Below are 132,273 nucleotides of genomic sequence, written 5' to 3' on the forward strand. Positions count from 1 at the left end.
TGCCCCCCTGCCTAGCGCCAGGCCAGGAGACCTGAGGCTGTACCCCATCCCCCACCCGGTGGGGCTTGACGGGGCAGCTGGGTCTGGGTCTTGTGCGATTTCGAGATGTACGTAGGTGGGCAGGGACTTGACTCTGGGTCCCACAGCACACCCCAGACTCTGACAGGAGGAAAATTTTCATATGCATTTTACTAATTTTCTTTCATCTCTGACCCTTCTATTATATTATAAAGAAAGGGCAAATAGCAATATTAAAATATCTCCTCTAATTAATTCCCTTTTAATGTACACAAATTTTGTGCACCAGGCCACTAGTCTTTAAACAAAATGATCATTATGGTATAGACAGTGTTATAAAAGGTCAAGCCTATAATTTGATAGAAACATTTTCAGATGAGAGTGCAATATATTGTTCACAGTGTATAGTAACAATTTAAACATATACCAATTTTCAAAAGTTTGGAATGTAGCCTTTTTTCCTGGTACTAGGTAGAATTTTAACCCGTTAAATTAGAACAAGTTTCACATTGTTACAAATTTGGCACAATTCCATCAAGAAAATGCAACCTCATGGAGAATGAAGGAGAAACCATCTGTTCAGCCAGTCTTCCAATTCAGACACCCTTGTGGGGACAGTTTGGACTTTCTAGACTGAACGAATGATCTAGAATACTCTGTCCTGCTATCTTTTCATGTCACTTCTGTTCTGCCTATCAAATGAAAGGACCATCTCAACATTATCTTGACATTTTAAGTTGGTACTTTAGCTCCAGAACAGCACAATTTTAATAAATTATAGATCTGTGAATGTATGACAGGTTTTAGCTTCCAAGCATCTTTTAGAAGTTACATAAGTTTTCCATCTCCCTGAAATCTTTCTCTCCTTTTCCTCTTGAATTCCTATTCATCCATCAAGACACAACTTTTATTTTATATGCTTAACCCTTTCTATCATAGTGTAAAGTTATCAGAACTTCCTTTCTAGCCAAAGGGAAATGCCAAAAATTCAGTACACGAATTAGGAAAAGGTTGTTAAATCATTAGAATTTATTTTAATAATGAAGCAGCTTTATCATTACAGAACATTTCACTGTCCATCACTCCCCACTCAGTCATTCTGGGGAAGGGCATCAGGTCCCTGGCCATCAGTGGGGAGGAACTCCCCATGGCTAACTGGAAATGGCTGCTGAAACCAGGTTGGTGGCCAGAGTTTTGGCATTGGGATCTCCCTCCTTAGGTCATGGCATGTGGGGACTGGGCACTGCAGCAGCATCAGAAATGAGGATAACTAACTTCAGAATATGGAATTTGAATATGATTCCACATTCTTCATCAGTCTTCTCTGCAGCATTCTGACCATGTTTGTAAAATATCAATAGGCATCACAATTTATTGAAATTGAGTGAAAGTCATTTCTAAGGAACATGGGTCCTGTGGTAGTAGGCCATTAATTAACCCAAACTCAAGATGGATTGTGGACTGAAGTACTTTCTTTGAGCACAGCCCATCAACAACAAAATGTTTTGATTTTTCATATGACATCTGTCCTGCTATCTTCTAGTCTTCAGTGAATCCTCTCTCATGTTGTAAATAAAGCTCTATTTACCATCATAATCTACAGTCCCCTCAGCTCCCTTTGCTCTGAAATCAGGGACATAGAACTGTTTATTTCTCATGTGTCCCTTAATTTGATGCTAGTAAAAGCAGTAAGCATGGGTATTTAATATACAAGCACTTCAAATTCTACATGAAATGTTTAAACAACCACACGCTTTTTAAAAACAAGTGTTCTTTACACTAGCTGTCCTGGAAGTAGAAATACTTTTGTTCTCAACTGTGTGGCCATTGTGCAAAGCATTTTGAAGATTTCTCCTTTGTGGTTGCCTTAATATCCACTTGTAAGCCACACAAGACATCTACCTTCTTGCTTTATAGTCCCATCTAGGTTAACATACAAAAGTGACATTGCCCCACTAGATCTCTTACTTTATAAACCAAACTTGGCTCTACTGACTGAACTCTACCTTCTCACTCCTTAGGAGCAGCTGAGCTGATGGGTGAGAATATGCTGGAGGGGCAGAGCCAGGACAACCACTGTGTTATATGCCTAATCCCTCAAGGAGACCACTTGATGGAGACACACTAACTTGGATTTTCTAATAAGTACATATTTTTAAATAGCCCTTACAGTAGTTTTCCTTCTCTAATATTCAGGTCTTCCAATTCAAGGGCAAATTATAAATTTTAATTTCTTGGATTACTTTAATTTCACTTTTCAGAAATGCAATAATAGCTAATGTTATCATTTTAAGCTATGTGTATTGGTACACATCTTACTAATGATAATTGATTCCTGTATATTTCACTTTTTCCTATAGCCTTAGCTCTTAAACTCACCAGTAACTGAACCAGTGGTGATTACAAACCTGGTTTTGAACCTCATGTTTTGAACAGAAAAAAGAGGAGACAGTGAAGTGCAACATGTGCTTGGGGCAGGAGCCAGGAGGGTCAGGTAGAGAATACATCTGCATCTTTTGGATTAAATAATTTAAGCAGCCCTTTAAAAATCAGAAAATGTGAGCTTGGTGGCTTGTCTTACTGTGCCTGTCCCAACCTCCAGTTCTCTCATGTAGAAAACCTCTGACTCCAGGGGTCCTTTTCCTGGAGTCCATGTGACCGTTGTCTGAGCCAGTAAGGGTTGGAACTCCATATACTCCCCGACCCCAGAAGTGAGAGTCTTAATCCACAAAGAGCTACAGGTGTTTCCAACGATAACCTTCACTCCTCTATCACACTGACATCAGATGCTCTCAGCCTCTCAGTTCCCTCTCCTGGATCATGTTCATTCATCAGTGTACCAAGAGGTACAGTAACTTCTGACATGGTTTTCTGATCCATGTCCACTTTGAGCAACAGTGACTGACTCAGACAGATACAGGACAGGATATGATTCTATCTTCTAACATCACACTGATTATCAGGAATACAAAGTAAAGAAGGAACATTGTGAAGCCCAGGATCTTGTTCATTCTCCATTTGCACGATGCAATTGAAGAGATCACGAACAGGAGCATGAGCAAAAGCAGGACGATGGCACAGAACAAGCCATTGCTGCTGACTGGAACAGGCTGCAGTCCATTGATAAGAGAGAAGAGCAACCAGGGAACAGGCAGGCTGTGAGATCGAAGAAACAATGAGTATTTTTCATGTTTGTAATCATCTCATAAACTTAAACTATATTTTACAATTTACAAAGCACTCATTTTTTTACACACACACACACACACACACACACACAAAATCTATGAAATAGAGCAGAAAATATTAGCTCCGTTTCACAGAAGAGGATACCAAGGTTCAGGAAAGTTCAATTACATGTCCTTGGGCTCACAGCTAATAACTAGGAGAGCCTGGATTAAAAGTGAACTTTTTTAGGTCTGAGGGTTTTTTCTTCATACTAAATGACTTCTGTATGACTAACCAGATGTGTTGATGTTTGACTCTAATCTCTCAATTTTTATGATAAGGCCCAGCAGCTCAGGATAGCCTTCCTTCAAATTACTTAGGGATCAAGGCTCTCCTATGCCCTTTCCCAGCCCCACCCATACACACAAATTCAAATTAACGAAACCGAAGCCACCACTCAAGTCCAGTGACACCACTCAAAACCGGTTTGGCTCAATGGATATAGCGTCGGCTTGGGAACTGAAAGGTCCTGGGTTCGATTCTGGTCAAGGGCATGTACCTTGGTTGCGGGCATATCCCCAGTAGGGGGTGTGCAAGAGGCAGTTGATCGATGACTCTCTCATCGATGTTTCTAACTCTCTCTCTCCCTTCCTCTCTGTACAAAATCAATAAAATATATTTTTAAAAAAAAGTCCAGGACATGACTAGGGAAATGAAAATGGGCCAGGTAAGGGCATGGGTGCAGCAGGATGCAGCATTTGCTTGTTTATACAAAATGCTTTCAGAGCTGGCAGGAACCCAAATGCAAAGGAACAAGAACATCAGGAAGTGAGGCTGAGTCATTGTCCCAACCCCACCTCCACCACCTTGCAGGCCATTGAGCAGAGCATCTGACGGTATTTACTAATGGCATTTAATGGACTTCATTTTTCAACTCCTCTGTAAATCCCAGTCAGTTACATTGCAGACAGCATTTTAGTTCTATTATCTCATCTGTCTGTGATTAATGAAGGGAGAATACTTTGCTGCCTTATAGAAACTAATACTATAAATGCCCTTTTATGCCATGTATAATGAATGAAGCAGAAAACCAGTAAACAGAGCCAGCACGAGCTTTTCCAGTCTTGCTTAATATTCCTTAAAAAGCGCCTTTGCCACTCACCCCACGGTGATGTCAAATATGTTACTGCCCACAGAGCTGGACACGGCCATGTCTCCCAGGCCTTTCCGGGCAACAATCACACTGGTGATGAGGTCAGGAATTGATGTGCCTGCTGCCAGGATCGTCAAACCCATAATCTCTTCAGAAATCCCTATTGTTTCACCAACCTGGTAAACAGTAACAGTAATAAAAACCACGGCAGCAGCAAGTGGAAAATCTGAGGCTGTTCCACATACTACTTTGTGCAAACCCAACACCTCCCACGGAGCTCAGCACACTCCCACGGTCTGAGGAAGGCAGGGTCATGGCAACTGACAGCTGGAGAGACGGGGCCCCTGCTCAAGGCTTCAGAGAATGACTCTGCTCTTATCCAAGATGGACTAAAAGTCTATCGATAATACCACCTGCCATTGACATTCAAACAACAGAACCTCTACTTCTAAAAGAACTGCCCTCCCAAGATCTATTCATGTGGCATTTCCATTTCCAGAACCATGGACACCTGCCATGTGCCAGGAACTGAGAGCTGCAGAGAAGAGTATGAGCAGTGCAACCCTAACCCTAGTCTCAGCCTAGTGAAGGGGGAAAAGATCATCAACAACGATTACGGCTCTGTGCTGGTGCAATATTCCAGGTAGAACAGAAAAGCCATGGGCACTCAGAGGATTAAAATGCCAGAGACAGGGCAAAACTGCTTGCTCTCACGAGTGTGTACAATTCACCAGGTGGGAAGAGTGGGAGATGCAGGGCAGAGGAAGCAGGGAATAGGGCTATGTGCAGATTGTGAAGGGCCTTTGAGGCCATGCTGCATGTGAATGTAAGGAAAGCCACACTTGGAAAGTACTACATTCACTGGAATAAAGAGGCTGCCTTTACAAACAATGTAGAAACTACAAATGCACTTGGTCCTCACCATTCCCTAAGCACTGGAAGTTCACCCAGAAGGGAAGAAGTGGCCTTTGAACTTGCTGATACAGGATTTAGTTCCTGCTTTTTACTCACCTGGTGAGCCCACCACACCATAAGGTATGAGTACATGGCTATCCACATGATGGATCCCAGGAAGGTGAAAACAAAGAACTTTCTGGACTCCTGTGTGAAAGTATGAAAAGAAAGAGATGTGAGTTTCAGAGGCTAAAGGCCTTTGGCCCTTTTGAGAGAGCCCCAGCAACAGTGACGAGATCTGCAGGGGGAATGATGGAGAGGATCTAGAGGTGAAATCTGTTTCCAATGAGGACCCTGACTTAGCAGGGAACGGAGGCCCTCAGGGGAGCTCAGTCACAGGGTGTTCAGTAGTCTCCAAACTGAAGAGCTATTTGCTTGACCCAGAACCAAGCCAATCTAGGTATTTGATTTGGCTTTTGCAACCTCTCTCTGCCCTACCCATCTCCAGACCCAGAGACAGAATATGGATAGCCTTAGGGTGAGGTATGCTAGTCAGATTTTTCCCTATGAATAGGAATGCTGGGAAGAAATGGCACTTAATCACGGTAACCCTGTGAAATATGGAGGGGTGTGGTGGCATCATTCCTATATTAAAATCAGGGTACTGAAACAGGAGTCGAGGAGGGACTAGTTCACGTTGCTTATAGTGGTAGAAATAAGCACGTTCCAGGGCCTCACAAGTCAATGGTATATCCCCCTAGGTGCATGGTCCCCTCCAGAGCTGCAAATTCCAACCCAAATCCTCTCTGTGGTTGAGCCCTGCCAAGATGGTTGACCCTGCCCTCCCCCTGCTCTTGGGTGGAATGCCTAGAGACCCACAGCCTCTCTGGAGATAGACAGTCTAGGGTGTGGCTGGGCAAACTCACCAGCCTCCGGACATCGGGCACTGTCAGCCACAGCGGGAGCACAATGGGCAGGAAGAAGAGGTAAATAGCCTGCTTCTGCCAGGTCTCAGGCCACTCCAGGGACAAAGGCTCCTCGTTTTCTTCCTCTTCCTCATCCTCATCCTCATCCTCATCCTCCTCTTCCTCTTCCTCTTCCTCTTCCTCTTCACTGTCACCTCCATCACCTCCTCCTCCACTATTTCTACCCTTCTCATCACTTTTGGCTTCACCTTGACTTTCAGCATTGAAGTCCTGCTCTTTGGTTTCACCATCACCTTTCATTTTGCCATCTTCTCCTTCTGCTGGGAGTTCACCTTCACCTTCATCATTTTCTTTAATCTCTGCTTGGACTTTACTCTTGTTCTCTTCATGTTCACCATCACCTCCATCACCTCCCCCTTCGCTATCTGTACCTTTCTCATCACTACTGGTTTCACCTTGGCTTCCAGCATTGAATCCCTGCTCCTCAGTGTCTCCTTTCACTTCACCAGCATCTCCTGTTTGGAGTTCACCTTCACTTTCATCATTTCTTTTTCTTCCTGCTTGGATTTCACCTTCACCTTCATTGTCTCCTTTCCCTTCTGCTTCAGTTTCACCTTCACCTTCTAGCTGAGTTTCACCTCCATTTTCACCTTCACCAGGAGCTTCAACCTCTTTGCCTGTCATTACACCTGCGCTCTCAGCTCCAGCCACATCTCCTTCCTGCAATCCAAAGCCAACCGATTAACGTAATTTCTCTGCTTTTTTCTTTCCCAGTTTCTCTCTATTATTTTGTTGTTGTTCTCGTGTAATATAACTAAAAACTCTTGTATGAGGAAAAACCAGTGCGATTACTCAGCAAAATTCCCCTTCATAACATTCCTACCCAGTGGTTGTGTAATCTTTATCTAAGCATTTCCAGGGAAGGAAAACTCACCAGAAGAAGCTCCTGTCATCTTTGGCAACTCTGCTTGGTTTGAAGTTCATATTTATAACAAGGAGCTACCCTCTGTGTCTAGGTTTACTCTTTGGAGATGCATAGAACAAAGCTAATCACCCTTCCACAAGACAGCTCTCTTCACTACATTAGAGATACCCAAGTTCTTCTGTCATTCCCCCGTAATGGCCCAGAGCCTCATCCCCAGCTTAGTGAACTCATTCTAATTAGCTTACATCCTGTGAGGAGGCGTCTAAACGTGAACACAGAACACTGCACAGAGCTTAATAGGATTATCGCTTTCCTTGTCTCAGATATTATATGTTTCCATTAATATTGCATGATATCTTTTAGTGATTATATAACATTGCTGTGTCCACTAAACTCCTAAACTATTATATTACATCATATGATGATAATACCTACTTATTGATGGCTTTCAAGTCCCAGGCACCCTGATAAGTGATATAATAATAATAATAGCTACCAATTACTGTTTCATGAGCAATTAATTAATGATATAAGTAGAATTAATCCATCTGATGGATGGAAAAACTAGTACAGAGTAGTTAAATAACTTGCCCATGGTCCACACAGTTCATGATAAAGTTGAGATTTGAATATGGATAGTTTAATTCTTGGCCTCTTGACCACCAACCTACCCTGTATTGCAAATACCAGGGCCAAATGAGATCTTTGGTTCCCAAACATTATAGTGTAAAAAGCTTATTAGAAATACATATTTCTGCCCTGGCTGGCATGGCTCAGGTGGTTGTGTTGTCCCATGCACCAAAAGGTTCCCGTTAAGATTCCCGGTCAGGGCACATGTCTGGGCTGCAAGCTCAATCCCAGGGAGAATCAATGTTTTGCTTTCAAATTGTTGTTTCCCTCTTCCTTTCCCTTCTTCTCTCTTTAAAAATCAATTTTTTAAATCTTTAAAAAAATTTAAAAAAAAAATAAAAGTAAGAAAGAAATACACATTTCCTTGCCCCACCTGGATATTTGGGACTGGAAGCCACGGATCTATTTTAATGTGCTTTCTAGTGCTCCCCACAAGCCCACCTGCACACCAGTGTTTGGGAACCATGGGCCGATTCCATGCACTCTAAAGCCATTGATTCTGAGGGTCCTCAGAGTAGGCTCCCAACTAACTATAACAACATGCTGACCCAAACAAGCAAATGGCCTGGACTGTGTGCTCGTGGAGTACGTTTTCTATAACAAATTTCATGACATAGCCAACCCCCGAGGGATACTCAGGGAGTCTCAAACTCTGCTGCATGTGAAAGTCACCTGGAGACTTTTAAAACTTGCATGTCCAACCCAGATATTCTGGCTTAATTGGTTGAGGATGGGGCCTGGGTATTTTGGGGGGCCTGGGCATTTTTTTTAAGCTTCCCCAAATTACTCTATTATGCAACCAGGGTTAGGAACCTCTGATGAAGTCAAATATTAGACTATGCAAAGGCTTTGCTTTGAATTGGGAATGAAGTGCGAGATTTTTGTCTGAAGTCATCCCTGCCTCCCTTACAGCCTCATTCAGGAGAGGTTTCCTGGAGAAGAGGACAAGTCATTTAAGTCCATAGGTATGGGAGTGTCTGCCAGCCTGTACTCTCTTCTCTAAAAACCGCCACCCCTGATATCCCTTCTTCCTTGTTGAAGTCAAAGCACCCCACCTTTCCTGCCACAGCTGATTGGACACTGGATCCCTGCCCCATGACTTGGTTCAAACGAATTTTCTCTCTTCTGTGACTAGGAGCCAATCACTCATCGATCCCCCTGTAGACTGGAGAACTAGGGTAGTAGTTTAGGGCTGTGTGAGCTAATAAGAAAGCAAATGGAGTCAGGCTACTAGGAAAGCATGCACACAGAGGAGGACATGTGAGGGAGAGCCAGACATGGAGTGAGAAGCCTCCAGGGTCACAGATACCTTCTCAGGCCTGGAGACACCAAGCTTCACTCCCTGCCCTGGGATTCCTCTTAATCACTTTTAACTGAGCTGGCTGTCTGGGACCTACTCGGGAGACTCATGATTCCGTGACGATGTCTTAGACACTGAACCCAAATTGCTGGCTTACGGATGAGATATATTTGAGTGCTTTTGAGTGTCAAGTTTAAAAAAAAAAAAACACACACAGCGATGGAACCTGCAAACTGATTGTTACTTTATTGCCAGTCTCTCGACCCTTATTGTGCCCTGAGTTTCTCTTGTGGGGGAAACAGAGATGACTCAGAATTGGATTCTGCCTTCAGGAACCTCACCACCTAGCAGGGGAACCAAGAGAGAGTACAAGGAAGACAGGGATAAGAGTCCTGGGAGAGGAACATTGCACCATAGACATTCAGATTGGACGGATGGGGAAGCCTTGTGGCAAAGGAGGCCTGTGCATGTGCCCGGAGGCAGGTGAGGGAATCTGAAGAAGAAGGAAAAGCCGTTCCAGGGGGAGGAAACCAGCTGGGCCCAGGTAGAAAAGCATGGAGACAAGAAGTCCAGTTTGGCTGTAGCAGATAGGAGAGCTGAGGCTGTAAAGACAGCAGTATCAGAACTCAGGGAGTCCAGAGGACAAGGCCAAGATGCCTTGGAAGGTTCCAAGGCCTTTAGCCAGCACCCTCCTCCTGGCATTTCCAGCTGGTCTCACCGTCCCTGAGTTGCGGAGAGACCCCTAACAGTTATTTCTTATGTTTCTACAGCATGTGACAGTTGGCAGCACATTCTCGTATATGTTCTCTGACTCACACTCAGGTGGGATGGTGCATTAACTGGCCCCGTGAAGAATCTCGTCCTCGCAATGCTTACCCCAGAGGAGTGAACCTCAGACCTTCAAGAAGAAAGACTTTTTTGGTCAAGTCCTTCCCTTGGTCTCTCACTCCTCTACCTGGGAAGAGGCTTGTGCCTACCTGACCGCCAGGATCCTTCTCCTGATCTCCCTTGACGTCTGGAGCGGGGGCTGCTGTGACCTTGACCGCAGGGAGCATGGTTGGCTCCTCCTCTTTAAAGGATAAACATGGGAAAGGTCAGAAGAGTGCCAGGTGTGGAGGGCAGCTAATAGAGACTGATGTGAGTGGCTACAGGGCTATTGGGCTTGTCCACTTCCTTATCTCAGAAGGGGAATTTCTTGTTGATAGAAAAAAGTAAAATGATGTGATGTGAACTGTTACTGTCCTTTCCACAGAGATGTGTACAGATGAGAGGACAGCTGGGAAATGGCAATCCTTGCCCCCTTTGTATTCGCAGACATTTCCACCCTGGCCAGTATAGGCAACTGGAACAGAGAGAGGGTAAAGCCCCAGCCCTAAGTGTCTGACCTTTCCCCCTACCAGCTGCATGGAGAGGATCCTAATGATTTCAAAGACAGCAGCTAGGAAGCACTGACAAGTCTGGAGAGCTGGGTGCAGGTACAGGCTCTTTCACTTCTTGGCTGTGTGGCTTTGGGAAAGTCACCTGACCTCTTTGAGCCTCCGCTGTCTATAAGATGGTGTCTATAGAATGGGAATGATCACTGGTGCTCTACCTCCTCCAAGGGTTACTGATACAACAGGTAGTCTTGGTGTGCAGTGTAGAGCACACAGGGCAGTCCTGGTGTGCAGTGTAGAGCACACAGGGCAGTAGCTGTCTCACACTCTCTGTCCCAGCTGCCACACAGATGCTGGATTTCTGTGTCACCAGACCCCTGGTGGCCTTTCCTCACTGGGGTTGCTGGTCTCAAACCAATCCCTAGCAGAACTATCCTTGTGTAGAAGTGTCAGGAAGAACTAGAGTCCAATATAGTCCAATTTAGGACAAGATTTAGCAACAACAGAAGTAGGAGTTCAACAACCTTCAGCTTGGCCTTGCCTACCCTACGTAAGGAGAGTACAGGGGGAACGGTACAGGACTGCCTGGGGAAGAGGGACCCTGGACTACAGCCAAGTGCAGGCAGCACCAGGTCACCACTCCAGCGGACTGGCTCAGAGAGGCCAAGAGCCATACCTCAGCCCTGTCAGATAGGAGGAAGGAAGGTGCAGGAGAAAACCTGCTGGTCTCACCATCCTCTCACCTTCTGGTTTGCTCTCTGCTTTGGCCTGAGGTTTGGATTTGGCCTCCTGAATCAAGCTCTCCTCGTCACTGCTCTTGGCGGAGGGTACTGCAAATGAAAAAGGAAGCATATCTAGAACCAAGTATCCCCGCCACACCCTTCAGTTAGCCTGGTAGGTGGTGGGCTAGCAGCCAGAGCAGTTCAAGTGCAGAGGCAAAGGCTAGCCTGGGAGTTATGATGTCTGGATTCTAGTCCTACAAGACTTGTCAAGGTACCAAGTTCCCAACCTTTGTCTTCCTTTCCCTGCACTATCACTAACTGGCTGTGACCTTGAGCAAGTCACTGGTAAAGTCACATGGTTAGTGTTGGGGGCAACAAATCAGATTTAATTCCTTTGTGAGCCCAAGGGATGGCTGCCTGAGTGCTGAATTAAGGAGAATCCTCATCCAGGTCTGGTAGGAGAGCGCCAGGATTGATCAGGGGTCTGTACTGGGCGGGGGATGAAGAAATAATGACAGAGAGATGTTTCTGCCATCCTTGGACTAGATAATGTGTAAGGACTTTTACAGCTTACTTTCTATAAATCTACTAAAAGCTTTGCTATAACTTCAGGGGCACTGCTGGTAGCCATAGTCCTGAGCCTTCCCTCTCAGTGGCAGGGGGGGGGAGTAGCTGCTCACCAAGCTCCTTGCCACACCCTTTTTGACCCCAGACACCTGGAAGTCAAACAGGACCCCCTTCAGATCCCTGTGCACATGCTTCGCTGGAGACCCTCAGAGCACTGTGCTCAGAATGCCGCTGCCCTGGTTTCCAGGCAAGAAAAATGGAGAGGGCAACTCTTCCAGTGTGACTGTGATCCAGGAAACATGCCAAGTGCTTTCCATGTGTCATTTCAGGTGGGAGGCACAGAGAGAGACTGTGGTGCATGGGCCATGACGGTCCCCCTCACAGCTGTGTAGCGTGGGAAGGTGAGGATAATGATACACATGATAGAACAAAGTGGTGCCCTGGAGTCTATTCTGAATCCCACACTGGCTCTGCCCTGTGAACTCTGGGTGACCTTGGAAAGTCTTCGTATCCTCTCTAAGTCTCAGCATCCCTACTCTAAAAAGGCAACACCATGATATACATGATGTGAGTATCCATGAGAAAAAATAAATAAAAATACTGTAATTGCTGCAATTAAATATTATTATCTTAGCTCAGATTCTGAAACTAGACAACCTCGATTTGAATCCCAGTTCTTCCACTTGCTAGCCATGGACCAAGCTGAGTGATTCCTTAACCTCTCTGTCCTTCAGATTCTTCATCTGTAAAATCTGACAGACTTGTTGAAGGAATAAATTGATTGATACACCAACTTGCTAAAATAGCACCTGTCACCTAGAAAGCACTGCAGCAGGTTTAGCTATGACGATAATGATGAACTGACACCGGAGTTGAGAGCAGCTGTCCCCCTGAGTCTGCAGCAATGGGGCACCGTGTTCCAGAGGGCTTGGGCAGGTGCGATCTGGAAAACTGGGTGGATCAAGCTCAGCCTCGATGGGCAGGAAGCATTAACAGGTCTGGAATTTCCTCCTCTCAGCCTCTCTTACATTCTCACAGTAGGTTCAGCGGCAGCCCCCTCTGGCAACGGGTTCCACTGCTCTGGCATGTGTGGCCCCTTGAAATTTCCTGGTGGGCCTGCCCAGGAGGCCCTTGTCAGGACTGAGATGTCAGGAAGCGGAAACTCCACTGCCTCCTTCATCCAAACAAATCCAGCGCCCCCTTGGCAGGGGTCAAGCATTAGCATCTTCTGTTGTCAAAGAGGGGCTCCCTTGGTTCCAGTCCTGGCACTGAGAATATCTGCCAACTGATAGCTGGGGGGACTGGCAAAAAAACCAAGTTCCCCTCCTTCCTTTTCATCCCTCCTCACACACCCTACCCTCTCACTTCTCATGCCCCCAAGAAAAGCAGGCCAGCTATGGGGGTCTTTCCCTCTCTCTCTCTCTCTCTCTCTCTCTCTCTCTCTCTCTCTCACACACACACACACACACACACACACACACACACACACACACACACAGAAGAGGCATGGGGATCATTGGATCCTCTCACCGGGTGAGAGTTCAGACCAGTTCTGTGGAAGAGCTGGAACACCTGACAAGGTGGAAACATCTGGACAGCCATGGGAAACAGTACATGGAAACACAAACATGTATCTGGAAAGTGTTGGGAACAAAGGCCTTCATCACAGGCCTGTGTGGTCACAGCCCCTCCTGAGTGGAATCCCCTGGTGTAGAATCAGGGCTGGCTTCCCTGGGCAGGACTGTACTCCAGTGAATGATGCCAGCAACCACTCAGGGTGAGGGCCCCTCCATGCCTCACAGGCACACCGCGGACCACGCACGACTGTCTTCCCTGGGATGATGGTTTCGGGCTCCCCCAGGGTTGGTTTCCTCACGTGGCCTCTCAGCTCAGCACGGAGGATCATCTCCTTAGTATCAATCTCCTCTGACCTCTGCCTGGCCTGGACATCTCATAATCCTGTCAGGACAAGCAGGCCAGCTGGCGGCCGTTAGTAGTGGAAGTGGCCCAGGCAGGGGGCCCTGTGGTCCCATGGAGGAGAAGTCTTCATCTTTAAGACATTGGGAGAGTCAGTAACTCCCAGAGGAGTGGCCCAGCACGGCCCAGAGACACAGCTTCCTTCATGACACAGCTGCACGGATAACACCCAGGCTGCCAGGGGCTGCAGACTCGCTCTCAGAACCCCAGCGGGACTGCTTCTGGGGCTGGTGCTGTGGGAGATCTTGCTCAGTGTCTGCCAGGCCTCACCTCGAGGATTTGGTAAGGAAGATTTGATCACCTTGTCTTTGGCTCTGCTGCCACAGTACAACATTCCCCAAATCCCAATATTGTCTCTGAAGAAGAAACTTAAGGGCCTGAGGAAATTCTGAGCCTCCTAAATGTGCCCCAAAACCAGAAATCTCAGTCAGGGTGCTCCCTGGGGCTCAAGGGTCAGTCTCTAGTGTCATATACAGTTCAGGTCTCAGCCCTCCTGCCCAACTGCAACCACAACCCCGTGGCTTCCGCCCAAGACCCAATCATCCCTTGATGGCCTCTTGCCTGGGCTCCTGAGCCCAAAGATAGAGGGGCTTAAGGAGAGCAGGTGCATACCTGAGGGGTGCCTGTGGAGGCCTGAGAAGCGTGTGAGGGGCAGCTCTTTGGAGAGGGAGGCCAGAGGCAGGAACTGGTAAGAAGGATGGTGAGAATCTCAGCTGCCAAATCATCTATCAAGTTGGACATCAGCTCCCACTGCGCTTTGGACCCTCACCACCCCCAGAAATGGTCCTGGCAGCTCCCAGGATGTCCTTTGGATTCCTGGATGCGGGGGGAGGGGTGGCAGTCTTCCTAGGACACCAGTTTCTAGCACCTACAGGAGCGTCCCCCTGAAGCGACCCTGGCCAGTCAGCCTGAGCCAAGCTGCCTGGCAGGAGACTCTGTGGTGGGCTGCGCAGAGCAGATACTGAGGGCAGCCCCAACATAACCTGTACAGGGCACACTGCCTCATGGCCGTACTGTCTGCAGCTGAACCTCCTCATTTTACAAGAGAAGACGGGGAGGCAGGGAAATAGAGGAATGTGGATGCCTAAGGGCTTTGGCTCCTTGGGGCCCTCTCCTCTCCCAGTGAGTTCAGTGTCTTCGACTCTATCCTGTCTCCCAGACTGACTGCCACCCACTTTCCTCTGCTAACTCTCTCTTCCCACTCCTGCCTTCACCCCACCCACTGCCTCCGTTCTGCGGGTCCCAGTTGTTGTCCAGCTGCAAGAGGGAAGGCGTGGACAGGGAGCCCACGCAGGTCTGGGGAGGCCTTGCTTACCTTGCCCCAGAGGGTCCAGGCTGTGGAGCATGAGCCGGTACATGGTGCTGCGGATGGTGCTGTTGTGCAGAGAGGCTGAGCTGCTCCCTCGGGTCAGCACGGACGGGAGCTGAGCAGGAGAGAGCAGCACAGGCCTCAGTGGGCCCCTGCCCAAGCCAGGGGGGAAGCCACCCAAGGGCCCCACTGAACCCTGCCTCCCTCCCCGAGAGATCAGAGGGAAAGCCCAGGAGCGTCTTCCTGGCCTCACCTTGTCCTTCATGTTAACCAGGAGTTTCACTACTTTCTTCTCAGCCTCCCTCAACTCTTCCAGGACTTTAATTCTACAGACCGAGTAACTCCCTGCGGCCTCAAAAGGGAGCGGCAGACAGTGTGCCCTGAGGACACCACATTGCCAGGGTGTTTCCATCTCCCCAAGTGCACCCATGGAGGCACACACTCACCCACACACCACACAGCAGACCCTGCACATGGGAACAGCCCTTCGCAGTCCACGAACCGCACCCTGGTGCTTTACCACCACCCCACTCCCAGAGATAAGGAAACTGGGATCCCTTCTACAGAAAAGGAAGTGAAAACTCAACATGTTCATGTTCGGTGTAAATGAAAGAGTCAAGACTAGCGCCCAGGTCTTCTGATCCCCAATCCAGATTTTTTTTTTCTACCCACGTGCTTAAGAACATTCACAGGCGCGCACACATCCTCACATCTATAGCTGCAGACACAGATGTGGCACATACAGATTTACAAGGGAGCATCCAAAAACAGACAAACACTTGCTCAGTCTCTGTCCCATCCCACTCCACAGCCCACACCTCCATAACCACCACCCCCCCTTTCACCTTCCCCATCCCTCTGGCCTTGAACTCTTCTGCCATCTAGTGGCTGTGGTAACACAGTACTTTACAACTGCCCTGGGGATTTTCTTTAGATGGGGAGATTTCATTTAGGCCTAGCCACTCCTTTCTAAGGTCCCCATACTTCTTCCCAAATACCCCATAGGCCAAAGGCAGCTAAGACATTTTTTCACAAACCTCAGACTGCCCTGCCCCAGTGTCCTCTGATGGTTCTTTTAGTCCTGGGCATTCCAAAGCCACAGGTAATTAGGCTTTTGATCAATCATGGCATGATGGGGGCTATAAAGTTAGACTTGAGTTCCTCTAGTCCAGTCATTTACAGATACAGAATCTGAGGCCCAAGCTCACACAGCGAGCCAGTGGCAAAGCAAGCAGTGACATCCAGCTCCCAAACCAGCACCTTCTCCAAGGTCACCTGGGGCCAAGAGCCTCGCTCCTTCCCAGGCTCAGCCTGGCAACACCCCCAGGAGGTTCCCAGGCCTGAGCCCCGCCCAAGATCCTCAGCATCAGGGCCACTGTGCCCTGAGTCTGTGGCTGTCCTTTAAGACCCTGCAGTGTCCTCACCCGGCAGACTCTACATGGCACCCACCTTCAGCTTCTTGTTATCCTGTAGCTCATCCATCGCAACTGCCCCATCATCACCTGGCTGCAAACAGGGACAGTAGTCAGAAGATGTTTGGAATGACCATCACTCTTTCTTCCTATTTCCCTCTCTCTCCAGGAAGCCCACGGGTTGGAACACAGAAATTCAGCAGAAATAGCCTGGCTTCAGCCTGCATACACCATTCCCAGTCAGATGAGTCTACTCACGATAGTCCAGGAACACCACCTGTCTTCAGGTCCCTCAAATGTGCCATCCTTTTTACCCAATTTGAAACCTTCATTATGGGGTGCCCATCTAATTCTCTTTTATAGACTTCTATTCTTTTCCTTCAAAGCACTCTCCCCACTTTGTGTTATTTGTATGTGTTATTTGTGTTATATGTATGTTAGCAAACATGCAAATAAATCTACTGCCCCACTAGCATCTTGAAGATAGACTGCCTATTGCACTTACCATGTGTGTCCAGCACAAAAACTCTGCCAGCATTCAATAAATATTTGATAAATTAATGAATGAACTGTCTTCTAATATACCTTAATCTATTCCACGCCTATTCCCTTGTTCATGCCTTCTCTGTCCCTCTGTATGCCCAAATTTTCAGATATAAAACTTTCCCAAATGGCCCCATCCACCTCACCCTCACTTCAGCTCATTCTGCTACATCTCTCCTCCAAAGCTTGAAAACAACAGTGAGCACATTTTGTGGTACCAAAATCTGGCTCTGTAGACAAATAAGTGCTAGTGTCCTGGTGAAGCTGCAGAGCAGCCCGCTGGGAACCAGCCCTAGAAAATCAGGTTGAAGGCTCTTTAAGCCCACAGTGAGTACTAGCTGGATCCCTAGCTTGTCATTTTGCATTTACTGTCATTTTAACCTTTTTTTAAATCACTGTTTAAATTTTCACATATATTTTTTGGTCATGCAATGAACTTATGATGCAGCCATCTCTGTTCCCCTGAACTGTATCCTGTACACAGTAGGTGCTCACTACAGCTGAGTGAGTAGCTACTCCTAACTGGCCTCTAGTGCCATCTTCAGGCAGCAGGGTCACCCATGGCTGCCCCCAGTAACTGTTTTTGTCTTCCCGTTGCCTCTCCCACCCCACCAACCTCCATGGCTAGAACTAGAACTGGACTTACCACACTCCCTTCTCTGTCCAGCTCAGAAAATATGGAAAATAAATGCCTAATCCAGGGCTACCCACTCATCCATTCACCCAATATGTTCATTCACTCAGTTCTTATTTCCTGAGCACCTGCTTGTTTATATGGTGCTGTGCTAGCAGTGTAGGGAAACACAGATGTTTAGGATGTGGAATCTATGTTCATAAAGGAATCAAGACACATGATAACACAAGCACATGAAAAAGCAAAATGTGTTTCAAGAAATTAGAGGGATTGATAAAGGTGCTGTGCTGGGATGGACAAAGGAGGTTTCCTGAAATAGGTAGAATTTGGGTAAGCTCTGAAGGATGAGGGGTGGGGGGAGTTTGAATGCTTGGATACAGGCTGAATGAATGAATCAATGAACAAATGAACAAATGAATTAATGAGTCTTGTTTCTCTAGTGTAGTGGTTATCACGTTCGTCTCACAAATGAATGTAACAGAATAGAAATAATCAATAGAATAGAAATAACCAGAGGATTATAAGTTTTGAGTATAACCAATATGAATATGAAGGGGAGCACTGTGGATTTTTTGAACAACACCCTGACTCTTTCATGACATACCTGTAAGATTACTGGGCTACTGGAGTCTACCGCACTGACCCCACTGGCTCAGCCATCTCCCTATTTATCATAACCAATCTTCATTCAATGAGTTCTTGGAAGCAAAGAATGATGAGGGACCAGGCTACCCTTTGGGATGGTTGGATCTGTCCACAGAGGGGCAGGAGAGACCCACTTTTGTCTCATGCCCATGCCTACTGATTTCCATGTAATTCAGGTTTATTCAAGACAAAAAACTTTTCTATGGGTTCATTGTATATACATCTTCTAACCTCAGTACGGGCTTCTAACTTACTAGAGCTTTTCACTGCCAGTTCCTCATTCGATACTACTAACTCTGAAATAAACAAGACTGGTGTTATTACTGCTATTTTGATAGATGAGAAAACAGATGCAGAAAGATTCTGTGATTTGCCTGTATTCACAAAGGTAGTGGCAATCCCATTCTCCCAATCTCCATTCAAGGTTTTTTTTGTTGTTGTTTAGTTTTTTACTAAATCACTTTCTTTTCCCAAGCATAAGAAAATGAGGTCAAACCTATATTCCCTAGTGGCTCAGTTTCAAATTATTGAAGTAAATGAAATGTTTGTCTACATTTGGGTATGGCTGATGGGTCCATTTATGGGTACAGTACCAGCAATCAGGTGTCCTCAGTATATGCCTTATTATAAACACATTCCCACATCCACCTCTCACACCACACCTTTCTCCCTCCTCTTTTTTCAGCATCATCACCCCACCTTTTCCTCCTCATGAAAATCAGCAAAGAGGTAAGGAAACTGAAGAGGATGTCTCCATTCCAGGCAAGGGATGCATTTTGCTGAGAATGAGCAATGGGATCCCTTGCAATTGTTCATGGTAGCCCCTCAAGGGGCTTGTCTTCCTGATTTTCAAGTTCTATCTCCCACTATGTAGCATTAGCTAATCATTTACCTCTCCCCTTCTAGGCACAATCCCTGACACATTTCCTGAACCACACATTTTAGTCTGATTTTTAAAAAACATTCTTCAACAAATATTTACTGAACCCGTGGTCTGAGTCCTTCACCCAGGTTACACTCTAGTTGGGGACACTTCACTTTATTCCTTCATTGAGTATAGGCTTGCACCCTGATCCACTCATTTGTCTAGGCTGGACACCCACAAGTCCCCCCTCTCCCTCACAGCTCATATCCAACTAGTTGTCAGACCTAGTTCATGCAAGTCCTCAAATTTGGCCTCCTCTTTCCACTCTCCTGCGACAGCTCCTGATTTCTGATCTGTTCTCCTTCTAGTTCATTCTCCACCCCTTAGCCAGTGATTTTCAGAGCAAAGCACATCATTTCACTCCACTGCATCCTGGGAGCCCACTGTCCTTAAAGAGAGCACAGACTCCTAAGCTGAGCACACACCAGCTTCCTGCTTACCTCCAGTACAGATCAATAGAAATAGAATGCAAGCCACATACATAATTTTATTTTTTTAAAGTAAAAACACAAATAAAATTAATTTTAATAATATACTTTAAACTATCATATCAAAGATATAATTCGAGGAACCAAGATGACATAGGAAAACACCTGAACTTGCTGTCTTGCACCACCACTTCAAAACTTCAACTAAAAGACAAAACAGATATCATCCGGAACCACAGGCAGCTGGCTGAGTGGAATTTATACAACTAGAAGGAAAGAGAAAAGAACACTGAGACTGGGAGGAGGTGCAGAAATGAAGTACAGAGGTACAGAGGCCCTTGAGGAAAAGGGCTGGCAACTAGGCACACTGTTTTCTTTTTCAACTGGGAGGGAGATACAAGCTTCTGACTGCTATGTGCTCCAATTCTGGGAGAGACTCTGAGGACCCAGACTCATACCGGGAGAAATTGGACTATCTGGCATCGGGCCAGAACACAGGGTGGCTTTCTCTCAGAGGTGCTTGCAGCAATCATTGTTGTTGCATGGTGCCGCAGGACACAGAGACCTGGGGAACTCTTTGGGGCAGGGTTAACAGTCAACCATTGCTGTTTGATCCACCCTGGTGATTACTTGAAACACCAACCTACCCAATTTATGACTCCACCCAAACTGTGCATAAAGGCTTTTGCAAATGAATGGCCTGGACTTTTGCAATCTAAAACCAAACAAACTGCAGCTGGGTCAGAGAGCCCCAGAGCCTCCAAAAGAAGGCCCAAGGCTGGACAGCAGCTTGTATTGCTTCACAGCTGGGCCTCATCTGAGCACCTCCAAAGCCCAAACAAAGAGGAGGAATCTGAAGATCTCTCTGTAGCTCCTGCTGGGTGGCCCCAGGCAGTGGCTGACTTTGCACCTCCTTGGAGATACAAGAACCAGTGTACCCTGTGGTTAGATCACAACTCTTCACATCCATAAGAGTCACACTCAGGGGGCAGATTCAAGGAGCACCAAAGCCCCACTGAAGCAAGTCTTGCCCCATATGGTTGTCTCCAGCACAGTTCTCCCATTGTAGACTCAGCTGATCCTCATAGCCAATTGGCCTGGAGGCCAATTTCTCCCAGTGATACTAATAATAATCAAGGCTTAACTACAACAAGACTGTGCACACAGCCAACAAAGGGGTGCACCACGAATATCCACCTCAAGTAACTGGGCAGGCTGAGCCACTGGGCCCTATAGGATATCTAGCACACAAAGCCACTCTATCAACTCAGGGAAACAGCCAAAATGCAGAAATAAAGAAACAGGTCACAAATGAAAGAAATGGAGGAAAGAAAACTACTGAATATAGAGTTCAAAACCCCGGTTATAAGGTTTTTCAAAAATTTTCTAGAAAAGGCCAATAAATTTAGTGAGAACCTTGAGAATATGAAAAAAGACCAACTAGGAAATAAGCATACTCTGACTGAAATAAAAATAAAATACAGAGATCCAATAGCAGACTAGAGAATCCCAAGAATCAAGTCAAAGATTTGAAATACAAAGAAGCAAAAACACCCAACCAGAAAAGCAAAAAGAAAAAAGAACCCCAAAATAAGAAGATAGTATAAGGAGTCTCTGGGACAACTTCAAGCATACAAACATTCAAATTATGGAGGTGCCAGAAGAAGAAAGAGAGCAAGATACTTAAAACCTATTTGAAGAAATAATGGCCAAAAACTTCCCCCACCTGGTGAAAGAAATAGACTTACAAGTCCAGGAAGCACATCTTTTGTGTTGGAGTGATGGTCAATTTGCATATTACCTCTTTAATAAATAAACATATATATATCAGTCCTTTTTTATCCACTTGTCTATTGATGGGCAGTTGGGTTACTTCCATAGCTTGGCTATTGTAAACAACGTTGTAATGAATATAGGGGTGTACATAGTCTTTCAAATTAGTTTTTTGGGTTTCTTCAGATATATACCCAGAAATGGAATCACTGGATTATAAGGAAGTTCAATTTTTTACTTTTTTTAGTCATATCTATATTGTTTTCCATAGTGCTGACTAGCCCATTTCAAGAGCTCAGTATGTTGCTAGTGGTCACCATACTAGACAGTGCAGCTACAGTCTCTTCACACTCTTGTTCCCTGGCTTTTACATATACCTAGAAGACTCCCTTTGCCTTCTTCAGTCAGCCAACTCCTGCTGGTCTTTCAAGATTCCACTAAGCGTCACTTCCCCTAGGAAGCCTTCCCTAACTCTCTGATCTGTTGAGATGTCCATTCTCTATAGTACCACATCCCTCGGAACTTACATGTGTCACTACACATGATATGGTACTTATTAGTTTTATATGTCTTTCTTTCACACTAAAGAGGATTTATCAGGGAGCTGATGAAGCTTAAGCTTCTGGACCCACTTCTCAAACCCTTGCCAAGGCCTTGTAATTAATTGTGTAGCAATGGTGTTTTTTTTGTTGTTGTTGTTGTTTTGGTTTTGTGTGTGTGTGTGTGTGTGGGTGTGTGTGTGTGTGTGTGTTTTCTTAAAGTGCCCAGACCCACAAAACTTGGATCAACTTCCATTCCTCCACTAGGCTGAGCTCTTTGAGGGCTTATTTCTTTCTCGCTGTATCCTCAGATCCTACACAGGCTTCATACAAAGGGACTCAACAAATGTTTGCCAAATGAAAGATTTTTAGGGCTTAATCGTAGACCTCCTCCTTCTCTTTCAGAGTAGCATCAGCCAATCGTTGATTTTAATTACATTTGCTGGTAGTTCACAACTTTCTATTTCCAGTCTAGACCTTGTTTCTAAGTTTCAGGCTATTTGTGCAACTGCTTCTTAGACATTCCACTTGAAGATGACACAGGCCCCCAAACTCACTATTCCAGAGTGAAAACCCTTGAGCCTCCCTAAACTTGTTCTTTCTCTAGTCTTCCCTGGCACCAGCAAAAACCTTGACTTCTCCTGCTCTCTCAAACTTCACATCCACTTCATCACCAAGTCCAGATGATTCTGTATTTAAATCATTTCTAAAATCTCTTGGATGTCCACAACAGCCTCCTAACTGAAGCAGCCCCCCCTCCCTCTGACATTACCCTGTATCACTTTACTTACTAACCACACTGGCCTCCAATTCTTTCCTCCAAATATCAACAGTACAACGATTGAAATTTCTTTTCAGAGCCAGATTTTTTAAACTTAAACTATATAGGTAGTTACATTGTTATTAACTTAATTAGGGTACTCCTCAGCTAGCCTAAGAGCCACACTCAAGGGGCCAAAGAGCCGTGTGGCTCTCGAGCTGCAGTTTGCCGACCACTGCTCTAATGCATCGAGCTCTTTCTTCACCCTGAATCTAGGCAAATGCTATTTTTTCTTCTGGAATTCTTTGGAACATGGGGTGTTTTCCTTCTCATTCTGCAGACCTCTACCTGGGTTTATTTTCCAAGAGGTCTCCACTGCTCTCTTTCTCAATAAAGGGGACCTACCTACAGTCACTCCCCATCACATGCACTGCTTACTTATTTCCTTCACAGTACTTGTCACACTCTGAATTATCTTCTTAATTTATTTTACTTGTTTATCATCCATATGCCTACTCCTCCACACTAAAAAAATGTTCTGTTGGATTTAGGTTTCCAGTTTATATAGGTGACAGAGCATCTGGAACTCTATGCTGTTCTTCGTAGAATACCATGAATATCCCATTTCATATTTAATGCCATCGTATACATTAGTAGAAAATATACTATGTTGTATAAATGCGTGTAAAATCTCACCTGCAAGTATACCCACACCCGTGAAAACAATAAGATATTGGACCAGGCATAATCAATTTTCTGTTAATGTTTGAATTTTCTGTTAATGTTTGTTTCTTATGTATTCACTTTGTCATCTGCTAGCGCCCACTAGCAGGGGAACACTGAAAGTTTAAGAAAAAAAGGAAAGAGAGTTTAAAATTGGGAATTCTATTTTTAGCATCTTTTCCTGACACCTGAGGGGAAGCTGACTACTTACTATTTAAGGAGTTAAAGGGAACCCTCAGCCCAGGCTAGATGGGCTCTTTGAGAGCACAGTGGGTTCTCTGCAGCCTCGACCCCATAGGGGTGGGAGGGGCCAGAAGCTGCTTAGTTGCCCACACCCACCCTGTCTTCTCAGCAGGCAGCTGGCAGTACAGGCCACTGATGAAAGTCCTTGGGGTAAGTTGGTCCAAAGGTTGTGGGTTATTGTTAAACTGAAAGTCCTTGGGGTAAATATCCACCTTGACAAAAAAACCTAAGAAGGCCCCAGGTTTGTCTGCTTGCAGGTTCTTTTGGTTGGTTTAACAAACAGTCCTGCTAGGAAGACTACAGCTCCTGATGCATTTAGGAAAGAATGACAGACTTCCCTCTAGAGTTTCAGAATTTGGGGGGTCAGAATGTGAGCATGGAGTTTTCCAAAGGCCAACACCAGACTCATTCCCAACTTGCATCCCTTCTCACCACTGGCATCCCCCAGGGCTATCTTCTCAATCAGCATTTCATGCAAATGTCTGGTCCTCTCTGACTAAGCTCATAGCGCTCTTTCTAAAGAAGGGCCATCACCTTTCAAATATAGCCCTAGCTAGTTTGGCTCAATGGATAGAGCATCAGCCTCTGGGCTGAAGGGTCCTGGGTTTGATTCTGGTCAAGGACATATGCCTAGGTTGTGGGCTCGAACCCCAGTAGGGGCATGTAAGAGGCAGCTGATCAACGATTCTCTCTCATCATTGATGTGTCTCTCTCTCCCTTCCTCTCTGAAATCAATAAAAATATATTTTCAAAAAAGGACCATCACCCTTCAAATACAAATAAGACTTTTCAGCCAGGCTAATTCCTCAGTTTTGCTGTTTGTTTGCTTTCTGTGAGTATGCATAGTCAAGGCAGGTCAGATACTTGCCATTTTGGGTCAGAACAAATACATTGAGAGCTTCAAAATCAGGTCTCAAGTTTCAGAGCAAGCTAAGTTAGATTATGTTGATAAACAAAACATTTACTATTTCCTTATTGGGGTCATTCCTCAAACTATGCATATCAGTTTGACAATGTTGTCTAAAATATTTTAGGATTTTTTTTTTTTTCAGCCAGTCTCAAAAGAGAGATTCTAAAATATTTGCTATATATCTGATGATATATATCATTTATTTTTTCTGAAAATACTCAATTAAATTCTGATTAGAATCATCCTCTAAAACTTTTATCCTGGTTCTAGATTATCAGAGCAGAATAAAAAATAAAGTGAAGCCAAAACTGGTTTGGCTCAGTAGTAGAGCGTCGGTCTGCGGCCTGAAAGATCCCGGGTTCGATTCCAGTCAAGGGCGTGTACCTTGGTTGCGAGCACATCCCCGGTAGGGGGTGTGCAGAAGGCAGCTGGTCGATGTTTCTCTCATCGACGTTTCTAACTCTCTATCTCTCTCCCTTCCTCTCTGTAAAAAAAATCAATAAAATATATATAAAAAATAAAATAAAATAAAGTGAAGATCCTCCAGCTTAGAAATTCCACAGGTACCAGTTGTGTACATATTCAGACCTTCAGAAAGGAAAAAGTTTGTTGCTCTTAAAACACCACATGGCCATTCCATTCATTTACATATTGTCTGTGGCTCCTTTCACACAAGAGAATAGTTGTGACAGACTATAGGGCCTACAAAGGCTAAAATATTTAGTATCTGGCTCCTTGCAAGTCTGCCAACTCATACACTAGTTAAAATATTTAGTGCCTGGCTCTTTATAAGTCTGCCAACTTCTGCACTGGTTCATCCCACTTACTTTTCAGATAAGCGATCTTAGGCCTGGATGAAAAACAAAGTGACTGTGCACTCTGCAGTGTTCCTCCCTTTATCACAAATACTCTTGTCTTTGCCTGTCCCCTCTATTGGATGGGGCACGATCTTTTTATTTCCCATACTGATTTTCATTTCAGTGCTTAAAATAAAGGTTTGTTGGTTTACATTAACTTGCCCAGAGTAACAGGGATAATTACCAGTGGAACCTGGGTTAAAACCCACATGCACCAGTGGAAAGGACAGTCAACTAGCCATGTAACTTTGGCTGAGATAATTATCTTATATGAGCCTCTCAGTTTATTCATCTGCAAATAGGTATGACAATCTATTCCTTGTAGAGTGTTATGAAAAGTTGTGGAGATAACGTATGTATGGAATAGGCCCTCCATAAGTATAGATTTCCTTTGCCACTCCTTCCTTTCACAAAACTGTTAGGGATCCCTGAGGAAATTAAACCAAATACTAGTTGTTACCGAGCTTTAGCTAAGGAAGAGACCCTGGGCCCAGCCCTTTGGTAGATACAAAGGTTGTTACCCAGTTAGTGGCAATGATGGGCAATGGCGTGGCTGCCCCCTCCGCACTTCACCCCAGGCTGGCAACAGAGGAAGGGGAGTGTCTTTCCTGTTCCTGTTTCTCTCCAAGAAGGAGCCAGTCCCACCGCCCTCTGCTTCTCTCCGGACTCCTTCAACGTCTAAACAGCTGACCTTCCCTCCCCAGCCAGCCTCCTTGGCTCCCTATCGCCTGTCTCGCCTTGCCCCACTTCCCTCTGACTTCCTCACCTTTGGAGCTCAGCTGATTAAATGAGCCCCATTGCCCTGGCTCCCTGCCTTTTGAGGTGATGCTCAAAGAAGGGACTCAGTGAGGGAGAGGGGTGAACCAATAAGTCAGTAAAAGTGAGGAAGAGAGCAAGGTATATTCGTTTTTATACTTAAAGTAAAATAATTTACAGGGATAAGTACATACGCCTGCATAAACCACCATAATGAGTCCCAACCAAGGTTACTAGAACAAAACTGGGTTTTCAGAGAATTGCTTCATGAATTCAAAACAGAATGGCTTCACCTAGCTGTCAGTGAAATGCAGGATGACTGATCTCCCTCTCACCAGATCACAGGTCTTAGCCAGCCAAACGCAGACATAATGATACAAGCAAAGGCAATCCCCTCTTTCTCTGGCTATAAGAAACCTGGGGTGAAACTCCAAATCCAGACAGTTTTCAAAACCATTTCAAAACAGGTATAATTCTTGAATTATTTGGACTAATTTTTAGCAGTCAGTAGTTAGTGCTGTGAAGTCTAAACTATAGGTTTTTAATTTTAAATAAATATAGATTTGCTTTCAAATATAGCCAGTAATTCAACCCGCTTTTAAAAACATAATTCTATTCATTAAAAATCATACTGGATCTGTTTTGACAAATAGCTAAGAACAGAGTTGTAATAGCACCACTCTCACTGGTTGGCAAACAGCTGCTATGAAGCCCTTGAAAAGTCTTGGAAGGAGGTTGCAAATTCTCTTTTGAAATCATGATTATGCTTTCAGGGGTCCTCAAACTTTTTAAAGTGGGAGAGCTGGAGGGCCGGACTATATGAACTACTAATTCCTACTGTAACACCTCGGCTGCGCTCACTGCCCAAAAAACCTGGCAGGCCGGATCAGACTCCTCTGCGGGCCGCATGTGGCCCGCGGGCCGTAGTTTGAAGACCCCTGCTTCACATCATTGGGAAGCTTGCTTTGGAGGTGCTCTGACAAAATGACAAGTTCAGAAATTGCAGAATTTAAATAAAAACAGAATTACTATGAAGGACTGGGTGGTAAGTCCGAGGCCTTTTGAAAACTGCTGGCCTGGTGTGACCAGCAGTAAATACTTTCCTCAGAGGAGAGGACCAGGCTCCGTGGCCCCCCCACCCCCCCCCACCCCACCCACCCCCAAGTAGCCTTCCCCGAGAACTGCAGTAGAGGCAGGCCCTGCTTCTTCACAGTGAGTGAGGGGACACTCTGAGCCTCCCCTCCTTTCTTTAAGTCTCTGGCTTCATGAAGCAGTAGTCTTGTGGGAAATAGGGCCAAATGGGAGGTTAGGATACTGAATCTCAGTTCTGATACCTGCCAGCTGTATGACCTTGAGGAGAACATTTCTCCTTTTGGAGCAATCTTCAAAAACTTCAAATAAGGCAACTGGAGCTCCGTTGATCAGATCAGACAAATAACCATTGTGTTGGGCCTGCCAGAACTCAATTCACATGGACACAAGATATTATCAATGACTATTAGAACTAAACAGGACCTTTTGGTGATGAGCTGGAGTTTTTCATTTTCCCCTAAACAGGTGAAGGGATCTTCCCGAGGTCACATAATTAGAGGCAGAATCATTACTTACTAACCACATTGATTAGAACCCAGGTTTCCTAATTCTCAGTTCCCTGTCCCGACCAGAACACCACATTATCTCAAAAATCCTAAAGGAAGTACATTTTATCTCCTTTGCATCACGTGTCTCCCAGACATGTTGCTGAGTTTTGTCTCCATCCTGCCCACTCATCAAAACTGCACTGGATTAAGTAACTAAGTCCTTCCACTCTTTGCACGCAAAATTCTGCTCACACCAGCAGCTTCACTGAGACCTGACGCAGGCAGGCTCTGAGCCAACCTTTGCCCAAACTCTAGCTTTAGGAGCAGGAGATAAATAGAGTCTGTGTTCCCTAGGGTGCCCTCACTTGGGAGTCTCAAGGAATAAATAACTTTGAGATGAATTTTCAGAAATCACCTCCCCAATTTAATCTTCCAGGTTATTGAATCATGCGATGGATTTAGCAGGAAGGCCCCTCATAGGGCCAGAGGATTTCTCGGAAAGGAACAGGAGAAAGCCCCAGGGTTAGCACACCTGGTAGCTGGTCCCCAGTTAGCATGGAGAGAGGGGTCTGCACCTAGCACTGGCTTGTCAGTGGCTAAACGGAGCTCTCATCTTCACTATTTTAAAAACAAAACAAAGCCAAAACAGTCTTCCCCACTACTTTCTTGGACCCCATCCAAGACACCATTCCCTCCAAGTCTGGAATGTGAACAAATAAGATTAAATGAAAGTGAGGGTACTAGATAAACCCTAAACACCATGCACATGGAAGCGATTATCATTCTTCCCTGCCTGATATCTCCTTGGACATTTTCCAAAGGCCGGCTCAAATATAATTTCCAAAGATCCAGCCAGACCAACCTCGTTCAAATTCTGACTCCACCCCCTATTTGCAGTGCGGCATTGAACAAGTGGTTTGATTTCATTAGGCCTCAGTTCCTTCTCCTGCCAATGGGGGGGTCATAATAATAACCATTTTATAGGATGATTTGGTGGGGGTGAACCAAGGTCACTCTAGACAAAGACCCCAAAATAGTGCATGGCAGAGAACAGGCCTCTAAAAGTTGAATGAATAGCAAGGGAACCAGAGCACCCGTCTCTTGAAGTCTGACCCAGCACTTACCATTCTTTAGTCCCAGTCTTTGCTTATCCGTTTGCCCCAAAGTGGCTAGAAAAACCTGAGCTACCCTGTTCTTACCTTGCTGAAGTCCTCCAGGGCCACGACCTTGGCCACTGGCCTCCTGCTGAGCTGCTCCTTCACCCAGAGCTCAAGCTTCTTGTTCCACTTCATGGTGAACACATAGGAGGCATAGGCCAGCAGCAGCATCACGCTCTCCCACCAGACAATGAGGCTGTCCAGGAAGAAGAGAATGAGCATCATCAGGTCAAGGATGTAGAAGGAGACGTCCCGGAACAAGGGCCACCAAGTGAGGTGGAGGATCTCCCGGGAGAACAGGCTACAGGTGCCGATGACAAAGAGGATGTTGAACACAGCAGAGCCCACAATTGTGCCGATGCCCACATTGCTGTAGGAGATGAAGACGCCCATGAGGGAGGTGAAGAGCTCGGGGGCAGAGCCTCCAGCAGCCATGAACGTGGCACCTGCCACATCCTCAGAGATTTGCAGCTTGTCTGTGATGACACCCAGGGCTGGGACAAAGTACTCATCGCACACGACGGCCAAGGCCACAAACACGTACATCATGCCAAAGATGTGCAAGACTACCCAGCCCTGCCTCCGCTCCTCCACGCTGAACAGGTCTGGGGGGTACTCGCCATGAGGGTTGTTTCCCCAGCTGGGGTGCGGCGCTGAGGGACTGGGACTGGGTGCCTCTGAGAGCGGGGCCATTGTCAGTCTCGGGGAGGGGGTAGTGGGCAAGGCTGGAGCTGGCTCCACATAGTGACGAACCTGGGTGGCCGGATTTGCCCTGATGCTGAAGGTTGCTGAGGTGCTTGGTGCTGTCGGAGGTTTCTTCACCAGCCCCCAGAAGGTGGCTAAGGATAATTCAGCCGTTCGTGTACTGGTTCTGGTGGAGGGATTCCTAACCCTGGTGCTAATTGTCTCTTGCCCATCAGAGGTGGCTGCAGTGTGCTCTAAAACTATTCCCTGGAAAGTCGTCAGGTTGTTCTTTCCCACTAACCTCCGAGGATGGGTTGAGCTGTTATTGTCCACTCTTCTGGGGGTAGTCAGGGTGTTCTTATCCACTGTTGTCCTAGGAGAAGACAAGATGTTTGTTTCTGTGTAATTTATCAATGAAGCTGGAGCATTATCAGTTATGCTCTTAGAAGTTGGGGTGGTTTCCTCCACTATTCCTTTGGAGGGGCTGGTCTCCAATATTTTGTAGGTTGCTACAGTTTCAGTGTCTTTCACTGTTGTTCTGGGCGTGATCCCATGGCTTCTTGTCATTGTCAGGAATGTGGATGGGGCCTGTGGGGATTGGATGTATTTTTTTACCTTTCCCCTTGCTTGAGTTGGGTGAAACTGCTTCATTTCTCCCTTGGGTGTTGCTGGGGAATAACTCTTTATGGTTGATATGCTTGAAGTTGGGGTGTAGTGAGTCAGTACTCCATTTGGTCTGGTTGGGGTGCTTTCCTTCGTTCTTTCTGGGCGTGCTGCAGTTGGGCTGTAGCTATTCTTAGGCACTGTTGGAGGGATGTTGGCTTTTCTTCTGGGTGTATTGAGAGTGTTCTCCATTGTTCTGCCAGGTGTTGATTCCTCCTTACCCACTGTGCCGTGGGGCTCCAGGGTCTCACCCTCCAGTTCAGAACTAGCCCTTGGAGGTTCACTGCTCACCGTCATCATCTCACTGTTAGGAAGGTCCCGGCTGGCCAGTTTGACAGGGTATTGGGAGGGGAGGCCCAGAGGGCTCCCCAGGTGCTGGTAGGTGGAACCGATGATCAACATTCCCAGAAGGAAGAGGAAGCGACTCCACTGAAGCCGTTTTGGCAGGAGTAACCGCCTTTCCTGCATCCCCAGCCTGATCAGTTTCCCCATGATGGCTTGTTATTCCAGCTTACAGAAGGCCTCTCATTCTCTTCACTGAAAGAGGAGGGTTGTTCTGGGTTCCAGGTTGGTGATCAGGGAAGATTTCTCCATGAAGCCCAGCTAATTGATATCCACAAACCTAGAGAGGGGGGAAATTAAATAAAAGAGATTATCTGTCCCTAAGAGGAATGTTGGGGTCCACAAAACCCTCATCTGGAAAGAGTAACAATTCATTCGGGGGCCATTGTGGTAGAAGATAGTTGTCTCTGTTAGAACAAAACTATCTCTGCCCCCTGCTCAGGGGGCAATGCCTGCTCAGGGGAAAGAGTATCTAGAGGTCCTCTGTGCCATGGAGGCATGCCAGCAGCCTGAGCTGGTTCCTGAGCTCAGTCCACCCAAGATCTGCCAGCACTCCTTAGTCCAAGCCTGAATTGCTGGGAGCTCATATGTGGTTGGCCACAGATCTCACCTTATTAAAGGCACAAGGAAAGTAAAAAGACATGGTTTTAAGCTCTGGACAAAAAGAGGCAGCAATAGAAGACAATGACAACTCTGCATGTGTGTGTTGTTGTTTTTTCAGACTTAAAACAATTCCACCATATCATCCAGAGAGGATAAAGCTTAAAAGTTAGTGTCATGTTACTTTCAACAATAAAGATTAAAAAAAGAAAATAAGACAATTTTCGAGAATCCAAGATGGCTGCTCGGGTAGGCACCTAGCCGCAGCGGCACGCAACAATTTCAATAAAATACAACTAAAATATAAAATGGACATTACCCAGAACTACAGGAAAGTCGACTGACTGGAAATTCTACAACGAGAAGCAAGGAGAAAACCAGAAGGAAGCACGGAGGAGCTGTAAAAGCCGAAGGTACGGAGACGCGGCGCGCGGAGAGGACGGAGCCGGAGAGGAGGGAGGCTGAGTGCCTGGCGGGCGTTCCCTAGCGGAAAGGAGATAAACACTCCGACTGTGCTGGGCCCCCGACTGCTCTGAACCCCCGTTCTGGGCCAGACCCCGGGGACCCAGGCTCATCCAGAGGGAGCTGGGCTGTAAGGCGGAATCCGGGGCGGCGAGAGGAGGTCCCAGAGGCGCGCAGAGAAGGGACGGCCGGCTGTGCCGTAGGCCTGCCCTGGCAGGAAGGAGACAGGCTCCAGACTGCTCTGAACGCCACCTCCAACTCCACTTCCAACTGAACTGAACCCCAGTTTCGGGCCCATTGCGGGAGAGCCTACACTGTTTGGTAGCAGGCGAAAATCGAGGGCACCTTTCTCTCAGAGGTGCTTGCAACAAGTACTGAAGGACCCTGAGTCTCAGGAGTCGCATAGGGCGGGGCTGACTGAAGCCAAAGCTGTAGGCTGCACCCTGAAACCCCGCCCCATCAGGAAAGCTGCCTGCGAAAATGCCTAAACCAAATAGATCACAAACGAAAGAAATGGAGGACAAAAAGCGACTGGATATAGAGTTCAAAACCACACTTATAAGGTTTTTCAAGAGTATCCTAGAAAAGGCCGATAAAATAAATGAGACCTATGAGGATATGAAAAGGGATCAACAAGAAATAAAGAATACATTGTCTGAAATAAAAAATATTATACAGAGTCCTAAAAACAGAATAGAAGATCGCAAGAATCAAGTCAAAGATTTGGAACATAAAGAGCCAGAAGACACTCCTCTGCAGAAGCTAGAAGGCAAGAGAATCCAGAAAATTGAAGATAATGTAAGAAACCTCTGGGACAACTTCAAACGATCCAACATCAGAATCATGGGGGTCCCAGAAGATGAGAGAGAGCAAGATATCGAAAACATACTGAAAGAAATAGTGACAGAAAACTTCCCCCACCTGGGGAAAGAATTGGACTTACAAGTCCAGGAAGCACACAGAACTCCAAATAAGAGGAATCCAAAGAGGACCACACCAAGACAAATCATAATTAAGATTCCAAGAGCAAAGGACAAAGAGAGAATATTAAAAGCAGCAAGAGCTAAGCAGGTGGTTACCTATAAAGGAACACCTATACGATTGTCAGCTGATTTCTCAACAGAAACCATGCAGGCCAGACGGGAATGGCAAGAAATATTCAAGGTGATGAATAGCAAGAACCTACAGCCAAAAATACTCTACCCAGCAAAGCTATCACTCAGAATCGAAGGTCAGATAAAGAGCTTCACTAATAAAAAAAAGCTAAAGGAGTTTATCACCACCAAACCAGAATTATATGAACTGCTGAAGGGGGTTCTTTCAGAAGAGAAAGTAAATAAAGATAAAAATTATGAACAACAAATACGTAACTATCAACAAATGAATCTAAAAACCAAGAAAATTAAAAAAAAAAATCTGATGAACAATATTAACTGTTGAATATAATAGAATCAGAGGTATGGAAGGGGAGTGAACTAATGATTCTTGGGGAAAAGGGGAGAGGGGAATGTGGGAAGAGACTGAACATAAACTGTGCACCTATGGATGAGGACAATGGGGGGTGGGGAAAGGGCAGAGGGTGGGGTGGGAAGCGGGGGGGGAAAGGAACACTTGTAATAATATGAACAATAAAAATTAAAAAAAAAACAAAAAAAAAGAAACAAAAAAACACATCACAATTTTACCTCTTTCAGTCTGCATGCGGGTGAACAATCCCAGCCACCCAATTACTCAAACCAGATATCTGGGGGTCAATCTAAACACCTGATTCTCCCTCTCCCTTCACACCCAGGTACCACATTCTATCAATTCTACGCAAATATCTTTAAAATATTTCTTAGTCCTGCGCCCATCTCTCTATTACTACCAACATGGACTTAGTCCTGACTGACTGTTTCTACCTGTGTAACTATTTGTAATCCTACAGCTAGCCTTCTAATTGATCCCCTGCCTCTAGTCTTCCTGTGCTTGAATCTAATTGGTTTATTGAAAAGCAAATATTTGGTGAATGTCTATTTTGAGAAATTCTGTAAATGGTTCTAGAGAGTCAGGAAGATGAGTAAGATAGTGCCTATCATTGAACGGGGTTTACAACATATATTTATTTTATTCTCTATACCCTTCTGTATTGTTTGAATTTTTTTTTTTACTCCAAGCACATGTAATTTTTTATAAAAAGCGATAATGAAATTTTATTAAAATTTACCTTCTGAATTCAAAAAAAAAAAAAAAAAAGAAAAAAAGAAAATAAAATGTCATGAAGGTTCTCAGACAGTGTAATGTGGTACGAGGAATATTTAGAGTGAAGTCAAAGGCCTGGATTCCCAGCTCTGCTGGTGGGAATCTGTGTCACCCTGGATAAGCTGAGCCTCCAAAATATATATATATTGCTATATATATATATATATATATATATATATATATCAAAAATTATCTCTGGAAGAACATCTAGAGAAAGGAAACTTAAAGGCTAGGGGTCAGTATAACTCACTGTTCAGTTTAACCAGTTAGCTTTTTATTATAGAGATAGTATCTTTTAAATTTAAATTATTTAATTCAATATAATATAAATGACAATAGTAATAATAATATCTAGCTATGTGAATAGTAACAATACCTATGCCATAGGAATGTTGGGAGAGTAAACATAAGATCAGTGAAAAGCACTGTATACTGGTAGAATCAAATGCTACATAAGGGCTATTTTACATAAGGACACAGAAGGAAAGAACATGAAAAGCCCTCAGAGAATCCTCAATTTATCAAGGGCACTGAGACCCAGCCCAAGTAAATATTTGTTAAATCTCCAATCAATATCCTCAGATTATTACAAAATAGTGCCTAGAAATTATCAGTTTTGCATATGGGAGATGAGTATCCCATAAAATCTTAGGTGGTTAAAGGTAGAAGACATTACTAACACAGTTTAGTGTAACTCTCCATTTGAGACATGAGGAAACTGAGGTCCAGCCCTGACCCAGTTGTTCAGTTGATTAGATGTGAGTTCCATCTCTGATTAGAACACATAAAAGAATCAATCAAAGAATGCATAAATAAGTTGAACAACAAATCAATGTTTCTTTCTCTCAAATCAATTTAAAAAAGAAGAAGAAAGAAACTGAGGTCCAGAGAGATGTGACTTGCTTAGTGTCACACAGCTAGTGAGTAGCAGTGCAAAGGAGGCTTCTAGTACCCCAATCTTTCCTGCAGATCACACTAGAGATGTAAATGCAATTGTCTTAAAAAGCATAAGAGGGGCAAACAAAGAATTACAAAATTAGTGATTCTCCATCTTTGTTCTTCATTCCTATAATTATCTTTCCACCATCTCCCTGTCAGCCCTGTCCCTTACCATAAATTCAACGCTTTGAATCTCCTAAAGAAACTTTGGAGGGTCTCTCTCTTTCTGGTATGCCTGTGTTATATAACAGAGTTGAGCCGGCACTGTACTACTTAATCACCTACCTTCAAACCTGGACATCTGGGTGTCTTCTCACTTCTGGAAACTTGTCAAAATCCAGGATCTCAGAGAGTGGATCTGAAGCTAGACAGCAGGGACTACCTCATTCTCTTGCCCCCTGCTCTCTTACGGAATCCTAGCTGAAGACAGGTCGGGAGTGAAGGGCAACTCAGGAGAAGAATATCCAATCCCCGCTAATACCCCTTCTAAGAAGCTTATCAGGGCCTTATACAAGTTCTGGGTCTTGGTGCCCCTGCCAGAGTCTAAGAGGGAGCCCCTTCCATCAGGGACCCAGATGGGCTTGCTTGGGCCTCTGCAGTGGAGGGGGAAGCTCAGGGAACTTCTCAAACTTGCTTCTAACTTCTGGGAATGAGAGGTGGTCTGGGATTTCTAAGCTTATGGGAAGGAAAGATTCAGAATTCGATCTGTAAGAACCAAGAGAAAGTACCTGGGGCTAAAGAGATCAAAAGACCTCAGTTAGCAACATGCTCCATTTGCTACTGTGTGATTCTAAATGTAAATGTGGAGGTAATAATAGCCACTCACCTATTTGTAGGATAGATGTGAGAATCATAATTTTAAATGAGGGAATATCGGCTCAATTTTGTTGTGAACCTAAAACTGCTCTAAGAAATAATCTAGCCGGGACTGGTTTGGCTTAGTGGATAGAGCGTCGGCCTGAGGACTGAGGGGTCCCAGGTTCGATTCCGGTCAAGGGCGTGTGCCTTTGTTGCGGGCACATCCACGGTGGGGGATGTGCAGGAAGCAATTGGTCGATGTTTCTCTCTCATCGACGTTTCTAGCTCTCTATCCCTCTTCCTTCCTCTCTGTGGAAAATCAATAAAATATATTAAAAAAAAAAAAAAGAAAAGAAATAATCTATTTTGTTAAAGATATATTTTTATTGATTTGAGAGAGAGAGAGAGAGAGAGAGAGAGAGAGAGAGAAACATCAATGTGAGAAATACGGATCAGTTGCCTCCTGTACACACCCCACTCAGGGATGGAACACACAACCTGGGTATGTGCCCTGACTGGGAATTGAACTGGCAACCTGTCTGTCATGGGACAACACTCAGTCAACTGAGCCACACCAGCCAGGGTAGGAATAGTCTAATTTCTTTTTTACATTTTTTTTATTAAATTATTATCTGTGTACATATTTTAACATTGCCCCTCCCCCCTCCCCTATATACCCTCCCTCCCCAGAGTTTTGTGTCCATTGGTTGTACTTATATGCATGTATACAAGTCCTTCGGTTGATCTATTATCTCCCCCAGATCTCCCTACCCTCCCTGCTGTAATTTGACAGTCTGCTTGTTGCTTTACTGTCTCTATATCTATCTTTTGGTTCATCAGTTTATAATGTTCTTTATTATCCACAAATGAGTGAGGTCTTTCATTGACTGGCTTATTTCACTTAGCGTGATGTTCTCCAATTCCATCCAGGTTGCTGCAAATGATGAGAATTCCTTCTTTTTTTATGGCAGCATAGTATTCCATTGTGTAGATGTACCATAGTTTTTTGATCCAATCATCTGCTGACAGGCACCGAGGCTGTTTCCAAATTCTTGCTGAAATAGTCTATTTTTTAAAAATGAAGAAATGCGAGGAAGACACTTTATAAAGCTTTAAAGCATTTCACACATGCAAAATGTTATTAGGCCTAAGGGCAATCTTGGGGAAGAGGGCACTGGCAGATCTCCCTTGAGCAGACTGAAACATCCCAAGATACCTCAGGAGCTGTGTCTCTCCAACTCAGGGCTGGGGGTGAACGAAGTGGGAGTTAAGTGAGGCAATTGGGCAACCTGGTAGCCTTTTCAATCTTTCAACTAACCCTGCCTAATACTTATTGGTTACTCCTTTCTCCCCGCCCAGTTTCCCCCAAGGTACATGCATAGCATGCCGCTTTAATTACTTTCACTGGAAAGAGCAGGTAATCCCTGAGAGCCCCCACTCCCACTGGCCTGTGACAGTGAGGAGGTTCCCAGCTTCCTCTGCAGAGCACACAGATGCCCACCCACTGTGGAAGAGCTCTCTTCATCTCTGGGTGTCCTGAAGTCACTCTGAATGTTGGGAGCCTGGGTAGAGGGGCTGACCTCTGCTAGTTACCTCCTTGCCCTTAGACTCCTGCAGGAAGCACCAGATCCAGTTACTTTCCTTCTCACACAAACTATGTAACACCTTCTCAGTCTGATCCAGAAAGATGGAAAAAGGAACCCAGTTCAGAAGGTGGAATAATTTAGTACTAAAAACAAATGAGCTATCAAGCCATGAGCAGACGTAGAGGAAACTTAAATGCATATTACTAAGCAAAAAATGCCAATCTCAAAAGGTTACACACTGTATGATTCCAACTATAAGACATTCTGAAAAAGGCAAAACTATGGAGACAATAAAAAGATCTGTGGTTGTCAGAAGTCAGGGGAGAGGGAGGGATAAAAAGGCAGAGTACAAAGGATTTTTAGAGCAGTGAAACTATTCTGGTATAATTCTATAATGGTGGATACATGTCATCATAAATTTGTCAAATCTATAGAATGTATAGCACCAAGTGTGAACCCTAAGGTAAACCAGGGACTTTGAGTTATAATGTGTCAATGTAGGTTCATGGATTTATAACAAGTATATCACTCTGGTATGAGATGTTGATAGTGCAGAAGGCTGTGTGTGTGTGTGTGTGTGTGTGTGTGTGTGTGTATTATATGGAACTCTCTGTACTTTCCACTCCATTTTTATGTGAACCTAAAAATGCTCTAAAAATAAAGTTTATTAGTTAAAAAATAAGCCCTTGTCTTTTAGAGCTACATACTGAAGTATTTATGGACAAAATATTATCTGATCTAGAATCTGTATCAAAATAATATGTTGGAGAAAGTGGGTAAAGGTATAAATGAAATAAGATTGAGAATTGAGTTGACAGTAAAAGCTGAGTGAAGGGTACATGAGGATTTATTATGCTATTTCCCCTATTTGTGTCTATGTTTGAAATTTTCCATTAACAAAATATTTTAAGAGAGAGGTGTCACAACTATTTTTTTAGACATCCATTTTGGTGAAAAGAGTGGAGTGTGGTTTAGGGATGAAGGAAGGGGACAGCCTAGAACTTGGAAGTATGATTTGGGAGTGGGCAAGGTCTAGCTAGCGGAGGCAGGAAGGAAGACACGGGTCAAAGGATAGTATAGGAAAGTGAAAGGGGAAGAACAGAAGAGGAAAATGGGCTTACTGCTTCACCCCATACTCTTCCTTCCCCTTTTCTTTGCTTACTCATTTCTTACCCTTCACCTCTCTGAATGAAAAATCATCTCGGTACTTAACAATAAAGATTCCAGGCACCAAATTATGAATTCCAATTCAGTCTGCATGGCCTGGAAGTCCACATTTTCAATATGGGCCCTAGAAGGATTAAATATATGAGCCTCCCTTGAGCTCAGTACCTGGCCCAGTGAGCAGGCTGGTATTTCTGTCACTAACCTCTACTCTGCCAGACTGAAGACCAAACCACTTTGCCTTTCGAAGCTTCTGGGGCAATGCCCATTGTTTCAAAGCAGAAAAATAAAGGGGGGGGGGGGGTGATAGATTTTGTAAAGTTGTTTCTTGATTTCCTTTAATGTCTGTGCAAAAATATGCAAATGATGAGGGTCTCTCGTGGGGGTCGGGGGGGGGGGCGTGGGGGGAATCCATTAGCCAGCTAAGGGCTTGAAAGATCTTCCAGCCAGGCCAGCCGTCACTTTGGATTCCCAGTTGGGGCAAATGCCTGGGTGTCAGCTCGATCGCCAACAGGGGTGTACAGGACACAGCCGATTGATGATTCTCTCTTATCATGGATGTTGCTATCTCTCCTCTCTCTAAAATCAATAAAAAACATATTTAAAAAATTAAAAAATGATAAGGCCTTCTCTTTGTGCTGATGTTCTCTGATTTTATATTCACTGAACAACCTTCTGATTTTAATGGGGTTCTACTAATTTTAAAGCAAAAGCACTCACTAGTTGCCCTAAGTGATGCAGTCAGTCCTCTTGGTAGTGCTACCTTTTATTGTCAGACAAGAGGCCTGGTGCACGAAATTCATGCTCAGGGGAGGGGGGTGGAGTGTCCCTCAGCCTAGCCTGCACCCTCTCCAATCTGGGACTCCTGGAGAGATGTCTGACTCACAATCCAGGACTGCTGGCTCCCAACTGCTCACCAGCCTGCCAGCCTGCTCACCCCCTAACCACTTCCCTGCCAGCCTGATTGACGCCTAACTTCTCCTACCAGCCCGATTGCCCCTGCAGGCCTGGTCCCCCCAACTGCTCTCCCCTGTAGGCCTGGGTTCCCCCCTCCCAACGCCCCTCCCCTGCAGGCCCAGTCACCCCCAATTTCCTTCTCTGCTGGCCTGGTCACCCCTAACTTAAGGTGACCAGATGTCCCGCTTTTGGCGGGACAGTCCCGATTTTTAACAATTTGTCCCTCATCAAAAATCGGGACTGTCCCGGCAAAAGCGGGACATCTGGTCACCTTACCCTAACTGCCCTCCCCTGCAGGCTTGATTGCCCCAACTCCCCTCCCTTGCAGGCCTGGTCCCTCCCCTGCTGGCCACCTTGTGTGCTGGAGTGACAATCCATTTGCATATTGCTCTTTTATTCCATAGGATTTCATACATTGCCCTTGACTTCCCTAGTCTCCCCAAAGTCTGTATACAGAAGCACTAGGTCACCAAGACCTCCCCACCCATCAGCAAAACAGAAAACTTAAGCTTTAGGACGAAGATAACAAATCAGTCCACGGATCTGCACGGAAACTACCAGAACGGCGGCCTGATGGCTGAGTCATCATTGCATTATGGGGAGCAAGACCATTCTCTGGCCCACAAGTTCTTGGCCACATCCCTTCCCTAAGGGCAGTGTTTCCCAAAGTGTGGTACGCACACCCCCAGGGGTAGGGGAAGAGTTTGGTGGGGGTACGTTGCACCGGGGTTTGGTGGGGATATGCACTGCACCGTGCTTAGCTGCGCCTAATTCTACATTCTCATGAGCACGAGGGGTACTCAGCGTTACGAAAATTATAGAAGGGGAACGCATATGTCAAAAGTTTGGGAAACTCTGCGCTTAGGGAAATAATTAGGAATTCTGAGCTCTCCCTCTGCTTCCTGAAAGGAGGGGTAGGGGGGTAGAGAGAGCCACGTGCTGGAGTGACCAAGAGGAAAAGTCTTGCCACGCAAATCGGCTCAGGTCAGCTAAGAAAAATGCCCATTGCGCTCAGTATGCGCACTCCCCCGGCAGCAGTTACAGTTTAAAAGGGGTGTGAGGAGGATGCGGTCCCCTGGTTCAGAGAACCTGAGGCGGGGAGTCTGAAGAGGGACGGAGAAGAGGGGCAGGTGTCAGAGGGGGCTGGGTTGGTGCACCAACGGGGCCGGTGAGGAGGAGACACAGTGTGAAGGGGTCACAGAGTTTCAGGAACCAGGGGAAGGGGGGCCAGAGCCCACAGGCAAATGGCGGAAGAGCCCGAGAATGGACAGGGAGGGAGGGAAGGGGCGGACACAGCTCGGCCTCAGCGAAGCTGGAGTTTTGTGAGGCGAGGGGTTATACATGCAGCACCGAGGACAGAGGGCCGCGCTGAGGAGAACGCGCCCCCTGGCGGCCTCGGAGCGGGCGCCTGGCCGCGCGGCCCCCGAAGCCCCGCCCCCGGCCCGCGCATGGTCCCGCTCCGGGTTCCCTGCGTCGCGCGGCCACTATAGTTCCGGCTGCGGCGCGCGGGCGGAAGCTTTATGCGGCCGGACTGCTCCGGCGTGGGGCGCCGGGTGAGTGGGGGAGGCCGGGGCTTCGGGGGTGTCTCCATCGCCTGTAGGACCTGTAGGAGCAGGGGTTCTAGGGGTGGGGAACCATGCGGGGCCAGCGCCCGGCTTTCCCGCTGCTCCGGCCGCCGCTCCGCGCGGTCTCTGCGGCGCCGGTTCCGGGGCCCTGCCCCCGGCCTCCCCCTTTCCGGGTCGCCTCCTCTGCACAAACCCCAGGATCTCGGACCTCGGCTCAGGCCTGGGCGCCTGAGAGCTAAACTGCCGAGAATCAATTCTTTATAAATAAGCAGGTGGTTATCTTAAGGGGAGCATTATAAATGGGCACTGATGGAGGCCTGGCACTGAGGCCGGAGTGGCGGCTAGGGTCTGTTATCAGGAGTGGACTGTGCTTGAGGAGACCCCTGCTTGTCCGGCGCGTTGTGTGCAAGCACTGTTTTGGGGGCAGGTGTGGGGCTGGGGTGGGAACTTGCAGGTGAGACTCACCCACGAGAGGAAGCCATCAGGCTCTCACAACAATGCCGGACTGTGGAGGGCAGGGGTTTTCTCTTTATCAGGCCTAAATTCGAGTGAACCATCCTTCAGAAACACTGAGGGGTATTTTTGTTTAGTTTTTTTTTTTTAATATATTTTAATGATTATTTTACAGAGAGGAAGAGAGAGGGACAGAGAGCTAGAAACATCGATGAGAGAGAAACATCCAACAGCCGCCTCCCGCACACCCCCCACTGGGAATGTGCCCACAACCAACGTACATGCCCTTGACTGGAATCGAACCTGGGACCTTTCAGTCTGCAGACCGATGCTCTATCCATTGAGCCAAACCGGTTTCGGCCTGAGTTCTTTTTTCTATGCCACAACCTGAGTTACTAAACTGGCTTCCCACCACGTGGCCATGGTGAAGCGGGGTTGTTTGCTGGCGGACACAGGTGCCTGGGCCAGGACAAGGGCATCTCTGGAGGTGTGTGCGGAGAGGGCAGGACTGCCTGTGAAGGGCACCCCTCCAGTGTTTAGCAGATTTCCTGGGCCAGACGTGCTTTCCTATACCCGATCTAACTGTCCTGTTCTCCGAAGAGACAAGGGTATCACTCCCTGTGATCCCCAACTTTCATTAACATAAAGGCCTCTATACGTGAATGGGACCCCCCAGAGATCTGCAGAAACTCTGGAAGTGGGCAGAGACTTAGGAGTCGCTTGGCTGAGGAGGAGGAAATGTGCTTCTGGTGTCCGAATTCATCAGGTGCTTGGCCAAAGAATTAACGTTATGTATGGTAATTAGGGGTAGTTCGTTAGTCATCAGATATTTGCCAAGTGCTTACTAGGTGCCACTGACTGTGATAGACTCGGAGGAGACATTGGTGGGCGAAATCTAAGTTGGTCTCCCTGCCCTTACTGGGTGTATTCTCTGACCCAATGTAGTTGAACCAACATTGTGCAGGGCCCAGCTGAGACCCAGAAAGGAAATTTAAAGAGAATAGTACCAATGTGACACACCTAAGCTGATGCGTTTGACACTAGAATAAAGTGACCAGACATCCCTCTTTGGGCGGGGCAGGCCCAATTTTTAACAATTTGTCCCGAGTCCCGAGGCGTTTTAAAACTGTCCCGATTTTTTATCTTTCCAAAAATCAGGACTGTTTTAAAACACCGCGGGACAAATTGTTAAAAATCGGACATCTGGTCACCTTACACTAGAAGAAACCTCAAGCTCTCAGAATTGGTAACTTGGACTTTGGACAGAGTTTTAAACAAACTTGGTTATCTGGCTCTCCAGCATGGTGGCCAGGAAGCAGCAACTTAGAGGGAGGATGATAACTGAGGATTCCTGAGAAAAAAGTGGAATGCAAGCTGATTATAAAAAGGCACCAAAACAGCACAACAGCCTGGATTTCTTGAACACAAAGCAGTGTTTCCATGTATGTTCTATACCTGTGGTTCCAACAAGGAGCACATGCCCCACAGGGTGGGGAGTGGAACGCAACTTTATTTTTAAGGGGGGCAATTCAAGAATGAGTTAACTGATTTTTTTGCATTTCTTATGGTTCTAGAGGCCTCATATATAGTATATAAATATATATTGCATATATTTATGCATTTCAGTTCTCTGTTATATGTTTTGAAAGTTTATTTGCTATTTTTTCATATCACTTTATTATTACTGGGGATATGCCCGCAACCAACATGCCCTTGACCGGAATCAAACCCCGGACCTTTCAGTCCGCAGGCCAACGCTCTATCCACTGAGCCAAACTGGTTTCGGCTAAATTGGATTCTTTGCTGTAGGGCTCAGCTTCTGTAATAAGGCCTGAACTCATTTTTCTTGAAAGACCGTTCCAGAACAGTGTTCTGCATCACACACTTGGGGGAATGCTATTATAAGTAAAACATCAGGGTGGCAATTGTTTGGGCAATTGTTGGTGTTTAGAGTGGTTATGTCAAGTCATCATAAGACGTGAATTATATGTTTAGCACACAATGTTTAAGAGGAATACACAATTTTTTCTATCAAAATGGTTAAATATTTTAGAATTCTAAAGTCTGGAAATGTACTTTATATCTCTAGTTTAGACTTTATTGATATTGGATACAAGAGGCATTATTGTATTTGAAGTGTATCTGAGGCCGCTCATTATGTGCTAAAGAGGTTTTTCCTACCTGACTCAGTCCCTGGCCCTCATTTATAACTTTGTTTCCATGAACCAATATATTCTGAGTCCATGCCAGCCCCCCTACCCCTTGCAGCCTATTTATACATGGACTTTTAAAATATCACACATTTGCAGTTGGAAATTGTACCAAAACAAGCAGTCTGGCCACTGTTAGGTGTTTTGAAGTAAGTTCCAAAAAAGAAATTAGTGAACATTAAATGTCTAACCTGTTTATGTCCATTCCGATTCTTTCCTAATTGTATATATACAATATGATATGAAGTTGTAATCAGTGTATACATATGATCCTGTGACCTGCTTTTCTCAGTTACTAATACTTTATATAAATATTTCTGATATCTACATGTGTCATTTATATGATGTTTTATTGTGTCATTAGACTGTACTTTGCTTACTAATAGCAAGCTGTGTTCCCAAGAGCAGGTCTGTGTATCTGTGACCTTTTTTCTTTATTTTTGAGACCAGACAGTTTTCTTTGTGCTAATTCTCAATCCATAAATTTAAAGAACTCTTTGTTTTCTCCATTTCTTCTACATTTTGACTCATACACAGTTTCATGAAATAATGCCAGCTGTCATACATACTCTTTACCTTTGTTCTTTTCCTTCCCAGTTAAAGCTTTGTTGTCTGTTTACATTCAGTGAATACTACTGAGGCTAATAGTCTTGCTTTTGTCATGCTTAATGATTTCCAGCTTTGTCTATTTTGGATTATGATTTTACTGGCCCTTTCATTTTTTTAAAATATATTTTATTGATTTTTTTTTTTTTTTTTTTTTTTTTACAGAGAGGAAGGGAAAGGGATACAGAGTTAGAAACATCGATGAGAGAGAATCATTGATCAGCTGCCTCCTGCACACCTCCTACTGGGGATGTGTCTGCAACCAAGGTACATGCCCTTGACTGAAATCGAACCTGGGACCTTTCAGTCCGCAGGCTGACACTCTATCCACTGAGCCAAACCGGTTAGGGGTAGCCCTTTCATTTCTGTATTTTACATTCATTTTAATTAAAAGATGGGGGTGACACCAGATAACAAGATAATTAAACATTTGCACTGTACTGTTGTATCTATTAAGATAGTGATGGTGTCCAAAAAGACTGGTTTGTTGTCAAAAAGTGCCACAAAGTGACAGATAGAAATGTTCTTTAATAAATTAAGTGTTGGAGAGGGGATGTAGGAGTGTTTATTATATTAAGTTTTATAAAATTTGGAACTGTGAAAGTCCAGAACTACCTGAATTTAATGTGTTTGTGTGTGTTTTTAATAGAAATACTTAAGGCCATTCTTGATTTATAGCCAGTTAGTGGGTGATTGCTTGCTTGCTTCCCTCCCACTAAATTCTCTAGATTTGCCCTCATCTCAACTTAAATGGAGTTTGCCTCCACTCATTTCTGGAAATTTGGTTAAAAACTGTGGTGGGGGGATAAAATACCTTGTACTCTCCATGACATATGCCCTAACCATGTTTATTTTCTACAGCATTTTTCTGTTTATAGCCGTCTGTCTGCGTTCTGGTTGGGAACGCGGGGCTCATTTTCATCATGCCAACAGTGGTGGTGATGGACGTCTCCCTTTCCATGACCCGACCTGTGTCCGTGGAGGGGTCAGAGGAATATCAGCGCAAGCACCTAGCAGCCCACGGTTTGACGATGCTGTTTGAGCACATGGCCACGAATTACAAGCTTGAGTTTACAGCCCTGGTGGTTTTCTCATCACTCTGGGAGCTGATGGTTCCCTTCACAAGAGATTATAACACCCTACAGGTATGAAAAGGAATGAGTTATTGTATGTATCAATTGTTTATCAAATTGATAGGGAGCAAAAAGTGTCATCATATTGTACTGAATATTTAAAACCTGGAATTATTGAATGATAAGTCTATGGGTGTAATATCTAAGTATAGCTATAAAACAAGGATTCACAACCATTAGGTTTTATGTCTTTGGTAAGGTTATGAGTTAGAGCTGTGAGCTGTCGCCTTATTTTCTTCTCTTAGTTTCCTGGAATTCTCAAGATGTAGTGGCCCATTCCCTAACGTTAATGTTCCCTAACAAAGCCTAGCACAGTGCCTTACCCATAGTGACCAGCCAATACGTGTTTGTGAAATTAAATTGAATAGTTTAATAATTGCTAGGCAATATCTGTGTAGTTTGATTTTTAAAGTGTAAGTAATAAAATTTTGTTAAATCATTTTTTATCTGACTTTTTCTAAGTGACTCAAAAGCTTTTTTTTTTTTTTTTTTAATTGCACTGGATTTCTTATAAGTGAGTAAACTAAGGATTTTGGATGTCCAGCAGTTCTGAAAGTTAGAGAACTCTTATGTGGATGGTACAGTTCTGGAGTCCAGATCTGTACTCTGGATTCAGATCTAGACTCTGACACTTCTAGGTATGAGACCTGGGAAAGTTACCTAATTCTGTACCTTAGTTTCCTCATTTTAAAAAATAGGTTAAGCCCTGGCCAGTGTAGTCAGTTTGTTGGGAGTCATCCCAGTCACAAGGAAGTTGCCAGTTAGATTCCTGATCAAGGAATGCCCAGGTTATAGACTTAATCCCCGATGGGGAGCATGCAGGAGGCAGCCTATCGATGTTGCTCTCTCACATTGATGTTTCTCTCTCCCTCTTCTTCTCTCTCTAGAAATAAATTATTCTTTTTTAAAAAATGGATAGGGTGTTATAATGAGTAAATGCATGTAAAGTGCTTAGAGTGATATTTAGGATATAGTTCTCAATAAATGTTGGCATTTTTTTAATGTATTTAAAAGTGCTTCATTTTAATTATTTCCTTCAAGGTCCACTTAGAAAGATATGAACTTGGTGGGCTGTTCACTCTCACCTGATAAAGAGGACAGAATGAAAGGAACCTCTATTCATTGTCCTTTATAGCTGAGGAAGTCTGATTACTGTTTTTAAAGACCTATGCTTTGGGACTCTAGAAACAATGTCCCCTATGTAATATGCATGCTTTTAACAGTTTATGTTGTTTTCTGATAACAAATTAAAATGAGCAATTTTATCTTCTACTTAATTAGGAAGCATTAAGTAATATGGATGATTATGATAAAACCTGCTTGGAGTCTGCATTAGTTGGTGTTTGCAACGTTGTTCAGCAAGAATGGGGTGGTGCAATTCCCTGCCAGGTAATTATCAATTATTTTTCATTGCTCTAAGTTAAAAACATTAACCACTGAGGTGCTTTGATTTTCTTTAAGCTCTAAAACAGAATGCAATGTAATTTCTACAAACTATGCTATATGCTAGTGTTGTCTTTTTAAAAGAAGGCACTAATCAACACTAATATGCTCAGCAAGGAGCACAATTGTGCCTTAAGGAAAGCATCCTCCTAGTAAATGGACTTCTTGAAAACTAGTATTATTTGTGTAAAATACAAAGGGCCCACAGTGGAATTTTAGAACACTCTCTGGAAGGGGTAATTTTAATTTTTTAAGTGATAGAATTTTAAACATCAGTACAATGTCATCTTAACTTTGTTATCTCAATGTAGCATTTACTCAGCCAACTTTTCACCATCTTAACTATCTGTTATCTAAAAAGTGAGGAGTATGAATGTCAGAAAATCAGTTGCCCTTAGAATCTATAGTAGATCCATATTAGCATCAAATGAGAGCAGAATAGTAGCTGAAAAAGAGAATTGAAAGTTTGCTGTACACAGGTAGTAGCATATAAGAAGTAGTAGCATATTTTAAGGAAAAAAGGTGCTAAGAGGAAAACCATAATACTGTAGTCTGCAACAAAAGTCAGCAAACTTTTCCTGTATTAGGCTTTGCAGGTGGCTGTGACAACTCCTCAACTTCACTTTCCTAGTGTGAAAGCAGCCATAGGTAATAAGTAAATATATGGGCATGCTGTGCTCCAGTAAAACTTTATTTACAAAATCAGGCAGTGGGCCATAGCGTATGATTTGTATTTTAGGGTCAAACAAAGGATTCCTCAGTAGTGTCAGTGGCATCACTGTGGGTAAGAGGAAGGTAGAGGTTGACTTATTCTTCCTAAATGCAGGACAAAGAAATACGGGAAATGATGGAACTGGTCTTTATCTTGATTGCAGAAGTGGTTTCATCACTAAAAGCATTTTTCAGAACTGTATACTAAAAAGGGTGAATTTTATTGCGTGTAAATTATATCTCAATATACGAAACTTTTTAAAAATTGATGGTTTGTTTGTTTTTTGCTGTAAAACCACCCTGTTTTATAAAATATGAACTAATGGGCTAATGAAGACCCTGAGCTACTGCTAAAAGGTTAAATCAAATCACTTTAATGGACCCTTGCTAAAAAATAAAAAAGCTAATAAATGTCTTTTAATTAATTTCTTTTCAGAAATAAAAATGTTTGTCACCTTATTTCATAAACATTATTTGGTAAATCCATACATACAGAATATCTAATTTCCTAACAATATTCTAAATAAATCAAGTTTTATTGTCAGTGTCTTCTGAACTGGAAGCTAGCAGGTAGCACAGTTTCATTTACTATTTCTTCAGTAGTTTTATTTTTTTAATTAAATATATTTGGGTGACATTGGTTAATAAAATTATACTGTATAGGTTTCAAGTGTACAATTCTACGATACATCATCTGTATATTGTGTGCCCTACCACACAAAGTCAAGTCTCCTCCTCCGTATGATAGTCTTCAGTAGTTTTAGAGAAGAAACTCAGAGAATTTGTGAACCAGAAAGACTTCTGCCTTTTAATGTTTTTTCTTCCTTTTCAGAAAGGAAGAATCTGAATTAGAGAGGTATTGTACCCTGAGGGCAAGGGCTGGGCCTGAATCCACTTTAACTTATTTGATGAGTTTTGGTACTGTAGACAATTCAAAACACTGCACTAGAGGTGGAAGTTATTAGTGATTATTTTTATAATCAATTACTGTGGAATTTATTTAAATGTGGAATTTTTTTAACCAACCTTTGAGATTGCTGGGCTGTCTTTATTATTTGAGTAAAATCTGTCTCATTTTGACATTCCATGAAATATTTCATTATCATAGAGTATCTAAAGAAACTAGTGGCAGAAGTAAATCATTAAATAGCAGTTATTGGTACCTAGAAGAGGAAATTACTTTGTAATCAATTGACTATCTTCCCAAAAGATGACATTGCTCCAAGTGACCTCTATGAAGTAAGCATTCTTGGGTTTTAGAAGTAGGTGCCAATCTTGGTACTTCACATGTTTTGTTATAAAAATGTGGCTCTCAAAAGAAATTTCAATCATACTGTTGATATTTGGCTCTGTTGACTAATGAGTTTGCCGACCACTGTCCACATAATTGCTTATATCTTAGCAGAGGTGGATTTTTCAGTATATATGCAATTAGGGAGAAATGAAATTACTAACTGTGGCTGCTTTAAATGAGTATGTTATTTTATATGTATAAACCTCTCTCTTATTGCAAACAGGTTGTTCTGGTGACAGATGGCTGTCTTGGCATTGGTAGAGGCTCGCTGCGGCATTCCCTAGCTACACACAATCAGCGAAGTGAGAGCAACAGGTTCCCACTACCTTTCCCCTTCCCATCTAAGTTATACATCATGTGTATGGCAAATTTGGAGGAGGTAATGCTTTTTACTAAGTTCTTTCCAGTTTGATTAGATATAGTTTAGGACTCGGTTTATTTTTTAGTATGTATACCCCCTTAGTATTATTAGATATTGCAGATACTATCACATTGAACTTCAGTGGTTTCAGCTGAGCTGATCAGTTATCTTTGAAAAGACCCTAGAGCTGAAACCGGTTTGGCTCAGTGGTAGAGCGTCGGTCTGCGGACTGAAGGGTCCCGGGTTCGATTCCGGTCAAGGGCATGTACCTTGGTTGCGGGCACATCCCCAGTAGGGAGTGTGCAGGAGGCAGCTGGTCGATGTTTCTCTCTCATCAACATTTCTAGCTCTCTATCCCTCTCTCCTCCTCTCTGTAAAAAATCAATAAAACATATTAAAAAAAAAAAAGAAAGAAAGAAAGAAAGAAAAGACCCTAGAACTCAAATGCTTTTTGAAAGTTGAAAGCACTGCCCCATTTTAGAAAATATAGTTAGAGTTATTATCCATCCTACTGCCCATGAAGATTCTTCAGATGCTGAAATATTCTTTTAAGTGTTGGATATTTCCATCGTTTAGGAATTCTTAAGTCCATGCCACCAGAAATATTGACAGAAGTGTGCTTTAATTTTTTTGGTAAATGTATATTTTATTAAACTCTATTTCCTGGTTATACTATTTTCATCAGGAAAGCTATTTTCATCTCAGTTTTTTTATCTGTAAAATGTAGATGATAATGGTACTTACCAAAGAGTTAGAAATACTTTGGAGGAAAGATACTATGTCAATACCAACCATGGTCATCTTTGAGAATCTTTGCAAAACTACATCTGAATGAAATAGCTCTACTGGTATCATTTTTTATATGACACTTCCTCTTTGGTAACTTTGAATCAATTTGTTATAGCTGTTTTCCTGTTCACATTGTTAAATTGTTACCAGACAGTGTCTGGTCGCCTCCTCCTCCCGCATTAGGTAAGGTGGCAGGGGAAGGTCTTAACAGAATATTCATTAGCTTCTCAGGTGTGCCCTTCAATTAATTGATTCATCAAAATGAGCATAAAGAGAAGTTAGGGGTTATTTTCTGGTTAATTTCATTTTTTTAAATGTCATCAAGAACGTCATTGAAGAGGGACCTGACCAAGGCCATTCTGTCCCAGGACAGTCTGTAATGTATAAACTATTTGCTCCTTAGTGTCCTTGGTAAGGAAAGATAAAACCTTGTGATTCATTAGCTAGCTGTAAGTTGCTCAGATTTTTTGGTTTTGCTTAATTATATTGTCTCAGTTTTCCATATTCTATTGTATTTGCCAAGGAATTTCTCTAGCATCTTATTCTTCTGCCTCAAAATAATCTCCATTATATTTGTTGTTTGTGTTACTGTGATGGGTATGACCTGAATGCTGTTAATAATCTGGTATTTTGTGCTACTTTAAACAACTCAGCTGTTTTGCTTTGTAGCTTCAGAGCACTGACTCCTTGGATTGCCTTGAACGTCTCATAGATTTAAATAATGGCGAAGGGCAGATTTTTACTATTGATGGCCCCCTATGCTTGAAAAATGTTCAGTCTATGTTTGGGTGAGTATGTACTTAGAGGCTTTTTTTGCCTTATTATCATTATAATTTGATATGCAGCAATAATATGTATTTTACCACTTCTAATTGTGTCATTTCAATTGCCCCAAGTTTCACATTTTTCAGATAAAATGCTTGGTAGTGATTTTTAAAAGTTTATTCCCTTTTGAATTAAACATGACTAAATCTATATTGACTTCCTTACAAAGACTCAACAATTTCAAAGATCAACTTGCCTTAGGACTTTTCAGAATTGAAATTGCTTCACCAAAAATGTCAGGTTTTGTTCTGTTTCAAAATAGTCACATCGTTTTGGAGTCAACTCAAAGGGAAAACAGCTTAGCATTTTGAAAAAAATTACTTGAAAAAAATTATAGGTATCATCTCACGCTTCCTCTAATAATTAATCATCATATTCTAGAAAACTGATAGATCTGGCATACACGCCTTTCCATGCTGTTCTCAAGTGTGGCCACCTGACGGCAGATGTGCAAGTCTTCCCCAGGCCAGAACCTTTTGTTGTAGATGAGGAAATCGATCCTATCCCTAAAGTCATTAACACAGGTAACTCTTTAAAACGTCCTTCTCAGTTCTCCTGTTATCCTGACTTTTTCCTAACTTTTGACTTTTACTCCTCTCTATCCAAGATAATTGAAAAGAAATGTAAATTCTGATACAAGGATGCTGTCATCATCAGTTATACACTTTGGAAGTGAGGATGCACTGCCTAAGGTGTAGCAGCATCCTCGTATCAGAATTATAGGAAGACTTATAATATAACCTTTCTATTCATCATATTTGAATTCCATATCTAAATATTGTGTTTATGAAATCTAGTACATAGAAAATAGTGTACTTTTCTATAGAACTAATTAATTCTATGTTGACTTATCCTTTTCAGATTTGGAAATAGTGGGATTTATTGATATAGCTGATATTTCCAGTCCTCCAGTTCTGTCCAGACATCTGGTCCTACCTATAGCACTTAACAAAGGTGAGTTCTCTTCCTGTTCAGTGATACATATGAAGTATCTTATTGTCTAAAATTATTCTTAAATGTCAGATAATAGAGTAGCCCATTTTGCAGAATTTTGGAGAAAGGAATAGTTATTGGTTTGGATTGAATTTTTAAAAAATGGAATATTGCCTCTTCTACTAGAAAACTAACTCTGCAGCCTTACACTGTGGAAAGCATATTGACACATATTTATTGTGTATTGTTTTGTTAATTTACAGTGGAGGTCCTCTTTAGAAATGAGAATGCTTTGTCCCTAATCCAAGGCTCTGCCTTTCCTGGTAGGATGGCGAGGAAGCCAAAGTGATTCTTAGAGGTTGCCTGATAAATACGGAGTCAAATACAGCTCCATAAGGAGAGAAACTACACCTGTGCTCTACCATTGATACTCAGTAAATGTAAATACTATGGAATAAAATGGAAGAATCCAGTCCCTTGTGAGACTTCATTACTACAAAATAAAGCTCTCCAAGAACTGTAAAGTTATGTCCCCCAAATTAAACATCTCTGGAGAATGTTAGTCTCTAACACTTTAAACTTATTTTCTTTGTTCTAGGTTGACCATCCACTTTATGTTCATCAGCTTTCTCCAAGAAGCATATGTAGTCAGTCAGGTTTCTACTCACTGAGTTATGATCACATTCTGTTGATGGTGGTTGTCTCAGTTGTAAAATTGGGTATTCCATAACCTTCAATCACACATGCATAGACAGAATCTTGAAATGTGCCCAAAGATGGCTTATAGTGATTATTGTTCATAATTTATCTTATTGTTCTTGATACTAATATTAATAACCAAGTTTTCCTTACTTCTAAGGTCTAGAGATGGCGGGAAAGGAGGCAGGGATTCTGCATGTCCATATAAATTGCCAACAAAGTGGGCAAAATGAAGAGTTTATGTAGGGGAACAGTGGAAAGAAAAGTGTGGGAAGGCAGAATGGGGCCATGTCTTAAGGGCTTTTGAATGTCAAGCTAAACTGGGCAAATTCTTCCTATTGAATTAAAACGTCTTTGATAAGATTGAGTGGGCAGATAGTTCCAAAGGGAAGTTAATTGTAGGAAGATTCATTTGTCAGCAGAGTGCATGAGAGAACCTGGTGTTGGAGAGTCAGATCAAGAAGTTTATGGAGTAACACTCTTCATCTTGTGGGTGGCTCCCATCCATGTGCTGCCTGAAGGCTATCAGTTGAGAATGCTCTCACTATCTCTGATTATGTGGTTCTGTTTAGAAGGTACTTGAAACTCCCAGAGAGCACCTAGCTAAGTATCCTAGTAAAAGTTGTGGAAAGCTAATTTTTGCATGTATCAGTTTCACTAAAATGTAATTCACATACTATACATTTCACCCATTTAAAGTATACAAATCAGTACCTTTTAGTATAGCTGCAGAATTGTGCAACCATCACCACAATTCATTTTAGAATCAGAATTTTAAAACCCCTAAGCCCTTCATCTTCCTCCAGTAACTGATAGTGTCCTTTCTGTCTATACAGTTGCCTCTTCTGGATGTTTCATATAAATGGAATTCATAAAACATGTGAAAACTGATTTTTTTTATGGACATAGGAACACCAGAATATGAGCTTTCCTTTTACAAATCCATTTACTTTCCTTCCAAGGCTAGAGACAGCCAACAGTATAATTGGGGTTTGGGATTTTTGTAGCAAATCTCAGTCTGACCTGTTTCCTCTTCTTTTCACAGAAGGTGACGAGGTGGGTACTGGCATAACTGATGATAATGAAGATGAAAATTCAGCTAATCAGATTGCAGGCAAAATTCCCAACTTCTGTGTCCTGCTCCATGGCAGCCTAAAAGTGGAAGGAATGGTAGCAATAGTTCAGCTAGGGTAAGAAATGTTGTTTTCCTTTTGTTGAGTGGGAGAATCAATTAACAAAGTGAAGTATTTCCCAGACTTTTCTGAAAAAAATAGAAAGGTCCTTGTCTCCTTTTCCCTCTCCGTGCCATACCCTCCCCACCTACCATCGCCTTCTAAATTGTTCTCAATTATCCCCTAAAGCAGGGATGGGGAACCTTTTTTCTGCCAAGGGCCATTTGGATATTTATAACATCATTCGAGAGCCATACAAAATTATCAACTTAAAAATTAGCCTGTATTTGGTCAAACATTTCATTAACTCACTCCTCATGCCTTGGCAGGGCCAGACCAAATGATTTCGAGGGCCTTGCACAGCCCTTGGGCCAGACATTTCCCACCCCAACCCTAGATTAAGTAAGAAAGCCTTTTAATGATATGCTTTTAAATTATAGAAGTTTTCTTCTATTTTATCTGGGAACCTAGATTCCGTTATAACAAGGCTACCAACTTGCTATTAGGATCTACCAACTTGCTATTATGCAGTGTTCACAGACTCCTCAGCTACAAAATGAGGAGGTAGAATTAAATGAAAAAAGATGCTGATAAAATTCATTGAGCATTTACCGTATGCCAAGCACTCCTGTGTGCTCCTTACACACATTAACATATTTAATCTCTCAAACACTACACAGGAGGTGTTGATGTTATTCCCTTTCTGTAGATGAGAAACTGAGGCATAAGAGGTCAAGGACCTTGCTCAAGGTCACGTGGCTAGTAAATGGAAGAGCCAGGATTCTTACCTATGCATTTTTACTCCAGAGTCCAGGCTTATAACCACTCTGCTGTATTCCTCCCCTGAGAGGAAAGCCCTTATAGCTTCTATATTCATGGCAGTCTTGAAATTTGCAAAGCTACCTGCTTCCCTTTCTGTAATATCTGTTGTTAGAAAGAAGAGGTGACTGAGCATTTGTGGCCATTGCCTGGGATAGACTGATATGAGGTCAGAGGAAGTATGGCTCCATTTCTGCTTGTGTTCAAATTAGTTAGAACAAAAAAAAAAGAATGCAGTTCTTTTTAGGTATTGGTTTGCTGTATTTCTTGGTACCAAACTTACTTGCGCTGGCTCTGAAAATGAGAAACACCTGGCATCCTTTGTGAATTGGGAGCAGAGCTGGGTGATGGCTTTGTGCCTTTTGTTACAGGGTCTTCTCTGTGTTATTGCTGCTGTGAATGACTCATGGAGGCAGCTGGAAAGACCACTAGATCACAGCCCTTACTCCTTCACCAAGCCTGCAGCTGCCTCCTGTCCTTGTGATTGTTTTCTCTTTTAAGACTGCTTTGCCCTAGCCAGTTTGGCTCAGTGGATAGAGTATTGGCCTGCTGACTGAAAGGTCCCAGGTTCAATTCCAGTCAAGGGCACGTACCTCAGTTGCAAGCTCTTCCCTGGCTGGGACCCTGGTCGGGGCACATGCAGGAGGCAACCAATCGATATATTTCTCTCACATTGATATTTCTCCGTCTTTCTCTCTTCCACTCTCTCTAAAAATCAATGGAAAAATATCCTTAGGAGAGGCTTAAAAATAAACAAATAACTGCTTTTGAGTTCATATCTAAATAATTGAATAAAAATGCATGTCCCAGAGGAATGGTGATATTAGGGGGCAGCAGTATGCATTTTCAGGTTTAGGATTTGGCTTTAGTAAAAGTAATATACCTGATTTCAAAGCTGAAGCTTATTTAACTTGTTAGACTTATTTAACTTGACAGTCACAGGCTTGATATTCTTCTGATTTTTCATCTTCTCTCCACCTAGTCCTGAATGGCATGGAATGCTCTACTCCCAAGCTGACAGCAAGAAGAAATCAAACCTCATGATGTCCCTCTTTGAGCCTGGCCCAGAACCTCTCCCATGGCTAGGGAAAATGGGACAGTTGGGTCCTATTTCAGGTATAATGCAGATCAGATTTTATTGATCTTGACTTTGTTTTCCTCTCTGCTATTCTGAATAGCTCTGACTATAGTCAGAGAGCTGCGTGATCTCCCTATGGGTGTGCTGTGGTCTCTGATGCTGGATGTGTAAATGGAAAACTCCAAGAGAGTTTGATGTTTGAACTTTTTAACTTTGTAACTCAGGGGAAACTGTCTTTTAGGTTGTTTTAATTACATATAAATGCTATAAATGCTTAGAGTAAAATTCAACTCTCTATAAACATTTTTCTTTCATCTAAAATTACCTTAGTGTAATTTTCAACCCAGATAATCCCCAGTGATTCCTAGGTAATTTAATCCCCTTCCTTCTTGGAACTGTTTTCCTTGGCTTTCCTAACATTGCATTTCCTTATACTTAGTCTTTTTCTTCAGCAACTTTTTTTTTTCTGGCATCTTTTCTTCTTCTTGCCTCATGATGTTTTTTGCCTTTTTCTCTTGCATTAATATACTCTCCTGGTTATTAAATTGGCCATTATAGCTTCAGAGTCCCCCAAATCTATAAATCTAGTCCTGCTTGATCTTTCCCTGGAATTTGCATATTGTATTTCCACTTTCCATTGGACTTCTCCACCTGGATATTCTGCCACAGTCCCAAGCTCAGTGTGTTTGTTATAGAAACCATTGTCTCAACCCTCCCCTCTTGAACTGTTCCTTCTTCTGATTTTCCTACTTTTTCTAATAGAGGCCTTTTACCTTTATACTCCTAGGTACACAGGTTCCAACTATAGACATCCTTATCTCATTTGGGCCCATTTCACTTCAGGAACTTCTACCAAGCAACCTATTTTGTGCTAAGTCTAGGGGGATAAAAGAGTTAGCAAGAGTTACTCAAGCAGAAACCGGATAGAGCGCCGACCTGCGGACTGAAGGGTCCCAGGTTCAATTCCGGTCAGGACATGTACCTTGGTTGCGGGCACATCCCCAGTGGGGAGTGTGCAAGAGGCGGCTGATCGATGATTCTCTCTCATCGATGTTTCTAACTCTCTGTCCTGCTCTCTCTTCCTCTCTGTAAAAAATTAGTAAAATATATTAAAAATTTAAAAAAAAAAAAAAAAGAGTTATTCAAAGTCCAGTGGAAAGTTGAATAATAAACACTGGCTGACACAGGGTCAGAGTTGGCCTGCAGGAGAGGATGATCACTTCTGCCTAGAGGACTCAGGAAAATCTCACAAGACCCTGGCCAACTTTTGGGGGAGAGGGGAGAGACAGAGGAATTTGGTGAGCCAGAGAAGGAAGAAATGGCATCCTGGACAAATGAAACCCCTATAGAAAAGAAAGCACAAACTGGTTGGGGGGGGGGGGGGGGCCTTGGAAGGCCAGAGGGTAGGTTAGAGGTTGGCAGTGGCTGGAGCAGGGCAGGCCTCATCTGAAATGTGAAGAGCTGAAACTTTATTCTGCTGATGTTGGAAAGCCACCAAAGGGGAGTAATCTATCAGATCCTCTGGCTACAATGAGAAGAGTGGAGGTACCAGTTAGAAAACTTTGTATTCTAGGTACTAGTGCCCCCTGGTATTGTGCAATATGACCAAAATCCAAGTGAGCGATAGTAAATTTGCATTTAGAAAAATAACTGTGAAATGTGGATTTGAAAAGGTAAGGACACCCTGCAGTAAGAAGTCGACTGTGATAGTCCTGGAGATGTGAAGGTGGAGCCAGAACAAAGGGTAGTGGCTGGGGACAGTGGATGGGATCCAGGCAAGTCATACTAATATTTATAAGAAAGAATAAAGGAAAGATAAGAATTAAAAATGATCCCAGGTTTCTGACCTTGGCTGCAGGGTGAAAGGTGGTACTATTAATTAAAACAGAGAACAGGAATAAGAGTAGATTTGGTAAGAATATATTTTGTGCATGTTGAGTTTATGTCTATGAGATTCAGATGGAGGTGCCTAGAGACAACTCGTATATGAACCTAGAGTTCAGCAGAGAGGGCAGAGCTGGAAATAAAATTTTTCATCACAAATACATCACTGATTGCTAAATGGTGAGAATGAGGGGGATTACTTAGGTCCAAAATTTGAGTTTTCATGTACAAAAATAAACCTGGAGAACTTGTATAAAAATTCTGTTTCCTGGGCCCTCACATACAGAGATTCTGATTCAGTAGGTCTGGATTCAGGCCTAGGAACTTGCAGTTTTAATATTATCCCCATGATTACAATCCAGGTGATCTATGCTCTAAGAAGCTCCAGCCTTAGCAAAGTATACAGATTAAGGGGGAAAAGAGAGCTAGAAAGGGCCAACCTTGGGGACAGTGGAAAGGGTGCTAATAAAGGAAAATGAGAGGGAATAGGCAGATGAAAGAGGGAAAGTAGAAGTGATGTCGCAGAAGCCAAGAGAACAACGAGACAAGAAGGAAGTACGGTGTCTCATACACTGTGCATGCTTGTCTTTTGAGCTCTAAGGATGCCTTTTCCATTGAAGCCTATAGAAGATTTTAACTACATATAGGCCCAGATGGTAGGCCAAGATTCAGCAAACTTTTTCAGAAAAAGAACAAGATAGTAAACATTTTAGGCTTTGCAGACCATATGGCCTCTGTCATAATTACTAAGCTCTGCCATTTGTAGCACCATATGTGCATAAATGATAGTGACTGTATTCCAAAAAGTATTACTTATGGATACCAGAATTTGAATTTTATATAATTTTCATGTATATTTCATGAAATATTATTCTTTTTATTTCTTTACCCAGCATTTAAAAATACAAAAACCATTCTTAACTCAAAAATAGGCAACAGGTCATGGTTTGCCAGCTCTTGAGCTAGGATGCAGGGGCTGGGTTTTAAAGCTCACACTGGGACAGGAGACATGACTTTGGTTCCAAACAAAACAGAATTGAGTTCTGTGAGTAAAGCTAAGAATATGGAAGGTACACCCTCAGTGAGAGGATGGCAAGAATTCTACCCTTTTTTTTTTTTCTATCTACTTTTTCTAGATATAAAGAAATTTTAAAATCTTCTATGAGAAATTAAAACCCAAGTCCTGCGCCATGCAGACTGATACTACCCATTCTGAAATGGGGATTTCTAAAACCAAACCATACAAAACTGGTTCTGAAGCAATGAAACCCTCGGTGCATCCTCCAGAAGTTCATACAGTGGCTCTGTAGGAACACCTCTACAGCCCAGGGCAAAAGGACTTGCACAGAAAAATCCCCGATATGATGAGATCATAATTTGAAAACAGTTTCCAAATCATGAAAGGATTTTTTCTCCTTTGAAGGAATGCCAACAGAGTGATTGATTAGCACCCTGAGAATTAAATCTGAAATAAACTGTGGAATGAGTGTTTTAAAGATTGAAGAGTTTTAGGAAGGACTAAAAACCATGAGGTAAGAAGAGGACACTATAAATCAGGAGTCATTTGATCATGACAGTTAGGAAATGATTGGTGGCTTGATAAAGTAGCTTCAGTAAGTAGCCAGGACATAGGTTGAGGATGAATTAGATATGAGGAAAAGAAGATGACAAGTCTGGCCACCAAGAGTTGGAGGAGAACACAAGGGCAGAAGCAGTGTGTGTGTGTGTGTTTAACCATTCCTCACCTTCATCTATTCTCTCTAGCATCCTTATGTTCATTCTGCCTTTCATTCTCACTGCTCTTGCCTTGTTTTGGCTTTCTTTACCCTTCCCTTAGGTCAGAGGTCAGCTAATATGGCATGCAGGTCAAATTAGCCCACTGCCTGTTTTATAAATAAAGTTTTATTACACAGGCACACTCATTCCTTTCGTATTGTCTATGGCTGCTCTCCTGCTCCAGTGGCAGAGGAAAGTAGTTATAAAGAGACCATATCATCCACAAAGCCTAAAATATTTATAGTCCAGCCCTTTACGGAAAAAGATTGCTCACCCCTGACCTAGACTATTGTGATAGTTTTCACCACAGATGCCTGTCCATAATCTAAGATAGTAGCATTCACATTTCTTTCTGATCTGGCTTCCAACCTAGCAGTGCTTGGCTTGTTACATGCATTCTTCATTCAGATTGGACTGGTGTTTACTCTGCCATATTCAAGTTATTATTTTCCTCCCTCTGGGTCTGTTCTTTTTGTTTTGTTTTGTTTTTTGTTTTAATTTAAAAGGTTTATTAGAAGTGTTGCCTTGTGAGTTATACCTGAAGCTTTCCCTTGGTTTGGTTTCTGGTTAACTTCAGTTACAATAGCAGTGATCGCTCGGTACAATACTGGTTTCATATACACGTCCAAATATCATGCATACAAATGTGGTGGTGTGTTTTTTTGTTTTGTTTTTTATTGTCTAAAGTTTTATGTATGTCTTCTTTTCCCCAATTGATCTTCCCTCCCCCCACCATTCCCACCCTGGGCAAGCCCCCACCATCCCAGTGTCTGTGTCCGTTGGTTATGCTAATGTGCATGCATACAAGTCCTTTGGTTACTCTCTAACCTCCCCACCTCCCCTGCCATTTGTCTCTGGATCTATTTTTGTTCATCAAATTGTGTTGATCATTATATCCCACATATGAGTGAGATCATGTGATATTTATCTTTCTCCGCCTAGCTTATTTCACTTAGAATAATGCTCTCCAGTCCCATCCATGCTGTTGCAAATGGTAAAAGTTCCTTCTTTTTCATAGCAGCATAGTATTCCATTGTGTAGATGTACCACAGTTTTTTCATCCACTCATTTGCTAATGGACACTTAGGCTGTTTCCAAATCTTAGCTATTGTAAATTGTGCTGTTATGAACATAGGGGTGCATATATCCTTCCTGATTGGTGTTTCTAGTTTCTTGGGATATGGTCCTAGAAGTGGGGTTCCTGGGTCAAATGGAAGTCCCATTTCTAAATTTTTGAGGAAACTCCGTACTGATTTCCACAGTGACTGTACCAGTCTGCATTCCCACCAGCAGTGCATGAGGGTTCCTTTTTCTCTGCATCCTCACCAACACTTGTCATTTGTTGATAATAGCCATTCTGACAGTTATGAGATGGTACCTCATTGTTGTTTTGATTTGTATCTCTCGGATGATTAGTGACTTTGAGCATGTTTTCATATGTCTCTTGGCCTTCTGTTATGTCCTCTTTTGAAAAGTGCCTACTTAGGTCCATTGCCCATTTTTTTGATTGGGATGTTTATCTTTCTTTTGTTAAGTTGTATGAGTTCTCTGTAAATTTTGATTAAAGATTAAATCCTTATCTGAAATAGCATTGGCAAATAGTTCTCCCATGCAGTGGGCTTTCTCGTTGTTTTGTTGATGGTTTCTTTTGCTGTGCAGAAGCTCTTTATTTTGATGTAGTCCCACTTGTTTATTTTCCCCTTAGTTTCCATTGCCTAGGAGCTGTGTCGGTAAAGTTATTGCTATGACATATGTCTGCTATTTTGCTGCCTATGGAGTCCTGTAGGATTTTTATGGTTTCCTATCTTACATTTAAGTCCTTTATCCATTTTGAGCTTGTTTTTGTGTATGGTGTAAGTTGGTGATCTAGTTTCTTTTTTTCTTTTTTTCTTTCTTTCTTTTTTTTTTATTTTTGCTGACCAAATTTCCCAGCACCATTTACTGAAGAGACTATCTTGAATCCATTGTATGCTCTTGCCTCCTTTGTCAAATAATTGAGCATAATGGCTTGGGTCAAAAAATATGTGTTACTTTGCAATTACTTATTTTTAAAGAGTGTGAATCTGCTATCTTATTAAGAATACTACTATCTGGCTCTTTCTTGAAAAAAAATCAGAATTCTTGCTAAAACAACTTAAATTATTTTTCTTTCATATGTTTGTTTAAAATATATATATTGATTTCAGAGAGGAAGGGAGAGGGAAAGAGAGAAAAAAACATCAATGATATGAGAGAATATTTGATTAGCTGCCTCTTTGTACACCCCTTACTGGGGATCAAACCTGCAATTCTGGCATGTGCCCTGACTGAAAATTGAACCATGACCTCTGGGTTCATAGGTAGATGCTCAACCACTGAGCCACACCAGCTGTTTTTATGTAGATATTCTTTGCAGCTTATCTGCAAAGAAGATAGATTTTATTTTATTTTATTTTATTTTATTTTATTTTATTTTATTTTATTTTATTTTATTTTATATTATTGGTTAATACTCACCTGAGGATATTTTTTCCATTGCTTTTCCAAGTGGAAGGGAGGAACGGAAAGAGAAACATCGATGTGAGAGAGATACATAAACTGGTTGCCACTCCACCCACCACCCACATGCACTCTGACTGGGGTGGGGATCAAACCTGCAACCCAGGTACGAGTCCTTGACCAGGAATTGAACCCATGAGCCTAAGTACTTGGGCCATCATTCCAGCCACTGAGCAACACTGGCCAAGGCAGAAGCTCAATTTTGCAAAGCAGTGGAAAGAAATGGCATCTTAGGAAATGGTACTTCTCTCGCTAAAGTCATTTTATCTTAAATGCCTAATTTAAAAATTAGATTTCTCATTTGCTTTAGCAAGTGCTTTTTAAAAAATGTTTCTGAGACTTTTTTCCCTCAGGAACTCTGTTAAAAAGTTCTGCTTCCAGTGTTTTAAATACATATATCAGTTCATTTGTGTAAGGAAAACTAATTTCTTCAGCATACACATTAGTATTTGTCTGGAGTTGAAAATATTTCAATGAAATGTTTATTTTGACTTAGGGCAACACACATAGTAACCAATAGCATATCATGTGACAATTCTATAATAGGTATGTCAGGTTCCCTCCAACAGGAACCTGACATACATGATTATCATCTTAAGCAGCTTTTGAAGAACCTTACCTTCAGAAATTCTCTCTCTTTCTCCCTTCCTCTTGCCCTTTTTTTCTCTTTCTCTCTCTATATACATATACATACATCATACATGCATACTTTTAGGTGATTATAGTTTGAGTATATGTAAGAGCTAACATTTTTATTGAACTTAACTTTGTGCCTGGCACTGTGCTAGGCACAATGAAATGTATAATCTCATTTAATTCTCATAATAATAGTCTTATGAGGTTGGGATTGTCATTATGGTAACAAGTAATAATTAATAATAAAACCTACCTTAGAGGTTTGTTGAGAGAATTTATTGAGGGGAATAAGTATAAAGTTTCTGCCATAGTAGACACATAATGGGAAAGGAATTAAGCCTCCTGCCTGGTTGGGAAAATGATTCCCAGAAGGTGGTAACAATAATGACAAGCCGGGAGATGTAGGAATGCCCTGTAAGTTTGTGGCAGTTTCATTGGCTCAGGAAGCAGGTAGAAAAACAAGAACCCTTGTTTATTCACATAGCTATAAAACCAATATGGCTTTAATCATTTGGAAGCAATAAACTAATAAACCATAAATAAGGTGGGGTATGTTCACCAAAAAGTACTTCTTTTCTTTTTTTTTTCTTTTTTCTTTTTTTTAAATATATTTTATTGATTTTTTACAGAGAGGAAGGGAGAGAGAGAGCGAGCCAGAAACGTTGATGAGAAAGAAACATCGACCAGCTGCCTCTTGCACACCCCCTACCAGGGATGTGCCCGCAACCAATGTACATGCCCTTGACCAGAATCGAACCTGGGACCTTTCAGTCCACAGACCGACGCTCTACCGCTGAGCCAAACCTCGGCTACTTCTTTTCTTAATCCGGCTATATAATCACTATGCTGTCTAATCCAGTAGCCACTAGCCACGGGAGGTTATTTAATTAAACAAAATTTAAAATTCAGAACCTCAGTCAGACAAGCTATGCAAGTGTCCTATAGCCACATGGGCTAGTGGCTGTCATTCTGTCATTGCAGAAAGTTCTGTTGGAAAATGCTAGACTAAGCTATACAGAATTTCCATTTGTATGTTTATTTTTTAAAATAGTATCATACATAAGTATTGTATGTTTTTGTTTTATCTTCTCTGAGTTTAATTCATAAAGCAAATAATAAGGAAAGCTTGTTTCTTTAAAAATATCAAGCTGTATTTCACTTACATGGGCCTTAGTTGATTGTTTGGTCTCAGTGGCATTTTATTGAGAACAAGATCCCCAACCTGACTGAAGTTAATAGATTTTCTTAATTAGGGAAGTAACAGGATATAGAAGATTGAATGATTTCAAAGAGCTTCTAGCCTAATTAGAAATGTAATTGATTGTGTTCTGCCAGATCTCATTTCAAGAATGTCTTTTTCTTTTAAGATGCTAAAGAAAACCCTTATGGTGAGGATGACAATAAGAGTCCATTCCCCCTGCAGCCTAAAAACAAACGCAGTTATGCCCAGAATGTGACTGTCTGGATCAAACCCAGTGGCCTGCAGGTAATATTACCATTCACATTGCTTTCCACTGGGGACAGGAGGAGGGATTCTGCCAGGCAGGCAGACATTTGATCTGATTTTCCTTCCCTTTGATACTTACTAATTCATTTACTTCTAATGTTTGTCATTATTTCCAAAAAGGATTTGAGGTGGCCTACGGTAAAAAGAGTATACAGCAAAATCAATTTTTACAAAATTTAGAGCAATACAAAACCTAGAGGAAGAGGGCAGACAATTGTTCCAGGAACTCAAGGCAAAATAATTGTTTTGAACAATTTGGCTCTGAGCTACCAAAGTCAAAAAAGAAACAAGTAGGGTTTATGTTATATAGGGTTGTATGTCTGATTAAAGGAAGTATGTCAGTTTTTCTAGAGACATATTTCCCTGGCATTGAATTTTAGTGTGAAGTTTTGGACATGCTGAGAAATTGAATAATATAATGGGTGTTATCTTTAACAACAATTTTGAGAAAGATGTGAAAATCTTCATGTGGTTATTTTTTCCATCCCCACAGTAGAGCCCGAACCCTAGCATTACACTGTAATTTCACAGAAACACTTCCATGGGAAGCTGTGAGTAGATTGTTACCAAGATATGCTACTTTCAGGCAAGGTACTGAGGGACATTTCTTCTCCCAAAAAGTCCTTTGTTCCTATTTTTTAAAATCACTTTTGAGCCTTTGTTCTCATTTAAGTGCCTTTTTTTCCTTTGTTCCTCCAATGAATCCAGCTTAAGCCGGAAGAGAAGAGGTAGTCAGGTCACCTGACAACAGAAGTGGCTTCTGTTGATGACATAGTCCCCCTTTTCACGGAGACTGCACACATCCTGCCATGGCTAAGGGAAGGGAGGTCTCTTCTCTTTGTTGGAAAATCAGGTTTTCCCTCTTTCCTATCACCTCTGACCTGAGCGCTTCCCTATTGGAAAGATAGCTGGTTTTCCCCCCCTAATTTTTCTAAACTTATTTTAAAATTTTTATTTTAGACTAGGTGTATTTTTTTATTGCGATGAAATACACATAACATTTACCATTTCAACCACTTTTAAATATACCATTCAGTGGCATTTTGTATAATTACAATGTTATTCAACTACTACTACTATCTCGTTCTAGCATATTTTATCACCCCAAAAGGAAAACCTGTACCCATTAAACAAGTCACTCTATTTTCCCATCTTCCCCCAGTCCTTGGCAACCAATAATCTGCTTTCTGTCTCTTTGGATTTGCCTATTCTGGGTATTTCATATAAATGGAGTCATATAACATGTGGCCTTTTTGGTTTGGTTTCCTTCTACTAAGCACAATGTCTATGTTCATTCATACATCAGTACCTTTCCCTTTGGTGGTTGAATAACCCATTGTGTAACCAGGCCACATTTTGTTTACCCATTCATTCAGTTGATGGTATTTGGATTGTTTCTATCTTTTTGCTATTTGGAATAATGCTGCTATGAAAATTCATCAAATTAATTTTTTTTTTAAGGTACTGTACTATTGTAACTAAAAATCATAGCCAAATCCAAGGTCATGCCCTGACCGCTTTGGCTCAGTGGATAGAGCATCGACCTATAAACTGAAGGGTCCCAGGTTTGATTCCAGTCAAGGGCATGTACCTTGGTTGCAGGCACATCCCCAAAGGGAGGTGTGCAGGAGGCAGCTAATCAATGTTTCTGACTCTATCCTTCTCCCTTCCTCTCTGTAAAAAAAAATCAATAAAATTTATATATTTTTTTAAAATCTAAAGTCATGAAGATTTGCCCTATGTTTTCTTTTTAAGAGTCTGACATGTAAGAATTTTAGCTCCTGCCCAGACCAGTTTAGCTCAGTGGATAGACCATCGGCCTACGGACTGAAGGGTCCCAGGTTCGATTCCAGTCAAGGGCATGTACCTTGGTTTCTGGCACATCCCAATAGAAGGTGTGCAAGAGGCAGCTGATAGATGTTTCTCTCCCATCGATGTTTCTGACTCTATCCCTCTCCCTTCCTCTTTGTAAAATATCAATAAAATATATATATTTTTAAAGGAATTTTAGTTCTTGCATTTAGGTCTCTGATACATTTTTATTTTTTTGGTGTGAAGGGTCCAACTTCATTATTTTCTATGTGTCTGTCTAGTTGTTCTAAAACCAACTTCATTCTTTTCTATGTGTCTATCTAGTTGTTCTTGCACCATTTGTAGAAGAAACTATTCTTACCCCATTAAATGGTCTCGGCAACCTTGTCAAAAAAGCAGCTGGCCATATATATAATTACTTGGTATGTTTTTGTGAGACAAGTTAATTTCTGTCACCAAGGGATTTATTATCAAGCACTTTGCAGGAGGGAGGTGCCGTACTAATATTGAACAGAACAGTGACATTAGAGACATAAATTCAGAAGGGATTCTCATTTTGACACTGTAGCTCTATTTATATTTTCATTTCTTTAAACATTTAGAACCATCCTTTTGAATTCTTTCCCTTTTACCACAGAAATCTAATGTTAAATTTGTTTTATCCTTGATAGACAGATGTACAGAAGATTTTAAGAAATGCAAGGAAATTACCTGAAAAAACGCAGACATTCTATAAGGTGAGACTATCAGAATTACAGTGGAAGAGGGTGAGCCCTGGGGTGGGTGCCAGAAATAAATGGTTTCACATAGTTAGTGTGGGGTCATAGAGTGAACATGGACAGGTGTTAGAAATACTTTATGGCTTGTGCTTCAGTTTCATCAGTAAAGTCAGTAGAAGTGATAGGTCCATTTTTGCCCTAAAATCCAAGAATTGGAAGTGCTTAGATGGCCTGGTTCTGTGCAGGAGGGTTCTCTTTGTTGGTGCTGCTATGACTGGCTAAAGGAAGGAGTGGAAAGGATCTCAACCCTCATAGCCCTTAACCCTCTTCACCATTCCCATGTGGGTATCCAGCCTAACCCCAGGCTACCATTGACTTCCTGGGATGGTGATTGCCCAGGACATTCTTCCTGTCCCAGAGAAGCTGCTTCCAGGATTGACTTCTAAAATTGCACATTTATGAATTGCAAAAGGAGAGCCTTCAGCAATCATACCTCGCTAATCCAGATCCGTTGGTGGAAGGAATAAAGTCACAAGGGGTGAGGTGGAGTTGGAGCCTTTAAGCTCCTTCATTTCTCCCCTGTCCTCTGGTGTTTGGCTGAAATCAAATTAAGTAGCAGCGTGAGGTATGCTGATGTCAGTTGTACCCTAGTTCGCTAAGTTTAAAATGTGGACACACATACAGCCCTAGGCTAGCATTTGTTCCAGAGAACATACATGCTACTTTGTCTGGCTGTTATTTCATTACCTTTATGTCACTGTTGTCTTCAAACCTAATTATGTAGTGAGCTGGCGAAATTAAGCAAGAACAACCTTAATCAGAGTTCAACCCCAGAGAGCTGGCCAGCCTGCCACGCCCCCCTAACTGAAAGCCAGCTCACACAGCCCTTGGTGACCATTCTGGCTGTGGTCCTCCCTGCAGAGCTTTCTACACACAATCATCAGCTTCTATTCGAGATGACACACTTGTACTTCGGCCTTTTGAACTTTTCGTTTATTTAACAGATGACAGAGAAGTGGTCAGAAAGCCCATTTCTCTTTTCTGGATTTATATAATCCCACATATCAGAGCTGGAAAGGGCCTCTACCAGGCAATTGCTTCGGTCCCCGCAGTGGGCAGGGAAGAGGTTATCCTCATTTTGTAAATGAGCCACTGAGACCCAGAGAGGCTGTACACATTGCCCAGATCACACTGCTACGTGTGCTGAGTGGTCGATGGGGCACTTCCTATTTCTCTGCTTCCATTCACTACCCCACCTTTTTTTTTTTTTTTTTTTTTTAAGAGAGAGAAAGAGAGAAACATCGATGTGAGAAAGAAGTATCTATTGACTGCCTCCTGCACACTCCACACCGGGGATCAAGGCCCAAACCTAGGCATGTGCCCTGACCAGGAATCAAACTGGCAACCTTTCAGTGCATGAGTCAATGCCCACCCAACCGAACCACACCAGCCTGGATCCACCTTTCTTCTGTCCTGTGGGACAGGCTTCTGACTTCTGTGTTCATTGTCATTCAGTGGGAGAGGCTAAGAGCCCTCTGAGGTTTGGGACAAGCCTTTTCCATACCTGAGTAACAGGAAAAGTGGAACCTTAGAGTTATGAGTAAATAAAACGATGTATGCAAAGTGCCTCACTACATTTGCATGAGTGCTCATTAACAGTATGGTGATAACCTGTTTCAGTCAGTGTCTTTCTTACCCAGCTTTCTCTTTTTTTTTCTTTCTTTTTTTCTTTTTTTTTAAAATATATTTTATTGATTTTTCACAGAGAGGAGGAGAGAGGGATAGAGAGTTAGAAACATCAATGAGAGAGAGACATCGATCAGCTGCCTCTTGCACACCCCCTACTGGGGATATGCCCGCAACCACGGTACATGCCCTTGACTGGAATCGAACCCGGGACCTTTCAGTCCACAGGCCGACGCTCTACCACTGAGCCAAACCGGTCCCGGCTTACCCAGCTTTCTCATCACCTTAAGGCTTAGAGTAGGGGTGTCGAACTCAATCAGAGAAGGGGCCAAAATCTAAAATCCAGCCTAAATCGCGGGCTGAATGGTTTACTGAACAGTCATAAACTGACAATGTCATAAACTGACAGCGGAGTGCAGTGATGACAGCACGGTGCGGGCCACATTGCAAGGCCTGGCGGGCTGGATTTGGCCCACGGGCCTTGTGTTTGACACATGTGGCTTAGAGGAACTGCTTCTCAGTTATGTCATCCCACTCTCATTATAGGGCCCTAGGCCTGACTGGCGATCAGGGCTGATGGGGGCCTTCTGGCTGCTGGCAGGGCCTCCCTTCCCCAATTGCCTGCTGGGGCCTTCCTTCTTTCCACACCACCTACTGGTGGTCAGCGCACGCCATTGTGAGCAATCGCACTCCTGGTCGAACTCCTGAGGGGACACTTTGCCTATTAACCTTTTATATATAGAGATAGAGATGCTCACTTAAGTTTGGGGGTCAATGAGAACTTCTAAGCTGAGCACTTAGAAAGTCTGTGACCGTTCCAGGCAGAGAAATGGCTGGACTGTCTCGGTCAGGTAGACAGAATAGGCAGGGGAGTCAGTCAGGAAGTCAACAAGATGGCAAAAGGTGAAGTGGGAATAGAAATTTGTCAAGAAGTGGGGCCAGCCGAAACCGGTTTGACTCAGTGGATAGAGCATCAGTCTGCAGACTGAAGGGACTCAGGTTCGATTCCGGTCAAGGGCATGTACCTTGGTTGCGGGCACATCCCCAGTGGGGGGGTGCAGGAGGCAGCTGATCGATGTTTCTCTCTTATAGATGTTTCTAACTCTCTACCCCTCTCTTCCTCTCTGTAAAAAAATCAATAAAATATATTTTTTAAAAAGAAGAAGAAGTGAGGCCAGACCAGTGTGGCTCAGTGTTTGAGCACCCACCTATTAACCAGGAGGTCATGGTTTGATTCCCAGTCAGGGCATACTCAGGTTGTGGGCCCAATCCCCAATAAGGAGGCAGCTGAACAATGATTCTCACTCATTGTTGATGTCTCTCTTCCTCTCTGAAATCAATAAAAATATAAATATTTTTAAAGTGGAGCTTTGAGAATTTAATAGTGTACCAGTGTACATAATTTCTGCCTAATTATGTATATTATTCACCAAAAATTAGGTCATCATAGTTGAGGTATGTGTATGATATTTGCAGATAAGAAAAGATGATTGTATTTTCTTAAAAAGTATTTCACATGAATGGTTTTAAATCTGCTTATCCAGTTATACCTTTGAATAAAAAACCTGCTTTTAGCCAGAAAGTTTTGCTGAGTGGTTAGAGCATCGGTTCTCAGACTGAAGGATATCGGGTTTAATTCCCAGTCCCGGGCATGTACCTCGGTTGCAGATTCAGTCCCCACCTGGTAGGGTGCATGTAGGAGGCAACCAGTCAATGTGTCCCTCTCACATGGATGTTTCTCTCTAACCGCCTTTCCCTCCCTCCAATCACTTTCACTCTCTAAAAGTCAATGGAAAAAGTATCCTCAGGTGAGAATAAAAAGAAAGTTGGTGGGGTTTTTTAAGTATATGATAAGGAAATTGCATTTTAGGAACATTCGTTTTTTTATCTTATTACAGGAACTGAACCGTTTACGAAAGGCTGCCCTGGCCTTCGGCTTCCTGGACCTGCTCAAAGGGGTGGCCGACATGCTGGAAAGGGAGTGCACGCTGCTGCCCGACACGGCCCACCCCGACGCAGCGTTCCAGCTGACCCACGCTGCCCAGCAGCTCAAGCTGGCCAGCACTGGCACCTCCGAGTACGCTGGCTATGACCACAACATCACGCCTTTGCAGACGGACTTCTCTGGGAGCAGCACTGAGCGAATGTAAAGCTGACTTTGGGGGCCTTTCTTCTTTCTCATTGAAGTCCAAATGATTTGGGGTAAAACCTCCTCCAGTGTCCACCTCTGCAGCAGCCAGCGGAGGCTGCCTCAGAAGCACCACTTGCTGGTTTGAATGACTCCAGCGGTCTAAGGGCTTTGACCTTCGCTTTCTAGGCTCAGTCTTTCAGCCCAAGATACCTGTTGCTCCCGTGATGGGTACATCTGAGAAACTTGAAGGTGTGATGGGTACAGAGCTCTCCCCCTTCCTCAGGAAACCTGACCCACAGGGGTCTCTGGCTTTCTGAAAGGCATCTTCTCTCCTCTCAGTCCTAAGAACATTTTCAAGATTCTGCCCTTGGATTGAGCAACCCAGACTGTCTGGGTCAAGCTAAGGACAAGCCCTGCACCACTAAGTTTCGGAACCTTTCTTAGGACTTGAGCAAAACTTTTTCACTTTGGTGCTTTTGGTATGTCTTGAGATACAGACTTTTAAATACAATAGAAATCATAAATGTATAAAATTATTCCCATTCAAGGTTTGTTTTTTAATGAAAAAGTATTTGATTTTCCATAAAAGGTTTCACTGGTAAATTAGTCTTTGTCTTTTGGTCTGTTCTATCTGGATATAAGTTCAGCTTTCTATGTGGCAGATTCATAAATCATGAGGGTTCCTTGTGTTCCATACTGACTTCCTTGTTTCTGATACCTGTTAGGTCTCATTGCCTACGCCAAGTTCCATTCAGGTATTCTGACAGGTCACTGCAGTCTGCTCCCCTTCTAATTCATCCCCTAGCTTCATGTCATTGGGCAAGTCCTGTATCTTCTCTAGGTTTTATTTATATTATCTGTGCTTTTCAAATTGTTCTGTGGGCCGCCTAAAGCAACGGTCACCAACCGGTGGGCCGCAGACCACTGGTGGTCCATGAGGTCCGAAAGGTTGGCGACCACTGGCCTAACGTGTTACTTCCTAGGCTTCAACCTGAGCATCCACTTTTGGTTTAGCAATATTTTGTCTGGATTAAGGACTTTATCACTAACAATTTGAAGACCATTAGAGTAAATAAGTGATCTTTAAACACAAGTTATGATTTTGACTGTAAATGTTTAATAGAAATACACAATCTTTTGCTCTCTCAGACAGTAACACAAAGGCTTGTTAAGAATGTAAGATTTGCCACAGATGCAGCATAATCTGCTGCGAAGCTGATCTGCCTAATTACACACAGAAACTCAGGGGAAAGAATATCAGAAATTAATACAAACAAGTACTGACAGAAGATACAGACATGCAAAATATCCTTCAGTGCAATGAACTTGTAAAAAAAATCAGCCAGTCTGCTAATCATATGTTTTAGGTCAAACCAAGTTTCCGCCTTGGGCTCAGAGAAACAGCATAGCTCATTTAGTCCCTTTTTCCCCGGGACAATGGGAATGGCACAATCGTGCCTTAAATTCTTCCATACAAGCATTACTTCTAACACATTTTGCTTGGAATGTGGAAGAAATTGATGTTTTTGACAATGGCCAAACTTCATAATGCCTAGGTTTTTTTCAGTTCTCTTGGTGGGTTTCGTGCCAGGAACCTGTGTTAATGGACCAGCTGGTGGTTCTCTAGCCAGTGTTCTCTGCTCACTGTCCAACTTCAGAAGTGAAACAGCAGAATAAAAGCGGGTGTTTTGAGGTCTACTAAAAAACAGACACCCCACCACGACCTCTGACAGGTACACAAATGGACTTACCCAGCAGGGGGGGAAGCAGCTTGAGTTTGTTGTTTGTGCACAGCCTAAGGCAGTTTTGCAGGTGTTTAGACTGGCCTACTCTAGTGTTTCCAGTTCGCTACAGGCTGCATTGCAGGCAGCTGTCTTGTGGCCAGTCTGACCCTTCTGACCCCTTTAACCATTTGGTGTTGGAACTCTTATAATCTCATTATTTTCTAACTAGTGTTTCATCTTTAAAGTTGAAAATAGTTCTGATTTATCTTGGAATGAAGTAAGTGATCATGGTGTCCCAAGGTTCTGATTGGTTTCTCCCCAATCATTCTGTGTCCACACAGGTAAGTACTGTATAGTAGCATATCGTTAGAGAGGCCAAAAATTTCAGAGGTAATATGGATGCTGAGGCCACTTGGACTCAGATGTTTTTCAGTGACTGAGCCAAACAGTTTTTAAAAAATCAATGCCACTCCACTTATTAAGGAACCTTTTGGGTACAGAATATATTAGGTCCTGCCTAAGTCACTTTCACAGCCTCCAATAAAACAAAACAGTCTTGTTTTTCTTCCACAATCAATAGCTGAAAAGAACACATTCCAGCTGTAAGAAAGGCCAGTGCCTAGGAGGTTCAGGGCACTGATGAAATCTCTGGCTTGTGTGAAACAGACTGACTGGACATGGAGTGGGTGAGGACAGGGCTGAGTCTGATGTCACCAATAGATTACAAAAGAACAAACCTGTCATCAGATAGCATGCAAGTACTACACTAATACAATAAATTCAGGATGTAACAGGAAAAGGGAAGATAGCCTTACTGAGAATTTAATCATTTAACTTTAAAAAAGCTTTTACATCAGTATAAGAAGGTAAAACTGTAAGAATTATAGATTAGGCTCAAAAGTCTACATGGTAAGAAGTCATCTACATCTCTTTTCAGTGGATCTTTTTCTTTTTTTGTCCATAGTGTCGCCTGCGCTGTTTATAAAGGTGACGGAAATTTATGTATAACCCTGAAAAAGAAAAGAGGCCAATTAGGCATGAGAATCTTTGTCCTGTTTATAACTAGAAGCTCTTGGGCAGGGACACTCTCTAGTGGGCTGTTTTTCATACCCCTCTATATTTACGGCAGCTGCTCAGGAAGTACAATTCAATAATAAGTTAGTAACAATGCACCATAGACGACTCAATTTTCTCCCAGTGGGTTTACAATTTCACTTTCTCCCATTTTGATTATGAAAATTATCAAACATACAAAAAAAATTAAATCGTTGTACAATAAATACCATCTAGATTTAAACTTTAACTCTATTACATTTTTTTTTTATCACATACCCATTCCCATCTCATTTTTTGTGTTGAAATTTTCAGTGAAAGTTAAAGACATCAATATCCCTAAACATTTCCTTAATTGGAGTTCACAATATTTTTTCCCAATTTCTTTTCAAGTAAGACTTACATAAAATACACAAATTTGAAGTATAGAAACAACCTGATTTCTAATTCAAGGCTATGCAATAACCTGTATAAAGCAATAGTTTAAAAGGTGTGTGATACTTTTCTAGGAAGCACAATCTTCTCAATTAGAAAATACAGGATTTCGGCCCGGCCAGCATCGCTCAGTGGTTGAGCATCAACCTATGAACCAGAAGGTCATAGTTCAATTCCTACTCAGGGCACATGCTCAGGTTGTGGGCTTGATCCCCAGTGTGGAGCATGTCAGAGACAGCCAATTATGATTCTCTCTCATCTTTGATGTTTCTATCTCTCTCTCCCTTCCTCTCTGAAATCAACACACACACACACACACACACACACACATATTGTGTGTGTGTGTGTGTGTGTGTATATATATATATATATATATATATATATATATATATATTTTTTTTTTTTTTTTTTTTTTTTTTTTTTAAACACATGATTTCAGTCGGAAAGAACAAATTTCAGTTCTACTTGATCACTGTGGCAGTTAGGGGTGGCCAGGCCTGCAGGGGAAGGCAGTTGTGGACAATCAGGCCAGCAGGGGAAGACAGTTAGGGGCAAACAGGCTGCAGGGGAGTGGTTAAGGGTGATCAGGATGGCAGGCAGAAGGAGTTAGGGGCTATCAGGCAGAGGCAGGAGAGCAGTTGGGAGCCAGCAGTCCTGGATTAAAACTCAAGGGACTTTTAAAAGTTTGAGTCATTTAGCTCTACACTCTAATGAAGTGAGAGGAAAAAGTCTCTTACAGAACCAATACTTACCTAAAAATAACATTATAAGATAAATCTGAAGGAAAAAGGAAAATCTAACTTTGATTTCCATGGGATATGGCAATGTGAAACTGAATCTCCCTGTTTCATTGAACACTGGAATGGACTGGATCACAGAAACAGCTGAAAGCAGAAACAAGAACTTGTTAGAAGCAAATAAAGTAGTCACATCTAGTGTCAGCACCTTTTAACTCCTCCAAGTTTCAGTTATGGGTTTGTTAAAAATGATATACGACATTCTATATAGTGAAGAGAAAAATCCCTACCACTGGTTGTTAGTCAGAATAAAATTAAGTCATAAATATGAACCTGCTCTACCCAGTGTGGCTCAGTGGTTGAGCACTGACCTATGAACCAGGATGTCACAGTTTGATGCTTGATCAGGGCACATGCCCACATTTCAGACTCAATCCCCAGAAGGGTGTGTAGGAGGCAGCTGGTCAATGATTCTCTCTCAACACTGGTGTTTCTATCTCTCCCTCTCACTTCCTCTCTAAAATCAATTAAAAAACAAACAAACAGTAAAATAAAAATATGAACCTGCTTCAGAAAATTAAAACTACCATAGAAATAGGAAGCATGACCACCAGCTCTCAAATGTGTCACATCCCTGGAACAGTCTGGACACCAGCAGTATTATGGAAGGAAGCCACTAGGAAGATAATCTTGAAAAGTCCAACTTCCATAGACTGACTAAGGCTGGCAGAGGGGGGAAGAAAGATCTGGCTTATGGCGAAGCTGTCCCCTGGGGCTGAGCTATAAAACATAGAGTTCCTGAAAGTACCTTCTGCCAAACATCCCAGAGGATAAAGCGGGATCCACACAGTGTAACGAAGCCATGTGAGCACTTTCCAATCCATGTCAATGCAGGAAAGCATGTAGTAGGGGTACCTATTGAAAGTAAGGAATTCAGATATTGAAAGCCACTAGAACATCATTCAAACAGAACCATTTCACAATTAGCCACACATCTTCTTCAGAACAGAAGTATAATCCTGGGCTTTCTACCCACAAACTCCCACATGCTCCTCCGACCTTCAAAGGATGTGAACTCTCTCTGAAGACAGAGGAAGTGTAGGTCTCAAAGGAACCCTCTCTGAAACAGCTGAGTACGTGGAATGGGCGATAAGAAGTTTATTGGCTTTATTCCTAGTTCTGATAGACATTCCAAGTAGGTAAGGCTGACAGACACATTGACAGCACTTTATCTCTGGATAAACGAATGCTACAAAAATTAACTATACTTAAGCATACCACCGAACACCTTTAGCCTCAAACCACTTATGGAATATGTATGGTCTGATAGAGAAGAATATACCTATTTTAATTAGGTTTTTAAAAAAGATTATTTTATTAACAACTGGGGATGGAAGAAGCAGGTAAGCAAGCGGTCAATTTAAACTTCAGAAATCTTACAGTAAAAGATTCATTTTTACCATTCCTTTTAGAAGGCTAGTCTTCACTAGTTCCATTCAACCTGGATTGTTCCTTCAACCCCAGATCTTTTCAGAACTTTCATGAATTTTTCTCTTCCCACCAAGACAAGGTCCTGAATGGAAAGATGGGTCTTTTCATTTCTCTGGGTCTCTCCTGCTCCCCAGTGCCCAGCTGGCACTACGATCCAATGGCGGCTTAAAACAACAACTCTGCCTCACGTTTTAGCTGCAGCCACACTCTCCAAGGGTGGATCCTTAATCCCAAACCAAATGAGACTCTGGGTAAGTCAGCATCTCTCTCAAGAAGAGAGCTGATCCAAAGGAGAAGGATTCAAACACCATCCTAGCATTTCCACCCACCTGAAAATTTCAATTGTGCTCCACAGATAAAACACAAAGAAAACTACGGCTTTGTTTTGCATTTCTTCCATAGTGCCAATGACGATAAACAAAATGAAATTTCTTCCAAAAAGCTATTAAAAGGACCCAAAAGAGAGAAAAACATTTTAAAATATATTTTTAAAAACCATATACATATGTTATCTGAAACCTAACCCCACTAAATTCAAAGTAAATAGAAAAAGATTGAGCTCAACTGGTTAATCCTTTGCTCCAGTTTTGCAACAAGTTAAATGTCCAAACCAGTCTTTCTGGATAAGTGAGTATGCGTGTGTATGTAAATGTATGTGTGTGTGTGAAAAGAAATACACAAACAGTTTAAAGGATACTGATGAATGAACACTTAAGTCTGCATAACCCAAGTTGAGAAATAGAACATTACCAGCATGGCACTCCCTCTCCTGCCCGGTAAGTAACTACTGTCTTGTGTTAGCCATTGCACTGTTTTCTCTATAGGCTCACTATGTATGTATGGATTCCTATGCAGTACACTGTTTCTCTCTGCTGTTTTTTAAGTGCTGAAATTATTCTATGGGTAATATTCTGTAACTTACTTCTTACTCGATGTTAAGTTCTCAAGATTCACCCACATACAATAGAATCGCGTGGCGCTCCCAGCTCCGTGAGGCTTCATTCACATCGGATCTATGTGAATGGGACCTGCTGGCCCCATGCAATGGGACACCGAACCTGTCCCGTCCACCTAACCCCCATACTTATGTGGACTCGTCACTGATACACAAAAAATGTTATTCCATATTAGTAGGTCAATCACTATCCCCTTTTTATTTTTTAAACTAAACCAAGCAGACTCTTTCCAAAGGCAGAAAACCTAGAAATAACAAGGCTACCACATTAACACTTTTACTATGCAACTGATACTATAATATTAGCATGCCAGAGTTGGTACACTAGAAAAGCGTAGAATCGTAAAAACTACTCCAGAAAAGGCTAACCAATAATCACCTGGTCCCCGTGTCTGGGGAGGTGGTATTTAATGGTACATGATTGCAGTTAGGAAACAGAAAGAATGAAGAAAGGCTTTGCTGCTCCGTTCCTGGTAACACTCTTCCAAATACGGGAAGTTACATAGATGTATTAGGGGGAAGGATCCCCACACAAGTCAGCAGAGCCACCTTCATATATGAGAGAAAGTCCAAAGTGAAAAGAGTTCTGAGGTACTTTACTGCCTTTATTCACCCACGGTGGGAGGAGACCAAGCATGTCTCTAAGAGGATTGAGGGTAGGATTTTCTGCTGCTGCCTGAGAATGAAGTTTCCCTAGTTGTACAGCTCTTTGTATAACTGTGATTTCATGAAGATGTTATAATGAAATCTACCTGAAATGGCAAAAGTTCACTTTGGAAAATATTCCTGAGGAATATTTTTCCTTCTTGTTCAGATAAAACAATGCTTTTCCTATGCCAATAAGTATTTTTACTAATTGAGACTTCTCAGAAAATTGTGGCATAACTACTAAATAAACACTGAACTCTTTCATTCCCCACCCTAGAGATCAACTATTTAATACCTGGATAACAGAAGGTATCACTGGTGACTTAGTGACTCCAATTGCTGCATTGATAGCCTCCACAACCGCCAACATCTGGCAGAAATACATCATGTCAGCTATGCTGTGGAATGTGTCATAGAAGGACTCTGTGGAACAAGAATACATTAAGGGCAAATGAGCTGGCAAATTACAACAGGATTATTTCTCAAACTATATAACGCCTTAAATGAAAGGAATTTTAAGAAAGGTATAATAGCCAAAACCGGTTTGGCTCAGTGGATAGAGTGTCAGCCTGCGGACTCAAGAGTTCGATTCCGGACAAGGGCATGCACCTTGGTTGCGGGCACATCCCCAGTAGGGGGTGTGCAAGAGGCAGCTGGTTGATGATTCTCTCTCATCGATGTTTCTAACTCTCTATCCCTCTCTCTTCCTTTCTTTAAAAAATCAATAAAATATATTTTTTTTAAAAAAGAAAGGTATAATAAATATCCAGTCAGATTCAAGTTTAATAACCAACTACACTGAAAGAAAGCAGGCCTACAGAATCATGGAAGTCAACTCTATTGGTTATCACAAAGTCAACACATAAACCTGTATGCACTTCTCATTTTAAACAGCAAGGGAAAGAAGCACACCTAGACTTCATTCAGTTATTATATCCTGAGAGATCTATATATCAAGCACAGCAATAATTCTTTTCAGCTCCATTTAAAGCTAAAACTATATCTCATTAAATGCAATCTAGCCTTTTAAAATCTAAAAAATTGTATAATCATAAGTAGAAGTACAAGAATATTGAATAAAATTAACTTTCAAAAACCTTAATTGTGCTTATAATTTAATCCTAATTATTCTGAGAATCTATCCTAAGAAAAAGTCTAAAATGAAGATAGAGAAAAACTTTAGAAACAAGGTTGCTCTCTGAAACTTTTCTAACTGCATTAAAGTACAAACTGTCTGAATGTTTAAGGGTATGGGGAATTTGAAGTAAACTATAGTATATTACTTCATGGATATTATATAATAATTTAAAATAACAGTTATTGCTTATATGAGTTCAGCAAATGTGGTATCAATTCTGAGTGGTCCATAATATAAAATCCTTTACTTGTCAAAATGATCCTAACCTCACACCCTGCATTCCCACATTCCTCTTCGCAGTGTGTCTCAGCCAGGCCAGGCCACCCATGACATTTTGGCGAGGACAATTGTTTGTCCTACACATTGCAGAAAGTTTAGGATTCTTGGCTGCTTATTAAATCCAAGTAGTGCTTCCGAGGATCTGGCAGCATTAGAACAGCTACCAACAAAGAGGACACTGTAGGAGCCTCATAGGGGATGATTTAAATAATGATGAATAAAAGGCCCTTGCCAAAACTGAAGAAAACCTCTGAAGTATTTTTGCAGAAATGAATCATTTTACAATCCTGCTGCAAAGTCAAATGTGAAATGAAGAATGGTGAATATATATGGCTGATACATAATTTTACCAGAAAAATTCCATCAATATGCAGTTCAAAATCTAATTCTTTTCTTTGAAAAAAATTAATGCAAAATTACAATTTAAATTTTGATACATATAAAATAAATTGTTCCCATAATTTTAAATGCCCCTTTTTCAAGACAAAATCCCCATCAAAACTTTTTGTCACATTTGACAATGTTGAGAAGGGGATTCACTTTAAGTGGCATTTCTCCTTTATAAAATGAGAAATTTAAAGCTAAAACCTAGAAAGTTAAAACTCATACTTAGAAAGTTGTGACCTAAGACTTGGCATATGGTAAATGAAAATTCGATCTTCTGGGCTTTGCCTCTGATTTTATGCGAAATTGACCCTTGTTTCAATTCAGGAATAGAAATCTGATTTCTAAAATGATAATTATAAAGAATATTAGTAACATTAAAATGCTTATAATATTGTTTTTAAAAACAAGATGCAGCTGAAATCGGTTTGGCTCAGTGAATAGAGTGTCGGTCTTCAGACTGAAGGGTCCTGGGTTCGATTCCGGTCAAGGGCATGTACATTGGTTGCAGGCACATCCCTGGAGGGGGGTGTGCAGGAGGCAGCTGGTCGGTGTTTCTCTCTCATCGATGTTTCTAGCTCTCTATCTCTCTCCCTTCCTCTCTGTAAAAAAATCAATAAAATATATATATTTTTTTAAAAAGATGATTATTTTTAACTGTAGGAAGGAAAAAGTCTATCATTATTAATATTCCCATATTAATAATGATAGCCAATGGCTTATTAACCTCCCTTTCCTTCTCCTACACTTTTATTCCTGTTTTCCCCCATTTTACAAACTTTTTAAAATAAGCATATATAATTTTACAATTTGAAAAAAACAATTTTTTTAATGGGAAAAGGCTCTCATATGTGAATGGAATATGGATTTAAACAGTGATAGTATAAAATAGAATATACTCTTTCTGGGCATTATACATCAAAATCACTAAAAACAATTTGTCCTTTAAACTCACAATTCCACTTTAGGAATTGTTCCCAAGGAAGCTTTGTGGGAAAGGTGACAAGAACCAAGGAGCCAAGAATCATAGTTGGGATTACGGTAGAATTTTTATTCTAAGTCTTTATTTTCTGATTTCTTCTGTAATTAACACATTTTTAAAATTAGAAATAGGAGTAAAAATTGATTTAATAAAAAAAAAAGTATTACTTAATAGAGAGCTAGGCAAGCTCAAACAAGTTTCTACATAAGCCCAAGTCTACTGCTGTTTTCTGAGCATATGAAGTTTAGCAAATGCATGATTACATGAAAAAACAAGTACATGTGTAAAATCTGCCATTCATAACATCCTTTATTCAAAAGGAGAAAATTGCAAAAAAAAAAACTAGGACTCTGGGTGGTAGGCCCCAACTCTTCTCTGAGAACTGATGAGGGAAGAATTAAACCAGCAGGTGGTTAGGAAGAGGCTCAGAGCCAAAATAGAAATTACAAATCCATGCAGCTTATTTTAACACATGACCCAGATACTTAGCAGCTTTTGAACTGCATCAGGCCAGCAGGCTTGCTCAGCAACACTCAGAATCAATCCAGCTGTGATATGCAGAATTCCAAGGTGTTAAGACGGCTGGCAAAACATGCACTTCTTTCAAATGACTCTAGACACAACTATAACACATCTTCTACAAACCTCGGATGAAAAATTTAGGAGTGAAAAAGGAAACAGTTGACAGGACTTTTTTCTCTCTTTAAACAGAGTTTATATTTTTCCATTATACTTATACTCCTTTTTATTTAACAAAATGAAGAATTTTTTTTAATTATCCACATTTAAACCATTTGAAAATGGTGCATTTCCTCCATTTTTGTGTGTATTGGTTCATTTTCACCTTTTTATATGGGTGTGAACTAATTGGAAGATTAAATTTATGTTATTTATTTAGCCCATTATCAGTACTTTTACATGTTATTACAAACTCTTCAAATACTTTATATTGAATATTTGTTTCACAACATTCCAATGAGGAAATATTCTAAGCCAATTCCTCACTGAACATTTAGGTAGCTCCTAATCTGTCACTAATATAAATAATGCCATGATGTATATCTATCTTTTTGAAAAAGCTTCTCTTGCAGTTTCAGTTCTTTCTTTAGAACATAGTTCTAAAGGTGAAATTACCAGGTTCCAAGGATATGAACAGTTAAGGTTCCTGATTCACTTTGCCAAATTATTTCCCAAGAGTTGTAATTACGTACCTTCACAGAAGCCATTGGTGGGTGTATTTTAGCATATGTCCTCTTGATTTAGGTATCTTTTTAAACTTTGCAAAATTGACAATAAAAATGTCTTATTTTTTTCTTCATCATTACTGTTAAAATTTTTTTTCTGTATATTAAATTATGACTTTTTGTGTACATACTTTATAGTTTATCTATTCGCTGGAGTTTTCACATATTTAAAGTAATTTGTACAAGTTCTTTATATGTAAATAAATCGATCTTTATTGGTATTTGTTGCAATTTTCCATCACGTTCTATCCCCATGCTAATAATCTCAATGTACTTTTAATCTTTAATGTTATTTTGGCTAGGGTGTTATCAGATATACAGGAATTTACGTATTTTATTGTTGTTAAATATATTGACTTTTTCCTTTATGATTCTTTCAACACTTTTAAGCTTAGAAAAGCCTAACATTCCACATGAGATTTTTATAAATATTTACTTATATCTTTAATTACGGTTTAACTTCTTGATAAATAATTCTTTTTTAAAATATATTTTATTGATTTTTTTTTTTTTTTACAGAGAGGAAGGGAGAGGGATAGAGTTAGAAACATTGATGAGAGAGAAACATCAGCTGCCTCCTGCATACCCCCTGTTGGGGATGTGCCCGCAACCAATGTACATGCCCTTGACGGGAATCGAACCTGGGACCCTTCAGTCCACAGGCCGATGCTCTATCCACTGAGCCAAACCGGTTTCAGCATGATAAATAATTCTTAAGTCCTTTGAGCAAATTTATTTTTCAATGTAAAAAAGAAGAGTCAGAGTCCTTGCTCCTTCATGTGCCCAAACCTAATCAATTTTCCTTGGAAATATTTATCCAATAAAAAAAGTATTGGATAATATTTCCCTTTCAATTGATTCATGATTCCTTTATCATATATAATTGAGGTATGTATATAATGTAAGAACTATTCCTAGGCCACCTAGTCTGCTCTGCTGATTAGTCTGTTCTTACACTAATACCATACTATTTTAATTATCACTAGTGCCCTGGTGCACAGATTCGTGCACATTGAAAGGACATTAATTAGAAGATGGCTGGAGAGGTGGGACTGGGTGAGAGGGGCAGGACACCCCCTGGAGCCAACCTCCCACAGTCCCTCCCTGGCCAGCTGTACCTAGGGCAGCGCAGCAGCTGAAGGGCGTCTGCGGAGTGAGCAAGGTCCCTCCGGCAGATGAGGTCCCTTGACCTGGCCTTCGGGGATCAGGCTGAAACAGGCTCTCCAACGTCCCTCAAGGGGTCCCGATTGAGAGAGAACAGTTCTCAGGTGATGCATCCGGAACTGGGCTTCCTCCTCTCTGATTCCAGGGTGCATCACCTGAGAACCACCACTGCCAAATCTCCGCAGCTCATCAGCTCCTGCATTGAGCATCTGCCCCCCGGCAGTCAGTGCATGTCATAGCTACCAGTAGGATGATCAGATGCTCACTTAGCCTTTTATATATATAGATTATTTAATATAAGGTGGAGAAAGTCCTCTCCCATTACCTTTCTTCACAATAAAATTTCATAATACTTTAGGTCACATTTTCAAATATTTTCTATTGTTATTTACTTTAGCCAGAATTCTGTTAAGCATGCAAACTAATTTATCAAAAACTAATATCTTTATAATAGTCTTTTCATTCATTTTTTGAACAGTTCAGTTGAGAATCTATTTAGACTCCAAAAGGATAAGATCCGTTTTGGACTTGCATAACTCTGGCATTAGAAGTATCACATCAATTTCTTTAGTTATAAACTATTATACAGTGAATAGAGAAAGGCATGGTAGTCCAAGATATGCCCCTGGTGAGCTGTGTGGACAGGAACCATTTCTTTGGCCATCTCTAAACTTGTTTCCTCACCAGCTAATGAGATGGAATATCAGCCCATCTGTTTCAGAAACCATGGGAAATAGAAAATATGAAAATACATTGAGCCAAAACGGGTTTGGCTCAGTGGATAGAGCATCAGCCTGTAGACTGAAAGGTCCCAGGTTCCATTCCGGGCATATACATTGGTTGCAGGCACATCCCCAGTGGGAGGTGTGCAGGAGGCAGCTGATGGATGTTTCTCTCTCATCGATGTTTCTAGCTCTCTATCCCTCTTCCTTCCTCTCTGTAAAAAAGCAATAAAATTAAAAAAAGAAAAAGAAAAAGAAAAGAAAACACATTGACAAGCATGGAGTACTATACAAATATGGGTTTGTATAATATTAATACCAAAGGCAAAAAGTATTACCTTTGATGAGTAGTGGGCCAATCTACTAAAAAAAGAAAACTCATGTTAAAATTTGGTACTTGCCTTTTCCCAGGATAAAGAACCGCACAGTCATGTTGACAAACATCCATGAGAATCCCAAGAATTGCACAAGATTATACATGAACAGGTATCCTTTCTTCATGTTTATAAGAGCTGAAAAGCACAGCAATGCAGTAAACTGTTACAAGCAGCACAGCAAGAGAGGGGTATGTAGGGCATCCTATAATAACTTCATCCCTCGTTCCTATTTGGGTGCTCTAAGCTCCCACACAAATACCTGGCCCAGGTCTGTACCAGCCTGGCTTCTGGCCCCATAGACAAACAGAAAGAAAAAATATGAGGAACACTGCACTCCAAGGTATGTTTTCAGCAGTCTTTCCCCTCAGAACCTTGAAGGGTAAGTATACTAGTACAGACATAACAAATCAAAGAAGAGAATATATCTTAGGAGGTATTAAAGTATGGGGGAAAGCTATCCTCAGCTCCTATTCTTGTTATCCACACTAATAAAAGAGAAATATGTAAATTGACTGTCACTTCACAACGCCCACCAGCCAATGCAAATTAGTGGGACAAAGGTGGTGGTGGCCACAGAGCCAGCCAGAGAGGGCGGGAGGCTTGGATCATCCCTGGCGAAGGAGGAAGCCAAGCTTCCCGCCGCCTGGGCCAGCTGATGAAGGAGGGTCCTGTGGGCAGCCAGGGGCAACCCAAGCTTCACGCCTGCGCTGGCTGGCCGCCAAAGGTGGGACCTGTGGGCGGCAGCCATGGAGCCGGCCTGAGCACCAAAGGCTTGGGTAGCCTGAGCCGGCTATCAAGGGAGGGGCCTGCAAACAGCCCTTAGCCCCTCACCCAGGGGTGAGGGTCCCTGCTGAAGGGCACGGCCAGCCTAAAAACAGCCTTCAGCCCCTTACACAGGCTGGCCACACCCCCGTGGGGAGCCCCACCCTAATGGGGGCATAACTGGCCTGCAAACCACCACAGGCATCATACCCAGGCCACCCTGCCCCCCAAAAGAACCCCACCCTGATCCGGGACACCTTTCAGGGCAAACCAGCTGACCCCCACCCCTGCACCATGCCTCTATTTATGCTAATAAAAGGGTAATATGATCATTAAACTGGGAGACCTTCCAGACATTCTTACGGGCAAAGCCCTGGTGGCAGGGCCAAGGTAGAGGTGCGGTTAAAGGCCAACAGGGGAGGGCAGTTGTGGGTGATCAGGCCGTTGTGGGTGATCAGGCCAACAGGGGGGCAGTTTGGGGTGAGCAGGCCAGCAGGCAGGGAGGGCAGGAGGTGGCAAGCAGGCCGGCAGGGGGGAGCAGTTGGAGGCAAGCAGGCTGGCAGGAGTGACAGTTGGGGGTGAGCAGGCTGGTGGGGGCACAGTTAGGGACGAGAAGGCTGGCAGGCAGAATGGTTAGGAGCAATTAGGCAGGCAGGCAGAATAGCAGTTAGGAGCCAGCAGTTCTGGATTATGAGAGGGATCCCAGATTGGAGTGGGTGCAGGCTGGGCTGAGGCACACACATACCCCTACCCCCAGTGCATGAATTTTGTGCACCGGGCCACTAGTCTTAACCTGTTAACAGAGCAGGACCTATAAATACGTCAAACGTAAACACTATTGGGAACGGGTAGGACATATGAATACGTCCTTGAAATATATGTTGCGCCCTGAGAGGGACGGTATATATTTTTTGTAATCTTTATAATTGTTTGTAAAATTTATAATTTTTTTAATTCAATGTTTCCATTTTTTTGTTGGTATTCTTTTCTATTTGTTTGTAATTTTGTATTTTCCTTTGTGCTTTATATATAAACAAAAAAAATATTTTTTATTTTAATTAAGTATAAATAAAAAAATAATAATATAAAATTACGTCCACTGGGCGTGACATACTGACACGTCCTAGTGAAAGAGTATGCGCCCGTTGTACATTGCATAATTAACCATTTGCACTCCGAACCATTCTGGACATTGGCTACCAGCTACTCGACGCTACTTTGCGGCGGAGTGCGTTGAAATAACTCAATTCCCCGTAATCACTAATAAACTGCAATGTCCCCTGAGAGGGGACATCCAAGTGATATGCTAGAATTCCGATGTCCCCTGAGAGGGGACAGCGGAGTGCAAAGGGTTAAAAGGGGAACTCCCCAGTTAACAGGTTAATACAATCTACAGTTACTTCTTTTCTGGAATTTTTTAAGGTCATTGGGGGTCAAACTACCGTGTTTCCCCGAAAATAAGACCTAGCGCATGGAAAGATAAGACATCCCCTGAAAATAAGACCTAACGCAACTTTGGGAGAAAAAATTAATATAAGACACTGTCTGATTTTCAGGGAAACATGGTAGCTCAAAGAGAGAAAATGAATAATAAAAAAAAAATTCTGATATTTGATCATATATTCATTCAACTAAGCATTAACTGAACACCTACAATGTCCAAGGTATGGAGGGGCACTATTGGGATTCAAAGAACTTACAGCCTAAAACCGTAATACAAGATAGAATGACAGGTAACATCTTGTGAAAATTTCAAGGTGAGAAAATTACATTAGGCTGGGAAGTGGGAATCAAGCAAGTATCTGATCTGGGCTTTGAAGGATGGGTAGAAGGAGGATATAACCAAAGGAGGAAAATTACAATCTGAGAGGCAAGAGAATAAGGGACATTAATTTTGTCTGCAGCCTAAGGTTTGTGAAACAGCTAATTACAGACTTAAGGAAGGAGTGAGAAACTTAGGGTCATGGTTGAGTCAAAGGAGTAGGTAAAGGAAAGGGTTCTCAAGAGAAGAGCTATGGAGTGCAGGTTCTGCTGCCACAAATTTAGTCCTAGACTACAGACATTCTGCATTTACGCTTGGATCTTGCTCCAAGCAAAAGCAACCTTATTCTAAGAGGCAAAAAAAGCTAGACAAATTAAATTTTTTTCTTCAAAACTATAAAAGTTTATTAAACTTCCCAATCATAAATAACTTCCTTCATTAGAAACCTTTATGAATTTAGATAAAACTGTTAAAAGTTTTATCTGACATCCTAAAAATCAATATATAAGTATTTTCATATATTTTTGAAGTTTATCCCTCTAAACACAAAAAATTAATTTAAATCTCAGGTTTCCTTTTATGTTACTATTATTTACCTCCACTAATTGTCTCCCCTCCTTTGCTTCTCTAAGGGAATATTTCTCTTAATTAGTAGTTATTCAAATCTTTTTTTTTTTTTTTTTAGAGCAACGAAATCTTCTTTTCAAGAAAAACTTTATTAACAATACCATGAAACACAAAAGCACAGTTGCTTTGACTAAAGTAGAAGTGCTTGGTTGGCCTATCCCTCCAAAGCATCTCTGGGAACCCTTGGGGTACCATGGAACATAGTTTGAAAACCATGGCTCTACAACTTTCCACTCCCTTATTTATGGGATGCCAAATATGCACCACTAAAACGTGAATAAGTGAACAAATGAGGAACTCTTATATTATTTGTTTTGTTAGCATTACTTTTAACTTGTAGACTTCCATAGTCCTTCCTCTAGAATGCAAGCTCTTAGAGCACAGGTGCTAGGATGAATTCATTGACTCCACACCTCAAGGGACTAGTATAATGCTTTCAGTGCCGCAAGAATTTAAGATTGCTGCTGAATTTAATCTATGTCTCCCAGAAGATAATACACTTACAGAACTTATTGCTTATAAGTGGTTGGACAGACAGAAATAGAGATGGATTTTTTCCAAGGTTGATAACCACACTTATCTGTAGCACAGCCCTTAAGATCTCAGTTGGAAGAAAAACACCAGATTGGAAGGAGTGTAGCCTTGGACCTTCATCACATTTCCACATGTCCATGCAGTACATGCTGCCATCTGACATTAGGCCAGTCCAAGAGACTAAGGTTCTTCCATACTATATGCCAGATGACGGTAAGCTCCAAATAAAAGAGAAACATTATCCAACCAGTGTGGCTCACTGGTTGAGTGTCAATCTATGAACCAGGAGGTCAAGGTTCAATTCCCATGCCTGAGTTGTGGGCTTGATTCCTAGTGTGGGGCATACAGGAGGCAGCCGATCAATGATTCTCTCTCATCACTGAGATTTCTCTCTCTCTCTCTCTCTGCTTCTCCCTTTCTCTCTGAAATCAATAAAAATATTTTTTAAAGAGAAACATTAAAAGTAAGGCTTCTAATGTGGATGCGCACAGTGTAAGCACTGGACATGAAGGACTGCTCATCCACTCACATACACAATATTAGCTCTCCTACATCACACTCATCATTACCCCCGTCTCTATCACAAATTAAATGGTAACTACCATAGCAGCAGGGCAACTTACTTTCAACGGAGCCTTCGCTTTCCATTCTGAGTTTATTTAGGCGTTCTTCTTCCTAGAATTTGGACAGAAGTTTTTCAAAAAGAAAAGTTAGAATGCCCAGATGCTTGCAAAAGTCCACATGTTGGATAAGTGATCTGACTCCCTGAAAGCCTCTTCCAATTGTGCTCATACTTCATCGGGGAAAATGTCCTGGCTCAGGGTGCTAAAAAGCCTGACTCCTCCTCCTCACTGAGTAGCATTAACATCACAGGATGCCCACCCAGTACTCACAGAACTGAACCAGTCAGCTGGCTTCTAAACTATAAAGTGGGTAGTCTTGACATCTTAGAGCCGGAGAGACATTCAGATTTGTCATGGTCATAGAAACAAACAAATTTAAGGCGGAAAATATATTGCTATTTTATTTTTAACACCTCTAGATTTTTAGTATAATTTTTCCAGAATCTAAAACCATGTCTCCACATCACTATGAACTAATATGTGGTTACATATAGACATATTTATATGTTGTTCAGTCAGCTGAGAGGACCTAGAAGCGATGATATCCCAGCAGCAACAAGCATACAAAACCCAGATGTTGGTTTCCATTACCATTCTCCTCTAAAAAGAACAGAGCTCCTTGAAGAATGGCTGATTCTAGGGCTGAGCAGGAAACATACAAGATAAGCCAAGAGCAGCTTACAGTGCCAGAAATTACAGAAGTGCACACAAAAAAAGGAAAGAAGAAAGCCCCATAATGAAGTGAAGGAGCTATGAGCTTTGCCAAAAGGACACAAGAGCCAATGAATTTAGATAAAGAATGAATAATAAAAAAAATTCTTATATTTGATCATAGAGTTCTATTGACCAAACCTGAAACAATCTGAGCAACAAAATAAATAACACAGAACTGAATTATAACCCAAACTATAAAATAAATATTAATGAGTCTACTGATATTTTTTAATGACTGAATAAATTAGTGGGAGAGAATAATCTCCAATGCAGAATAATTTCAAATAAAATATGTAGATACTCCACCCTGAAGATAGGAAGTATGACTCCCCAATCCTTAAGTGTGAGCTATGCATAGTAACTACCTTCTGAAGAGTACAGTAAGGAAAGGGGAGGAAGTAACATTACAACGAAGAGACCTGACAAACATTACCTCAACCACATGAGCAAGATCAATATCAACAGGAATAAGTCATATTGATAGTATGTACCCATGATATGGCATGATAAGAATAAAATCTATGTGGTCTTCCTCCCTAAAACCAATCATGAAAAACACACCAAGCACACCCACTGAGGAACAGTCTACAAAACAAGACCAGTACTTCTATAAAACCATGTCTCCAGGTGGTTAACTTAATGTCTAAGTTCGTATTCATTCTATCAGACCCTGATAAGTATCTGAGGTGGCCCAAATAACTTGGTTTCTGTCTAGGTCATAGGGTCCTTACTGACCTTGGCTCGGAGCTCCATTTCCGCATCAGACTCGTCCAGCCAGCGATCAAAGTCAGGGGCCAAAAACAGCGGGCGCTTCTCCTGCTTGGTGAGTCTCTCCCACCACTGGCTCACCTTCTTCTGTACCGTAATGTTTACCTGCCTCTGGGTCAGTTTGTAAACCGGCTAAGAGAGAAAATAAGAACGTGAGAATGCTCTCTCCTTCCTATGCCCCTCTTCTTCCTCTAAAACTGCCCCAAGCCAGTGTGACTATACAGAGACACCAAAGAATAGGCTACTTCCCCTTCCTTCTCTGTTCCCAATAGTAGTCATTTCCTTGAGAAGATATCAAAGAGTATCAAATAACATACGCTCAAGACCAAAATAGTTCCCTGATGCAAAGGGAACATCTAGACCATGAGCTAGTATAGGGAAAACCTGGTAAGAACAGCCCTGTCTGTATGATGCACCCAATGAATGACACAGGAGAAAATCAGGATAAGAAAGGCAGAGTTCCTGGTTACCGATATACTAGAAGAAACTAAATGAAACTCCTGCCAGATCTACATCATGCAAGGCACTACATCCAATCACTCTTTCAAGTGCATCATCACCTTCCAAATTTTCCTCCTATGACGATGGTCCTGGCATAGAGAGTCCTTATTTTAGAAAGGTCTAATCGAGGCTAGAACTGTACTGGATCAGGTACAACTTTTTCACATGGGTCAGCCTAGGGAGTCTTCCCAACTAAACTCAAGTTCTTTTTTTTTTTTAATTTGATTTTCTTACAAACATTTCAATATTTATAGTTATCCAAGTTTTTTTTTTTTAATATATTTTATTGATTTTTTACAGAGAGGAAGGGAGAGAGATAGAGAGTTAGAAACATCAATGAGAGAGAAACATCGACCAGCTGCCTCCTGCACAACCCCTTCCGGGGATGCGCCCGCAACCATGGTACATGCCCTTGACCGGAATCGAACCTGGGACCCCTCAGTCCACAGACCGATGCTGTATCCACTGAGCCAAACTGATTTCAGCTAAACTCAAATTCTTAGTGGCTGTTGCAGTTCATTATTCTACATGTCTTCCCCTTTTGCCTTCAAAGCAAGACCCATGACAAGTTCTCCACTCCTTATATCACTGTTGACTATTAAAACAACCAAAGCAACAGAAACTCCTGCAGACAGAGAGCAATATGCTCAAACCCTAATAGATAAGAGTGTAATTCCAGAAACTGAAATACACCATGTTCTGGATTCCCTCCCTTTTAGTTACAGAAGCTTCCTCAAGCTCTGAGAGAAGGGAAACTTCAATATACTTTCCACATTCTTTCTAAAGATCAATTGCCTCAGCATTTTCTGATTTCCACTGCCCCCCAGGCAAAGGCTCAGGAAAGGAGCGCCTGTGTGGGCTTCCCTGCCCTCCGTAACTGCTCTCTGTGGGTACCACACTCCTCCTCTGTCATCTTAAAAAACAGAATATCAGAGCTGGAAAACACCAGATTGGATAAGACATCATTATCCAATTCTTCATTTAACACATAAGGAAATAAGAACTCAAAAGTAAAAGGACTTGTTCAACCACTAATAAGCGGCAGAGCCAGAATCACCTCAGGTTCTCCGACTTCCACATTCCTCTGCAGCGAAAACTATATTCTTCTTTGGTTTTTATCTTCTTTCCCACAACCGTTCCTCCCCATTTCACTGAATTACTAGTATTTATTTCCTAAAATAGAAAGGAAGGCCCTAACTGGTTTGGCTCAGTGGATAAAGCTGAAGGGCCCCAGGTTCCATTCCGGTCAAGGGCATGTACCTTGGTTGTGGGCACATCCCCAGTGAGGGGTGTGCTGGAGGCAGCTGATCGGTGTTTCTCTCTCATCGATGTTCTAACTCTTTATTCCTCTCCCTTCCTCTCTGCAAAAAGTCAATAAAATATATATTTTTTTAAATAAAGAAAAAGAAAGGGAAGAACATACCTCTGGCTTCACAGGGTCCAAGAACTCCAGGTGAAATTCATAGACATTATCTCCTTTGGCACCATGTCCTTGAGCTATAAAGAAAGAAATGTGGTTACTGTGAACTTGAGCAGAGAAAGGCCATCCAAAAACTTAATGCAGTTCTTTCAGAAGTATACAAATGTCAATGGGTCCTGCCAAAGCAAGTAGGGGCGTGTGAGAAGAGCTACTCAACAGCTAGATAAGCTGAATCCTGGACAGTTTATTCCCATATGTCCTTCTGATGGTCAGTTCCAGAGTAGTTAATTAATCTTCCAACACGGCCCTCACGATGCCCAGTACAAATAATAGGCAGGGGAAAGATTACAGAAAGCAAAGCCAAAGCTATCACATAGACATAAGTTTAACTCTCACATGCACTTTGGCGCTGACTCCAGAGCAGAGAAAAATCAGGTTAAGGAAAGCAGCTGGGTACATGGAAATGCTGGATTGCCTCAGAGAAAGCTCTGAACCTAGTACTTTTCAACCAGGGGTAGAAAATAGAGAAGCTGCCTTTCCTATGGCACATCCCAAATGGAACAAGAAAGAGAAAAATCATTCTCTCAGCTCAATCCGAGAGGACAAACGGCACTGGCAGGAAAGCCGGGGTTGCCCTGGGCCTTGACATGCTCCTCTCCCCGATCCAGCCAGGCCTCCGCGCCAGGGCTGCCGCACACCCCCTCCCTCTCACTCTCCCATTTGTGTATCAATTCGGTTCCATTTCTTCCTCCGGCCCTATGTAACATAACCTGCCTAATATTTGCTACAGGTAGCTAATGTTCCCTAGAACCATAGATTCCTTAAGATAGGACAGTCTATAAGCTCCAAGTGGCAAGACCCACTTTTATCACTTTAACTTCCATTCAAACGTTAACTCCTAAAATAAACCGGAGCTGCTGCCCCCCTGCTCTCATCTTGAGAACTAGAAACAAAAGTCAGGCTGTGATTTCATGCAAGCATATTAAGGCAGACGGAATCTCATGTAAAGCAGAAACTCTTCCCTGTCCCTTAACCCTAGTCCCTTACTAATGACATTCCAAGGAGCTAGCACAGAAAGCAATTAGGGAGAATTCCACCCCATGGGGGGACAGTAGCTCCGGACCCACATGGGAGGCCCAGGTGATGAACGGAGGAGAAAGAAGATGGAGGCAGATTCCCAGAAAAGAGACCGTGGAGCTAGAAAAGCTTTAGGATAAATATTTATTAAGCTGGTCGGTAAGTGTAATATCAGGGAGCCACAGAGCCTCATTAAGAAAATTTCTATTTTTTTGTTTTGTTTCATTATAATTTTAAAAAATAAAAATAAAGGGTCATCTTGATGACTACCTTATAGTCATCACAAGTTCAGGGGCTGTGTTCACAGCTACAATGAAGCCATATATCACTTAAAGGGACCATTCATAACGCCTGACATGTTTTTCAATCTGGGTCTACGGCCCTGGAGGATGCTGAGGACATATTCTCAGATGCTGTGGGTCCTCAAGTTTGAGAAACACAGCTTATAACCCAATATCCCACTTTATAGGCCCAGAGGAATCAATAGTTGTCTCAGGTAGCAGCAGAATTAATTTCCGTATTTCTAGCCCATGCTTTTTTTTTTTTTTCCTTGCTTGCTTTTTTTTTTTTTTCCTCTCAAGGGGAAAGCAGGATTTTAAACAAATTATTTGACTTTCTTAATCAAGTATTTCAAAACAACCTAGTTTACCTCAAGAGTATCAGAGAAAGTGGATAGAAAGTGAATAAAACAAATAGATAAAAATAAAAAAGAAACCACCACTACACCAGTGTTTAGAGAGCTGGGAGCATTTGCCCGAATACTGACCTTTGAAATGCAGTACATTTTCAGCGATGCTGATGGCAGGATTCTGTGAAGAGACCAAGGATGCGAGAAGGCATTTTAATGAAGAGGAAAATGGAATTAAGGCCCTCCTTCCCCCTTAGGGACTCAACCTCCTACCCTGTGCCTCCCCCAGAGAATATATTTAGTTGTTTATTCACATATCTGCATAGGGCTTCTCTATGTCTAGCTGTACCCATCTGAGATTGTAGGCTCCTGCAAGAAGGACCCTACCTATGCAGAGCAATCCGATACTGAGCCAGTCCATTCTGATGACTGCAAATAGTGCAAGGTGCTACCTGAGGTGTTATGGGGGAATACACAAATCTCTAAGACTCTGTCCCTGAGCAGGGGAGGCAGAACATCTAAGGGAACAGATGAGTCATTTCCTCTGAGAAGATATCAAAGAGTATCAAATAACATACGCTCAAGACCAAAATAGTAGTAAAAGCAGCAATTGTACAGTTAAGTCAGCAAGCACAATGGGAACAGAATGGTTGGGGAAAGCTTCACCAAATTTAAGGCCTGCGTCGTAACATGAAGAATAAATTAATTCAGTAAGTGATGGATTAAGAGTGGTTGGATGAAAATGAAACATGTAGTGCCTTAACCTGAGGCTCCACGTTCTCTTAACCCCCATCCCAAGGAAGACTAGAAGAGATCAGAGATGGAAATTCTCCAAATTGTTCCGTTATTCCCAGAGACTGCTATATGCCTTTAGCAGCATGATTTAAAATGAAACTATTCAACACTTTCCCCGGTAAATGAAAAACAACTCACCTCCTACCTCTCAGCTCAAAGTTAATAAGGAAGAAGCAGCATGTTCACAGAGCCCTAACTAGTTTATTCATTTTCCTCCTGTAGGCTCAGCTCTCTTGCTCCATCATGCATCAAAGGAAACCAACAAGACAGACAGAAGGCTTTGAGAGGCAGTGGGAGCCTAGATGCTCTATTCATAGCCAAGAATGTTAGGAAAAGGGAATAAGGAAAGCTTGGGGTGGGGACAGCATTTGAGCCAAATTTTATATAAAGAACCTCCCCAGTGGGAGTATAGATTTCAGGCTGAGATGCTCAATCAAAGAGGATAACAATCAAGATGATCTCTGTGGCAGGAAGAGGGAATTTAATTTAAAAATTAAGGGGGGTGAAGAGATCCTAAGCCACAACAACCTAATCCTTTCTGAAGGACCCACAGAGAGATGATAACGGTTATTATGGTTTTAAACCACTACATTTTGGGGTGATTTGTTATGCAGCAATAGGTAACTAATAAAACTAGAATTATGTCTATAAATGTTTGATAGAACTCAATGGTAAAGCCACTCAAATCTGGAAATTTCCTTATGGGAAGATTTCTGAATGCTGATTTGATGGTTATTGTGCTATTTAGGTTTCTATCTCTTTGATCAAAACTGTCTTTACTTTTGAAGAATTTATCCATTTTACCTGGCAAATTCAATATTCTCTTTGCTTTTTTTAAATTCCTGTAGCATCTATGTATAGTTAAGCCTTTTTCATTATTTCTACCATTTTTATCTTAATCTTATCAAGAGATCTCTCCATTTTAATTGTCTTTTCAAGAACTTTTTAAAAAAAATATTTTTATTTTCATTGATTTCAGAGAGGAAGGGAGAGGGGGAGAGAGAAATACCAATGATGAAAGAGAACCATTAATCGACCACCTTCCACACGCCCCCTACTGGGGATCGAGTCCAAAACCTGGGCATGTGCCCTTGACTGGAATCGAACCCGGGACCCTTCGGTCCATAGGCTGATGCTCTATCCACTGAGCCAAACCAGCCAGGTCTCAAGAACTTATAGCTTTATTGATTCTCCCTATCTCTGCTTTCTATTTCTGTTCTTTATTTCCTTCTTCAACTTTGAGAGAATTTGCTATTTTTTTTCTAACTTCTTAAAATGGACTCATAATTTTCAGACTTCATTATTTTATTTTAATTAATACTTTAAATATAAAATTTAAAAAATAAAAATTTTCTACTAATTCCTATTTTGGAGGCATCTCTCAAGCTCTGAATATATTATTTTCATTATCATACTTTAAAATATTTCCTAATTTACATTATAATTTCCCCCCCTTATAACATGGGTTACTGAGAAGTGTTTCTTAATTACGAAACACAAGACACCTTCTACTTATTAATTTCTACCTCAGTTACACAGTGATCAGAGAACATTCTCTGTATGATTTTAATCCTTTCAAATTTATGGAGACTTGCTTGAGGAAGCAGTATCTAGTCAAATTTTATAAATGGCCTAAGTAAACTTGAAAATTATCAGATGCAGTATTTTATATATATATATATATATATATATATATATATATATTCATTAGGTTTACTGTTAATTAATTTTCACATTTATCTATCTTTTTGAAATTTTGTCTTCTAGCAATTAGTGAAAAATTATGGTATTTTAAAAATATATTTTTATTATTTTCAGAGAGGAAGGGAGAGGGAGAGACAGAAACATCAATGATCAGAGAGAATCATTGATCAGCTGCCTCCTGCATACCCCACACTGGGGATAGAGCCCACAACCTGAGCATGTACCCTGACCAGGAATCAAACAGGGACCTGCTGGTTCACATAGGTCAATGCTCAACCACTGAGCCACACAGGCCAGACTGAAAAATCACAATATTTTAAACTTGTCTATTTCTCCTTATACCTGCTAATTTCCATATTATAAAGGCCATGGTACTCGTTATATTGTATAAAAGTTTAATATTGTTATATCTTCCTGGTGAATTGAAACCTCTATCATGAACTGACGTCTTTATTTCTAAAAATATATTTGACCTAAAACTCTTATCTGATATCAACATAGCTACACCACAAAGATCTGCTTCTGCCAGCCACCTATCGGTTTAGACCACTTTAAACTAAATTCATGGCTTGAGGGTTTTTAGATCTCAAAATTCTGTGAATCTGGGCTGCATAATCTTTTGAGAGCCAACTAACAGTTTTAAGCCCACAAGGACCTTTTCCTCTACTCTGTTCAGGGCCAAAGAATGTCGGGATGGGAAGATGGGGTGTGTTTACCTCCAGTTCATCCTTCCTCTACAATGTGCAGTCCTCTGACATTGAGTTAATGGGGAGAATGGTTTCCTATTACATATTGCATCTCTGGTGAGATTTGATCTTACTTCTATCCCAGTATTCTGTCAGGCTGTCAAAACCAAAGTTCAAGTTCATGCAGTTGAGCAAATGTTCTCAAGGCAAAAGCAATTTCAGACTTCAGCTTACCCTCTGAGTTCCCACTTTATTTCCTAACTTGTTGAATCTTTTATGATTTTAAGATTTATATGGAACACTTACATTGAAACTTTCTATTTTTAGCAGAAAGATTGATCTGCTCAAGTTAGCCCATCTTTTACCAGAGGTGGAATTGTGCCTTTGCTTATGAAAAAAAAAAAAATGAATGAATGAATAAGGAAAAGGGTACAAGGTGGCTTTGAAGTCAAATAGACCAGGGTACAAATCCTAGTCATATCATACTTATTTCTATCATTCACTTTCAAATCCACAGCAGCTGTCATCATTTAAAAAAAACAACAATAAAACCCCTACTTCACAAGATTGTTGTGAGAACTACAATAATCTACAAAGAGTCTGGCATCTAGTAAGCACTCATATTACAAATGCTTTTCTTCCTCTGACTAGAATGGTCTTCTAAGCTTCCAAATCTATTCATCTTGAAAAGTCCAGGTCAAATGTTAATTCCTTTTCCCATCTACTCACTTCCAACATCATTAGCTTCCTTACTACCCCTCTTCACCTTTATTATAATACCTACCACACTGTTCTGTAATTATTGTTTATTGGTTTATCTGCCTCTCTAGAATTGAGTTCCCTAATAGCAGGCACTGTGTCTTATTAATCTCTGAATCCATAATGCCTCAATAACTAATAAATTGAAATCAAATCAATTTTCCCCTTTTCATAATTTCTGACAGAACTACAGAGTTCAATGAATTATCTGCCACCTAACTCTTTAGAAAATAGTCTCCTTTTTGGTTTAAATTGTTGGCATTTACCTTTGCCGTATGTGTGATTAATACATGCGCAGAAAAGAGTTATGTAATAAGCATGAGGCTCACATGAACTCCCAGGTACCTAGCACTGTGTCTGGACCATTGTGGGTGCTCAACAGTTAACAAATTATTTCATTACTTTACTGCTTTATGCGTGTTTTTATACTGTGTTTCTGAACAGCTCAGACTTATTTAACCTTTATTATAAAATATTTCAAGCAATCAGTATACACAGAAAAATACAGCAAACACCATTGTAGCTATCAGATCTACCTCATACACAGACACAAACCCAAACAGGCAGCCAAAATGGGAGACAAAAAAACAAGCCCCAAATGAAAGAACAAGAGAATTTTCCAGAAGATCTAAATGAAAATGACATAAAAAATTCATCAGACATAGAGTTCATAATAATGATGGCAAGGATGCTCATCCATTAGCATTTTGGTTTACTTCCATCAGCTTTTTTTCTTTTCTTTCAAAGAAATAAAGTAGATATGGGTACAGTTATACAATTACTCAATCCCACCACCTTCTCCCTCTCAAATACACCCCATCCTTACAGGTAACCACTATTCCAGAATTGGAGCTTATCATTCCCATTGTATTTCTTCTTCTTCTTCTTCTTCTTCTTCTTCTTTATGTTTTTGTTGATTTTAGAAAGAAAGGGAGAGGGAGACAAAGAGAGAAATATTGATTTGTTGCCTCCCATACACACCCAGACCAGGAACCAAACCCTGCAACCTGGGCACGTGTCCCGACCTGAATGGGTGCCCAGGACAATGAGCTGAGCCACACCAGCCAGGGCACCCACTGTATTTCTTTACTTACTTATAACATGTTGGGTATTTATCATTAAACAAAGTATTATTTACATGTTACATAAATGGTTTCATACCGTCTATATAATTCTTGAACTTGCTTTTCAGTCTATATTTCTAAACTCTATCTTCATCGATATGGGCAATTCTGTTACATTTATTTTAGTTCTTGTACAGTGTGCCATTGTATAAACACATCACAATCTACCCATTCTTCTGTTGATAAGAATTAAGATTGTTTTTGTGTTATTTATTCATTTATTGCTGCAATGAATAAGCTGTCTCCTTGTGCATGAAAGGAAGAGCATCTCCAAGGAGCAAAACTTCCAAGGCATAAGATTATGCACATCTTCAGCTTGACTAGACAGTGCCAAACTGTTCTCCAAACCAGTTGTACCAATTAATACTCCCACACACTGGGTAAGAATGTCCCATAGTTGAACATCTTTGCCAACAGTTGATAATGTTGGACTTTTCATTTTCAGAACTTAATGTGAGAAATAATGACCTATCGTTTTAACTTAAATGTCCCTGATTATAAGTGAGGTCAAGTATCTTTTCAGTTTTATTGGCCATTCTTGTTTCCTTTTACTCTAAACTGCTTTTATTATCTACCCCTTTTTCCACTGGGTAATATGCCTTTTTTTCTTATTGATCTGTAGGTAGTTCTTTATATATTCAGGACGCTAGTCATTTGTCAGTGATATGTGCCACAATATCTGCTTCAAGTTTGTCTTACATTTGTCAATCTTTTTCTTTAAGGTTTATGTTTTCTGTGTCTAGATTGATGCATTCATCCCTGATTCAATACCATATACTCTTCTATATTTTCTTTTAGTTTTGCTTTATGAATTTGTGTTATTAACCCACCTAGAATTGTATGCAGGTAAGATCTTATTTTACCTTTTTTGCCATTTGGATGACCAATTGTCCCAATACAATTTCCTGAATGGCTCATCCTTCCCCACATTAATTTGTAAAGCCAGACTGTTCTATAGTAAGTTTTCATTTTTAAAAAAAATATATTTTATTGATTTTTTTACAGAGAGGAAGGGAGAGGGATAGAGAGCTAGAAACATCGATCAGCTGCCTTCTACACACACACACACACACACACACCCTGGGGATGTGCCTGCAACTAATGTGCATGCCCTTGACCAGACTCAAACCTGGGACCTTTCAGTCCACAGACCGACACTCTTATCCACTGAGCCAAACCGGTTTCGGCAAGTTTTCTTACATGAATAAATTTTCCAATAGGCTCTATTCCATTCTACTGCTCTCATCTAAGGTTTATTATCACAATAATAAGCCCTTACACTTGAATAGCACACTAGAATTCACAAAGCACTTTCAAATCTAATATCCAATTCAAACTGCAAACAATCCTGTGAAGTAGGTGTTATTATTCATTTTGAGGCCAAGGCTCGCAAAAGTTAAGTGAATTATCCATGGCCACCAGATAGTAAGTCAACAAGCAAGGATCCAGTCTCTTACCTTCAGTTATCGCTCTTTCCACCAGACTCTATTGGGCAAGGACAAGAACTATGTCTTTCAACAGCTCCCAAACAGAGCTATGCACTTTGTCCACACACAACTAAAACAAACAAAAGCCTTAATAACTGAACAACAGCTTTAACAACTAAGGCTGTTGACACAAATCTGTCCATTAGGCTTATCTTGAAAATAAAGTCTTTTCTGAAAGTAACCCTGTCCTGGCCCCAACAGACTCCTTCCTAGCTAGCTTCTTTGCTACAGCTCACCTCAGACAGACAATGCTGCTGTTGAAGTTTTTATTGCATGCCATTCCTCCTCTCATCAGTAGTTTCTCATCAGCCACTAACCCTGCATCTCCAAACACAGAATAGAGACGTGAGTTTTTATAAGTTGCATTTATAAACAAATTGATCTGTCTTTCAAAAAAACAAAAACAAAAACAACAAAACCTGATAGTTCTCTCTCTCAGAAGGAGAGGCGAGCAAAGCTGCTGCTCCCAATTGGAATTCAACACTGAAATTCACACATAAACTATGGGACATGCTAGAGAGAGCAGGGGGCGACAGAGAGCTGTCTAACAACCCAGCACCTAGATTATGTAAGGATAAGAGTAGGTACTCCACTAATGGTTTTCATTGAACAAATAAATGAATTGCTTCATCCTGAGCCAGAATCACCGGTTTCACAGGCCCTACATAGAACAATGAATTAAGAAATAAAAAAAATAGCCCTAGCTGGTTTTGCTCAATGCATAGAGCTTTGGGCTGCGGACTAAAGGGTCCGTGGTCCGGGGTTCGATTCTGGTCAAGAGCACATGCTTGGGTTTCTGGCTCAATCCCCAGTAGGGAGAGTGCAGGAGGCAGCCAATCCATGATTCTCATTGATGTTTCAATCTCTGTCTTCCTCTCTCTTCCTCTCTGAAATCAATAAAAATATATTTAATAAATAAATAAATAAATAAATAAATAAAATAAAAAGCAGCCCCTGATATTCAGAAGGCGGCTTGGCACGCACAGTTAAGGCATGTTATTCCCCTACTGGACATAAACACAGACAACATGGCTGATCCCAGAATACCAACCTCAGACAAAGTTATTCTGAAACCTTGATTTTTGTCTGCATAGGCAGACAAAATTTGGCCAATAAGTCACTCATAAGATACCAGACGCCCTTCCTCTCTGGGCCAAATATGTGACTGCCACTTCCCTACCAATTATTGACGGTTTTGTTCTTGTGCTAGTCTCTCTTCCCTATAGATAAGATTTATTTTTTAAAGAAAGATTTATTCAGATAACCAATCATTTTATGACTGCCTTTAAAGCAAATTCCACTTCCTTAGACAGTCCTTGAATCACCAAATCCACAACCTATAATCAGTTCTTTCTAATACCCTCTTAAAACTCCCCATGGTATGAGGTGTGCCTTCCCTTGCTGAAAAGAGTAATAAACCCAACTTGTTTAAGTAGTGTATTCCAGGCAGTGTTTGGCTGGATGGTGTTCACACAGTACAAGTCAGAAGATCTAAAAGTCTATGCTTTCCTCTTTCTAGAATTTTCTCCCAATCTCAGTTTGACAAGAATTCTTCATCTTATTTCTGGAAGTCATCTTTAACTAAACAAAAGAAAAGTAACAAATTCCTTATAACCAGGAACCTGGTTCAATGTTCAACTCCAATTTTATCAATAAACATAATCATGCACAAAATTTTTTGTTTGTATGATATGCTGTCTTCTAGATAACATACCATTAGAAAGCCAAATCTGTCTGATCTTTGAAAATCTGTAGTATCTCACATGTGGTAGAGGATTTATTTTGTCAATGGTATGAACATGTTACTTTTAAACTAACGGTAGCTGAAATGGATGTCTCAGAATTACACATAGGAAATCCCAGAAAACTCAATTGGAGAAAAAATGATTTATTTTTTCCCAAAAAGTTAAAAAAAAAAAAAAAAAAAAAAAGGATTTCTCTTTCCAAAATAAAATTACATTTTTTCTCCACCTTTACATTTAACTATATTTCAAACATATACCTTTAGATTTTTAAGTACAGCAAATTATTGATATGTTCATGCTTAATTAAAAGGTTTGGTTCTCTTAGAAAATATGTACGTATGATACATTCTTTCATTTGTCTAATTTCCACTTCTTTCCACCATCACTACTCCCTTCCCCTTAAAAACACCTTTTCTGTTTGTAGCTTCAAAAGTACCCCAGAATATTACATGCTTATTACATGGTACGCATCCAGAGGGGACAGGGTCTAAGTTTATTTAATTGGTCTACATTACGCTCAATACTTAAAGAAACTGTTGTAACAGACCAGACTTTTCTTGTGGCTGCAAAAAAAGTCCTCTCTAAATAGAGGCTTCGATCCCCATCTACAAAATGGTTTTTTTTCTTCCTTTTTTAATTAAGACATCATGAAGCGGAGAAGAACCAGCACAAAACATGTATTCGCTCTCTGAGGCCAAAGTATAATTGGACCTGCGTTAACACATGAAATGACACACCACGCAAAGCTACCGCCTACGTAAAGGCATTCTGTCTAGTATTGTCTTTTCTCTTTCAATGGGAAAACAGGTTTATACTCGATGTTAAAGATTAAACTCAACAAATTCAGGTTGGCACTCACACAGCGCCCCCACTTTGCAAGTCAATATGCCTGTCAGGCTGACAGATCCAAAGGTAGCCTCAGAGAGCGGTTAAGTGTCAGAGAGTAGGGGGTAAGGATGACTATAGAAAAGAACATTCCAGACTGAAATTTCAGTTCCTCAAAGATTGGAATCCTGAAAACGGTTCGCACAGAAACATGGGGGGTCCAGGGACCTCCAACATTGAGGAGGCCTCAGCTTGTTCACACGGGGAGCAAATGAGCTCAAACATAAATGCTCAGTGCAACTTAATATCATTTTTAAGTTCTGTATACAACTCAGCAAACCTGAGCTCACGGCCTTCAGAATAAAGGATAAAAAAAATCATTTCTTCGAGGTTTTCTGGGCTTTTAAGTTAACAAGCATGATTTCCCATCCTTGGACGGTTGAGGGTGGGTGTGGCCCCTCTGAGGCAGCGGCCGGTGTCCTGCAGGTCCGGAGGCACCGGCCGGACCTCTCAGGCCCGCTCCAGGCGTCCAGCCTCGGCCCGTGGAGCCGCTGCCCACGGCGCCCTCCACCCAACGTGCCCATCCCTCGCCGCCAACGGCCTCGGCAAGCCCAGCCCTAACCGGCAGGCCTCCGGCGCGGCTCGGGCTCCGGCTCCATCAGGCCGGAGACTAGGAACAAAGAGGAGGCCGGGGTCGGCCTCCGAGACCCCCGCGGGACTCGCGCGGCCCTCGAAGATACCTACCCCCCTCGGGGGGGGGGGGTCGTGACCCGGACCTGCGGGTTTTCCTCCCCGGACAAGGGCCAGCCCTGCCCGGGGCTGGGCGCCGTGAGCGCACCGCGTCCCGGACCCCGCGGGTGCACCGCAGCCTCTCCGGCGCGCACCCTGACAAAGAAGCGGGGATCCGGGTGGGAATCGGCGGGTCCTCGGAGCCCCGGGAGCCCGGCTCCGCGCGCGTCCTGCCGCCCGCGCCGGCCTTTACCTGCACGTCACTCAGCTCCACGCGCAGGTACAGCTCGCGGTGCCGCTGAGCCCAGTAGACGTGCGGCGTCAGCACCTGGTTCTCCATGGCCGCCAGCCCGGGGCGCGGGGGATCCGCTCGCCGAGCCTGGCTGCCTCGGGCGGGCCGTGCGCGGCGGGAGCGGCGATCGCAGGCCCAAAGCCGCGCGCTCCGAGAGCCGCAGCCGAGCTCCGCGCCCACGCTCCCCGCCGCACCTGCGCAGTGAGGAGCCAGCCGGAGGCGGCGGCTCCGAGCTCTGCACCCGCCGGCGGGGGCGGGGCGGGGCGGGAGGGGGCGGGGCGGGGCGGGAGGGGGCGGGGCGGGAGCGGGAGGGGGCGGGCCCAGGAGCGCGGGACGCCAGCCTGCCAGGGCCTCGGGAGCTGCGCCCAGCAGGTGCACCGGGCTTTTCTCTGTTCTTTAAGGTGATGCTTCTAAGGAAGCTTAAGCCCCAGCCGGTTTGCTCAGTGGATAGAGCCTCGGCCTGTAACCTGAAGGGTTGGATTACGGTCCAGGGCACATGCTGGGGTTGTCGGCTCGATCCCCAATATTGGGTGTGCAGCAAGGCATGCCATCAATGATTCTCTCTCTCATCATTGATGTTCCTATCTCTCTCTCCCTCTCCCTTTCTCTCTCTGAAATCAATAAAAAAAAATATTTAAATAAGTAAATAAAATAAAATGCTGGTCAGGACTGATCCCTCCCATTCTATCACTCATTAATTAAACATTAACTGAACGCCCACTTCATTTAAATGCAGGGGCTGCAAAGCTAAACACTAGAGCCACCGCGGTAAGAAATAGCCCTGACGACCTGGAACCGCCGGTCTTGACAAAGACATAAGCAATTGCAGACACAATAAGGAGGAGGGTGGTTATGAGGGAAGCGGTGTGGGTTCAGGATGGAAGGGTGTTCTCAGAGGGGAGAGTTAAGGGTAAAGGTTAGAGATTTACAGCGCTGGTGGAAATAGCATTTCATTCTGAGCTACCCAATTACGGTAGCCACCTGATGCTTTTGCGTACTTGAAATGTGACTAGTGAGAATAATAAACGGAATGTTTTATTTTTATATACTTCTAATTAATTCAAGCATCCTCATATTAGTACTATCCTATTGGGTAGAGCAGACTTGCCTCTCTTGAAATAGGAAACCCAAACTAGCAAAACCACTAATCTACGTCTAATTTAAGCTATCTCATCTGTATCCACGTTCATCTCTAAGTCTGCCACCGTGAGAAAGCACCATTACTATGAAAACCAGAAGTCTGGGACAAAAATGGAGCTTCTACTTCAGTTCTATTAGCACTCGTTGACTTACCAAAAGTGCTGAGCACAGGGGCAGAGAGACGAAAGAGAAATGATGCCAGCTCTCAGGACACATTTAGCTCGGGGGGAGGAATGGATAAAATACAGAGGGTTTTGAGGTGGGGAACATGCTGAGTTCACAAAGAGGCAGGGAGAAGGTGGGGACCGAGGGCTGTAGAGACCACGGGCAGCCTTTCCGGAGGGAATCCTGCAGAGCCGGACAATGCGATGTGAGGAGGAGTCTGGTAGAGGAGGAAGCAGAGGTGGGGCAGTGGGAGCACAGAGCAGGAGTCCAAAGGTGAAGGGATGTGGAAGGCCTGGCGGTGGGGGGTAAGGACCTGGAGAAGAGAGGTCGCCCTGGATCTGGAACCCAGGCAGAGAGCGGATTAGGAAAGTCTTTATTTACTTCAGTGAGGTGTTTGTTCTGGATCCCACAGACACGTGGGAGCCAAGGAGGTTTGTTAAGCGTAGATTAGCCAAGTCAAACATGTCCATGAGGAGGAGTTGGTAGTAGGCATGCCATTTGAAGGTGATATAATCTGCCAGGTATGAGATGATGAATTTTAAAAATAAAAACAAATTAAATGATAACAGTGCCCTGGCTAGGTGGCTCAGTCGATTGGAGCAAAAGGTTGCAGGTTTGATTCCCAGTTAGGGCACATACATTTGTTTAATCCCTGGTCAGGGCACAAACAGAAAGCAACTGAAAGATATTTCTCTCTAACATCGATGTTTCAAGCTCTCTCTCCCTCTCCCTTCCTCTGAAATCAATAAAAATTATATTTTTTAAAAACCAATAAAACATATCCTCAGGTGAGGATTAAAAACAAAACCAATAAAAGTATTTTAATTGCATTGCCTTAACTATAATGCAGATCAAATACAGGGTACTTTTTTTAAATTATTATTTTTAAAACATATTTTGATATATGTGTTCTGACCAGGAATTGGGAACTACAACCTCCTGGTTCATAGGGAGAGGGAGTACACAGAAGGGGGGAGACACAGAGAGAGAAGCATCAGTGTGAGAGAGAGACACATCAATTGGTTGCCTCCCCCACCTAGGTGCCTGCCCTTGATGGGAATCCAACCCAAGACCCTTCAGGCCACCAGGTGACACTCTAACCACTGATCAAAGGCAGCTGGGGCTAGAAAGGGATTTTAATCAACTCACACCCCCACACCCATGTTTAAAAGTCTCATTTGCTCTATAGCCCCGGTATTTTCATTCTTTTTTAGTTTTAGCCATTCTTGTGGATGTGTTATTTTTTTTTAAAATGAAAGAATTTTAATCCAGCATATTGAATCTGAGACTTATCAACGGACCTCTATCCAAGGTGAAAGCTGTTAAGTAAGAAAATTGAATCTTGACATTTTGCCTCAGATGGGCCATGAGAAAGGTCTATTGGAGAAGGTCCTGTCTAGCCTGGTTCAGCCACCACTAACCTGCGGGGTGACCGCTCTGGGCCCGAGTTTCCCTATCTATGAAAGGAGAGTGCTATTCAGTCCCCTCCAATGTTCTTACCAGCTTTTTCTGGAGTCTCCTGTGAAGAGGCCAAGTATTGTAGACCATTCTCTCCAGTGGAAATGCAGTCAGAAAAAAAATTTTGGAAAAGGGGGAAAGTAGCACCCAGGTAAACTATAAAATTAAAAGATAGCAGAGGGGATAAAAAAAAGCAGAACCAAGAGGAACTGCCAACCTGAAGTAGGTAGGGTTTTATGAAAATACTAGTCAAATGAAAATGCAAATTAAGCACTATCTTTGTGTCCTATCTTATAGTCCTACCTAGGGTCCTGCCTTCCCAGCTCCTTTTGGCAGGCTGCCGTTTCCTGTACTCAACTGCTGTTAATGTGTGTATTATTTGCTTACTAGAGGACCGGTGCATAAAAATTCATGGATTGGGTGTGGGTGGGGGGGGGGTCCCTCAACGCAGCTTGCCCCCTCTCACAGTCCAGGAGCCCTCAGGGGTGGGAGGTGACCCAGTGATCAGGGGAAGGTGATGCCACCATCACACCTCTGCTGCTGCCACTGCCAGCAGTGCAAGCCTCAGCCGGCCCTGGTTACCTGAGCCTTGGGTGGCCCTGGGTGGCTGGGCAGCTACCATCTGAGGCTTGCCTGCACCTCGGACCAGCCCTGGTTGGCTGGGGGGCTGAAGGGACTGGAGGCTGCCATTTTGTGGCTGTGGGCACCACCATCTTTGAGGGCATGGCAGTCAATTAGCATATTCCCTCCTTATTAGATAGAATGATTTGTTTCCTCAAATTATAAATCTTCCTAGAACATAGATTGCCTCCTTTTGGTATCCTATAGTATCTATCACAATGTGTTCCATAAAATAGATGCTTAAAATATATTTATCAATGATAGTGCCCAGTGCTTAAAAAAAAAGTTTAGTGAAATTGGCACAGATGGTCAATGTAGGAAAGGGCTAATGAATTTGTGGTATCGTTTTGGAAAGCAATTTTGCAATACATAGCAAGGAAAATGGAGATGCTTATGCTGATTGGCCAACTAACTTCACTTTTGGGATTTTATTCTAAGAAAATAATTTCAAGGAAGGAAGATGTATATATGAAGATATTCATGGTGTTACATGGTGAAACAATGGAAATTACATGAGAATGACCAATTGTAGTATAACTCTCAGTGGAAAAACTATGTAGCTATGCAACATGGTGAATTAGAAACTAGCAATATTAAAAATGTTTATGATAAAAACATTTTAATTCTGATTACAAATTGTATTTTTGTTTTCTGTAGGGAGCGACTATAGGGTCAAGCCTTGGACTGACCTGTGGCAGAGTCACATACAAGTCCCAGCTCGGAGGACAGAGCCCTCCTAGCACAACTAAGCTTGACCTTATATACCTCCCTTGTTCCTAGGTAGCTAATGGGCTATGGGAGGTGCAGCAAGTGCTGCCAAATGAAGGCTTGAGTAAGGAAATAGATTTTAAACTCGCAAGAACATGGCAAACATATTGACCACTCGCCTTGCTTTGCTTTGTGTGATCTGACTATAAAATAAAGTTTCAGCTTACAGCCAAAACCTGTTTGGCTCAGTGGATAGAGCATCAGCCTGCAGACTGAAGGGTCCCGGGTTCGATTCCCGTCAAGGGCATGTGCCTTGGTTGAGGGCACATCCCCAGTGGGGGGTGTGCAGGAGGCAGCTGATTAATGTTTCTCTCTCATTGATGTTTCTAACTCTCTGTCCCTCTTTCTTTCTCTCTGTAAAAAATCAATAATATATATATAAAAAGTAAAAGTTTCAGCTTACAGGCTGGATCACTGTTTCCTCATCCAGGCACAGTGATCCTACCTGGCCCCAACTGTATTCTCTTGTATGTCTTCTTTAATCCTTCACCGCCCCTCCTCAGGTTCATGCCTGGCTATGCTGGGTGTGGTTCAGTTTTCCTCATTTATAACCTTTGATCCTTCCCAATTTAGGGAGCTAGCATGGGGCAACCATTGTCTTCTAGGAGTTGTAATGATAGGACCAGAGAACAGACAACCAAATTTGTCTTTTTTAAGCCCAGCTGCACATGCAAGATAGAAAATACCTGGGATAATATATTGACTAAATAAAAGTCTTCCAAGTAGAGGAGGGAGGAGAAAGTCAAAAGGGAAGTAAGGGTGTACCCTTAAGAAGAAGCCTGAGTCTTGCCCTCACCTTTTCTGTAGGGCTTATCCAAAGCAGAAGGGGAGAGTAGATCCCCACCCCGCAAGACAAATTTCGGGATCTAGGGAAAGAAAAGACCATGCCTATGCCCAAGCATTAGTGCGCGGTGCTAGAGAAGCAGTGCCCTGGTGTAACAGCAGTGAGTGGAGATGGAGGTGGAGCTGGAAAGAGAGGGCCTGAGGCCTCCTGGGTGTGGGTGTAGGTTCAGGAGAGCCTCTGAAAAGGGCTAGCAGTTGAGATCAAAAGGAACAGAGAGCGTGGGCTGACAACTGGAAACTGATGGGTAACAGATATTTAATTGGGTGCGAAAGGTCACACCTGAGCATTAGCCGGCATAAGTACCGTATTTTCTAGGGCTGCCACAACAAAGTAAAACAAGGTAGCTTAAAACTATAGAATTTATTCTCTCACAGTACTAGAGGGTAGAAGTCCAAAGTCAAGGTGTCAGCAGGGCCATGCCCTGAAGGCTCAAAGGAAGAATCCTCCCTGCCTCTTCCTAGTTTCTGGTGGTTGCTGTCAGTTCTTAGTATCCTTTGACTTGTACCAGCATCATTCCAATCTCTGCCTCTGTTGTCACATGGCCTTTCCTGTGTGTGTGTGTGTGTGTGTGTGTGTGTGTGTGTGTGTCTTTATGTCTTCACATGGCCTTCTTAAAAGGACACTGCTCATTGGATTTGGGGCCCACCGTAACCTAATATGATCTCATCTTACAAAGACCCTATTTCCAAATAGGATCTCATTAGAGGTTCTGGCAGGATATGAATTTTGGGAGGACACTCTTCAAACCACTGCAGCAGCAATAAAGGTTACCTTAGCAGATCCTGGTGTAGACCAGGGACTAGTCATTATCCCCTCCACCAGGAAAGACCCTGAATTGTATGACTGGGTCTGCCTAGAATTATACTCTTTAAAAAAGTATGTTTTATTGACTTCAGGGAGAGATAGAAACATCACTGGTGAGAGAGAATTATTGATTGGCTGCCTCGTGCACACCCCCGCACTGGGGATCGAGCCTGCAACCTGGGAATGTGCCCAGACCGGAATCTAACTGCAATCTCCCTGTTCATGGGTCAAACCTCAACCACTGAGCCATGCCGGTCAGTCAAGATTATACTTTTTGCTATTAAGTGAAATGGGTCCTATAAATCAGGTTGAGTTGAATGATAGAAAAACTAAGGGTATGAAATGTATGTGCACATCTGTATGTGACTTAAAAATGTTGTTCCTGCTACAAGACATGTCCCCCTGGGAAGCCAGGGTTCCCGGCATTTTCTCTTCCTTTAACGTGGGTCACGCTCTACGTGTAAACCCAGGAAGATATTAGTATGTGTTGCTGATTGATTGAGGTCCTCATAAGCCTCCCATCCTCTCCTGTTCTGGAAAGACATTCTGCTAAGACTCAGACATGCTTCGATTCAAGCCTTTGCCTGCAATGCCTGAATGGATACATTCAAGGTTGCCAGGGGGCATGTTGGAGATGTTCCCCTGCAGCTTTCTCAGCGTCTGAGGCCTTTTAAGCTGGCCATAAAGAAAGATGATAAGACTGGAAATCACGAAATCTGAATGCAAATCTAGTTTAATCCAAAATTAGCCATGTGACTTAAGCAAGTCCGTTACCTCCTCAGATATATATATATATATATATATATATATATATATATATATATATAGTCTTTTTCCTCTTATTAGAATGTAAACTGCACAAAGACAGAGGTTTTGTCTACTTCGGTCACTATTGTAGTCCCATTGCCTGTAACAATGACAGGCACATAGCAGGGATTCAATAAACACTTGTTGGATGAAAGAAATGAAGTGTAGGATATTTCATTGTATTTTGTTAGTAGGCGTATGTGCATTCAGAGCCTTAAAATCGACTTTTGGATCGTGTGCAGAAAATTCATAGAGGCATTCCAGTGAAAATGTCTGTACCTTTCTTTTAGGGGAGCTCAACTAAAAAATAAACCTGAGGGGAGACTCATTTATCCTCAGAGTGAATAATTACATGTGGAGGAGTGGAAACACACCCAAATGGATCTTTTATTAGTGTTATTATAATAAACCAGAGGCCCGGTACAAGGATTCATGTACTGGTGGGGGTCCTTCAGCCTGGCCTGTGGGGATCAGGCTGAAACTGCCTCTGCAACACCCCCGAGGGATCCCAGATTGCGAGAGGGTGCAGGCCAGGCCGAGAGACTCCACCCATGCACAATGGGGCTGGGGAGGGACCACAGGAGGCACAGGAGGGCTCCAGGGCATGTCCGACCTGTCTTGCCCAGACCTCAGCAGCAAGCTAACCTATGGATCAAAACACCTTCCTGCTGGTGCTGGTGGGGGTGGAGGGGTGTTGGGGGTACAGATGAATGGACACTTAGCACATTAGGCTTTTATTAAATAGGATCCTAGTGACACACACTTCTGGCACATGGTTCCTTGTAATAACAGAAACAGCGGAGGCCCAGCTTTCCCACAGTTTTGTTCTATGCCTACCACTTAGTCATCTGCCCAGGCTCCCTTTTTCTCTTTCTCTCAGCCAATGAATGATAAGGACTAGGATAGAAATTGTGGGTGAGAGGACCTGTCTCTCGTTCTGATTATAGCGAGTGTCACTCATTTCTCTGCCCTGGGTGGGCCCCACTTTCTACAAATTTATGTGTTAATGTGACACACATGATTTTCCTTAATTGCAACTAAGTGACATGTTGTTATATCTCTTTTACAGATTAAGAAATCGGTGTGGATCCACCATGCACCGAAGGGTCGCAGGTGATTCCAGGTCAGGGCATGTACCTAGATTTCGAATTCCAGCCCTGGCTCTTGCCCTAGCTTGGGTGTGGTTGGGAGGCAACCAATGGAGGTTTCTCTCTCACATGATCTTTCTCTCTCCTCCCTCCCATTCTCTCTAAACAGCAATGGAAAAAAAATATCCTCAGGTGAGGATTAACCAAATCAACCAACCAATCAATCATGACTTAGAGATTCTAATTATTACTAGAACCAAGCTTTCTTTCTTTCTTTCTCTCCCTCCCCCCCCCTTTTTTTTTAAATATATATTTTATTGATTTTTTACAGAGAGGAAGGGAGAGAAATAGTTAGAAACATCAATGAGAGAGAGTCATCGATCAGCTGCCTTTTGCACGCCCCCTACTGGGAATGTGCCCGCAACCAAGGTATATGCCCTTGACCGGAATCAAACCCAGGACCTTTCAGTCCGCAAGCCGATGCTCTATCCACTGAGCCAAACCGGTTTCAGCAAGAACCAAGCTTTCTGACTCCAAGTTCAAGTTTCTTTCCACCCTAACAATGAGACACTTAGAGGATCCCTGAAGGCCTGGTCCTTTCCCTTTCTACCTAATCTCCATGAAGGGGCAGGGGTCTTGGCCTAGCTTGCTCCTTACTGTAATCTCAGCGCCTACAACTCGGCCTGCTCTGTGCCATTTAAATGAAAACACTGGAGGAGTAAAGACGCGCTGCTGTTCGTCCTTTGACTTCCAGCAAATCGCTCTTCTGTTCCTAGATGTCACCTCTGTCCCCCAAGGCACCCGTCTCCATCCCACGCCCGGTTCGCTCCTCCGGCCACGAGAGGGCACTGTGACCACGGACGCCACCGAGCAGGGAGCGGCGCCCTTCTCCGCCCCGCGCCGCCTCCGCTGGCCGCGGGGCGGGGCCAGGAACCGGAAGTGCCAGAGCCGCGGGAGCCCCCGAGCGGTCCCCCTGCCGCCTCTAAGTGCAGCCTTCTGCCTGGGCTACCGCCGGCGCCGCCGCCGCCGAGGGAGCTGCCGCAGCCCAGCCGGGTCGGGGAGGAGGCGGCGCGGCATGAAGCGGCGCAGGCCCGCTCCCTGACGCGCGTCGGGACGGTCCGGGCGGGGCCGGGGGGAAGGTGCAGTATCCGCCCCTCCTTCCTCCGCGCCTGCCAGGCCTGGGCCGCAGCCCACCCGGGCCTCGGCCTCCCCGAGCCGCCCGCGCGCCCCCGGCCAGCCCGCCCCGCGGTGCACCGACACCCGGCCTGCGCGGGCCGGCCTGCGGGGCCCCACTTGCCGGAAGAGGAAGCGGAGGCTCTGAAATTCCGTCCCCCAACGTCCATTGGGCCCCCTGAGCTGGGTGCTGGCCTCCGCACGTCCACGTCCGTTATCTCCCGAGCTTCGGGGGTGGGGAGCGGGGATGGCCCAGGCTTACGGGTGGGGAAACGGAAGCCCCCAGTGGGGGCGAAGGGATTTGTCGAAAGCCCGACTGGGCAGGTCCCGCATTTGGACCGAGATTTCCCCGGTTTCCCAGCCCGCGTTCTTTTCTCTCTCCTGCCTCTCTTGAGGTCGATTCCCCTCCCTTCCCTGCTCACTACCACCTCTCCTGCTTCACTCACCTGGGGCAGGATACTTTCCTTTTTAAAATTTCTCTGATTACACATTTTTCTCTTGGCCTCTCCCTAGTCCCCCTTCTGGACATTCCTCATTCATAGATTTCGAAGTCTGGGTCCACTCTCTGATGATGAACCTTCCCTAGCTGTGGACCCTGGAGAGTGATAGCTAGGCTGGTTCAGTGAGGCTTGGGGTGTTAAAGTGGACGACGGTTTGGCTCTTGGATTAAAAATGAAGAGACGATATGTCAGTGGGTCCAAATTCAAGAGTCCTATCTGAAGCTGTTTTTTAATCCAACATGCTCTTCCCTGCGAGGCTAATGGTGCATTGGGAAGGTGTCTTGACACTTCCTGCAGGGTGGCCGTGCTGTCATAACCTCACCGTTTTCCCTCCATTTGCCATTGAGTTTTTCTCATTACCTCTCTCCAGAATTAAAACTGGTAAAATAACAGGTGTAATCACAGTTCCTCCTTTATTTTTCATTCACTAAGCTATAATTTCAACAACCTTAATGCTTCCTTTTCCAGAAAGGTTACCTAGTTTAGTTATTTTAAGAGTGTACATGGAAAAAAAAAAAAAGCATAAGTGGAATGTACTTAAAATGGGTAGTACATTCTTTATCTTGTAAAAATCTTAAGTTATTAAATGCAAGTTAGTTCCCTTCCCACAAAAATGGCCTATTCTGTCATTTTTGGTTATTTTATGGAGTCTATTCAGTCTCCAAACAGCTCAATATGTATTATGTAAAATAATACAAATGTATTATGTAAAAAAGAGGATCAGAAAAATAGAAATTAACTTTGTTAATCATCTGTCATTTTTGAGGATTTGTAATAGTCAACGAGTAACCTCATATCTTTTATATTTTTTGAAGCTTTTCCATAACTTTCAATGTATATCTGGGTGTCAGGATTTATACTATTGTTAGGATATTCTTTTCAGTACATTTCTGAAATAATTTAAATCTAAATGTAGATACAAAATAATTCAGTTAAATTCTGAAAATTTCTGTATAAGAAACTTCATAAGTTTCTGTATAAGAAAATTTCTGTATAAGTTTTAAGTATGTATGAGACTTTTATAATTTAATCTTTTTGGTCACATATGATTCATTTTGATACTGATTAGCAGCCTTATATCTTATTTTATTGTCTTGGTGAATAGGATTGGATGTGAGAAAAGGCAAGACTTCTGTGAGAAGAGAGCAGAATGAGCAGCGGGATCTATGCTTGAAGTTGAGTCACTGGGAAAAGATCTCTTTGAATGTGGAAGAGATCTGAGCAGATGAAAATACAATCGGGTAAGCATCAGGGAAGGGCCTTAAATGAGGTAGGTGGGGGTAGTGAAATATATATGCACTGTGCTGAGAATGTATGCTGACCCTGTTTTCTAATTTTTGAAATTAGAAAACTCAGATCATATATTTCGAGAATGTATCTATATGTGTAGGTGTTATGAAAATCTGAAAATTAAATCATTAAGTTACACATTTGTGTAAAGTACTAAAGTTATATGTCAGGTCTTAGGAAATGCAGGATTTCTATTTATCTTAAACATGGAGTAGTAGTGTCATTTGAACTGTAAAATTTGTTTGTGTGTAGAAACATAGAGAAATAGTCCAGGGATCTTACAGTTTAGGAATACTAATAATTTTGCTTAAGTACAAGCTAATGCAACTTTTATATAGGAGAAATGTCAATCAAATTAATGATAACTCAAAGAGCTGGGCAGTAAGAGTTCAGAGGTCTGTCTACTTAGCTCCCTATTCTATTCCCTTGCCCAGTTCTTTGTGATGAAGTTCCAAATTTAACACAAGAGAAATTGAGAAAAATGAACCCAATTTGTGAAGCTGCTTCTTTCGCTCCATTAAAAATAAAGCTAGCTCCGTTGACGTATTTGATAGAAAGTAGGCCTACACTAGCTTTTAGGCAGACAAACAACCACCTTTGTCAAGTACTGCCATTTAATATTGGCATGCTGAATACCAGTTGAGCTAAATTACTTTTTCTCTGCTGAGCTATTTGGATTTTAATCATTGGTGGTAAATGCCCAGTTGTAATAATATTACAAGTTGTATACTGATATAAAGTTGCATTAATGTTACATGTTGTATACCTGATGTAATTCTCAAATGGCTTTTCTGGCCATTTTTGCTACTATTACATTGAAAATGGTAGTACAATTTACTGTAGCAAGAAGGAAAGATACAATATCCTGGCCACAGTTTAGTTTATTTTGCATACCAAATTGCATGCCTGATGGGCTAATTCACAACCCATACCTGCTAATTACTTTTTTTTGTGTAGTTAACTCCTGTTAACCTGTGAAATTGAGCTTTAAAAAAAGTATATTAAATATAAACCATGTATTGATTGTTGTTCATTTGCTTACATAAAATACAATGTGAAATTGCTTACATAAATGCAGTCTGCCAAGTCCACAAGTTTTTGACATTTAATAGTTCAAAAAGAACTGATTGCCACAGAATTTCTGTTTGTTTGTTTCTTCTTTTTAGTAATGTCATGAGTAACACATATCAGAATATCACACAATGGCTTGTAATAACACTGCTTGTTATTTTTCTTTGATACTTTGCTCCTGATACATTTGAATATTGAAATAGATAAAGCAAAAATACATCATCTTCTGGATTTATATCATGAAAAGAAACATCATTAATAGATGAAATATTAACACTGTTTGGAGGTTGAACTGGTAAATTGGGCTCAAACTTTTATCAAAATATTGATAACAAACATCAGTTGCTTTCTTTAAATAAATTTTTTAAAAATATATTTTTATTGATTTCAGAGAGGAAGGGAGAGGGAGAGATAGAAACTTCAATGATGAGAGAGAATTAACTGATCAGCTGTCTCCTGCACATCTTCTACTGGAAATCGAACGCTGACCTCCCAGTTCATAGGTCGATGCTCAACCAGTGAGCCACACTGGCCAGGCCATCAATTACTTTTTGTATGAACTACTTCAACTATTAAAGTCACTTGAAGTAGTGACTTTTCCCCCTCTCATTTAATCAGGAGAGTAAAACTTGTGTAATCTGTAATAATAGGCACATAGATTCCTTATAGTATAGAGTCACCACAGTAATCATAAGATAGTGATGTCTAGGCAAGAGCAGAAGACAAAGAAAAACATACCAGCCAGTAAGTCTTTTGTTGCTTTGAGTTTCAATTAAAAGGAAACAGTATTTATATTATCTCGAGTAAGTGTCCTCAGAAGATTATTAAAAGTACGTTGTTTTGTGACAGTTGTATCACTGTTCTAATAGGTCATGATTATTTCTGTTAGCTGAAGAAGTCCACATTTATTAAATGTGTCACTTTTTAAAGTGCAGAAGCACTTAACTCCCTTGGCACATTCAGCTTCCCTGTTGACATCTCTTGGAAGGAGCATAACAGCCAACTGGCACATGGCCTGTTTCCTTCCGTGTGGGAAAGAAAAAAGGAATTTTGGCAAGAGATACCTAAGAAGAGCCTTTTATAAAGGTTCCCAAAGGGAGTTAGAGTCAATGTGAAATAGACATGACCTCAATTTTTTTTAAATCTTATTTTTAAACAACACGGAGAAGAGGGAGCTTTTCTTACTAGGTTTCATTGCCCCTGTGCTCAAAAACTTTTTTTTTTTTTGCATTGGAGGGAGGGTGCAGGGTCCCTATCAAACTGTCATTCTGATTAATATGAGAGAAGGTAGGCCTGAGAACAACTTCATGTGCTTCGTTTTTCTAGGAAAATGCAACATGGCAGCAGCAATGGAAACAGAACAGCTGGGTGTTGAGATCTTTGAAACTGCAGAGTGTGAGGAGAATATTGAATCGGGGGATCAGCCTAAATTGGAGCCGTTTTATGTGGAGCGGTATTCCTGGAGTCAGCTTAAAAAGCTGCTGGCTGATACCAGAAAATACCATGGCTACATGATGGCTAAGGCACCACATGATTTTATGTTTGTCAAGAGGAATGATCCAGATGGGCCTCATTCAGACAGGATCTATTACCTTGGTGAGTATGAAGTCAGTTTTCGAAAGGAAATGCTTTCTTAATTTAAACTTAGAGGCTAGATGCAATTGGTAAATAAATAAAGGCATCAGTGATGGTTCCATGGGGCGGGGGGAGACAAGAGGGGGGAGGACTTTTTTGGCTCTAGCAGGTTTGGCTCAGTGGTTGGAATGTTGTCCCGCAGAGTGAAAGGTCCCGGGTTGGATTCCAGTCAAGGGTACATACCTTAGTTGCAGGTTCCATCCCTGGCTCCAGTGGGGCATGTGCAGGAGGCAACCAATCAATATCTCTCTCTCTCTCATTGATTTTTCTTCTCCTCCCTTCCACTCTCTAAAAATCAATGGAAAACGTATGCTCCCTTGAGGATTAACAACAACAAAAAGCTTCTTTGAAGTCTTGGTTTATCCCATTAACTTTATTTTACTTTCAGGTGTCAAATCATGGTTAATCATGATCTTATTTTCAAAGTTAAAGATGCCAGAAATTAATTCTTTCTAAAGCTAGATCAAAATGCCTTTCCTTAGTAATGGTCAGATTAAGAGCACAAATAATAAAACCATTAGTTTGCTTCCATCCTCAGTAGCTGCTGCTGAGGATGGTTTTGGGTTCTTCTTCCCTGTTCACTTCAGATTTAAGGCTTGTATAAATTAAATATACCACTGATTAATTTATTACTTATTAAATATTTATTGTTTAATCACGTGTACATATGTGCTTTTAAAAAAATTTTTAAATCTTTATTGTTGAAAGTATTACATATGCCCCCTTTCCCCCCCATGGACCCCTTCTAGTCCACCTTCCCGCCCTAGACCTTCATCACCCTATTGTCTGTGTCCATGGGTTATGCATAAGTATATGTGTGTGTGTCTACACACACACACACACACACACACACACACGCGAAAGTTTTTTGGTTGATCACTTCCCATCCACCCACCCACCCTCCCCTGCCTGCCTTCTGGGGTTCTGTAGTCTGTTCTATGATTCTATGTCTCTAGATCTATTTTGTTCATCAGTTTATTTTATTCATTAGATTTTCATCCCCATTGTGCGTGTGCGTGTGTTTGCTTTTTGTTGTTGTTAATCCTCACCTGAGGATATTTTTTATTGATTTGAGAGAGAGAGAAAAAAGGGAAGGAATGAGGTGGAGAGAGACATCGCTGTGAGAGACACATCAACTGGTTGCCTCCCATACACAACCTGAGTGGGCTGGGGATGGAATCTGCAAACCAGGTACATATCCTTGATAGGGAATCAAACCTGAGAGAGACCCTTTGGTCTGTGTGCTGATGCTCTAACCACTTAGCTACATTGTCCTGTGTGTGTGTGTGTGTGTGTGTGTGTGTATTTTAAAAGATATTCCCTGCAAGAATCCATATTGATAACTATAGATTCATTCTTTATTTCTTTAACAACCCCAGAGTTTCATTTTATAGGATGTCCCAAAAATATTTTTCTAAATAAGAATCCATTGTTTAAAATTTTTTAATATACTTCAAACACCAGTTAATACCAGTGTGTCATCAGGAAAGAAACAATGAGGAAAGCTCATTTTGTGCTTACACAGAACTGGTGTATGTATACATAGAATTCCTTGGAAATTTAAAAAATAAATTTTAATTACAGTTGGCATTCAATAATATATTAGTTTCAGATGTTAAAGCATAGCGGTTAGACATTTACATAACTTATGAAGTGATTCCCCTGCCTAAGTTTAGTGGTTCCCTGGCACTATGCTTTGGAAATTTGTACTGGTTATGGATGAGGCCAAGGAAAACATTTTAGAATAAGGAGTAGTTTCAAGAGGGACAACTGAAACAATTATGGGGAATGGCTCTCATTTGAGGATAGCTGAGAACCAGTTTTTTCATATTTGAGGGCTGAAGGAGAGGGCTTAACAGGAAATGATCACATTTAGTAAAATTAGGAATGGTGTGGATAGGTGACTGCAGTCTTAATAATTCTGTAACAAAGTAACTCTGGAATATGCAAAACAGATTTAAGACAGAACTAAGTGCGGAAGTAAATGTCAGCTAATATTTAACTTTCTACTCCAAAAGATAACACAAACTCAGAAAGGTTTAGGAAAATAAGGGATAAAGGGTGATGTGGCTATTTCAGGGCTCATCCCCAGCCTTTGCGAGGGTTAGTGTGGAAGTCACCGTGCCCTTCCACGGTGTCTTCTCTGCATTTGTCAGAAACACTAGGCTGAGACTGTTCCACTCAAGAGCTTCTTGTTCCAACTGTGAGATTTATTTTCTCCTTCCTTAACTCTCTCCTACCCTTTTTGGAAATGATACCTTACTAATACCTTTTAGGTAGCAGGGATTTGTTTTTCTTTGATTTTTCTTTGGTTCACATCTTCAAAACCAAAATGTATTTCAGTTCTCTTTTGTATGTAGCTCATTCTGTACTACTGTGTCTTTCTATTCAATTGCATGATTTCCCAGAATGGATGTGGCTTCTACTTATTATAGACCTCTTTCCTTTACCTTTACCCAATAAAGGAAAAAGAGACTTTTAGCAAATCAGATACCAGCTTCTGTGTTGTTTTAATATAAGTATATATTTCATTGAAACTTATTAGTGATTAAAGTTATAGAACATTTATAATGAAGAAAAACTAGAATTCAGACAGGTATCTACATAATGAAAGAGAAATATGCAAATTTCCCATATTTCTGTGATACCCATCAGCCAATCAGGAGCATGCAAATGAACTCAACAAAGATGGCGTGTTAATTTGCATACACAGGCACAGAGTGGCAGGGTGGAGGGAGCTACAGGAGCGGCGCTCTGCAGGGAGTGAGGACTTGCAGGCTCCTGGGCAGCTGGGAGCGAAGCCAGGGGAAGGAAGGCCTATTCTTGCATGAATCTTTGTGCAATGGGCCTCAAGTATCTAATAAAAGAGTAATATGCACATTGACTGTCACACAAGATGGCTGTCCCCATGTGGGCACAAGATGGCCAGCAGGGGAGGGCAGTTGGGAGGGACCAGGCTAGCAGAGGAGGGAACTTGGGGGCAATCGGGCCTGCAGAGGAGGGCAGTTGGGGATGACCAGGCTGGCAGGGGAGCAGTTAGGCATCAATCAGGCTGGCAGGAGAGTGATTATGGGGTGATCAGGCTGGCAGGCAAAAATGGGCAATCAAGAAGGCAGGCGAGCAGTTGGGAGCATCCAGTAGGATCGGGCCTAAACGGGCAGTCGGACATCCCTGGAGGGGTCCCAGATTAGAGAAGGTGCAGGCTGGGCTGAGGGCCCCCCCCCCCCCCCCCCGTGCAGGAATTTTGCACACTGGGCCTCTAGTTTCTAAATAAGCACTTTAGTGATTCAGAAAAATAAGAAATTTTAGTAATCTGAAGTTGTCACAAAGCATGCTTATTTGGAATCTCATGAATCTTGCCAATTTGTAAGAGGCTAACAATTAAAAAGAAAAACCTGCCTGGCAAGTACGGTTCAGTGGTTGAGCATCAGCCCATGAACCAAGAAGTGTCCCAGTCAGGGCACATGCCTTGGCTGTGGAGCTCAGTTCTCAGTAGGGAGCATGCAAGAGGCCGCTGATCAATGAATCTCTCAGCATTGATGTTTCTTTCTTTCCCTCTCCCTTCCTCTCTGAAATCAATTTAAAAAAAAACACTAAAAATAAAACAAAAACTAAAAATGACACTTGTCCCTATATCATCTTACACACTTTTGTTTGTTTTGAGAGAGAATAAGATCTGATATCTTATTGAAACTCAAGTTTCATTCTGATAGCAAGTTTTATTGAAACGAATTTTCAAGGCATATGGCATATGTATCTCCTACATGTTAACATTTATTATAGATTCCACAGAGTATAAAAATTTGCAGATATAGAAGGAATTATGTACTTATTACTATGATTGCAGTCGATGGCTATTTTTAAAAGTGATTATTTAAAAGACTGTTTTTTCTTATAGCTATGTCTGGTGAGAACAGAGAAAATACACTGTTTTATTCTGAAATTCCCAAAAACATCAACAAAGCTGCAATCTTAATGCTCTCTTGGAAGCCTCTTTTGGATCTTTTTCAGGTAGGATTAGACATTGTTATTCCTGTGATTTGGTGTATGTTTTCAGCATTTATTTAGAGACAGAAATTCAGTTGGCGTTTTGTATATGAAGTAGATGTGAATCAGAGAGCATACTTTGATTACGTGAATCTTTTTCAGTTTATTGAATCTCATTTCATGGCCCAGAATATGGTTCATCCTGGTAAATGTTCTGTGTTCACTTGAAAAGAATGTTGGGTCTATAAATGATCATTAGATCAAATTGGTTTATTGTACTGTTTTAAGTCTTCTATGTTCTTACTGATTTTTTATTTGTTCTATCAATTATTGAAAGAGGGTGTAGAAATCTTCCATCATAATTATAGATTTGATGATTTCTTCTTGTAGTTCTGTTCGCTTTTGCTTTATGTTTTTGAAGCTATGTTAATAAGTACATCAGGCTAGGATTGTTATGAACTGACAAATCATTTATGGTTATAAAATGACTTTCTTTTGTTTCTAGCAATAATCTTTGCTGTGAAATTTACTTTCATATAGCCATTCCAGCTTTTCTTGATTAATATTAGCGTGGAATATGCTTTTCCATTCTCTTCCTTTTTTAACTGGCTCTATTGAGATATAATTCACATACTACCCAATTCACTCAAAGTACACAGGTCAGTAGTTTTTAGTGTACTCACTGAGTTGTGCAACTGTCACCACAATCTAAATTTAGAACTTTCTGTCATCCCCAAAAGATTTTGTGTAGATATGTTTTCAATTCCCTTAGTTGTATACCTAGGAGTTAAATTGCTGGGCCATGTAGTAACTCAATGTTTAAAATTGTAAGGAACTACTAAATTGCTTTCTATAGCAGCTATACCATTTTACATTTTCATCAGTCATATATGAAGGTTCTAATTTCCTACATTCTCACTGATCCTTGTTATTCATCATTTTTACTATAACCATCCTAGAAGGTGTGAAGTCTATCTCATTGTTTGCTTTTTCTAATGAGCAGTGATGTTGGGCATTTTTTCATGTGTTTATTGGCTATTTGTATATTTTCTTTGGGGAAATGTCTGTGCAAGTCCTTTTCTCATTTTTAATTGGGTCTTTTTAATGTTGAGTTGCAAGAGGTTTTTTTGTTTTTGTTTTGTTTTTTGGATACTTAGACCCTTAACAGATGGCTAGTATCCAGACCAAAAAAAAAAAAAAAGCAAATATTTTCTCCCATTCTATGAGTTTTCTTTTTACTTTTTTCTTTAATTGTAGTAATTATGAGTATAAAATCAGCTACAGTTACCTTTGGCAAGTGTTTAGTACTATAATCATTAATTTAGATCCATACATTTAAATATAGTTACTTTGGCCCTAATTGGTTTGGCTTAAGCAGGGGTCTTCAAACTTTTTAAAGTGGGGGCCAGATCACGGTCCCTCAGAGAGCTGGAGGGCCGGACTATATGAACTACTAATTCCTACTGTAACACCTCGGCTGCGCTCACTGCCCAAAAAACCTGGCGGGCCGGATCAGACTCCTCTGCGGGCCACATGTGGCCCGAGGGCCGTAGTTTGAAGACCCCTGGCTTAGTGGATAGAACGTCAGCCTGTGGATTCAAAGGTCCCAGGTTTGATTCCGGTCAAGGGCATGTACCTTGGTTGCAGGCACATCCTCAGTAGGGGGTGTGCAGGAGGCAGCTGATTGATATTTTTCACTATTCAATGTTTCTAACTCTCTCCCTTTCCCGTCCTTTCTGTAAAAAATCAATAAAATATATTTTAAAATAAATAAATATAGTCACTTTGATCTCTCTTTTATGGAGGATAAAACATTTTTAGACTTCACCTTTATTGAAGGAAGAGGTTACCATCTATTACCAGTGTCAGTAGCCAAGCCTTTCTTTGGGCAGGGATCTCAAAGGGTGTACCTTTCTCTGTATGTAAGAAGACCTACATAGACAAATTATGGATGATATTGGTCAAGGTCCAGACAACAGGAATACTGAAGAAGAGAATGCTGAATAGAACCACATGTAGCAGTCCTCCCAACATGATGTAGGTCAGCGAGATGCCTTGGTTATTCATCATTCGAGGGTTGGGGTTTACTTCGATGTATGCCACCCCCATATGCATCCTCCCAGCGTCAGAAGTCCAGCAAAGTTTACATTTTGATGAATTCAGTTTTTGTTTTTGTTTTTCCTGTGATTGCTTGTGCTTTTGGTGTCACATATAAGAAACTGTTGCTTCATTCAAGGTTACACAGATTTTCATCTGTATGTTCTTACATGAGTTTTACAGTTTTAGCTCTTACATTTCGGTCTTGGATCCATTTTGAGTTAATTTTTGTATGTGGTGTGAGATAAGGGTTCAAATTAATTTGTTTAGTACCGGTACCATTTGTTGAAAAGCTATTTTCCCCCCATGGAATAGTCTTAGCACTCTTGTTGAAAGTTAATTGACCATAAATGTCTGGATATATTTCTGGATTCTCAATTCTATTCCAGTGACCTATTTGCCAGTAACATGCTGTCTTCATTAATGTAGCTTTGTACTAACGTTTGAAATTGGAAAGTGTGACTAGAGTGCATCTTAATCCTCCTTAAACATTTGGTAGAATTTATCAATAAAGCCATTTAATCCTGGACTTTTCTTTGTGGGAAGTTTTTTTTATTATTATTATTAACTCAGTATCTTTACTCATTTTAAGTGTATTCAGATTTTCTATTTCTTTAGTCAGTTTTGGTGGTTTGTTTGTTTCTAGGAATTTAACTATTTTATTATATCTACATCGTCCAATTAGTTGGCATACAACTGTTTATACTTAAAATCCTTTTAGCCATATAAGATTCTTAATAACCAACTTTTGGTTTTGTTGAGCTTTATTGTTTTTCTGTTTTCCATTTCGTTTTATTTCAAATCTAATTTGTATTATTTCCTTACTCCTCCTTGCTTTGGATTTAGTCTTCTTCTCTTTTTTTACAGTCTTAGATAGAAAGTTGGCTTATTAATTTGAGCTCTCTCTTTTTTAAAATAATTCTTTTTTTTTCTTTTTTTTAAAAAATATTTTATTGATTTTTTACAGAGAGGAAGAGAGAGGAATAGAGAGTTAGAAACATCAATGAGAAAGAATCATCAGTCAGCTGCCTCTTGCACACTCCCTACTGGGGATGTGCCCGCAACCAAGGTACATGCCCTTGACCTGAATAGAACCCGGGACCTTTCAGTCCGCAGACTGACACTCTACCACTGAGCCAAACCGGTTTTGGCATTAAAATAGTTCTTTATTGTTGAAAATATTACTTATGTCTCCTTTTTTCTCCTGAGATCTCTTTTTTTTTTCCAAGAGAAACATCAAAAGTGCTTTATTCAAAGTAATGACCATTGCTAGCTACACAATTCCCCATTTTTCAGGTAGTTTGTGGATACCATCCCAATAGAACTTTTCTTATTTTGAGGCAAACTATTCAGAGAAACAATTTTCCATTTCATTTTATGTATTGAAGTGCTGCTCAGAAAGTGTGTGTGTCATAGATCAGAACAAGTGGTAATCTGAAGGAGTAAGGTCTGATGAATACAGTAAGTGGGTTAATACTTCCCTGGCAGGATCTTTTAACGTGACTTTAAATGGTTTTGAAGTGTGTGATGGTGCATCATCATGAAGCAAAATTATTTGTGGTGTCTTCTTGCCCATTCTGGTCATTTTATGATCAAAGTGTAGTTCAATTGGATTATTTGTTGTTGGTAGCTATCCTGAGATCTCTTTTTTAATGTAGTTGTGATTTTTCTTTTTTTTCTTTGACCTATTAGCTTCTTCCTTCTTGGGCCAACATCTGTAAATTGTCAAGGCAGTTCAAGTATACAGCTTACCTCATTTGTTTTCTATTTTTCAAGGATCACTGTCCTTTATTGTTTTATGTCCAGTGTTATTTCATATATTTTGTTCATTTTCTCAGTTGTTTCAGAAACAGGGAGGATATATCTGGTCCCTATTACTCTATCTTGGGTATAAATGGAAAGTTTAGTTCATTTTAACATTTAAATCTCTAACATATTTGGAATATGTGAAAAGTAGATCCAGTATTATCTTTTTTTTAATATATCGTTATTGATTTTAGAGAGGAAGGGATAGGGAAGAGAGATAGAGGCATCAATGATGAGAGAGGATTGATTGGCTGCCTCCTGCATGCCCTCTACAGGGGATTGAGCCCGAAACCCGGGCATGTGCCCTTGACCAGAATTGAACCTTGGGCCCTTCAGTCCTCAGGCTGACACTCTATCCACTGAGCCAAACAGGTTAGGGCTACAAATATTCTTTGAGAAATATTTGAACAGGAAAATAAAATGACAGATACTGCTCTCAAGTGTTTTATGCTTTTTAAGACATATTTCTACTCAGAAATACTGAAAAAAGTGAAAAGCCAAACCATAGCCAAATGAGTAAAGAGACAGTAACTCTTACATAAATTTCAAAGAAGAGATCACTATTATATGCTATAATGGACCAGGAAGCTTTCCTGGTCAGGGTTGAATTAGAGCCAAGGTTTTGGGATATCTTTAAAATCTGGGTGGGTTAAAAGAAAAATACCCTTTCAAGGGGGGAAAATGGAAGTGACAAAGGCCAGGAAGCAAAACATTACATGTTATGTTTTACATCAGTGATGTGACCAATCTGACCTAGGGGTTTTTTAGAGGACTAGAGGCCGGTGCATGAAATTCATGCATTCAGGTGGTGGGGGGTCCCTCAGCCCGGCCTGTGCCCTCTCCCAGTCTAGGAGCCCTTGGGGGCTGTCCACAGGGAGCAGGCCTAAGCTGTCAGTCGGACATCCCGGGCACTGCCGCAGATCCTGGCTTTCATTACATTTTTTTATGAGCAAACTATTTTATGTTGTTAAAATTAATTTTACATTAGGCAACACTGGACTATGGAATGTATTCTCGAGAAGAAGAACTATTAAGAGAAAGAAAACGCATTGGAACAGTTGGAATTGCTTCTTATGATTATCACCAAGGAAGTGGAACATTTCTCTTTCAAGCCGGTAGTGGAATATATCACGTAAAAGATGGAGGGCCACAAGGATTTACTGTAAGTTGGTATTACTACTTATTAAATGTGTTTTGGGGTCCTCAGAGTTATTTGCACCCAAATCAGAAAGATAATTAAACCAAAATATTTTGTTTACGCATCAGCTAAAAAATTTAGTATTAATTTCTAATTTTAGGAGTTAATTTTTCTAGTGACATTAATATAAATTTTTTAAATTTCTTTATTAAGGTATTACATATGTGTCCTTCCATTAACCCTCCAAACCTATCCACCCGCACTCATGTCCTCACCCCCCTGATGTTCATGTCCGTAGTTAGTAATGTAAATTTTTTAAATGCTAAAACCATGTGCTATCTTATTAGGAAGATATAGTAAAGGACATCAGTGCCCACTTTCTGAGAAAGTGCTGAGGAGTGGGAGTGGGTGGATAATATTATCACAAGGCAATCTATTTTTGGTTCCCTTATAAGCTTAACTCATCTTAATAAGTGGTTTTAAATGTTTGGTTTTATCCCATGCAATTTTTATGTGCTAGTAGAATGGTTCTTTTGATAGAATTGTGATGATCCTGGCTTTCATTACATTTTTTATGAGCAAACTTTTATATTGTTAAAGTTAACGTGAAATATTTAATAAATAAAAATAAGTTATTTTAATAAATAATTATTAACAGATTTGGATAACAAAATTTATAAAGTTCCTATTACTCTTAGTTTTCTAATTCATAGTTTAAAAAAAATGAGTCCTTCTTAATAAGTTAAGGCATATGAAATATATTTTTTCTAGGGAGCAATTGTCATAGTTGACATTTTACTTGGAATTATTGTTCATTTTATAGGAAGGGTGCTGGCAAACAAATATGTATGTATCAGCCTAACACTTTCCTTAAAATGTTGTTTACTTTTCTAGCAACAACCCTTACGGCCTAATTTAGTGGAGACTAGTTGTCCCAACATTAGGATGGATCCAAAATTATGCCCAGCTGATCCAGACTGGATTGCATTTATACATAGCAATGATATTTGGATATCCAACATTGTAACCAGAGAAGAAAGGAGGCTAACCTATGTGCACAATGGTAATGGTAGTTCTTCAAATTCACTTTTCTGAAAAGTTTTTAAATGTAATTTGCTTTTGTTTATATTTTGAAAATGAAGTAAACTAGGCGATCTTTGTATTTTAAATTCAAATCTTTAAAATTAAAAAAGAAAAACATGCAGAGGATAAGTGATATGTATCACCTGTGTAATGCTGTCTTCGTGTGTGTGTGTGTGTGTGTGTGTGTGTGTGTATGTGTGTTATATTTTTTTGATTTCAGAGAGGAAGGGAAAAGGAGGGAGAGATAGAAACATCAATGATGAGAGAGAATCATTGATCGGCTGCTTCTTACAGCCTCCTACTGGGGAATCAAGCCTTTTGGCTAAGATCAAGTGTAATATTTGTGAAGTGTTTAAGACAGTGTCTGAACCATTGTAAATGTTAAGTGTTTGTTTAGATAGAAAGGTAAGTAGAGAGTGAGCGTCATCACTCTTATTCCTCTTATTCACAATAACTTTTCTAGTGAAAGTCTGCTTTTAGATGAGTTTATCAGTCAGCTTGTGCATGTGTTTGTTCTCTACCTAGTATGATAGAGGAATTTAAAAGTAATGTTAATGCCAGCCTCTACTCTCAAATGAGGTATCCATTGAGAGAATAGGTTGACCATTTATTCATTTAATAAATAACTTTTAATAATTAAGGTCTGTAATAAGTAATAGGGATATACAAATGAGTAGTAATTATTTTCATATCTCAAAGAGAACAAAATATAAAATAGTTTTGTGGGAGGGGGTGTATATTTTGGGGTAGTTGAAAGGTCCAAGAAAACTGAACATTGGTTTTGATTGTGTCAGTAATTCCAAAATTTAAAAAATTAAAACTCAGATTTTTTTTTATTAGCTAGGTGCTAAAACTCATTTGGTGGCAAAACCTGACCTGACCTGAGGATATTTATAATCTTAATCCTACCTAATGTGCCTATTTATGTTTGCTGCAGGAATGAATATTGGTGTATTTGATTACCCTGCTGGAGATGTTGTGTAATTAACGATAGATGTATAATACTTGGGGGGGAAATTCCGAGCTCCAAACACTTCTAAACTCAAATATTTTGGATAAGGGATTATTGGTTCATTCTGCACATTCATTTTAGACAATATACAGTATAGAAAATACAAATAAAAATAATACATAAAATTTAAATCACTATGAAACATTATTCTACATACCCATTAGACTGGCTAAAGTGAAAACAATGAAGAACACCAAAGGCTGGAGAGACTCAGCATACATTTCTACTAAGAATATAACACAATACAAATACTTTGGAAAACTATGTGGCAGCCCATCCTCTGAAACAGAAGGTCACAGTTCAGTTCCCAGTCAGGGCACATGCTTGGTTTTCAGGCTCAAACCCTAGTGTGGGGCATACAGGAGGCAGCCGATCAACAGTTCTCTGATATTCATTCATATTTTCCCTCTCTCTCTCTCTCTCTCTCTCTCTCTCTCTCTCTCTCTCTCTCTCTCTTCCCTCCACCCTCTCCCTCTGTACCCATCTCCCCCTCTCCCTCCTCCCCTCCCTCCCCTTCTTCCTTCCTCTCTAAAATAAATTAAAAAAATTTTTTTAAAGAAAACTATGTGGCAGTTTCTTAAAAGTTAAGCATATACTTACCATACTATTCAGCCAATCCACTCTTATGTCTTTATTTAAGAGAAAAACATATATTTCAAAGTTTCTCTTTTTTTTTCCTTTACAAATAACAATTTATTAAAAGTTATTTCCATCTCCACTCCTGGCTCAATACTGACAGAAGTAATCTTTACCTCAAAAGGACTGCAAGTCAATGAGCTGCTTGCAGATGCTCATCTGAAAACTATTCCAAGAACCTTCCCCATGGGGAGTTTTTCTAATAGTGATTCTCAGCCTCTTGGTAGGCATCCGAACTGATCCTTGCACTTTGTGATTCTTTTTCTTGGCACCTCTGATCAAGTCAGCACACACGTTCTCCAAAGATTCTATGTTGTGGCTGGTTAGAGAAATTTTAATTGGGTGCATTGCCACCTCTAGTTCCATGGGTGTCTTTCTTGTATCTTTAAAACCTACGGCTGCGGTGCTGCTTCCTGACCCACTCGTTCCTCTGTAAGAGTGAACAACAGAGAATCAGAAGCAGGAGTGGGGAAAACAGCTCTGCTGCAGCTGCGACCACATCTACAAAGATTCTTATACAAGAATGATCATAATGCATCTGTCCGGTGTGGCTCAGTGGTTGAGCGTGGACCTATGAACCAGGAGGTCATAGTTGGGGCAGTCAGGGCACTTGCCCAGGTTATGGCTCAATCCCCAGTAGGGCATGTGCAGAAGACAGTCAACCAATGATTCTCTCTCATCATTGATGTTTCTGTCTCTTGATCTTCCTTCCTCTCTGAGATCAATTTTTTTTTAAATATTAAAAAGAAAAAAAGAATGGTCACAACATCTTTCTTTATAATATCCCAAAATTGGAAGCAGCCCAGATGTCTATTAAGAGATAAATGAATAAAAGAACTATGGTATAAAATGGAATACTATTTAGCAATAAACAGGAAGCAATTAGCAATACATTGATACAACATAATGTTGATGCAACAACATTGATGAATTTAAAAAACAGACACAAATAGGTACTATATGATTTATTTTTAAATATAATTTAGTTTGTTTTTTTCCATCACTATTTACCCTTTCTGTGCCCTCTTCCATCTCCATCCATCCCTTTTACCCCCACCGTCACCACACTGGTGTCTATGTCCATGAGCTCTCTCTTTTTTTCCTAAATTCCCCACCCATACTCCCCTGTATGATTTCATTTGTATGGTATTCTAGAATATGCAAAACTAACCTATGATGATAGAAATCAGATCAATAGTTCCTTCTGGGCAGGAATGGACATTGGCTGAGAAGGAGCATGAGAAAACATTCTGGAGTATTAGAAGTATTCTCTGTCTTGATAGGATGTTATACAAGTGTATGCATTTTTCAAAAATAAAAGGTACACTTAAGGTTTTATAAATTATGAAGCCTTTTTTTTTTTTTTTTTTTTTTAAAGCTTGTCCATAGTCCCACTATTTGGAAAAAACCACATTTTGGTTTACATCCCAATACATTTTTAAAAAATATATTTTTATTGATTTCAGAGAGGAAGGAAGCGGGAGCAAGGGACAGAAACATCAGTGATGAGAGAGAATCATTGAGTGGCTGCCTCCTGCAGGCCCCATACTGGGGACCAAGCCCACAACCTGGCATGTGCCCTGACTAAGGATCGAACTGTGACCTCCTGATTCATAGGTTGATGCTCAACCACTGAGCCACACCAGCTGGGCCCAATATATTTTTAAATATATCTTTAACATTTTTATAAATGGAATCACAGCATACATGCTATTTAGTGTAATATATATATATATATATATATATATATATATATATATATATATATTTTAATTCAAGGGTATTGTAAACATTTCCCCATGTCATGAAATCTTATATATTATGTGTTTTCATCATTTTTGTTTTTAAAGCACAAGTTCCCTTTCAACTATTTACAGGAAACTTTTAAGTGTAAAATAGATAAAAGCTGAGTTGCTCTGGTTGAAGAGCAGGGAGGGCAGAAAGAGGGAATCATGAATTACATGATCTGTAAGACCCATTCTAGGTCTAAAAATGTACTTCTCGAGAGTTACAAGTTAACATGATCTTTTTCAGTGTTCTTTTTTCCCATGATTCTGGCTAAATTGGAAAATAACATTTATGGAGCACATATTGTGGTTTAGGCTTTGTTCTAAGTGCTTTATGTGAATTAATTCATTTAATCCTCATAACAACCTTAAAAGGAGGATTCTTGTTCTTGTTGACAAATGGAATACTTCAGTGGAATGAGACTGGGTGATTAGCCCAAGGTCAGACAGTAAATGATTTGAATTCAGTCTCTTTGGCTCCAGAGTTCACTGAACTCTATACTACTGCTGCCTTTCAAAATAAACTGAATCATTCTGCTTTGTACCCATGAAAAGGTAGAGAACTTCCTGTGATAATTTTGCCTTTTATGTTTGTCTAGAGCTAGCCAACATGGAAGAGGATCCCAGATCAGCTGGAGTTGCTACCTTTGTTCTTCAAGAAGAATTTGATAGATATTCTGGCTATTGGTGGTGTCCAGAAGCTGAAACAAGTAAGAAGGTTCAAAATAATATAGGTCAATTAAAGTATTATGAGGTTCAACTGCTAATTAAGTGTACAGATTGTAAATCTTGATTAGTAGATTCTGAAGTGATGAAGATTGGATTCTACTAGTATTTGTTTATTATTCTTAAATACTGTGTAATACTCTTCTCCATTTCTGTACATCACAATACCAAGATTCCGCCGTTTAGGATCTCTCTGTAGAGATTATAGAGAATGCAAAGGCTGCAGTGTTTATCCCCTCATTTTGATGTGTCTGTGTGTTAAATGTAATACACATCAATATATGATGCAAATATATATCACTAAAAAGAACATCTACTAGTTATTTAGAATATATAGGCTATATTCCACCATAATGAATTCTAATAAAAAACAATTATATTGTGGTTCATTGGTTTAGGCCATTCAATTCCCCTTGCTAATTTTTCATTTAGGAGCTGGTCTTGGTATTGATTAGAGAATCTGTATGAACACACACCCCAGTTAGTGTATTAATGGATGAGAAGAAAAGGACACAAATTTCTCTTTTTTTCTTAGTGAATTTACAACTATTTTACTGCCAGAGAAACAGCTTTCTAAAGCAGTGACTGACATTGCATGACCCAGTGAGAAGTTCGCTTTTATATTCTGACCTAATACATTGTACAATGTTTTATAGGTATAAAACTAGAAAATAAATTTTATGAGGCAATACTTAAATATAACATGCTCATGTATATTATTTCTGTTGGATTTGTAAAATGCTGGTTATGACCCATTAATAGATTTCGTGACTCTAATGGATTATAGCTACCGTGTTTCCCCGAAAATAAGACATCCTCCGAAAGTAAGACCTACTTACGTGTTTCCTTCTGAGTGAAATATAAGGCATCCCCCGAAAATAAGGCCCCTCTAGGCTAAACATGAGAGATTTGGTCCACTGATTCTGAAAGAAATGGAGTCACAAGAAATTTACCAGGAAATTCAGGAATTGGATTGTTATGATGATGTTCCAGAAGATGATGACATGATTGTCATTGAATAAATGAGTAAATTCTTGATACTGTAGGATCTACAGTTTGGTTTGTGTTGACAACTACCATATACAGGTACCGTATACAGATAATAAATTTCCTTTATTTTCATTTAACAATAAATGTGTACCGTATTCTTCTTCATGGAAAAATAAGACATCCCCTGAAAATAAGACCTAACGCATCTTTGGGAGCAAAAATTAATATAAGACACTGAGTTATTTTCGGGGAAACATTGTAGCATCTGAACACTTCTCTAAGGGATGATGAAAAAAATTTATTTTAAAGCCATGTCTTAGATTTAAGTAAAATGTTTTGCTATAATTGTATGTTAGAGCAAGATTTTGACATGAGTTAGGGAAACCATTAAAAAAAAAAGGAGGCTCTATTTAAATAGCATTTGTTTCATTATAGGAAGTATTGCAGTTGTTATTAAATAATTCATTTTTCAATAAGGAATGCATGTTAATTTATGCAAGGACCAAAGTCCTTCACATGTATTTCCCTGTTTTAATTATGTACATATACATAATTTTTCAATTTATGAATCTTCAATTTTTCATTTTATATATTTTTAATTTTTGCCCTCCAAAAGGAGTTGACGGTTGTTAACCAGTAAAAATGGCTTAGTAACTCAGCTTGCTACTGCAAAAGATGGGTGATATTTT

At 41.6% G+C, this 132,273-nt stretch overlaps 4 protein-coding genes across 9 annotated transcripts in view; 2 read left to right on the forward strand and 2 right to left on the reverse strand.

The window, feature by feature from the left end:
* Positions 1 to 637: 637 nt before the first annotated feature.
* Positions 638 to 30,686, reverse strand: SLC24A1 (solute carrier family 24 member 1; the record flags this gene model as incomplete). Its single annotated transcript, XM_084877186.1, has 9 exons — positions 638 to 3,174; positions 4,349 to 4,515; positions 5,351 to 5,440; positions 6,160 to 6,879; positions 9,992 to 10,083; positions 11,131 to 11,217; positions 14,969 to 15,077; positions 16,412 to 16,468; positions 28,890 to 30,686. 9 exons carry the CDS (start codon positions 30,684 to 30,686, stop codon positions 2,925 to 2,927), a joined length of 3,369 nt encoding a protein of 1,122 aa, XP_084733312.1. The 3' UTR covers positions 638 to 2,924.
* A 10,046-nt stretch (positions 30,687 to 40,732) lies between these two features.
* Positions 40,733 to 70,670, forward strand: INTS14 (integrator complex subunit 14). 3 transcript variants are annotated; one of them, XM_084887319.1, is made up of 12 exons: positions 40,733 to 40,836; positions 44,979 to 45,262; positions 46,532 to 46,639; positions 48,922 to 49,077; positions 50,518 to 50,636; positions 51,055 to 51,197; positions 51,535 to 51,627; positions 53,351 to 53,495; positions 55,279 to 55,412; positions 63,576 to 63,694; positions 66,199 to 66,264; positions 69,831 to 70,670. In XM_084887319.1, exons 2-12 carry the CDS (start codon positions 45,041 to 45,043, stop codon positions 70,080 to 70,082), a joined length of 1,557 nt encoding a protein of 518 aa, XP_084743445.1. In that variant the 5' UTR covers positions 40,733 to 40,836; positions 44,979 to 45,040; the 3' UTR covers positions 70,083 to 70,670. The 3 variants fall into 3 exon arrangements, with proteins under 3 accessions (XP_084743445.1, XP_084743447.1, XP_084743446.1); XM_084887321.1 differs by lacking the exon at positions 40,733 to 40,836 and adding an exon at positions 40,984 to 41,120; XM_084887320.1 differs by lacking the exon at positions 40,733 to 40,836 and adding an exon at positions 42,460 to 42,743.
* A 487-nt stretch (positions 70,671 to 71,157) lies between these two features.
* HACD3 (3-hydroxyacyl-CoA dehydratase 3) lies at positions 71,158 to 103,190 on the reverse strand. 2 transcript variants are annotated; one of them, XM_084887937.1, is made up of 11 exons: positions 102,920 to 103,180; positions 92,951 to 92,993; positions 91,111 to 91,184; positions 89,154 to 89,318; positions 87,705 to 87,756; positions 83,421 to 83,531; positions 77,402 to 77,529; positions 75,833 to 75,945; positions 74,821 to 74,927; positions 74,028 to 74,159; positions 71,158 to 72,797 (listed from the first exon to the last, which is right to left on the reverse strand). In XM_084887937.1, exons 1-11 carry the CDS (start codon positions 103,004 to 103,006, stop codon positions 72,721 to 72,723), a joined length of 1,089 nt encoding a protein of 362 aa, XP_084744063.1. In that variant the 5' UTR covers positions 103,007 to 103,180; the 3' UTR covers positions 71,158 to 72,720. The 2 variants fall into 2 exon arrangements, with proteins under 2 accessions (XP_084744063.1, XP_084744064.1); XM_084887938.1 differs by lacking the exon at positions 83,421 to 83,531 and having other exon boundaries at positions 102,920 to 103,190.
* Positions 103,191 to 111,573: 8,383 nt separating this feature from the next.
* DPP8 (dipeptidyl peptidase 8) overlaps positions 111,574 to 132,273 on the forward strand; it is a 55,218-nt gene continuing 34,518 nt past the window's right edge. Inside the window, exons 1-7 of one of the 3 annotated variants that reach the window (XM_084886795.1) lie at positions 111,574 to 111,792; positions 113,432 to 113,567; positions 116,014 to 116,283; positions 120,221 to 120,333; positions 125,201 to 125,374; positions 126,245 to 126,419; positions 130,468 to 130,578. In XM_084886795.1, coding sequence (XP_084742921.1) covers positions 113,531 to 113,567; positions 116,014 to 116,283; positions 120,221 to 120,333; positions 125,201 to 125,374; positions 126,245 to 126,419; positions 130,468 to 130,578 — 880 coding nt within the window. In that variant the 5' untranslated portion in view covers positions 111,574 to 111,792; positions 113,432 to 113,530. Of the gene's footprint in view, positions 111,793 to 111,842; positions 112,036 to 113,431; positions 113,568 to 116,013; positions 116,284 to 120,220; positions 120,334 to 125,200; positions 125,375 to 126,244; positions 126,420 to 130,467; positions 130,579 to 132,273 lie in introns of those variants that run through there. The other 2 variants (XM_084886797.1, XM_084886796.1) reach the window with 2 other exon arrangements.

The sequence above is a fragment of the Pipistrellus hanaki genome (assembly GCF_964339955.1).
Source record: "Pipistrellus hanaki genome assembly, chromosome: 1".
NCBI lineage: Eukaryota > Metazoa > Chordata > Mammalia > Chiroptera > Vespertilionidae > Pipistrellus > Pipistrellus hanaki.

Excerpts from the sequence above, each read along its gene's own strand:
- HACD3 (XM_084887937.1), bottom strand. The coding sequence starts at position 103,006 with ATGGAGAACCAGGTGCTGACGCCGCACGTCTACTGGGCTCAGCGGCAC. Across the intron at positions 75,946-77,401 it reads TGATACCTTCTGTTATCCAG|CTTTTTGGAAGAAATTTCAT; the intron begins GTATTAAATAGT and ends TCCTTTTAATAG. Across the intron at positions 72,798-74,027 it reads TCTTATAATGTTATTTTTAG|GGTTATACATAAATTTCCGT; the intron begins GTAAGTATTGGT and ends TTTCTTTTTCAG.
- INTS14 (XM_084887319.1), top strand. The coding sequence starts at position 45,041 with ATGCCAACAGTGGTGGTGATGGACGTCTCCCTTTCCATGACCCGACCT. Across the intron at positions 45,263-46,531 it reads GAGATTATAACACCCTACAG|GAAGCATTAAGTAATATGGA; the intron begins GTATGAAAAGGA and ends CTACTTAATTAG. Across the intron at positions 50,637-51,054 it reads AATGTTCAGTCTATGTTTGG|AAAACTGATAGATCTGGCAT; the intron begins GTGAGTATGTAC and ends ATCATATTCTAG.